The sequence below is a fragment of the Alexandromys fortis genome, unplaced genomic scaffold, assembly GCF_014885135.2.
Source record: "Alexandromys fortis isolate MF-2015 unplaced genomic scaffold, M_Fortis_MF-2015_v1.1 scaffold_303, whole genome shotgun sequence".
Taxonomy (NCBI): Eukaryota; Metazoa; Chordata; class Mammalia; order Rodentia; family Cricetidae; genus Alexandromys; species Alexandromys fortis.
This window is the reverse complement of record NW_026068181.1, coordinates 77,427-179,965: the sequence shown is the minus strand read 5'-3', so window position 1 is coordinate 179,965 and position 102,539 is coordinate 77,427. Positions and strand designations below refer to the sequence as shown.

Here is a 102,539-nt window from a genome sequence, read left to right as displayed (position 1 = left end):
TATATATACCCATATATCCATGCTTTTCTTATATAAATTATGTAATTGAAGGCTTAGCATGCAAACAATAGCATTTGACAGCCATACTGAAACAGACAACAGCAAACAACAAACCACCCAGCATTTCTCCATTTTTTGTTTTCCCAATTGCTGTTGAGTTTATCATACTCTAAATAACCGATTTTGCATGTTATCTAAAAATTACTCACTCTTATGTATTTTCATCCAAATGCATGAATTTAGTACTTACTGTGAGGAGCCCTGAACTGGGTTCTGTAGCTACACAGACAAACCTGATCTGGCTTCCTTTTACAAAGCACACATTTAGTAAAGCAGATGGGTGCCCTGTAGGAATTTGTAAAACTGACTCCACATGCAGCAGGAAGGCAGGCAGAGGCTGCTTACAGATGCTGAGGACAGGATGAGAGTGGAGCAGACCACAAAGCAGCCGCCCTTAGCTCTATTCTATTTCTCGGAGTAATGCTGAGGTCCGGAAGACACGAAGCGAAACAAATGAATTACTACCATATGGGGGTCACGGAATACCACTCTTAGAATTCCTCACTTAAGGCTATAACCGGGAGTGTTGTGGATTCTGTTACTAAAGTATATAAATCAATTACTATAAAGATATGTACAAAATCCAGTTAGTACAAAAATCCAATTTTTTTTTAAAGTTTTCTGTTTGTAAACATGCTAGTGGTACATGTAACATTTGGAGGGAGGGAGAGAGAGAGTGAATTAATTAATGAAACAGAGAGTTCAACTACCATGCTTCTCACAGAACTGGTAACTCTTTCTATGCTTAAGCTGGTCTCTTTCCAGCCCCCTTTGGTTGAGCCGGGCTTGGCTGGAAATTGAGGCTCCTCCCAAACTGAAGCAGGCCAGTGCACATGCTGTAGTTCCCCAGCTTAACCATTGGGAGGAGGGTTCAGTCCAAGGCTAAGTTAAAAATTCAAGCCAGCATCAGGTTTCATTTCATCTCCCAGAATCGTTTTTTCCTCCAGTGCTACGCTGCCATGCCATTTGTACTTGCCACACAGCTCTGAGAACTCCTGACCCATTCGTTCTTCAAGAATGATCTATTTCTCTCTCCTATATACCCACATCCCATGTCCAACAAACCCTGAACAAAACCCCTGACTTTAATGGAGACAAAATTATTGTCTAGTTCATTCAGAATTTTAAAAAAATCTCTCAGATATGAATCTATCTGAGTGGCTTTCACCTTAGCAATACGTCCAAGCCTTAGCTCTCATTCTGACTTGACACACACAGACCTTAAAGAGACCTTCACTCAAGGTCCTCAATATCTCCCCAGTCTGTTTGCTCTTGGGGGAGGGCTCTCTGCTATGAGAAACATCAAACTCACTTTCCCTCTATCCAAGGTCCAGGTCTGCTGAACTTCAGTGTGTGATAGAGGATTAATATGGGTCATTAAGGCTGGAATGTTGATCCTGGAATTACTTTAGTACGCCCCCACTTCCCTGTCCACCTACATATGTGTTAGCACGAGGACTCTACAATATTAATAGAGCAGTAGTTGCCATATTGCCCAACAGAAGTTCTTTCAGCAAACCCTCCTTTTCTTAAACCCTACACCACTCATTCATTCTGAAGAGGAACGAATTTTCTCCCTTATGTCTGTTTTAGTTGTGGATGTACTGGTTAGTCTTATATCAACTTGAAACACAAATAAGACTCTTTTGAAGGGAGGGAATCTCATTTGAGAAAATGTCTTCATAAGATACAGCTATAAGGGATTTTCTTAACTAGTGATTGATGGGGGATGGTCCAGCCCATTGTGGGTGGTTCCATTCTTGAGACTGGTGGCTCTAGGCTCTGTAAGAAAGCAATCTGAACAAGCCATGAGGAGCAAGCCAGTAAGCAGCACTCTTCTAAGGCCTCTGCATCAACTCCTGCCTCTATGTTCTTGCCCTGATTTGATTTCCTGTCCTGACTTCCTTTGATGAGGCCCAGGCACATGGAAGTATAAGCTGAATAAACCCTTTTATCCCCAGTTTGCTTTTTGGTTATGGGGTTTCATCACAGCAACAGAAACCCTAACTAAGATAGTGAACTATTAAGCTCAGAGATCTCTGACACCTACCTGCCTTACTAAAGCAGATCTGATATTTCCTAAACACCACTTTCTGGGTCAGTCCATCATGTCGTAGAGAAGTCATGTTAGAGAGGAGCCTGGATGGTTTGTCACCCAATTGGTGACTAAACGCCTGTCATAACCACAATGCTGCTCACTGCAGGTGAGGAATTATGTAGCGCTGGGATGGAAAGGACAGGTCTTCCTTATAGGGAGCAGATGTTACAAAATTATCAAAGCCTCTAGAAATTGCTTCTTTTATTTCTCCAGGATCACAATTACATCACTTCCCTTTTCCTTTCTTTCTCCTGAACTCTCCTCTTTCTCTCTTTCTAATCCATGGCTTCTTTTTTCATTAATTGTTGTTACATATATTATATGCATATACATACTTATTCCTAAATATAATCTGCTCGGTCTGTATAGTGTTAATCATGTATATATTTTCATAACTGGTCTTTTAGTATTGTGTAACTGATCGGTGTACTCCCCCCTTGGGAAGACTATTTCTTTCCCTCATAACTTTCTTTAGTTGCCTGTAGCTCTTTGTGTAGACTTGAGCCCTCCTGGGTTTTCCCTATCCACTTTGGCATGTCTACTGTTGTTGTCCTTGTTCATCTCATGGTTAGGCAGCCATGTTGGTGAGACTTTATTGGTGTGCTTCTGACATTCCCAGGGGAAACAGCCTCACAAAACACTCCCTAACCTTTTGGCTTTTACAATCTCTCTGATTCCTTTTACCCAGTGGTCCCTAGGCCTTGGGTGCAGGAGTTATTTTGTAGATGTATCCTTTGGGTTGAGGTCTATAACTCTGCATTTTGATTGATTGTGGTTTTCTGTAGTGATTTCTGTCTGTTTAACAAAACTTTTAAACACGACTTAAAAGGAATGATGAAAATAGCCATTGGTTTTAGAATGTTGTAATGGAAATACCTTAGAATTTCAATGAACATTTGGAGGAAAGATGACAAAGTTGTGAGTTGTAGGTTGACAGAGAGTCTATAGAACCTGCAAATCATCAATATCTTGATCAGGCAACTAAAGAGCTTTCTGGATGTGGCAGAATGTCTTGTTCTGAGACTGAGTAAGCACATCTTTAACGTCATTGGCAGTCAGGTCTTATTTTCAAAGGATGGCTCTGTGAAGTTGCAGAATTCTGCTCCACACAACCTCTGACCACCGTGAGTTCTTTGCAGTAATTTGTTTTGAGGTTGACAAAAGCAAATGACTTTTGGGATCTTTGCTGACACTCTTTGTCATCTCACCTTCTTCTAAATCTTTACATAGAATTATAATTAATGAGGTGGCATTAACTTATCAGGTCCTACAAATGAAGTTGAAATTCCTTGTTGAAACAACTTCCCTAAGAAAGGATGCTTTTCCTTTCTCCCCAGAAACTCAGCATCAGGATCAGGATGGGATCAGCAAGGCATGCACCTAGAGGCAGAGTTTAAGAAAGTCTTAGTTTTCAAGTCCTGCCAGAGCAAGACTGTCAATTACAGGTCTCTGATATCAAACACACCACTGTGTGTTTGCTCCTCACTGTTTTGTCTGACCCAGTAATGATAATTATAAAGCAAGAGAGACACATCATTAAGAAATGGTTTTAGAGGACCGAATTGGGCCCTCTGAATGTGGGTGACAGTTGAGTGGCTTGGCCTGTTTGTGGGACTTCTGACATTAGAACCAGCATTATCCCTGTTGGATGAACTAATGTTTTGGGGCCCATTTCTTACAGTGGGATACACTGCTCAGCCTTGATGTGGGGGAGAGGGACTTTGGTTCTGCTTCAACTAGGCATGCCAGGCTTGGTTGACTCACCATGGGAGGCCTTACCCGCTAAGAAGTAGATGGGGATGAAAGAAGGGAGGGATCAGGAAGAACAGAGAAATGGGGAATGGCGGTTGGTAAATAAAATGAATAAAAGACCAAAAAAAGAAGTGGTTTTAAAGCCAAAGATAGAATCAAAACCCAGCACCATTGTCCTTGGCTTCTACATCAGCCTCCACTGTCAGCCACATTCAGAGAATCCAGTTTGATCACATGCTCCATCAGTTCCACTCTGTGGGAGCCTAGTCTGTTTGGATGCTCACCTTCCTGGACCTGGGGGAAACAGGGAGGACTTTGGACTTCCTATAGGGTAGGGAATCCTGACTGCTCCTTGACTGGAGAGGGAGGGGAAGGGCGAGTGGGGGGAGGTGAGGGAAGTGGGAGGAGGGAAGGAGGTGGAAATTTTCAATGAAAAATAAATAAATAAAAAAAAATAAAGCCAAAGATAGTGACACACACAGGTAAGCCTTGCACCTGGGAGGCTGGTAGAGGAAGATTGCAAGTTCCAGGCCAGCTTGAGTTTTATGAGAAGTTTCACATCAGCCTGGCTTATGCAGTGAGACCTTGTTTTAAAAACAAAAACAAAGAAACAGTCTTAGAATCTCACATGTTTCCATGTTTCTGAGAAAGATAGCTGTGTGTATAACAGCAATCTCTTGTATGCAACAGAAAGGAATGAATGCTCCTATAGAAATAAGAAATTACAACCAGATGTAAGACAGAAAAATCTTCTCAGTTGAGTAATCCAAGGAAATCAATACATGGCATAATACTGAATTAGCGAGCGAGAGAGAGAGAGAGAGAGAGAGAGAGAGAGAGAGAGAGAGAGAGAGAATTTTCCAAGGGTACAAATTGTCACTGAGGTATTTCCCAGTGATAAACTTCTTTCTTAAGGCAATCTCAAAAAGAGACAGGAGATATAAGGAGCTTTCTGACATAAATTCAGATTCCTGGTCTGAATTCCAGCCTTATTGTGCTCTTATCCAATGAGCATTTAACCATCCCAAGCTTCATTCACCCAATGAAATATGTTCGTATTAATACGTGATTCAGACAGGTCTTGAGGAAACAAATGTGATAAAGGCATGATCATTTTTTAATTTTAAATTTTAACTAAAAATGAATTACATTACCCCTTTCTCTTCTCCTTCCTACATTTCTCATGTTTCCACCCTATCTCCCTCTCAAATTCTATTATTTATTGTTGTGATACACACATATAGATAAATAAATACTCAAACACAACCTGCTGAGTATGTTCTGTGTTGCTTGAATGCTATGTTTTTAGCAATGGCAACTCTGCACTAAAGCAGCTACTTATATCTGGAAGCAACAGAAACCATCCTGAGGCAAGACAGGAAGGCAGAGGACATGAGAGGGAGGAATGCAGGCCCTTGTTCTAGAATCTAGTTAAAGACCTTGCCACCAGCAAAGCAAGACTTTCAGCATGACTAACAAGTGCTCAAATCTCTTCTCCTTTCTGGGCATAAGTCCCCAGTTTCCTAGACGTCTCAGGAGAAACCCCATTTACAGAAAAAAGATGTGTTGAGCCCTTTGTGCAGCTTTAGTGTTTCTGCTTTCACCTAGCATCCTTAGAAGGACCTTACGCAACTCACATATCCGAAAGGTTTCTTTTTCAAAGCAACCTTTGGTGATGTACCTTGAGAGTCATCAAAATGGTCCATGTGGCTAATGCTAAGGCAGTGGCTTACTTTTCTGGAGATGCTGGCACCTACTCTTGAGTGCACCCAATCTTCATTTTCTTTTGGGAAACAAGAACTCTAACTTGGGTGTGTCTTACTTTCTTCTCAGTGCCTCTCTTTTTCAAACATATATTAAAAATATCCCTATCTTTTACTCACTGTATTGAAAACTCTACAGAATTTTGAAGCTACAAATTCCCAATTGGCCTGAGAGCAAGTCTGTAAAAGTGTCGAGGAACATCTCGGTCTACTGAGAGCAGCAGTGTGGAGCTGTGCTCCTGTTCTCTGGCTGCTGGCAGTGTTACATAGACTCATAGACATTTTTTTTTAGGAAGCCTCAAATGTGGCAGAGTTGAAATGCCTTGCTCGTGTTTCTCAAATGCAGCAGTGTAGTCTGAAAAATGAATTTACCTGTCTACATTATGCTTGTTTTTATGCAAAATAAAAGTGGAATGTTTTATTACATCTGAGCATTGGAGGCAGGGACTAGCCTTATCAGCTGATGACTGTAAACTAGGCTGTTACTGTGGTATTTTAGACAGGAAGTTGCACTGCTATTTAAAGAGACTTTCCACCATTATTCTACTCTCAAGGCTTAACTTGTGGACTAATCTCAAAATAACAGATTATTTGCTATTGAGTCCTTAACTTTTCTCAGGATAATAAAACTTCTTTCTTTTCAGCTGGCCTCTGCCAGAAGCTGCCTGTTGACTCTGATCCCAGGAGCTAATCATACTGTAACATCTGTCACTACAGACATCTGGCCCCAATTCTCCTGTTTGGGAGTGTGCCTGACGTTTTAACAGAAGAAATCACCTTGTTAAAGTTGGAGAATGGACGTCTGTCTTTATTGAAACCTGGGAAGTCTCAAAGATATACAGAAATGAGGAGACACGGAGAAAAGCTTTCAGAGAGGCCCCAGTGTGTTTATGTCTCCAAATGTTTTAAAGCACATTATACATCTTACCAGCCTTCTACGGTCCAGCTGTAAATAAAGGACAAATATTCTACTCTTGTGTAGACAGAAAGTATGCAGAAACATTGTTATTTCATTTCTTGTGTATAGATAAATTGACTACAATGGCGAAATGGTAAAAACCAGGAAATAGATGCTCTTTGAATGATAATAACGGATGAACTGCTTTGTGAGAGCTCCTAGTGTTAGAGGGTTAGCCAGACCACATCTGTTTTCTGGAGTTAAAAATCTCTCTACAATTCCAGAACAGCAAGGTTAGGAGGCCTTTTGTTACCAACTTATACTACACATATCAAAGAAGACAAAGGCACAGAGATTCCACAGGTGGCCTCCAGTGGCATTTAGAGAAGTGACAATTTCCTTGTTCTTAGGTTTTGATAGGTTATCTCAAGGTCTGCTTCCCACCTTAGGTACAGATCTCCCATCATATGGCCACTGAATATCATTATTGGGTTCTTTCATGTCTCAATAGTCTCCCAAAAGTTTAACAGAAAATTATTTATAGTCTGACATGTCCTCATCCTGCTGCCTATCACATTCCCTTTTTTGGGATGAAATGTGGGAATTCCTCGAAAGATTTCGAAACCATGAAAGGGCAAAAAGAGGGAGGATTATGTAAGATATAAATGATGAAATCACATTTAAGATGGTGTCCATCACTTATATAAGTTTATAAATGTCATAAAAATACTGTTATCAGGGCTGGAGAGGTGGCTCTGTGGTAAAGAGCATTGACTGCTCTTCCAGAGGTCCCAAGTTCAGTTCCCAGTAGCCACCTGGTTCCTGATGCCCTCTTCTGGCCTGCAAGTGTGCATGCAGACAGCAACACATACAAAGTAGAAACAAAAATGTATTTAAAATACAGTTATCATAATACCCCTAATAGTTGGATGAAGCAGAGCCCAGGATCATAATAACTATAAGGAGAATGGAGAAATGATTGTTTTCATGTGGGAGCGATTCACCCTGAATTCATTCTGAGAGAGGAAAAAATTCAAACTATTTTTTGAGACATGATTTCATGCACTGTGGGATGGTCTGAAACTTTTTACGGAGGTAAGGATGACTTCAGACTTTTGATCATCCTGTCTCTACTTTCTTAGTGCTGAGCCTGAGGTATGTGTCTCCACATGGTGCTTTTCAGAGTTGAATCAAGGGCTTTATATAAGCTCGGGAAGACTCAACAAACTGAGCTGTATCCCAACCTGGTATTTTGATGATGATACCATCCAGGTTGTTCATTTACTGGAAAATATTTTAAAACAAAATAAGAGACATAGGTGGGATGTAACAGACTGAAAGACAGACACAGAAAGCCAGTCACTTAAACTTTCTTTCATTAGCTTAATAAAAACTATATATTTGTTAAAAATAATCTATTTGGTAAATTGCATAGTACAGTGATAGGACCTGAATTATTCTGTCTTGTCTAAGGAACAAGCTCTCAGAGATACGAAAGGAGAAACCCAACTTTTACACAAAATCTAAACATAGAGCTGAGCTGTGGAAACGCAATGTAAAGCGAGAACCAGTTTATTGGCAGATCAGATACGAATTGTATCGCGGCTTGGAAACTGCTGTAAAGATGTTATTGTTTTTCTTTTCTGTAAGGCATTAAGAAATCCCAGAAGTGCTAGAAAATTATACCTTTTGTGAGAGAGAGTTGATGTAGTCAGATGACCAGTGTGACGGGGCCCAGAGATTGAGATGAGGGATGTGTCGTGGGTGTGGTTATGTGCGATCCTAGCATTTTATGTCTGTAGTCTTCTCAGGAGACTTTTTGTGGAAAATTTAAAGTTACCCTTTGAATCATAGATATTGGTTCTTTAAGAGGGAATAAATCTCAAGCACCTTTCCCTCAAGCCTACAAGTGATCAGAATGAATTCTAAAGAATATTTGGGGAAAGAAAAGACAAATTTCTCTTCCAGTAATATCCACTGACTCCATCTTTTCCTAGCTTTCCCATCCCAGACAAATGATCAGCCACGCTGTGCTCTAAAGTTCTGTGTATCAGGACCTCTCATCTAGTGTTAACCATGCTGATCTCCAGATAGCATTTTTATATCATTTTAATAAATGAAAATACCTATGTCTTCAGCAGTACCTGGGACCCACTTCTCAAGATAATCGTTATCTGGACTAGGATTATATTTCTGTCTTAAAATTGTTATTATTGGTATTATTATTATTTGATAAATATTAATGAAAATCGAAACTGAGCAGACTTTTCATGGGTATGCTATTTCTAAGTCAATAATTCTGAATTGAGGTCTTGTTTGGCTCATTTCACTCAAGATCGTTTTCTATAACCATTACCCATGTCCATGTGAGCATAATTACTGAGTACTTTAGCTCCAGTTATAGGAGGGCCAATGCATGTAGATCAAATGGAGAATTCTGGGCTTTGAACCAAACAAGGATGACCTATACTTTAGTTTCAAAGGTCATCTATGTGCATATCTTGTGTCAAAAGCTCAACAAATGGTATAAACCACTTTAAGAAAACAGTTAACATCACAGTGATCACTTGACATAGCATTTAGTATTGTGGATGCATCATATCAAATCAGCAGTAAACAGCAATCAAATGGCAGAGGCCGTAGTAGATTTCTACTAAAATATTTTGTGAGGGTGCTTATGCCTGCGATGTTGTCACTATTTCCACCTCCAAGAGCTGCCAGTCAAAGTCGTGCTCTAGAACAAGGCAAGGAGAACAAGCGAAGTAAACCACTCTGAATCTGTCTGGTCTTAACGCTATAGATGACAGGATTCATAAAAGGGGGAAAAAGGAAGTAGATGTAGCTCATCGTGATGTGGACCACATGAGGCACATGCTTCCCAAACCTGTGAATAAAGGTCAGACCAACCACAGTGACATAGAAGACCAGGATGCAGCAGATATGGGAGACACATGTGTTGAGGGCCTTGGCCCGCTCGTCTGTAGAGGCAATGCCCATGACAGTCTTGAGAATTAAAACGTAGGAGAAGAAGATGATCAGGAAATCTAGCAGGACCATTGCAAATACAACCACAACTGGATAGAGACGATTGAATGTGATGTCAGCACAGGCTAGCTTGATGACATCTTGGTGTAAACAGAAAGCATGAGAGAGTACATGGGATCGACAGTAGGGAAACCAATGCAGGCGAATGATTATTGGCATGATTGATAGTCTAGCCCTAATAAATACACCCACTCCAATCTGTATTACTCTAGTGTCAGTAAGTATGGTGGTGTATCTTAATGGGTTGCTAATGGCAATGAAACGGTCATAGGCCATGGCAAGCAAGACCCCTGACTCCACAATAGAGAGAGTGTGGATAAAGTAGGCCTGAGAGAAGCAGGCTGCATGGCCAATCTCCCTGTGATTTAACCACAGTACACCCAGCACTGTGGGCATGGTGGTCAATGTTACTCCAAGATCTGTAGCTGCCAGCATACCTAAGAAATAGTACATTGGCTCATGGAGGTTGTGGTCATCCTTAATGAGAAAAAGAAGAGTGCCATTGCCAAGCAGTATGGAGATATAGGCCATCAGCAGTGGGAGAGAGATCAGGTGATGGGCCTTCTCCAGACCTGGAAAGCCAGTGAGCAGGAATGGGGAGGAGGAGGTGTTGAGCCACATTGTGGGCACTGCAGAGGAAAAGATCTCCGTCAGGTAAGGTGTCCAAATCCAGTTCTTTAGGGCTTGCCCCTTGAGAATGCTACATGATGTGTGGATGTTTAAGGGTCCTTTTTTCCAACAGCAGTGGTAATTCATTCATTCCTGGGAGCTTTCTGGGGAAACAGGATATATCAAGAGCAGCTCTACTTCATTCAGAGCTCACCATATGTAAGATTTTTGGGTGTGCTTTAGAGATAAGGTACTTAGATGAAATCTTGGAAAATCCTGTATTTCACACAAAACAAAGAAAGAAACCACTACAGTTGAGTTAGTTGAGTAGTCCTTTAAAAGTATTGTTACTTACAGGGCGTTTGCCATGGTACTCCTCATCCTGAATGCTGGTATTTAGAATAGATCCAAAGATTTCCCAGAGTAAATGTAGAGTAGAATGTCAAAAAGCATCTAAGTGTTGTTTGAAGACCATGCGTAGATATCTGATTGCACGATAATATAAAAAATGCTAAATAAGCAAAATAAAATGCTTAATTTTAGGGATTTGTCTTTAAGCAATTGACACATGATAAATGTCTAGAGATTTTTACAAGGTTAAAAAATGACATAAGACTGACTTGTATGTGTGGCTCTCCAAAATAAATGAGCCTTCATGTTATTGACCGACAGGTGTAATACTTTAGTTTTTTTATGATTTATTTAAAAAATTTCAGAGTTTTATAATATACATATAAAAAACCATAAGAGTAAGTTTATTATAGTCACATGAAGGCACTATTTGATAAAAACTCTAGAAAAATGACTTTTACATGTCAGATATCTAGAGAAGCATATTATAAAATAATTGTCAGATATTCAGAGAAAATGATTAGAAATTGATATTTAGAGTTGGTCACATGGATTATGCTTTAATAACTAAAGAGTCTGATGGGATTCAAATCAATTGAGAAGGCTTCATGATTCAGAGCTCTAGGTAGCATTGGAAGCAGGCAGTCATCTTCTGGCACCAGCCAGAGAGAATGTGACCACCTTCTCTTGCATGGAGTGGGGACTGTGCATCTCACTTGCTGCACAAACCATATCTTAGTGCGCTTTTAGACATCACTCAAGGAACTCACATTCGTAACGCCAAGATCACCGAGCTGCACTCTTCAGAGCTTTGTTGCTGATTTACTACTGCTGTTTCTTAACAGTGGTGAACTTGGGGAGCCACTCGAGACTTCAGGTTGTCATTTATAAAGGGTGCTAATAATTTTTGTCTTCGTCATGCTTTTGACACTATGCACAAAAAAGGCAGAACTGGTAAAGAGAATGCTTTAAATTTTTGTTATTACAGAAATTACAGAAAACACATCTGTTGCATTTATCCTAAGATTTGTCAAATGACCTTATTTTCTTATGAAGTGGTGGGGAAAATAAGACAACTCAGGAAGGTTTGAATTTAAGAAAAAATGCTACACTTTCCTTCATTTGAGCAGAAAATAAAGTGCCCAGCTGGCACTGTGAATTGGAAAGAGGTGGGTGGGAAATTCCGACATTGCTGAACATAACATCAATCCTGTGAGGTTCCAGCTGGGAGAAGTCAGGGGAGACAGGGCCTTCCATACATAGAGACAGAAGCATCACTTCCTATGAAGGAAAGACTCAGAAGTAAATGGCTTATGGAGGACTAAAGATGCAAGACTGGTGAAGAAAACTTCTATGTACTTGATTCCAGAATATTGTGATTGGATATACGTGCACTTTGGGACACATGTACAGAAGTTATTAGTTACTGAATCTATTATCTACACAGTTATAGGGCTTTTGCATTGAAATATTTACATTATTTTGTAAACTTCAAGTTTATCATAATTGGGTATAATACAATAGAACTTCTTACTACACAAGCATCCAATAGAAGAACAAACAATGGAAAATAAAAAAGAAATAAGAGACAGGATGGAGAAGGGAAGATAATACAAAGACATAAATGCAGGGAATGAAGAATTCTAGTTGTCACCTCTCTCAACCAACCGCATTACCACATACCCTCACTTCATTATGTAGGAGACATACACAGGTCTGTGTCTATCACATAACAGGTTCATGCAGGTAATGAAGGGAGGAGACTTATTAATTGAATATCAGAGTCCTTTTTATCCACATGGATCATGTAGGCTCAAGACATAGGTGGGCTCTTTCGCGGTACAAGCCAGCTTGGGGCCTTTCTCAGTCGACTCAAGCACTGAGCTCTTCTGCTCACTTCCCTTAGAGCTGTCTCTGTGGTACATGGGCTTATCTGTGAGATCTGGGCAGGGTGGAGGGGTTGTGAATAAGTCCAAGATTTTTCCTCAGGCTCCAGTCACTCACCCTTTCCCAAGGTCTCTGCTTCAGATGATGAGAAGCTTCACACTCTTCCATGTAAACGAGGAGTCCCCACAGAGCCCTATATATCTCAAGCATGGACTGACATTTCACATGCACTCCAGCCTCCCTTTAGTCTGCTTGCCTCCCTTTGGTCCTGGGGCTCTCTCCTCTGTCACAAGCACTTCATTCTTTCCACCATAGGAAATCTCTGAGCTTCTGTCCTTTTTCCCTGCTTTTTTTTTTTTTGAACAGTTCAAACTTGCTTTGGCTTTCCAGAACATTCTAAAATTTTATAAATAACCTAGTACCCAGAATACAGTTTATGTCCTGCTTAAGAATCCTTGATGAATTAGCTTCCCTATACATGCTTTAAGCATTTGATCAGATCACTAAACCACAAAGACTTGACTGGTACATTCTTTCTAGAAACCTTGTCATTCCCAGTGTAAAGGTATTGGGATAATTTTAGAACACTGCTATTTCTCATAGATCCTTGCAGGTACTATTATTGTTTTTCTCGAACAGAGAAGCAATTTCCCCCATGCCCTGGTGTTTGCAGTAAGACCTCAGAGAGAAAGTTTCTTACGTACCTTCACTGATCTGAGATTTTGACCTTGTCCATTCTTTGGTGACATTGTCAGAACTTCAGATATTTAGCTGTGAGAAACATTTGGTCACAACTTGTGAATTTCTGTTTATTTCAGAGACCACACAAAAGCCTGTCTAGTAGGGATATTTATTTTAGAAACACTTCCTCAGGGACCATTTGTAATTTGACTGCTCACTGCCTCTCCTTCACTGCCCTCCCACCTTTCCTATCTAGCTCCTTCCTCCTATCTCTTCCTCCCTTGTGTATATGCTGGACCTTGGAGGTATGATAACTTATTAGCAGTCTCTCACATTTCTCTCTGTGTTCTAGCATTGATTTTCTTCCTATTGATAGGTGGATGATTTATTTTTATTGTGATGCAGAAACACAAACAGGAATCTAGACTGTGGTAAAGCTTTTAGAAAGTCTAATCCAAATCCTTCCCTCTGAAATGGGAAATACATTCATATTAAAGGAGAGCAAGGGATCAGTTTTGCTGAAATAAGAGTCACCTTGTTATAATACCCTACAGAGATATTTTTTACTATTGTTATGATACCAAACTTACACATTCACAGATGACCAAGTCGTATGGCACATTATATTCCTGTTACAGGCTGATTTCTTTAGAAGTATATGCAAATGAGACAGTTTGAGCCAAATTGTGTTTATTAAAGAAATATGTATATTAAAGTGTAAATCATAAGAAGAAAAAATATAACTGAGATATAGGCTGCCAAACCTTGGAGGTACGTATAAGTATTACCCAATAAGACATATTGTAATGTTGACTGAATTTTCTGTCCTGCCTGGTTCCCGTGGTTGTTGAGTCCTAAAGAAATCATACAGAGGTCTACATCAGTTGTAAACTGATTGGCTCATTAGCTTAGGCTTCTTATTAACTATTATTCTAGTAAATGTTAGCCACATGGCTTGGTATTTATTTTAGTGAGGCAGTCACATCTTGTGAATGGGCCAGGACTCCTGAGAAATGGGCTTCCTTCTTCCCAGAATTTTCCTGTTCAAATTGACCCTCTTCTACTTTTTGTCTGGTTGTCCCACCTATACTTTCTGCCTGGCTACTGACCAATCAGTGTCTGTTTAAAATATAATTGACAAAATAGAGACCATTCTCCCACACCACTACAACACTCTGGGTTAAAATGGCCAGACCTTTAAAAATCCTCCTCACCCCATTAGAAAATGTGAGTTCCTAGACCCAGGAGGTCATAACACTGAGCACAGTATCCCTACAGCTTAGGCGATCCAATGTGAGAGAAGAGTTGGAAGATAAATACTGACTATAGTCTAAAGAATGGAAAAAAAATGCCTTTGATTAAAGAAAAATCTAGCCAGAACATTCTGATATTAGCAGCGGCAGTATGTTCATATCCTGTGTAGCTGAGCATCCTGGAACATTGCAGAATCCCAGCACTTATTGGCTGGTGAAGTAGGATCATGACTTTAGGACCAATTTGGGATAGACAACAAATTATTGGCCAACCTAGAATGTACTACATAGAGAGATTCTGTCTCAAAATAACAACAAAAATCTCCTTGTTGATATTCAGAATTAAAAAGCCATTTTCAAAGACTTTTCACACACACATCCATATCTAAGTTTAGCCCCTGCCTTTCACAGATCAACTGACAACTGGACTTTCTTATTCTATAATACTTGCAAAGATCACTGGTATCCTCCAAATGGGATTCACAGGAACGTATGTTTATAGAGCTGTACCATAGATCTTATATTAAACAAATGATCAAAACTTAATGCTGTTCTTACTTTCACTTTTATTGAGCTTGTTCTTAATAATATCATACAGTTATAATATGAATTCTGATTGTTATAACACACTCCCAATCTGCCTCCCACCTGCGTTGCTCGCCAACTCAAGGGGCTTCTATCTCAATGAAATTCTTAGACCAGAGGATTGGATGATGCAGAGATATTCCTTCTAAGATCAGGCTACCTCTTGCTTTTTCTATCACCAAGAAAGAAGCACAACATTCAGTGAGCCTATTAGGATTCTGGTAACAGCACATTCCTCGCTTGGATGTGTTACTCTGGCCCATCGACCAAGCAACTCAGAAAGCTTCTAGCTTTGATTTGGGCCAGAAACAGAAGTCTTTTTAACAGGCCCATGTTCCTATGCAGGTAGTTATACTGCATGGACCATGTATCCAGTAGACTCGATGACACTTGAGGTATCAGTGGCAGATAGGGATGCTCTTTGGCAGGCATCTATAGTTGAATCACAAAAGAAACCTTTGGGATTTTGGAGCAAGGAAACAAAATCACTGTAGATAACTATTTTACCTTTGAGAGATAGCTGTTGGCCTGCTATTAGGCCTTAGTGAAAACTGAATTTTGGCATTAGGCCACCAAGTTACCATGCTATCTGACCTGTCCATCATGAGCTGTACTTTACTATTCTATAATAATATAGAATCTAATCCACCAAATCATCTAACAGAGAGTGCAGAGCATAAATCCATTATCAAATAGAAGTGTTATATCCATGATTGGTCCCAAGCAAGTCCTTGTTCTGTGGACTTGTTCTGTGGACAGTCAGTCTCTTTCTCCAGTCATCCTTATCATTGCCCAAATGGCTCATGAACAAAATGCCCATGGTGGCAGAGATAGGGATTATGTATGGTTTCGGTAACATGAACTTCCACTCAGCAAAGCTGACCTGGCTACAGCTGCTACTGAGTGCCATATCTGCCAACAGCAGAGACCAACACAGAGCCCAGGTATAGCACTGTTCTCTGGGTGACCAGACATTGACCTAGTAGCATGCTGACTACATTGTACTGCTTCCTCCATGGAGAGAACAATGCTTTGTCATTTCTGGAACAGATGCTTACTTTAATTATGAATTTGCCTTTCCTGCACACAGTTCTTCTGACAAAACCATCATACGTGGACTTATAGAGTGCCTTGTCAACCATCATGTTTCCCACATAGTATTGCTTCTGACCAGGAACTCACTTCATAGTCAGGAAAGTGTGGCAGTGAGCCCACAGTCATAGAATTCACTGGCCTTACTATTTCCCCACCATCCTGGGCTGACTTGACAGAAAGACAGAATGGCTTTTTGAAGACGCAGTTATGGCTCCAATTAGTGGCAGCAGCCTGGTGGGCTGGGGCAAGGTTCTCCAGGAGGCAGTATATGCTTTGAATCAGAATCCAATATATGGTATAGTTTCTCCTATAGCCAGAATTCACGGTCCAAGAATCAAGGAAAGAAACCAAGGGGATAGGTCCATTCACTATCATCTTACCGAATGACTAAGAAAATTTTTGCCTCCTATTCTAGCAACCTTAAGTTCTGATGGTCTAGAAGTTTTGGTTCCAGAATGGGAAACACTCCTGCCAAGGCATACAACAAACATGCTATTGAATTTGAATCTCAGACTTCCCCCTAACCACTTCAGGTTCTTGATGTCCTCAGGCCTACAGACAAAGAAAGGCACAACAGACCATTGCCCAGAAGCCATTCTAATAAATGCATTTATCAGTGTGGATGGGTGATGTGTGAACACGGCAATAACATAAAGTGATGGTCAGGATGGAAAGATTGCACTCTCACCACTGCAGGTGTAAAAATAGAACACTTGGGGAGAGAGGGAGAAGGGTGGGAGGAGGGAGAGGGAAATGGGAGGCTGGGAGGAGGCGGAAACTTTTTTTTCTTTTTCTCAATAAAAAATTAAAAAAGAAGTAGAACACTTTAAAAATCAGCTCAGTGGCATCTACTAATGTACATTCTGAGCACACCCTGCAGACCCTTTTAACAAAAAGAATATCGATATGTGCTTATCAAAAACATACACTGGATGCTTACATCAGCATATCAGTAATGACGCCAAGCCATAAACTGCTCAAATATCTACAGATACTTTGAGGTATCCAGGCTCCCCATCGCCAGAAACTCCACATCTGTCATCTGTACTACAGCATCAATGAACCTTAAAAACACAAGTTTGAACCATGTTGCAAAGACTAAAGCTAGCAAACTTTTGTGTTTTTCCATTGATGATTACTAGAAAGACAGGTGAAACTTATCCATTCTTCTACTCTGTAGGCAGATGGCTGGTCTGGGTATGGCATGGGTCAGCAGAGGCCTAGGAGGTGATAGAAAGGCTGCACCATGTCATATTCCACTTCAGGATAGGGTGCAGTTTTCAGATGGGTTCAACCCCTCAATATTTAGAGAAGTACACAGTTATAGCCTGCGAAGATGTTCTCTTTACTGTGATTTTCCATGCACCTTCCATCTTTCATTACCTACTTCTAATCTCTCTAAGTCATGGAACTCATGCTTGGCCATCCATGCCACACTGATAACACTTAGTCATAATCTGGCCAAAACAATTTATCCCATGTTTTAATGTATCTTGGTATTTTTATCCTCCCCTTTTACTACATTCAAGATGACTTTAAATTATAATCATATGATTGTAAATATATATGCTAATCCTTATTTTACAGTCTCTGTAATGTCAAAACTCCATTCATGATTTATAAGGTGTGTGGTCAGAATTTGCTTTATCTCATTCTTTCTAATAATACAATTCCTTAATATAGCCAGTATGGATTTATTTGTTTAAATTCATCACATTTTATTGTGTTCTGTATCAGGTGGATTTCTCTTTCTGAATTGAGACAATGTTGTCCATATTTCTGATTTTTTATCATTCAAATTATTCTATTTTTTTCAAAGTATTTTTTGATTCCACAGATGTTTTCCATATATTCTTTCTAGCATAGTACATAAATGTAGCAATGATACTTCTATGTAAATTTATAGTAAATTTTTCTACTACATTATAAAAGTAATGTCTTGCTAATAAAAAGAGCACATCCATTGCTCTGAATCTGACCCAAAATGGACAAATATGTAAATATAAACAAATTGATATTAAGAAAAATGTGAGCCACACAACTTTCACAGTTCACTTGGAGTTGGAATATCCAGTGAGTTTCTTGTGGATCAGAATTGATTTTCCCCAAAAGAGCAGGGAAGACAAATGCATTTGGGGTTATAAACAACAGGATCAACAGAGGGCCATGTCCTAAAAGCAACTAGTATCCTTTTGGCCATTGGGAGAGGAAGGACATGTTTGTATTTATGAGATCCTGATCCTGAGGTACTTGGGTACATCATTTATGTCATTAGGTTTCAGTGTTTTCTGGTTTCTTCATATACCCTGAGGGATATGTCTGAAACACTAAAGGACATTAATGAGGTAGCCCAGAGAAGAGGAAAGATTTGTGGTTCCCTTGAGCATCTTGAAATAAAAGACTCTGGGGAGATGATTTCATCATGTATGTCTTTCTAGCCTTCTTCTGCAACAGTGTCTCAGAAGAACCTGTCTGGACAAGGGAGGAGCAGGTACCTACCCAACACCAAGACTACGGGGTTGGTGAGTGCTAGGAGTGAAAACAAGAGACAACTCCTCTCCTACACCTGTGAGATGCAGTCAGGAGAATAGGCAAATTTTCATCCATAGTTGGGCACAGCTCTCTTGGGGTGCCAGATTTTTAATTTCATCAAGAATGTCATGATAGATGTGGAGCTTCTCATGAGGGGATCATGGATGGACTTTAGAAAAATGCAAAATGTTTTTAGAATACATTTAACATTATCTGTCACGTTCCTTTATTTCCATAAAGGGCTCGTGGCTTTGGGGAGAATTTGAGAAAATATTACAATTTAATTACAAAACCAAAGTAAGAAATGTTTTCTACCTAACCATGTCCTTTTTGTAATTGTGAAATATAAAATGAAATTCAATTTTAAATATAGTAAAAAATTTGTTTTTGCAAACAAAGCAAACATCATTCCATCTAGGAAAAATTAGTATCCATAAGGATATATTGGTCATCTTTGCTTTGTAACCACTGAAACATTTTATATATCCACCCGACAGTGCGTGATAGTATAAAAAGATGTGGTTTAATACACATCATGCATTTATTGCTGGTTGTGAATACTGTGATTGAGGCTGCCATGAAACATTTGCATGCAGAAAGAAGGAAAGACAATCACCAAAGAAAAGGAGCTGTGCTTTGAGTTGCGTAGTGTGCACACTATGTGGCCCAATATCAGTGCTGCCCCGTTTCTGCTGACTGGCTTCCCAGGACTGGAAGCAGCTCATCCTTGGATCTCCATCCCCTTCTTTGTCATCTATATCTCTGTAATTCTGGGCAATGGCACACTCCTCTACCTCATCAAGGATGACCTCAACCTCCATGAACCCATGTACTATTTTCTTGCCATGCTGGCAGGCACAGACCTCACAGTTACGCTGACTACAATGCCGACTGTAATGACAGTCTTATGGGTGAATCAGAGAGAGATAAGACATGGGGCCTGCTTCTTACAGGCCTACATCATTCACTCCCTTTCCATTGTGGAGTCAGGGATCTTGCTTGCCATGTCTTATGACCGCTTTGTTGCCATCTGCACACCTCTGCATTACAACTCCATCCTTACTAATTCCAGGGTTATAAAGATAGGACTTGGGGTAATGCTGAGGGGCTTTTTATCTCTTGTGCCCCCAATCCTGCCTCTCTTTTGGTTCCCATACTGCCGTTCCCATGTTCTTTCTCATGCCTTCTGCCTCCACCAAGATGTCATGAAGCTTGCATGTGCTGACATTACCTTTAACCGCGTGTACCCAGTTGTTTTGGTTGCCTTGACTTTTTTTCTCGATGCACTGATCATTTTCATTTCTTATGTCCTCATTCTGAAGACTGTTATGGGCATCGCCTCTGGAGAGGACAGAGCAAAGGCTCTCAACACCTGTATCTCCCACATTAGCTGTGTCCTGGTCTTCTACATCACGGTGATCGGTCTGACCTTCATCCACAGGTTTGGAAAGCATGCCCCACATGTGGTGCATATAACCATGAGCTATGTCTACTTTCTCTTTCCTCCATTTATGAACCCCATCATTTACAGCATCAAGACCAAGCAGATTCAGAAGAGCATCCTCCATCTACTGTCTGTGTAAGATGATGTGAATTACTAAATCAGAACTGAGAGAATTTGGGATATTCACAACTTCCTATGTATTGAAAGAAATCTTGACTTAATATCCACCTTGCTTTTTTATCAGCATTAAGGTGTAAATTATTACATAAAGGTACAAGTTAGCCTAAGCAATGAATATATATGGCTATTTATTTAGAAAGTATATCTTAAATAGATACCAAAATCTATCTATCTATCTATCTATCTATCTATCTATCTATCTATCTATCTATCTATCTATCTGCCTATCTGCCTATCTGCCTATCCATTCCTCCATCTATCTTGAGAGAAGAATAGAAAAATGGAAAGTAGGGAAGTAAAACATCACTAAATTGGGAGATGAAGGATATAGCTAAATACTCTGAACAGAAACTACGGGACCTTTCAGATCATGTTTCTATAAGAGATTCCAGAAAAAGACAAATGTTTATTCTGGGTCAGTCACAGAAATTGGCAACTTTTAATATATTTGGTGGCTATATAAATTTCATTTTGACCACGAGGATTGAAATCCAGTGGATTCTACTTTATCTGTAACTGCTCTATCTCAAGGTAGTATTTTCTTTTGAAATGATTCAATAGCCAATGGTAAACCTTTACCATGTATTGTCTTCAAATTCATTCATTAATGTTTCATTTTATTTGATCATTTTAATCATATTCTGTGAATATGCTTGAATAAAATCTATTCTCTGTTTATTATTTTTAAACACAAAGAATGAATTTAAGAAAAGCCCCTCTTATTTAATCTAGGAATCTCTCCACAGTGAAGCCCCTCTGGGCCACTGTTTCTCATCACACAGGCTCCATATAATCAGCATCTCTGCCGGATTCCTTACACAGTGCCATGACTTCTCCAAGTCTATGCTTTAGGGCTGTTTTAATTTTTTTCATTTATTCTTCCAGTGACTTCCAACTTGTGCCTATTTAAATATTTTCATTTCTGTCCTAGAATTTATTAGTCTGTTTTATAAATAATACTATTTAATTCCATAGATGGTATAATGCAAACCTTACAGTGAAATATTTCTTAGTCCTTTTTCCCACCTTTGAGATGATAAAGACCATACCTTTACATAAGTTATGACTTAAATATATTTTTACTAGTTTTGCTTTGGAGAGTTATCTTTTAGAAAATTAAAAAAAATATACAATTTTTAAAAAATATGTTTTTTATAAAAACAAGCAGGGTGGTGGTGGCACACACCCCGCACTAGGGAGACAGAAGCAGGTGGATCTCTGAGTTTGAGATCAGCCTGGTTTACAAGAGGTAGTTCCAGGACAAGCTCCAGATCTACAGAGAAGAACTGTTTTGAAAAAAAAAAAAACCCACAAACAAAATAAAACAAAAAGATATAAAAAACCAAAATTAACATTTATGCCAATATACTTTTTCAAACTAATTTTGCTGTTCTTTATCATTTGACATTTATGTTTTTTCTAAATATTTGAACAAAAATTTTGGTATACATGATAAGTGAAATATAACCTGATATTTTAGTTTTGTGTAGTCGATTTGACTTTTATTTATTTTAACTTGTAGATGATACTGTACAGATTTATGGGATACTGTGTGACATTTTGATCTATGTGTCAAATGCTTTGATGAAATCAGAGTAATTATCATATTCATGCTGATCATTTTCTTGTGTTGTGCCCATTCCAAATGTTGCTCTTAATTACCTGATAACATACAACGAACTGCTTCTTACAGTTGTACTGCACCGTGGCATAGGATATATTCTATATCTCTAGGATATATTTTTCCTGTCATCTGTACCCTATCTCTAATTTCTCTCTTCTTTACCTTTCAATAATTAAGTTTGTCTTAATCATAAGAAAATCTTACTTTAGACATTTTGCTGATTACAGCTCTTATTATTTTTCCCTTTTAAAACTGACTTGTATAAGTTTATTATTTAATGTCTCTCAGTCTTTAACTCTATCATAAATATTTCATCCTATTTTGAAATCAAATATATGTATGTATATGCATTTTAGTAGTCACTTTGTGAGAACCTGGAGCTTGGCCTTAAGGTGTGTTTCCTGAGCCCAGGCACATAGTAAACCTTTCTTACACTATTGCATATAGTTTTGCACATCTTATGTTAACATAAGTTTGTATTTGGAGAAGCGTAAACAATTCAAGTCAGTCCTCATATGCTTATTTTCATGGAAGTTTCACTGACATTCACTGTTTGTAATAAAAAAGACTGTGAGTCTCAGAAGAAGGCACACTCTGGCTTGAGGTGAGAGTAAAGTTTACTATGCATGTGTTTCTTCAGCAGAGACATGAAGCTGCCTTAAGATCTGACTGAAGCAGGCGAAGTGAGGCACATCCTAAGAGTGAAGCATTCTATGCCAAGCTTTGGGTTGGCTGGATTACAGAATCATCACAGAAAGCTATTGAGAGAAATAATACAGATTCACTGGTGTTTTCAAATCTTCTGAGTGTTAACAATAAAATGGACTTGAGGAAGGTGAGAGGTCACGGTAGCGGTGATCAGAAAAGACTGAGCAAAAGGTAACACAGCTTAGAAAAGTGAGTGGGAAATTAATGGACAGCTTAGAGATGCACTTGGTATCCGAATGCACTTTAATAGGAGCTTAGGGAATGTAAAAATCCCATACTTCATTCCTTTTTTTGATATGTGGAAATAACCACCCATTCAAATAGTTAAAAGGAAATAAACAAGTTATCTTTAAGATGTAAGATATATACTGATATATGTATATATACATGTGTGTGTGTCTACACATGTAATTATGTCTATGTCTGTCAATTTACACATTAGTGAGGAAAATAGTGCAATCCTTAATCCTGTACTTTCTATCTTCAAACTGTTGTCTTCTTTGAAAATATATTTTTATTTACTTTTTGAAAATTTCACTCATTTAGAAATGCAAAATTGAATGGAAAGAAATAGCTTTGTTGAGGGACGCATTTATTCATGTGACAATGAGGGAGATGATATAATTTAGCAGTTTATTGATTTTATATTATACTGGACAGATTTTTCTTCATTCTTTGTTAGTTTTAAAATTTATGCCTGACATTTTTATACATGTATCTAAGATACTCGATTACTCTTGTCTCTTTTGTGTTCCTCTCATATAAATTTTCTCCCTTCCCAACAAGCCCTCTTCTCATATTTATGTTTTTGTTTTGTTTGAGATATAACAGGTTTAACCAGTGCCATCTGCATGACTGTGAAACTCTCTACCAGAGCATGGTAGGTTCACAATTCTTTTAAATTGAGGGCAGTAATTCTCCAATTCTCAGAGTTCACTAGTCATCCCAGTTTTGAAAAATTATTTCTATTTGGAGATTATACTATAGTTACATCATTTTCATCTTCCCTTTCTACCCTTCAGCCCCCCTATATACTCCCTTTCTCTCTTTCAAATCTGTGACCTCTTTTTACATTAATTGTTGTTACATGTATATATATTATATGCACACACACACACACATATATATATATATATGTTCCTAAATACAATCTGTTAAGCCTATATAATATTACTTGTATGTATGTTTTCAGGGTTGACCAGTTGATGTTGGCTATTCAATTCCTGCGCTCTTCCTTGAGGAAGGTTAATTTTCCTGCGATCATTACTCCTTCATTGTCTGGAGTTCTTTGTATATAGTTGAGGTCTTGTGAGATTTCCCCATCAGTGATTATATGTCAATAATTGCTTTCCTTAGTCAGCTCATGTTTAGGGAATCATATTGGTGAGACTTCAAGGGTATAACTTCTGAGATTCCTAGGAGATTCAATCTAATAGCAAACTCTGCTTTGACTCTTACAGAGTAGTTGACAAATCAATGACAAAACAGGTTGAGTACTGAAAATTAATTTCTGTAAATCTGCCTTTACACATTACACTTTCAAGTGAAACTCATAGTCCATCCTTAAAAAATAATGTATTACTTTGAAACACTTTTGAACTATTAATCTAATGTCCACTCATAGATACCATCACATGTAAAGACATTTATTGCACAGTTAAGACAAAACAGTGTTCTTTGCATCAGGAGCATCTTTCAGACAAGTGTCTCAGTTTTCGTCCTCATTCTGACACTCATCACCCAAATGCAAGTTCCTCAAACAGGGGTTCTTTAGTTAGTTATGACAAGAGTTGCATTCCAACTGTCCGGGAAGACAGAATGCTTGATTCTCTCATGTCATGAATTGTTTTTCCATCTGCTTAAAGTCTTCTTAGGGATAACCCTAAAATAATACTGCATTTTTAAAATAAAAATTATTTGTATGATGGGCTAGGGCTGCTGTGTTGAACTCAGAATAGACTTTTTTTATAGATGTGGAAATTATCATGTATCAATTCTTTCAAAGGATTTGCATTTAGTTCATGGTTGTGATGACATAAAGGCCAAAAGAATCCTGAAAAGACACACAGCCACCAGAAACCCTACAATTTCACAGTTGTTTCATGATGCTGTGGTACTGAGATGCTTGGCAAATTAGACCTGGTTACAAAGACTCTGTGATTCCTTTCCAGCCTCTTGAAATCTGAAATTTTTCTTTTACACCCACATATCTGAACAATGTACTAAACATCTACAGAGCTCCCTTCTCTGAGTCTCGTTCTTCCTCTCTCCTTTATGGTCTCTGTCATGATTGCACACCAGTCACTCAATGGTGTGCAGATAGTGAGAGTGGACATCTGTTGACATGTGACATTCTCCAGACATCTGTTTCCCTGCCATGAAACAAGGCCATTGGTGTTGTACCTGTTTTCTTCTCAGTCTTTTATCTCTGTCTGTCTGTTTCTTTCTTGAGTAGCACACTATTAAATGGACTATAAATGGACACAAATGCAAATTAAACCCCATTTGCTCTTGTTCAGTGACACACCCAGAGAAGGGCCCTGTAACAGAAGTCACCACTATTCCTGTTATTTTCAACTCTGTGACACCACAGAACTAGTTAGGTTGTAATTCTTTGAGATTATTTTCTTCCACCCAGCATAGTGCTTTTGCAATTCAGGAGAGTTCCAAATTTTGGCAGTAGTTAATTGCTCTAGGTATTCCATGTATAAGAGTAGCAGCTGTTTCCCATTTCCCAACTATTTTCAATCACTGTCACTGTCCAGCCTTTCCTTTACAGCCGTCCCTGAAACATTTTCTTGGCTAGATTAGCTCAATATTCTCATTTTAAATTTGAATCTTTCTTTTTGCTTTATTTAAATCACTTAATTCTTGGCAGCATTATGTTTTTCATCATCTTTTCTTCAGTCTATCTCTTGTGAGATACCCTCCCAAAGCACTCTTTTATCAAACTTCTGACAGATTCTCCTGCTGGATTCATTATCTCCTCTGATAGTCCAATCAGGCCTCTCTGCATCAGCACCGAAATGTTATCTTTGCTAAACAGCTGCATTTAGATGCATTGCTGAAAGAAGAGGAGCAAGAAATAAAATGTGAAAAATGAGTTAGAGTAGGCTACTAACATGATCATTAATCTTTATCTCAACAATGACAGCAAAGTATAGTAAAACAAAACAGAACATACAGCCTCCTATGAATTTAGAAATTTAGGAATGGTAGGATAAAGGTGATTGTGTTTTTTCCTGTATTATTCTTTCCAAACTTTATACTGACTTTCACAGTTTTCGGTTCCCATGAGAACCTTCAAGTTTCTTTGCATTATTATGAAGAGATTGGAACATATACAGGTAACTTAAGTGGACTAAGTATTCTACTGAAAAGCATATAATATGCAGCTGAGGAGGATTTATCCATAGGAATTAGTATGTAGTCCAAGCTACATATGATTACTGGTCAGGGGAAAGAGCAGAAATTCCAGTTTATTCATTATAGTTCAAATGGGGCTCTGTGTTCCTGCTGACCTCTACATGACAAATGGATAGAAGTTATGGGTCAGGGAACCTCCTTGGGAGAAGGAGGAGGGCTTAGAGTTTGCCTCAGTTGCCTGTAGTTGCCTCATGAGCTTTTCCCAGTCCCCTTCGGAGTCTGTGTTGGTTTTAGCTTGTTTAGTCAGTGTTTAGGCAGTCATGTCAGTGAGACTTCATGGATGTGACTTTTGACATCACTAGAAGAGAGATTCTTACAGAAAACCCCACAATCCTTAGGCTCTCAAAATCTTCCCACCCCCAATTCCACACTGTTTTTGAGATTCAGGTGTCGGAATTGTTTTGTGGATATACCCATCATTACTGGGTTACACAACTCTGTATTTTGTTTCTGACAAAATGTTTCTCTAAGCCTAAGGTATTTATTCTGAACTAAATGCCATTTAGGGTAAAGGAGTCTAAATTCTGGAAAATATGGTAAAATTTAATATTTTTGTCATTTCTAGTCTGACTTTTACTGCTTAAGAATTATAAAGATGTGATTCATTGGGCTTATGAATGCCATAAAATATTTCTGATTTTATTTTAGAGTTTGGGGCCTCTGTGACTATGATTAAGGGAACAAGACCCATCATTAGAGTGTTTGTACTCCTCTACAGTCAACAGGTCATTTGTCTAAACTTGACTAAGTAGATATTAAGAGTAATGGGCCCCTGGCCAAGGTTCAGTACCTTCCTATGTCCCCTACCCCATCTCTCCCTCCTTCCACGCTCCAGATGACTAAAGCAAAGACTGGGTATCAGAGTTTTCCTGCCTTCTCCTCTCCAAGAGATCTTCAGCTTCAGACTGTGACACGAGCACTATCTAAACTGCAGGAGAAGTGTCTAAGTTAGTGAAGCGAGTCATGCTTATGCATATCTTTATTGTCTGTGTCCCCATCAGTTTAGTGGTGCCACAATTTACCTTTGCCATGCTTCAAATAGATGGGACTCATGGACTCATGGTGCCTGCCAGTTGGCAACATCTGAGCTTCTGTGCACTTACCCTTCCTTCCTTAGAATCCTCTGTTGCATGGCAGGCATTTGCAGGCATTTGTTACTGTACCCTGATGGTTCTTTCTATCATATGATTGATCAAATAGCTTTTCTCTTCTTTTTTAGAAAAATTTATTTTATCTTATTTTTAAAAAGAAAACAAACTGTCTTTTATTTTACATATCAATTCCAGTTTCTTTTCCCTTCCCTCCTCCCATTCCCTCCACCTATCTCCTACCCCCATCCACTCCTCAGAGAGGGTAAGGCACTTTGCTTTGTGGAAGGTACAAGGCCCTCCCTACTACATCTCGGCTGAGCAAGGTATCCATCCAAAGAGAATAGGCTTCCTAAAATTCAGTACAAGAAGTAGGGATAAGTCCTGGTGCCAATTCCACTGGCCCCAGAGACTGCCCCAGCCAGACCACTGTCACCCATATTCAGACCTTGCCCAGCTGGAGTTGTTGAGCTCCCATTAGCTCAAGTAAACTGTTTCAGTGGGTGTCCCCATCATGGTCTTGACCTCTTTGCTCATATCCTCAGTCCTCCCTCCCACTCTTCAACTGGACTTTGAGAGCTCAGCCCAGTTCTCCACTGCGAGTCTCTGCCTCTATTTCCATCAGTTGCTGAATGAAGGTTCTATGATAACATTTAAGATATTCATCAATCTGACTACAGGGCAAGGCCACTTCGGGCCCCCTTTCCTCTACTGCTTAGTGTCTTAGCTGGCGTCATTCTTGTAGATGTTATCTAAGAGATAAACTAATACCTGGGATTTTGGTTATTCATCCCTCCCCTTCTTTCATCCACTCTCTCTTTGTCCCCTGTATCTCCTCCTACAATTATCCTTACTTTCTCACTTCTCAAAAATATATACTATAAGAATTAATGTCTATGAATATGAATATATACTATAAGAATTATATACTATAAGAATTAATGTCTTATATACTATAAGAATTATATACTATAAGAATTAATGTCATATGAATATGTGGGAGACAGTGGTGAAGCTTGAACCATCTGAGGGGCCCCTGGCAGTAGGACCAGGATCTATCCCTGGTGCATGAGCTAGCTAGCTTCTTGGAGCCCATTCCCTAAGTTGTCATGCCATGCTCAGCCTTAATGCGGGACAGAGGGAGTGGGGGAAGTTGGTCCTGCCCCAAATTAATGTGTCAGACTTTGTTGACAACCCATGGGCGCTTTTAACTGTTTGGAGGAGTGGATGGGAGATGGACTGGGTGGAAAGCAAAGGGGGTGGGAGGAGAGGTTGAAGGGAAAACTGTGGTTGGAATGCAAAATGAAATAAAAAAAATAAATATTAAAAAATATTAATGTCAGGTAGCTGAGACTAGCTTCCACAATGTAGAAGAATGTGTCTGGGAAGACAGTTGCTATACAATTCAATATTATGTATCATTTTATAATATACTATAATATAAAATAATACTGATTTTCCAGCACTATATAAACTATCTAATATTTGAACATCTTAAATATTCTGAGTTGCAATTTCTCACTTCAACATTAGTAAGAATTAAGTAAGATGGTCCACCTAAAACTTCCATTAGGTACATGGTCTGACGCAAAGTAGTATTTAAATTATGATGAAATTAAAAAATTGAAATTTCTTAATCTGCACTAAATTGTCCTATACTACCTCACAAGGTATACGTTTCAACACTAGGGGTGGTATAATATTGTCCTAATTTGGGCTGGAGAATTCCAGACTATTGAAAGTGATTAAGCTGTCTAAGGCCAGCTTACTTGTGAAGGCCTGAACTCAAACCATGTTCTAATTTTTTTCATATTCTACCCTCCCAATATGACAATATTCTGCTATGTTTTGGGGGATTATTGCAAAACAAAGAGAGGACAGACTTCCTTCCTCCCCTGAAGGATATCGTGACTACTTATGCCAAGCAGGTGAGAAAGGCATTCTTCTGGTTGTGTCCACACTGCTGAAACCACCAGGCTCCCACAGATGATACCAAACCAAGATCTCACCGACAGTCCTGGCTAAAGTCATCAGGCCACAAACCTGAGCAGGAAGACATGTGTGAAGGAGGAGGTACTGCTGAGAGTAGGAGTGAGAGCAATTAATTGGAAGGCATTATATACTGGTATGGATGTGTAAAGAACAATGTAAGTCAGAATAATTTAAAATGATTGTAGTAAAGCGGAGGGACTACAGAGGGCAGCAGAGCTGTATTCTCAGTGCCAGCAGCTCCCACTTCTACGCACTTGCTATATTACACTGTAAATTTGCTTCTATACTTATAAAAGAATAAATAATTACAAATGATAGAAAATGATAGATAGATGATAGATGATGGTAGATAAATAATGATAAGTGGGTATTCAAAATTATCTCCCTTCTTTTAAAAAAATTAATGTATTTTTTGAGAATTTCCTATGTGAGTAGTATATTTACATCATTCCACCTTTCTCTTTCCTACCTCCAGCTCCTTGCATGTTCCATTCCTCTTCCATTCATAGCCTTATAATTTTTAACTAGTAGTTATATATACAAGTATAATCTGCTGAGTTCATTTAGTGTTGATTATATAAAATTCTCCTGTTTTACCTATATTCTATATTATGATGCTAAAATTAGTTCAAAGACATGAAAACAATTTTTGATACATCAGTTTCACCTGTGACTGAATTAAAACATTTCATGAGAGAGCTCATGGAGCACAGGCTTAAATATCTCCCCTTTTCCCTACACCTAATATCCCAACTTTTCAATGTTATAACTCAATCTGAACACAATAGACCTTGGGGGTAAACAAGAGTTTTAAACTTGGTCAACAAGGAAGGAAGAGAAGTGTATCAACCTTCAAAGGCAGAAATCAAGACCTCTCTGGTCTCCCCTAACCTGATGGCCATCTCATTTGGTAGTTTTGCGATCAGGCACAGGATACGTTTGATCCATTTTACATAATGTCATTGTCATGCTGGTGTAGTTTCCCACTCGGCAGTGCATTGAGAACATCTATTCTTTCCAGGACTTCTACCTTGTCACAGATAAACAGTATCTTCAAGTCTTTTATTAGCTACTGGTTACCATTTGCAACAGTTAGAATGACCAAATATTTGTCATTGATAGGAAAAGGGAGTGTCTCTTTATTTTTTTGAGGTTATAAAAATTAAATTTTAGTCTACATCCTTTACCAATCAGTTTTGGTACATATAAATGACATGCAATCAACTCTAAATTGCCTGGGTAGTTCCAGAAATTAGTAACTAAAATTACTCACCTTTTGGAGGAGAGCTACTAGAAATTAATGGTTGCTGAGAGAGAGAATCAAATGAGCTCCCAGAATTGTAGGCCAATCTAAAATGGGAAGCCTTAGATACATATCAGTATCACTAAATGATCTCAGTGATATGCATTTATAAACTTTATACATAAATCATATGCACAATTGCACATCATATATAAAATTATAATTAATTTGAGGAGTAGCAGGTTTTCAACAATTGGAGAAAGAGGAAAACTGGTGTAAAAACAGCACTGATATTTGAAATGATCAAGAAATAAAGAAAATAAAAAATACAACAAGAATAGAATGTAATACTTCAATCTATTCTCTGTATTTTTATGCAATGTGGCATCCAAAGAACTTTATATACAATATTTCACTGTTGTTCACAACCATTGGATTAACTTTATATTTCTACACTTTAAAATTTTTAATTATTTAGTTTTATTTTAGGTGTATGAATGTTTTGCCCTCATGTATGTATGTATATCATGGGTGTGCTTAGAGCCCATAGAGGTCAGAAGAGGGCATTGGATATCCTAGAACTAGACTAACAGATAGTTGTGAACCACCATATTGGTACTTTGAGCCAAACTCAGGTTCTCTGTCAGACTAACAGGTGCTTTTAACCATTGAGTCATTCATATCTCCAGTCCTATTTGATATTTGATAGAAAGTATAAACTCAAATTTGTTATTGTTATTGTCTTAATTTGTGTTTTTTTTTCACTGGAATGTAATTTCTCAGAGCTATAACAACTAAATGTTGTGAACTGACACACTAAGCTGTTCTGGAATTAAGTCTGCTGTCGAGTTTAGGGAAGAAATGAAACACTGCACACTTTTCCTCCTGAACCGTCAGAAGGCAGAGTAAGGACGAAGAAATATCGCAGCTGTTTCTTTGGTCATTATTTAAAGGCAAGAGCAGAGAGGAGAAGTATTTTCCATGGCTGGTGTTTGAAGAATATGAGGTTTGGGATGGAACTGCCTTCAGTATACTGACCTTGCCATCACTGTTACATAAGTGGAGGGATACGGGGTGCAGATAGAGCACTCAGTGCTGTTTTTTTTTTTCTTTTAGGTGAGGGTAGCCATGCCCTGAGTTTACTAATCATCAACTCTTTGTCCTCTGTTGTATCCAACAGCCATGTCAGAATGAGATGGATTTCCCCACCTCTTTGCTAGGCTGAGACCCTCCCAGCCACAGCAATGGGAGTGAGATCCTGCCAAGCCTCTGATAACACTATCTACAGGACCAGGAGGCCAGGTTCCAGAGCCTTGGTCTTCCAGCTTCTGACCAAGCATTTCTTTATGTATATATTTAAGTTGTATATTTATTTTTAAAGAAATAACTGGATTCCCACCCAGCCCAGATTGTGTGATGGAAACTACCTTGAAAATTTTTGTTTTGTTTTGTGTCTGTGTTTGATTCCATCTGATCCTTCCTTCACAAGGAACATTTTTAGATGCAGCAACTTCATGTAAATGCACAGGCCACCAAAGCAAGGACTTTGAGTCTTAGCACAGAATTCCCATGTTAAATTTAATAATATTAAGAAAGTTTCTAACCTTTTCTGATCTTTAGTTTCTTCTTCTGAAAATAATGGACAGTAGTTAACTGTTGTTAATGGAACTTTTTCAATATATATTACATCAATTAAATGTATGAGCTACCTCATTTTTTGCACCAGCAAAGTCATTAATTTGAGACCTTCTATTTTCAACCTGTCCAAACGGTTTCCAATTCAGGGAAATGCTCTTCAACCAGGCCTATTGAGCCCTAGATGTGTGGGTGCTTCACATGGGCAAGAAAACAAGATGTCCTTCTCCTTTCTATTCTCAAAAACCTCAAGGAAAGAGCTCCCTTTCACATACATATGCATTTCTAATAGGTCATTTCGGGGATTCGAAGTCTTTGTTTCACAGAATTTCTGTCCAGAACATTGTAGGTGAGACTGTCACCAGGCCATCGAGGTGCTGAAGACTCAGCCCTTCTTGTTAGCTGTGTGGTTCACTTCCTTCATCAACTCTTTGTCCACTTCCTTGTCCAATTGGTTTGTTTCTCATTTTATTATAGAGTTCTAAGAGTTCCTTTATAGCGTCTTGTTAGTTCGTACTGCGTGTTTTGATCATATTTGCCCTCCTAGCTCTTCTCAGATCCATAACCCCTTTTGTATTCACTGAGCTTTGTCATCAAAAAAAAAAAAAAAACAAAACCAAGAACAAACAAACAAATAAAACACAACAAAAACCTCAAGACCAATTTGATCTGCCCAAAATATTCTTGAATGTGGGGTCTTCCACTGTGGCATGATTGACTTATCAGGGGTTACACTGTTAGAGAAAACCCACCCTTCACTTCCCAACACCTAATGATTGCCAATAACACCGTGACTATGGGTGGGATTGTGTGCCTACTGTGCTCTCTCATGTGCAAAAATCAGAGCAAAGATTTTGGAGTCAGTTTCCTCTTTCCACATTGTCAAAGAAAGATCTCCTGTTGGTCTGTGTACTCCAGGCTACTTGGTCCGTGGATATTGAGGGCAATTCTCTTATCTCTGTCTTCCATCTCCCCACAGAAGTGCTAAGATTATAGACAAGCACCACAGCATCCAGTTTTTCTCATGGGATCTGGTTATTGAATTGAGGTCTTGTGCAAAAAAATGCTTTTACCCCCTGAACCACCTCACTGGACCTGACAGATATGTTTTTGACTCTCCAAATTAATATAAAGTTATATCATGGTGCTGAAGCATTGTTGTTCTCAGCACCCATACTGGGTAATCCATGACAGCCTGTGACTCCAGATCCAGGGGATCCCTCACCATTTACTCAAAGCCAGAAAGACTAGCTTAAGTGGAGAAGGTGTACTGGTTATAGGTGATCACGCATCAAAAGACTGGTTTTCTGGTTACTGTATGTCTAGCAGTTGTTAAAGTACATCCCTGTATTTAATGTATAGTTGTTTCAGTGTAAAAGAGTTATGTCACAATTGAGTGTGTGACCTAGGTTTGAACTGGCAAAACAAAAGGTACCGTTTTTGGTACAGTTTTTGCTCGTACTTCAATGGCTATTGGGTGAAGGAGCGGAAGGTGCTCCAGCAGCAGGAAATCCATGAGCTTCCCTTCACCCCTATGAGAGTAAATTTTACCCATGTGTGAAAAGTTCTAGAAGGGCTGGTCTTGAAAAAGTCCCATATTCTTCTAGCTAGAAAAAGCTCCATGCCATGACATTTAATCCTAAATTTGATCATCTTGCCAATGAGAGATATAAAACAAGGCGCAAAAGAAAGATCTTCCCTTACTTTTTGATAAGATAAATCAGATTATTAAATGGATATGTTGAATTTAATGGAGAAGCAGGGCAAAAATCGTTCTGAATTAAGTGGAAACTGTAATTCTTTCTTCACAGTCAGGGCTCTAGCTGGTAAGAATTTGGGGCTTTTTGAAACTTCACCTAAACTCAGAGACCTCACAAAATAAGATTAAAGAGTCCAGAGCCTATACTAAACATGATTCCTTTCTGTAAGCTGGTTTCATCATTGCCCCAGTCTTCCGGTGCCCTCCCCTATTCCTCAGCTTCTCTGTTGCCCTCCATACAGAAGCTACTTCCCCATGCCCCCAGAGCCTTTGGAGTTGGAATGACCATGGTTAGCATCCTTCTGGCATCTGTGAGTCAGTCCTGACTTGGTTTTAGTATCTGAGAGGTAATGAGTTTAGGTATCCCTGTTAGCCCCTTCTTTTGGCCTTGACCCTCCATCATCTGAGATGGTTCATGTGAGAAACACTTCATTAAATAAAACTACAGTTGTCTCATTCTAAACCTCACTTTAATATCTGGAAACAGAAAGAGGGGTGTAATAAGAACAATCATATAAACAAAAATAAAAGGAAGGAAAGATGAATGAGTTTGTGAGGAGAGAGATAGAGATGATAAGATCAACCAGCACCCATTGAAATGTTTTGCATTTTATATAGTCCAATGATTTAGTCTTTGTTAAGGATTCAACTCACTCTATGAATAGATACCAGTAATAAATTTTCTAATTTTTGTAAGACAAGATTGAGCTCAGAAGAGTTGGGACATTTTCCTAAGGTCAAAATGTCAGAGGTAGTACCAGACTCAGGTAAGATTAGAGATGCTGTTGAGAGACCCTTGTTGCCCTGATGAGGATTCAGTGGAGTAGATGAAGCAGAAGAACCTGCTTACAGATGGAGGAGAAAACAGGAGAACAGGGGGTATGACTCAAATTTGGGAGCACAGGTCTCTCGGGCACTGGCTACCAAGAACTTTGACTCAGCATACCTAAGAGCCCCCTAGGCAATTTGAGGGCTGCTCTGGAAGATGTGTCTATCAGAGGTCCCAGATTGGGCAGAGTTCAAACTAGCTGCCAGCTATCAAGAAGGGTCACAAGCCTGCTGGCTCAGATAGATGACCAGTTCTGGTGTTCAGCTCTGGGTGGAGTCTGTGACTCTCAGGAAAGATAGACCTGAACATGAGATCAGCAGAAAGGGTAGGGAGAAAAAGTATATGACATTTTTATGCACTACCATACTATACTCTCATTCTCTCAACTATGTTTCTAAAAAATTTTCTGATTCCTGATTTTAGGTTCATCATTTATAAAAACCAGAGTCATAGTTGTACATATTCTGAGCAGTCATCTCATGATCAAGTGACATATATTTTCTATGAATCAGGGACCAACAGTTTAGCTCAGAACTTTGGTCTTCCTCATAACCAATAGGTCTAAAGCAGCAGATAAGTTAGAGAATAATAAGATCACTCTAAGAATTGCAATGCAGCCTCAAAACTTTATGATTAAAAATGGCAATGGTTTAAATATTATTTTAAAAGACCCATACTCTGTCATATTAGAACCATTCAATCAGGTAGTTTACTTAACTCCACAAGTCAAGTTGAAGACCACTGACAACCTTTTTGTAATCCAAGAATACCTCCCTAATCAATGAATATCTAAAATTTTTAAGCATGAAAGAGTCTAAGGAACCTGAGCAGGTATTGAGAAGAACATGATATGATGTAGACTTGGAAAGCTGATTAGAGATATTTGAAGATACAATGTATTCAGAGTAAAGGAAAACTAAAAGGATTATACTCAACTGAAATCTTTCTATATGTCAGTAGCCATTGTAATTCTATAACACTTAAATTCTCTGATGCATGTGTAATTAAATCCAGAAATGAATCATATCATTTAAGTACTGCATTATTACTAGAATCTAATTTAAATAATTCTTATTAATTATCTTAGGCTAATAATAGCATTCAGAAATGGATTGTTGTTTTCTTCACTGATAAAGAAGGAACACAAATATAAGAGTGTGGGCAAATTTCTGGAGAGCAGAACTAGTGATTATAACCCAAGTGTACTGATCTGCTGTGCTATGTACAGTATATTACTTTTTGCTAAATGTGTGGGACCAAGAATCAAAAAGATCATGTCATTGGCCCAAACTTACAGAACTCCCCAAAGTGACAGCAAGGCCATTTCTGTGACTGCTGAAGAATTCTCCTGTAACAACAAAACACAAAGGAAATTGTCTACTGTGAGCTCAATGAAGTAGGAGCACAGATACCTTCTCTTCTGACATTTTCTTCATGAAGACTTGGGATCAGGTGTCTATAAACATACACTACCATTTTGTACTATGTATTCATGTGAAGTGGCATTCTTCACATGGTGACTGTAAAATCAAAATAATCAATTGAAAAAATTGAGGATGTTGTATATCTTATAGTATCAAATACTAAGGAAGGATGTAATTATTAATGTAAAAAGAAGGAAGCAAATGAATCTCATTAGCCTGCAGAAATGCTTTCATGTTTAAGAAGCAATAAAATTATACTTATAACAAAGATCAGGCTAGTCATCCCTCTAGCATGGAGTGAGCAGAGGCTCACATCTGTAACTGAGGAACTATTGACAGTGGCTTGTGGGAGAGGAAGAATCCACTCTCTTCAAAGATATGTCTCCTGAGTAGTTCCACAACTCTACAGTGGATAGTCTCACACCTATGGACAGTATGAATTGGACTCAGGGAGTTATTTAAAAGATTAAATTAAATAAATAACAGTATTTTAAATTTAGAAGGAGTGAGGAGATAGGGGGTAGGTCTTTGAGAGGATAGAGGGGTGAATATGATCGAAATACACTGTAGGAAATTCTCAAAACTTAATGAAAATATTATCTTAAAAATTAAATATGTAAAATTAGTGTTTCAGACATACTTGTTTATCATACTTTATAAACCATAGGAAATTTTGAGAAAAAAATTAAATACATATTGAAAATGTCTATAATAAAAAACGATACCCTCTTGAATCACAGGGAATTTTTACAAATTTTAAGTTATAGCTACATTCTTGAGAAAACAAGAGGTCATAGATATTCAAGTTTGCCCTTGATCAAGCGATAAATTTGGTTAAGGAGACTAAGCATATTTATGTTTCATCACTAATCTCTGTCCTAACCACTGATTTCCCATTCTTTGACATTAACTCGGAGTCTTATTATCCCCAAAGCATAGAAATCCACCCATTTAGTGCATATCTGTGGGACATTTTGCCTCTGATCAGTCCCGAAGACATTAAAGTAAGAGAGGCAGCATGCTGTGCTCCTACTATAGAAATACTCAACTTGTTACAAAAATTACCAGAGCCTTTACTTGCAGGGTCTGACAATACAAGAACCTCATGTATTGCCAGTAGAAATTTTATTCCATATGCTAACAACTTCAGAATCATTGTGTGTTTCATACTGTTACTCCTATCTTCACCGAGAAAGGAAGAACTTAGTATCAGACCTGTAGAAGCTCTGATCTATTTTTTGTTGTTGTTGGTTTTTTTAATTAATTGAAACTTTTTATTTATTTTACATACCGACCACAGTTTACCCTCCCTCCTCTCTTCCCATTCCATCCCTCTTCACTCCCATACTCCCATTGACCTCCCCATCCACTTTTCCATCTCTGTTCAGAAAGAAGCAGGCCTCCCATGGGTATCAACAATAAAGCATGGCACACCAAGTTGAGGCAGGATCAAACTCCTCCTCTTATATAAAGGCTGGCTGAGGCAATGCAGCATGGGGAACAGGTTCCCAATAGCTAGTTCAAGTGCTAGGGACTGCTCCTGATCCCATTGCTAGGAGCTCAACAGACAGACCAAGCTACACAACTGTCACACACTTGCAGAGGGCCTCGGTTGATCCCATGTAGGCTCCCTAACTGTCGGTCCAGAGTCCGTGCTCTCCCATGAGATCAGCTCAGCTGTCTCTGTGGGTTCCTCTATCATGACCTTGACCCCTCTGACTCTTAGAGTCTCTTTTATGTCAGGCCCATGCTCTCAGCTATTGTTCAGAAGTCACCCATCATTGTCTCTCTAAGGCTAAACTTAGAGGTTTCTTGGAGAAATGCCTATTGGTCAGGCTAGGGAGAAGATAGCTTGCATAGGGAAAAAGTAAAGAAAATTTGTGAAAAGGAGTGTCTGGGTAGAGAGGATTAACCAGAAGTTCCAGTATGATGATTTGTAATCAAATATCTCCTGGGAAATTAGCTTTTAAAGACCTAAATAATATTTTAAGATAAAATGAATCTGATTAAATTTGAAATTCAAGTAATAGCCTGACTTGTAGCACCAGCTGTGGAAGACTGTTCAAATAGAGCCTGTAAGAGACATTCAGCATTCAAACCCTAATGCTCACTTGCTTCATTTTATAGAAGAAGGTATTGAAGGCCTGAGGGGAGAAGTAGGTCCCTCCATATCATACAAGTAGAAGGTCCTAGAACTAAACTTGGGTTCAAGGGGTAACTTTAAAATCATTGAGATCTCAACCTCTCCCCTCGCTTGTGAATCTTGCTTAAGAACACAATAGACAGGTGAAAGATAAAATTTCAGAGTTGTAGATAAAATTTCAGAGTTGTTTTGATTTGTATCTTTCTATGATGGCTAAGGATGTTGAGTATTTCTTTAAGTGTCTTCCAGTCATTTGAGATTCATCTGTTGAGAGTTCTCTGTTTAAGTCTGTATCCCATTTTTTAAAATTGGATTATGTGTTCCTGTGATGTCAAGTTTCTTGTGTTCTTTTTATATTTTGGAAATCAGTCCTCTGCTTGATGTGGGGTTGGTGAAGATCTTTTCCCATTCTGTATGCTGTCATTTTGTCTTGTTGACCGTTTCCTTTGCTGCTCAGAAGCTTCTCAGTTTCACAAGGTCCCATTTATTTATTGCCGCTCTCAGAGTCTACGCTAGAATGGCCAAGATCCAAAACACTGATAACAGCTTATGCTGGAGAAAATGTGGGATAAAGGGGAACACTTTTCCATCGCTGGTGGGAATGCAAACTTGTATAGCTGATTTGGAAATCAGTATGGCAATTTCTCAGAAAATTTGGAAGCAATCTACCTCAAGACCCAGCAATACCATTCTTGGGCACATATGTAAAGAATACTCAATCATACCACAAGGACATGTGCTCAGTTATGTTCATAGCAACATTATTCATAATAGCCAGAACCTAGAAACAACATAGATGTCTCTCAACCAAAGAATGGATAAAGGAAATGTGGTACATTTACACAATGGGGACCTACTCAGCAGTAAAAATTAAGGACATTTTAAAATCTGTGGGCAAATGAATGGATCTAGAAAAAATATATTGAGTGAGGTAACCCAGACTCAGAAAGACAAATATAATATGTACTCACTGATAAGTGGCTTTTAGACATAAAACAAAGAAAAACCAGCCTACAGTCCACAATTTCAGAGAACCTAGACAACAAAGAGAACCTATGAGAGACATACATGGAGCTACATAGGAAGGAGAAAAAGACAAGATCTCTAGAGTAAATTGGAAACATGGGAGTCATGGGAGAAGATAGAAAGAAGGGATGGAAGCAGAGAAAAATGTATAGCTCAACAAAAACAGTGAAAAAGAAATTAAAAAATTTAAAATTAAACATACTTTATTAAATTAAACTACTTGTTAAATATCAAAAAACCACAACAGACAGTATAAATTTCTAGAATTCAACACATTTAAAACTTATATGTGAATCTGTATCTTCTCTAAAAAGATTTGGTAGGAGACATTTATATCTATTAAATAAAAGTAGGTTTAACTATTTTAAGTTGAAAAGAAATGCCTCAAGTATATTTCTAGTCACTATCTCAAGGTAGCACATGACCTTAATAGTTACATATAACTTGGAATGATATTGTTATAATAACTAATACCTACTAAGTATGTGCTATGTTCTAAGTCTCTAATCAATAAGTTTACAGTCCTTTCATCCTACGCTGTTCTGTTTCACAACTTGAAGAAGCCAAAGAACTTGATGAAGTTCACACTGGAAGTAGGTGATATTTCTAGGATAACAAGTCCTGTCCTTTTCTTCTCTCCTTCCTTCCTTCCTTCCTTCCTTCCTTCCTTCCTTCCTTCCTTCCTTCCTTCCTTCCTTCCTTCTTTCTGAGTCAGGATTTCATTGTATAGCCATGCTAGCCTAGAGCACACCCTGTAGTGCAGGCTGGGTTGGTACTCAAAGAGATCTGACTGCCTCTACCTCTTGAGGTTCTGGGATCTGCTCTACTCTATGTTCATTCCAAACACTGATGGCTTAGTTTCATCTGAAATCAGCTTGTATTTGTTGCAGACCTTCACTGGCATCCTGTTTTTTTTATGTGACCTGCTTTAACTGAGTAGGCTTATGAAAGTCTGGTGTAGGAGAGAAAGAAGGAGCCACCTGTGCCAATGAGGAAGTTGCTTTGTCTGTTCCTGTTCAGCAACACTTCTGAATGTAATATATCACAACAAGTCAATGAATCTTACTTAATTAGTTCCCCATACCTTGCCCAGGAGAGAGAGAGAGAGAGAGAGAGAGAGAGAGAGAGAGAGAGAGAGAGAGAGAGACTCAATAAGAAAACTCTAGTTTATGTTCTTTATATTGTGTTACATCTTTTATTCATCCCTAAGTTTTTAAAAGACATGTATTTCCAACCTTATAATCTATAAATTTTGGAAAATATTATAATCTTGTATTGTGATTGTTAGCTTTGACCAGGACTTCTGGCAGACAAATGGTACATGTTAGTCTCACTTAACCCTCAAGCATTGATATTAAGATCAGCACACTACAGGTGTTCTAAAAGCCCTTCCTGAATGACTATTAGGCTTTCTACAAACTCACAACCCTTTACTTCCCCCAACCCCCAACTCTAACTTAAATAAACTCCATTCTTTCATTCCTTCATATTCTGTCTCTAGGTCTCTGTTGTTGCATTCCCATAGTCCAAGTACAGAGAAGGTTGGCTGGGCCCCTGCTGAGTCAGTTCTCACCCTCCCTACCACCCTTTGGGTGTGTTTGGTCTTCAGAGCCAGCATCTCAGCCTGGCACAGCAGTGCTGAGTCATGCTGAGTAATGCTGAGGCTTAGGGTGTGTGGCCAGATGTTTTCAGCCTTGAGTGATGAGTGCTATCTGGATCTCCAGCAAGAAGTCCAGAGATGATGGCAAGAAAAGAAGAAATTTGCTACCTGATGAAGACATTGCCTCCACCAGCACCATGAAGAAAAGGGGATTCTAAAACACTGTGTGACATATCGTAGAGCATTTTATTTTCTGTATAAAAATTATTTTCATTATTCTTATTAGATATCATGGCACAATCAATTCTTTTGAATCCAGTGCTTATTCTTCAGTCTTAAACATAGAAGCAATAGAATCACACATTTTTAGTACACACACACACACACACACACACACACACACACACAGAGAGAGAGAGAGAGAGAGAGAGAGAGAGAGAAAGAAAGAGAGAGAGAGAGGAGTTTTGTTCACAAAATATGCAATATTTAATCAAATGCTATTAGAATAGTTGCAGTCATTGAACCTGTACTAGGTAGTTACTGGACAAGTTCTCATGTACCCTGTATTCCAGTACAGAAGCTTAGTTTAGGTTAGAATCGGTGTTATAAATGCTTGTTGAGTGGGATTCCTCCATTCAAACACCATTTTGAACATACAGGATGTACTCATCAGGATGTAGGGATGCGATATACATTTGGAGGAAGAAAAGGAAGCACCTAGTCCTCCTCCTTTGCTAATGTAGAAATTGCAGTCTCTGTACCAAAGGCTGTCACTGCACAGGTGTATTTTCTCTGATTATTCTGACATCAGAGAATTTTCTCGCCTCAAAGAAAATGTAAACTTCTTCCAACTAAAATGTCATGGCTTCTAAGTCACTGATCCCCTTCTTAGAGGGATATTGCCTAACATTGTTTTCACTGAAAGATTGCTGTTCACCCAAGTTCCAAAAATGGCTTCTAGTTTCTCTAATTACCCATCCAATATACCTGTCAAGGCAGTTCTGAGGTCATGATTGCAATGACTACAGGCATGGATGGAGGTCAGCACAAAGTTACTTCTTGCTTATTCAGCCTCAAAATCTTGATACTAATCCATACTCCCACTTAGACATGAACATGCATTAGCATGAGCACAAGTGTGTACACACATGGCAGCCATGCTGTAGTTATGCCGTTGAGACCATTATACTATGCCAACAGCTCAGGAGTGGCTTTTGTTCATTCCCACAGGTAAAGGAGAGCAATGGCCTGGAGAAACCATGTGAGGTTCAAAGCATTGCTAGAGTAGCCAACAGGAAACCTTTTTTTGCCTACAGTTTCCTCCTGGGCTAGTTTCTTAATTATGAAATATTCAATTATATATAAGAAATTTGGACTTCCCACAGGGCAGAGCACCCTGATTTCACTTAGGACTGGAGAGGGAGGGGAGGAGGAGGAAGGAAGGAAAAGGAAATGGGAGGATGAGAGGAGGTGGAAATTTTTAATAAATAGATAAAAAAAAATCAATGAGATTACAGTTAAAAGTCTCTGGCCTTGGGGTCGTTCCAGCTCCTTTATAACATTTGAGTCCCTCTTTTGATCATTTGGGATTTTGTTTTGTCTCTGAAAAGAATATGGTATCTCAGTGGAATTTCGAGAATGCAACTTATTTCTTTGCCTCTGTGGGCTCCGTAAGCTATATATAGATAGTCATGGTTTCCTTGTAAATTTTGATAATAGCCACACATTAGTAGCAATCTGTATATACTTATGAATGTAAAATTCTAAACATATTTATTAGGCTTTCCCAAACCAGATCCTTGAACACTATCCCATAGCCCATTCCTCCTATCTATTCATGAAGGAACAGTGATGGGACATAGAAGGCAGGAGCCTGAACACTTCGAATCTCACCACTTCAGCGAAGCCCCGACCTTGACTCAGCTCTGCTCCTCTGGTCCTTATCTGTCCCCACAGTCTCTGACCGCACCTAGTTGTCACCATCCCAAGTCCCAGGAGAAGAAAACAGCAGCTCCTTTGACTTCTCTTAAAATAAAATTAAAAAAAGCCCCAAGTCCCTAGACAGATGGCCAAGAATAAAAGGAAAAATAAAAGGAAGATGGAGGGAAGGAAATAGGTTTTGTGAGAAACCACACCACAGGCCTGTGAGGCTGGAGTGCAGGGAAGTGTTCTCTCAACACCTGGATCTAGGACTCTGGAAAATAAAAGTTCAGCTACCTCAGACTCAACAGCCCAGAGGTGGAGAAGACTTATGTTCAGAATAATTCCTCTGAGCTATGAATTTTGGGGCAAGAACAATCATTAAAATCCAGGAACAGCAAGCACAGGGTTGTTTCTCATAGTCCCCACTGGGATGACCTTGCTAAGCAATGGGGTCTGGACTTTGTCAGGGTGGCTGTCATTTAGTTTCTGCTTACTTCGCTAACTCTCATACCTTTATATTTTTCCAAAGAGATGCGAGTTTGCAATTTAGGAATTACCCTAAGCTAAAACTTCCGCATAGGACAATACAAATCTTGAAGAGGAATATGCAGGCAAGATATTGTAATTTTTCATTTTTCTTAGATTTCAAAAATTACTAATAGAAATTCACCTTGCCAGTTAGAAGTACAGATAGACCCTAAGCACACAGTAGGGTCATTTCCAACAGATGCAGCCATAGAATTTTAACTTCTGCATAACTTTTGAGCCAGTTTTATTTAGAAATTATTCAAATGTATGTCTAAGTTCAATAAAGTTCACCAGTTATTAAATGACTTAATTAACTGGCTAAAAATAATGAAGTTGGGCCATTCCCTAAGGTTGTGGTGTTAGCTGGAAGGGAAAATTGAAAACAAAAAGCACCCACCCTTAATAAGAGCAAAAGTATTTTTGACTATGTCAGAGTGTTTTGGTAGGCTGATCTTGGTTTATGGAATACATGAAGTGATTATTCAACACACACACACACACACACAAAGTTCTCCAGAATCTGAATCCTAAAAATAGACAACATTGCAACTTAATTTACTCATGGACTCAAGTTAAAAAACAAACAAACAAATAACAACAATAAAAGTATGGTAAAGAAACCAAGAAAACAAAGTGACAGCTCAGAATAAAATAGGGCATTTATGACTTTTCTAGATTACCAGGTTCAAGTATAAACTTCAAGTTCCATAGCTAAAGAAAACAGAGACCAACTGGCTGGCTGCAGCTTTCTATTTTGCCTTTCCTAGTCCAAACCTCTCTGGGTAAATAAAAGCTATGCACACATCTCTGCCTGGTTTGCTCAGGGTAGCCTCCATGAGGTCTGTCAAGCAGCAGGGAGCCACTCAGAATGAGAGGCAGTTCTCCCTAAGCATGCCTGACACTGTCCATGGCTTGTTCCTTATTCTCTAGTTTAGAGGCTTTCTGCAGGGATGCCACTTTGACACAGTCAGTAAGACATTCCTGGCGAATGCAACACTTAGTGGAGATATTTTATCTCGTTTATTGCTGTTAGAAGGATATGAATGTAAACATGCAATGCAAGCAAAACAAGTGACCATTTCTTTCAGTAAGAATTGGGAACAATTTTTTCCTTCTCAGAAACTGTATATATATAATTTGTAAAACTATTTATGGTGAAGAAGACTTTTTCTTGGGCAACACTAAATAAACATACACCAAAGGGGTTATTTAATACAAACAATGCACTGTTCAATGTCCCATACTAATAGTATATAAAATTGGCACACTATTTGATTCTTTCTTTAAAAACTTGTGGGCGGTGCTTAGGAGTGAATCTAATTCCTGGACTTTGTACAAGCTAGGCAAATACTGTTTTGGTTGAGCCTTCATCTTGGTTTTTTGAGACAAGGTCTTGGTGTGTAACTCAGTTTGTCATACAGCTATTTTTATTGTCTATTGAGTCTTATTCTTAAATAATGAAACATCTTTCTCAACCCAGAGTTCTATTTTCTAGGTTGTCTCTTCTAGACAAAAACTTAAATTGGACCCACAGAGCATTTTTTAATGCCATACTATAGTTATTACAGATATTCTTACCATTAACCTTTATGAAGTGAATATTATGGTCGCTATGGATCAACCACTATATCTAATGTGTTATTGAGGAAGTACATGCAATATTATACCAAAGGTAGCTATTTCAACACGTGTATGGCAACTACATGGATATTCTTGGCAATCTTATGTATACAATTTTATGTACACTATTTAGTAGCTAACAGCTTGTCAAATTGGTCTCTGTCATAAAAAGGTAAGTTCACATTTATATTGGCCATATATTGCTTAGAATCTGTACCCAGAAAACAATGTAGAGTAAAAACTGAAAGTGGGGCAGGGATTCAATGGCTTGTAATGATGCAAATTTGGGAAGACTGTAAGTTAGATAACAGCTTCTGCAATCATAGGAGGCAAAAAAGAGAGGCATGCTCATGTGTCAGAAACGGCTGTGTTATACACATAAAGAGTCATCATAAAAGCCAAGGCAAATCAAAGGTTATAGAGAAAAGCCCCTGGCTAAACCTGGAATATAAGAACTGGAGACATAGAAGACACATTGCTATATAAAGATTAGAACTAAACTTAAGAAAATGAAATCTTCTGGAAGAGAAACTCATAGGGCTATTAGAAACACAGGGAGCAGCAAAGGAGGTAAAGGATAGAACATATGCAGAACAGACCAGAGTCAGGGACTTGGAAGGGCAACTAGATTATGTAGGTGACCTTTTCTGTAGCTAGGAAAGCTAAACTGTGCACACATCTGCATCCTTCCCTCAGTCATCAGCTCTCTCACTTTACAGTTATGTCACCTTTGTGATTTCATTTCTTTGTTTAAATAAAAGGTGGGTAACAACAATTATATTGCCAGATGAAGGTTAAACAGGGTGGTGTAGAGACTATCCTTTATGCACATGGGTGAAATTAAACACTCACAAATGTAGACTTCTAACTTCAGCCCCAATTTGTAACAACTAACAAGTGACTCCAAGACATGAGTATATATCAAGGGCTCTGGAGATTATAACCTTCAGCTACAACAAAAGCTGAGCATCCCCAAACGTCTCTCCAGGTGACTGATGTGTCAGTTCCTTAGCTGGATCATATGGCCTACTTTAAAGTAATTTTAGCTCCATCCCGCAGATGAGAACTGTCTATATGAAAATAACCAATAAAAGAGTCCAGGGCAATATTCACAAAGGAGCCAAGGGCCACAGAGGTCAGTCAGAGGACTCTAGAAACCCAAAAGGTGAGCTTGGTACCCATCTTCTTCATGGCATCACTTCTTGGTGTATTTTGGAATTGAATCTTTGGTCCCACTGTCAATCCTTTGCTACTGTATTCATCTGACAGAGGCAACCAAATATGATTCTTGTCCACTTGGGACAATACATATCTAGAAGATGTAGTTTTAATCCACATATCCCAAGAGAAGAATTAAATGTAATTCTGTATCCAAAGCACAAACTTCTTTTTTCTTGAGTTTGTTCTTATCATCATTACTTTAGACATGAATTTTTTTTTCCTATAGTGGGTTAAGCTCCTCTCTGTGGATTTGATGGAAATGTGAGGAAAGAGATGAGTATTATCTTGGAAGTTTACATGGGAAGAGAGGTGAATGAAAAGACAATGAATAAAAAGTTTTTGTTAAAGGAGGGGCCAAAAAAGAAAGAATGGCCCCATATCTAAACTGTATTATCATAAAGTCAGTGTACAGTTACTGCTGGCCCTCCCATAACCTGGCTCCACCCATGAGGACCACAGGTCAGGCTGACCAATAGCTTTAAAGAATTGTACGGAACAAAGGGCCACAACATCGACCGTGAAGAATAAAAGGCTACCACTTCCAGCAGCAGCACATACCTGCTTCTGACACTCCTGTGATCAGCAGCAAGCTCGCAGACCTGACATCATGGTGAACTTCACTGCTGAGGAAAAGGCTCTGGTCAATGGCCTGTGGAGTAAGGTGAACGTGGAAGATATTGGTGGTGAAGCCCTGGGACGGTAAGACTTGGTTGCCGATTCATCTGGGAGAAGGGTGAATAGTACTTTGGACAACTAGCCAGGAAAGTCAAGAATTCTGAGTATCCCTGATTTTTCCATATCTCTCACCTATTTCACAGGCTTCTCGTTGTATACCCATGGACTCAGAGGTTCTTTGACAGCTTTGGGAACTTGTCCTCTGCCTCTGCCATAATGGGCAACCCGAGGGTCAAAGCCCACGGCAAGAAGGTGCTGACTTCTCTTGGAGAAGCCATTAAGAACCTAGACAACCTCAAGTCTGCCTTGGCTAAACTCAGCGAACTTCACTGTGACAAGCTACATGTGGATCCTGAGAACTTCAAGGTGAGTTCAGAGCAAGCTCACTACTTTATTTTGCATTTGTCTTGGGGACAAAATTGGAGGCCGAGAATATGAGTGATGGTGATGCCAACACAGATTTCAAAGTTCACTGGTCCAGGCGGGATGATAATGAATGGCTGTAAGAAGCTTGAATGAGTTTACAGGCATTTAGAAAATTTTGTCATGACAGAATTATGTTGTACTTATCATGGAGAGAAACGGGAAAGAATAACTGATCTGTGCAAGAAGAAATGGAATCTGGAGAGGAAAATAGCTTAACTTCTGTAGATACTAATAATTGATGTTGAAGAAAATATTTGGGGTGCAATTTAAAGTTGGAATTTCTTTATCAAAATTATAAAAATGTGTTCAGTTCCAAAGTGAGCATTGCAACAAGTGGAGGCTTGTTCCTGCATCGGTGATGGTTTTAAAACTCCACCAAGAGCACTTGCAGCACAGAAATTCTGTATTTACAAATAATAGACAATTGGTGAATGGGAAAAGTAGCAATAAAGGCAAATGAATATAATGGAAAGAGGAGGAAGTGTGAGAAATCAGGCAGAGAAGTGCTGAGTGCCAAGACAATAGCAAAATTGAACCTATGCTTATCAGAGATGACTGAACCATCATCATCGGAGTTTGATACCAGATGTGTTAGAGTATAGGCTCAAAATAATTTTTGTTTTCCTTGTATTTTTTTTTTCTGAGCCTGCATTTAATGCACCAATCTGTTTATTTTGTCTTTCCTTGAACAGCTCCTGGGTAATGTGCTGGTGATCGTTTTGGCCAGTCACTTCAGCAAGGAATTCACGCCCGAGGTGCAGGCTGCCTGGCAGAAGGTGGTGGCTGGGGTGGCCAATGCTCTGTCCCACAAGTATCACTGAGCCCTCTCTCTAGATGTCCAGCAATTCTGTGTGTCCCCTATGCTCCCTTGATGCACATGAGTACTGGATTGGTCCTTGAGAACACAGGTTGTTTAATAAAGATCATTCATCCCAGTAATCAAAAAGTCACTTTTGTCTTGTCTGTTTTTCACTCCATTGCTAAAAAAAGCTGTCTGATGGGTTTGTGGGAGAGGGGAAGCAGAGGAAGACACCAGGGTTTCTCTGAAACTGAAAATACTCGAGGGAGGAAAGTAGATGCCTGGAAGGCTTCTTCAAACCCAGGGAGAGTCTAAAGCTGGGAAAGAATTTTCAAAGAGAAGAAGAAAGAGTTCAGTTAGTGAAGAAGGAATTGTGTTGGGATACATAAAAACTTAATGTAGTGGGTAAAGAAAATTTTGTCATGTGATATCTCATGGCAGGTTGTGAAATACCCCATTTCCATTAAGAAAAAGTTTGAAAGAGCTGAGAGCTAAGATAAGATTATTATTTTAAATTATTTAATACATATCCTCTTCTTCTTAAAAGAATTTATTAGATAACCAACTGGTGTGCTTTTCCCTGGGGAAGATTATTTCTCCAGCTCTCAGCATCCTTTAGTTGCCTGTAATTCTTTGTGTGTGGTTAAAGTTTTATGGGTTTTTCCTCATCCATGTTACTGGGTCTCACAACAAACTCCCTGATCCTCTGGCTCTTGCAATCTTTTGTACCTCTCTGCAGTGTCCCTTTAGGCTTGAGTGTGGGAGTGCTTTGTAAATGTATTCACTGGGACTGGGTTCCACAACTCTGCATTTTGATATGCGGTGGGTGTCTGTAGTGGTCTCCATCTATTGCAAAGTGAAGTTCTCTGCATGAGGGGTGAAGAATACACTTACATATACATATGTGCATACAATGACAATGAATGACAAAAGAAGCCATAAATATGAAAGAGAGGAAGGAGGGTAGACACAAGGGTTGGACAGAGGAGAGGAAAAGAAAGATAAGTAGTAACTATATTATAATTTCAAATATGTTTTAAAAACTATTTATCATTTTAAGTTTTATAAGTCCATGTGTATGTCTGCATTTGTGTTTGTGTATGTGTAAGGAGGTGCTCCTGGAAGCCAGAGCTATTGTTTTCCAGTAGAACTGGGGTTCAGGTGGCAATTTGGCTATTTGGGTAGATCTGTATACATTACTACCAGCTCACAAACGTCTTATGTTAAAGATAATGTATTTGGTTTTCACTCAGACTGTACATTCTGTACTGATACACCAAAAAATCCTTCCAACGATATATGGGAAGAGCAAAGAATTCTTAAAACTATTAGTAGAAAGTCACCAGTACTTAGACAACAATGAGGACACTAAGAGAGACATACACAGATCTAATCTTCATGGAGGTAAAAAAAGACAAGATCTCCTGAGTAAATAGGAAGCATGGGGACCTCGGAGGAGGGTTGAAGGGGAGGGGAGAGGCAGGGAGGGGAGCAGAGAAAAATGTAGAGCTCAATAAAAATCAATAAAACAAAAAAATAAATAATGAAAAAACAAGAAAAAACAAAGTAAGAAAGAACGTCACCACTAGGGAGGGAGTGCCTAACGTGCAATTCTGTCCCAGCTGTGGCACTGCGTGTGTACGTTACTGGATGGAAATATCCCTGATGCTTCAGTTATTTTGTGATACACAAGAGTGTAGAGAGAGTCTGGTTGAAGCACCTGAAATACCAGTCATTCAGCCATCTAGGACTCAACCTGACAAAGGCACTGACCCCACTTCCTGCAGCACCGGGCAGCTGCACGTTTCCAGGGGGAAGAATGTGCTCCTAGGGCATAAAAGGCTATCATTTGCACACAGCAGATTGCTCTGTTTAACAGTATGATGGAGGCAAATGTGGAGACCATATTTGTTCTACACACCAATCTATTCCTACTCAGAAACTGAAATTTTTCAGGAACTACTTTCCTGAGGCTGTGGGGAAAGAGGGAGATCATGGCCTAGACCTCTAGAAAATGCACGCAACGGTTTGCACAGCACTTCCTTGTATTGCATGGCTTATGAGTAAGGGGCATATTTCTGCCATTCAGATACTGATTCCCATGCCATAAAAGAGCCTCATCCTCCCTAGGGCTGCCCCGTGTTTGTCTCTGCTTCAGCTTTAATCTACTGACCTGGAAGGTTCAAGATGAAAAGGAAGAGTGTGAAAGATAACCTTGCAAATCTCCTGTTGAAAGGAGAGGGGACCAAAGAAAAGGAAGGAAGGAAGGAAGGAAGGAAGGAAGGAAGGAAGGAAGGAAGGAGAGAGAGTAAAGCTATGAAAAGCAGCAGGAGGGTCTCCCCCATGAGGGAAGGGGCCTGCTTGACACTATCTTACTGGAAATGCTATCTAAACCTGACTCCTCTGGACCGCACCCCTGTCTTGCCCAGCCTCTCTTGACCAATGGCCTCAGAGTCCTGGGGAGGGGGAAGGGTGCAAGGTCCAGAGTGAAGAATAAAAGGCCAGGCCTTCAGCCACTTGAGCACACTGCCTTCCACTCACCTGAGATCAACTCCCAGCTTCTCGACCTGACACCATGGTTCACTTCACAGCTGAAGAGAAGGCTGCTATCACAAGCATTTGGGAAAAAGTAGATGTGGAAAAAGCTGGAGGAGAAACCCTGGGAAGGTAGGATGGGAGTCCAGGGCAGGGGAGGAATGGAGGGGGGAAGTCATGCATGGCAGAACTAGCCAGGTTTCCACTAGCGGATGGTGACACGTTCTGACTTTCTAACTGCTACTGCCCTGTGTGTCAGGCTCCTGATTGTCTACCCATGGACTCAGAGATTCTTTGACAAGTTTGGAAACCTCTCTTCTGCCCAAGCCATCATGGGTAACCCCAGAATCAGAGCCCATGGCAAGAAAGTGCTGACATCCCTAGGCTTGGCGGTTAAGAACATGGACAACCTCAAGGAGGTCTTTGCTCATCTGAGTGAGCTGCACTGTGACAAGCTTCACGTGGACCCTGAGAACTTCAAGGTCAGTTCAGAACATGCTCATGTGCTCAATTTAAATGTGACATGGGGAAAAGAATAAAAGTTAAGAGCGTGATTGGTACCTGCTGCTTTTGTTTATTTCCAGGAATCTATTCCTCATATTGGGTTGTCTTCCTCAGCCTTAATACAAGGGGAGGAGCTAAGTCCTAAGTCAACTTGATATACTCCTTCCTGAATAGAAACAGGAGTGGACAGGGGGCTGGGGGGGGGGACAGAATGGGAGGAGAGGAGGGAGAGAAAACTGTGGTCAGGATATAAAATAAATGAACAAATTTAATTAAAATCAAAAAGGAGAGAGATTATAATGGCACAGATCTCAAATGGGGATCTAGATCTAGTGTTAGTGAATTGCTAGAAACTTCTTCTATAAATTTGCAAATATTCAGAAAAGTTTTTTAGACAGACTTGTATTATCTCAGTATGTAACTCAGTATTGTCTCAGTATGTAACTCAGTTGGCAGAATACATGAAGTGTTCAATGCAATGCCTACCGAAGGACAAAAAGGAATAGATTTTGGAGTTGGTTATAAATTCCTTCCTACTTTTGAAAAAGGAAATTAGCATATATGTGGAAGTAGAAATAGCATTTGAAATTGACATTTTGTTTTAGAGAAGGAGAAATACATTATTTATGTGGATTCTAAATGATTGACACTTCAGGAAAGATATGAGACGAAAACTAGACAGATTTTTCTTATCAGTGTGATGGACTTTTAAAAAATCATTAGAGTCCTAATGAGTAATATCAGAAGGAGTGAATGCTCCGTCATTGCAAACTTAAACTCGAGTAAGCATGTTTCTGCTCTCAAATCCTGTACTTACTGAAGCCAGGCCATTTGTGACTAAGAAAAGGAATAAGAGGCATAAAAATGGAAGATTGTGGAAACAAAAGGGAGCAGGCCAGAAGAGGTTCAATGGGGAGCAAGGAGGGCATTTGAACAGTGAAACTGAAGGAACCTCCTCATTAGAGTGAACAGATAGTTGAGGATTGGAGTCCTCAAAAAAAGTAACTTAAACATACTATTTTTTCATGTAAATTCCGTTTTCTGTCTTTTTCCTCATTTTTGTGTTTTCTCTTATAGCTCCTGGGAAACACGCTGGTGATTGTTCTCTCTTCTTACTTTGGCAAAGAATTCACGGCCGAGGTGCAGGCTGCCTGGCAGAAGTTGGTGGCAGGAGTGGCCAACGCTCTAGCCCACAAGTACCACTGAGCCCCCTTTCCTGATAACCAGCACTCTGTGTACCCCTCAGCCCCATCTATATAAGACCACTGTGCTGGAATTTGAAACCAGAGTTCTGTTGAATAAAGTCCATTCTCTTCAGTAACATGAGTCATATTTCTCATTGTGTATTTCTCACTTTTGTGTTAAAGAAAGAAGGTTGAAGGGCTCATAGTAGGGGAGCAGCATAACAGGAAACCCAAGTTTCTCTGAAAACTGTATCTGGACTCAGGGGAGGAAGGTAGATGTTAGGAGATTTTTCTAAGGTGTCAGGGAAGGTGACGAGTTGAGAAGAATTGTCATGTGGGGAAGCAAAGGTTAATCTGCTGGAGAAGGCATTGCAGTGCAGTTGCAATAACAGTGTGACAAATGTCGGGAGCAGCTTGTGATATGTCTTGTTTAATTAAGACAAAACTTTACACAGATCTAATGCCTAAGCTGACATAAACAATGTACTCAGATTCTTTAAGAAACAACTTACTTTATTTTTAATCATGTGTCACTGTGTCTGTGTTTGGGTTTGTGCATGAGAGTTCAAGATTCTAAGAGGTCCAGACTGGAACTGGTCAGGTCCCACTGGAACTGGAGTTACAGAGGTTTGTGCGCCGCCTGCCATTGGTGCCGAGAACTGAGTTCAGTTCCTCTGAGAGCATTATTTACTCTTAAACATTGGGTCATCATCTCTCCATCTCTAAGTGTACATTTTCCAGCAGATGCTTTATCTGGTGTTCTCTGGGTCTAATTGCAAGAAAAAGGACAAATTGACAGAGAGCAGTGAACATTTAAGAAAACGTTTCAGTGAAACGACAATAGCAGGCTTATGTTTTGAAGGAGTTCATTGTCTCAATGAAGAGGCAAAGATATGAGACACAATTCACTGCAATTCTTTTTCAGACTGTAGTGAGTGATGAGATGGTGCGAGAGAAAGGATATAAGTGGAACCCTCTCAGGGGATGATGGCGATTTCATACACGGGAAGTCTACATGGATGCTAAAACTTTCTGTAATCTGAAGCCTGTAAACTAGATGTTAATGATCTGTTTAAAACTATAAGGTATTGAAGAGGTAAAATATTGCCAAAATTAGACAATAGGGACCTTGATTGTAGAAATCTACTTTATTAGGTAGGAAACAATAAGCCCACCTGGTGAAGCCTGCTTATCATCCCCCCTACTTGAAAGTACAAGCAAAGTAGCACAGTTTAACAGACTGCCTGAGCCAGAGGCAGTTCAAGGCTCACCTACAACTTAGTGAGTTGCCGTCTCAGAATAAATGCTGGTCTGAGGATGTTGCTCAGTGTGGAGCACTGGCCTAACATGTGGAATGTCAGAGATTCAATTCCCAGTACCACTAAACTAAAAACACTGAATGAATTGATTAGTAACCAATAAACAGTCTCAGGAAAACCGACTGAAGGAAGGGGCTATTGAGAAAATATCCTCCTTACGAATCCAAAGTTGATCTAAATCCTCAGGAACTGGATGTAACAGTGTTATAAAGGTTTAAACTAAGTAGGTGAAGCAAGGTGTGTAACCGCAGCAATGACCGAAGATGGGAGACAGGCATGGGGTCAGACATACTGGAAGGTATGAGTAGGGAACAGAAACAACGAAATCACAAATCTTGAGTGGGTGTAACTACATAAGGCATGCGTGAGACACTCAGGTGGGGAAATCTTGAGTGGGTGTAACTACATAAGGCATGCCGTGAGACACTCAGGTGGGCAAATCACACCTGAGAGAGTTTAAAATTGCTCAAAGACATTCACCTCCTAAGTCAATCTCATGTGAAGGTTTGGGATGTTTAAATGGTAGAAGTCAGAGGACAGCACCTGCTCTTGACTCCATAGATATGGAGAATAACTGAAGAAGACTCACACATGATTGGGGGATGACAGTTTAAGTAGTCTTTGTCTACTTTAAAGATGAGGGAAGAATGGTTCTTTAGTTTCACGTTATCAACAACATTGATCTTTCTGGTCCTCCTAGCTTTTCAATATGGCTCTAAAAATTTCAGACCTTGTACAAGGCACTGAAATTGGTTATCACTGGGCCCATCAATAGATGAGACAATGCCCACTTTTATCAATTTCTTTCTTCTTGCCGTCACTAATGATTTGGCTCTAGATGTCAGCAGACAAAGGCTGATAGGTCTGTGTTGTAGAAAGAAGAGACATTTACCACCCGCTTGAGAGCTAGCTATGCCTAGCACCACTACAATGTGAAAAAGCAAGATAACTGAAAAATAACTGTTACTATATTTACTCGCATATTCACATATACAGGTCAGGATAATACAAAATTTTGGTTTGTTTGTTTTGTTCCTGGAGACATGGTTGCATGCCTGAAGCTGTGAGGAAAGAGGGAGATCATGGCCTAGACCTCTAGAAAATGCATGCAACGGTTTGCACAGCACTTCCTTGTATTGCATGGCTTATGAGTAAGGGGCATATTTCTGCCACTCAGGTCCTGATTCCCATGCCAAAAAACGGCCTCATCCTCTCTAGGGCTGCCCCGTGTTTGTCTCTGCTTCAGCTTTAATCTACTGACCTGGAAGGTTCAAGATGAAAAGGAAGAGTGTGAAAGATAACCTTGCAAATCTCCTGTTGAAAGGAGAGGGGACCAAAGAAAAGGAAGGAAGGAAGGAAGAAAGGAAAGAAGGAAGGAAGGAAGGAAGGAAGGAAGGAAGGAAGGAAGGAAGGAAGGAAGGAGAGAGAGAGTAAAGCTATGAAAAGCAGCAGGAGGGTCTCCCCCATGAGGGAAGGGGCCTGCTTGACACTATCTTACTGGGAATGCTATCTAAACCTGACTCCTCTGGACCGCACCCCTGTCTTGCCCAGCCTCTCTTGACCAATGGCCTCAGAGTCCTGGGGAGGGGGAAGGGTGCAAGGTCCAGAGTGAAGAATAAAAGGCCAGGCCTTCAGCCACTTGAGCACCCTGCCTTCCACACACCTGAGATCAACTCCCAGCTTCTCGACCTGACACCATGGTTCACTTCACAGCTGAAGAGAAGGCTGCTATCACAAGCATTTGGGAAAAAGTAGATGTGGAAAAAGCTGGAGGAGAAACCCTGGGAAGGTAGGATGGGAGTCCAGGGCAGGGGAGGAATGGAGGGGGGAAGTCATGCATGGCAGAACTAGCCAGGTTTCCACTAGCGGATGGTGACACGTTCTGACTTTCTAACTGCTACTGCCCTGTGTGTCAGGCTCCTGATTGTCTACCCATGGACTCAGAGATTCTTTGACAAGTTTGGAAACCTCTCTTCTGCCCAAGCCGTCATGGGTAACCCCAGAATCAGAGCCCATGGCAAGAAAGTGCTGACATCCCTAGGCTTGGCGGTTAAGAACATGGACAACCTCAAGGAGGTCTTTGCTCATCTGAGTGAGCTGCACTGTGACAAGCTTCATGTAGACCCTGAGAACTTCAAGGTCAGTTCAGAACATGCTCATGTGCTCATTACTATTTTTGCTAACAACATTACTGGGAATTGATACCATGGATTGGTAATGCCTTCACAGATTCTCATCTACATGCCTCCAAAACTAGCATCAGTAAATAAGTAGTATAAGTCTAAATTAATATTTAGCTGTGCAAATACTGTGGAAGAGAAAGATTTTGGTGCAACATAGAGTGTACTCCTAGCATGCCTGAGGCCTTGTGTTGGATCTCTAGCATTGGGAAACAAAGGGTTCAGATACTGGATGTTTTTTACAGAGTGTGTTTTTAGAAATTTGTAGATTTATGCAAGAAGAAACAGAATTTGAACTGGATATCTTGTCGTTAGGAAAAGAAAATATCTTATTTATTTGGTGCCTAATAATCGGTACTTTAGGGAAAGATATGAACAAATTCTAAAATCCTGATCTTGTTCATCTTTTGACAAACTGTCTAAGTATTTTCATTCCCACTCAACATCGGCATAGTTGGAGGCTTTTTTATTGGTTGGACGCTTGACTCCATTAAGCATCTTGTTACCCTGCAATCTTATGTTCATTTAGATTAGTCCATTGGTGAATGAGACAGGAGGCAAGGAATACTGGAGGTAAAAAGGGCGGAATGAGGAAGAGTACAGATCCAGCTGGTTGAGTGGTGTATGGGAACAAGAAGAGTCATGCAATGTAGTTGCCAAGTTTGTCACAGGTGAAGGGATTGGCAATGAGACACAGAGATCCTCACGGGATATAATTTTTATATGCCATCGCTTTGAACCTCTACCTATCACTGCCATTTTTTTTTGTTACAGCTCCTAGGTAACATGCTGGTGATTGTCCTTTCTGGTCATTTTGCCAAGGAATTTACCCCTGAGGTGCACGCTGCCTGGCAGAAGCTGGTGATTGGTGTGGCCAATGCTCTAGCCCACAAGTACCATTAATCTCCCATTTCTGTAGACCAGCAATCCTGTGTGTCTCTCATGCTCTCTTTGAGCACATGAGGACTGGACTAGGCCTTAAGAGCACAGATTTTGTTTAATAAAGTTGATTCTTAATGATCTAATATTGTGTTTTTTAAACTTTTATGTTGAAAGAAGATCTGGGTGGGCTTATGAGTGTGGAGGGAAGGATATACTGTGGAAAAGTGGTGAGGCTCAAGGAGGATGAAGAGATGACAAAAATTCTTCAGAAAGAGAAGAAAGGGTTCGTTCAGTATATGGTAGGGTACAAAACATTTACTGTACAAGGTAAAAACAAGGGTAGCAAGTGGTTAGGGGAAAGAAGGCTAGTGAGACATGCTAAAATTTTTCTTAAGTTTTGCGATATGTGTATGAGAGTTTTGCCTGCATGTGTCCATGTGTACTACATGTATGTAGACCAAGAGAGGGTCATGTCCCCTGGACTGGAGGTACAGCTGGTTATGAGCTGCCATGTGGGTGCTGGGAATTGAAATCTGTTTTTTCAGAAGAGCAGCAAATGCTTTTATATCTGAGTCCTCTCTTTAACTCCCAAACAAGCTGTAGATTTTTTTTAGAGAAATCCTTATGTATCTAAAATACAAGCTAGAATTTTTAATTCATTGTGTATTTTTGAAGAGCTGGCTTATACCTTTTGAGACTGAGATATCAAAGTAAATGGGGAGCGGAGTGATATGTGGGATCTTGTTTGAAAAAGTTCGAGGAGTTACTGATGCTGTACTTTCCTTTAGTCACGTGTGAGGGTCACTTCACTGGCACAAAGAAGAATAACAGCTAAGGCATTCAGTGTTCTGGACTGTGTAACGGGATGTAACAAGTCCTGAAGTGAAGTTAAACGTACCAGAGAAATAGTAAATTTAGGGATCATTTGAGAACAAGAACGCTTTCATATAAATGAAGACTACATAATTATGAGAAGGCCCACATGCTCTAACTCCTGAAGGATACCTTGGTATCTTCATTAATGACTATTCAACATAGAGGGCCATTGAAGAGACCAAAAGTTATAGGTCCCTGAGTATAAAATTGTAACATACAACTATGTAACAGGAGATGGTAAATCCAATACCTATGAGCTAGTCTGAGACTTCCCAGGGCCATTTAGCAATGTCAAGCCAGACTACAGAAATTACTGGGATATGGTGGCACAATAAAAATGGAAAGAGAGGGTGAAGATGTAGAAAACTGTACCGTGCTTGCCAGTAGGTGCAGAACTCCCAGGTTCAATCGATAGCTATACATACAGTTTCAAACAATGGAGTAAAATTTTAGTAACTATAACTCTCCTTAGATAACTAAACAAAAATTGGGATAATTGAGGTAGTAACCTTCTTGTATATATAAAGTGAATTCAACATTGCAGACACTAGGCACACAGGGAGTGTAATTGTTTAAACCCAGAAAGTGAAGTGAGGCTCCCAGCCTGGGAAGGACCAGCAAAGGTAGAATGAATCTGACCTGGTGCCAGATTTACCAGGAAGAATGGGTAGGAAACGGAGGGAGGATATCTGAAGTCACCCCACCCAGTGTGTATAGCTAGAGAAAGCCATGAAGTGGCCTGGGACCCTCGTGTCACTGAATTTGCTTCAGAGAGTTCAGGTTTCTCAGGGACACTGAATTTCCTAGTCTTGAGTCAGTTTCAAACATTAATGCTTGACATTTGAACCGAACTCCAGGAGTCTTGCTGAAGAAAGGGAGGAGGGGGTTGTAGAAGCCAAGGTTATGCTTAAGGAGGGTCAGGGTTATGATGGGGGAACCCACAGAGACATCTGACCGGAGCTCTTGGCATTACATGGACTCTGAACCAACAGTTAGGGAGCTTGCATGGGACTGATCTAAGCCCTCTGAATGTTTGTGACAGTTATGTAGCTTGGTCTGTTTGTAAGGCTCCTAGCAGTGAGATCAGGACCTGTCCTTGGCACTTAGCTGGCTTTTGGGAACCTATTCTCTTTGCTGAATTACCTCTCCCAGCCTCTATGCTGGGGGAAGAGCTTGCCTGCCTCAACTTGATGTGCCATGCTGTGTTCCAGCCCATGGGAGGCCTGCCCCTCTCTGAATGGAGAAGGAGGAGGAGAGGATGGGGATAAATGCTAGGGATAGTGAGGAGCTGGAGGAGAGGAGGGAGGGGAAACTGTGGGAGGTATGTAAAATAAATGAAAAAAAAATTAATAAAATAAAATTAAAAAACAAAACCAAAAGCATTCGTGTTTGAATGTGCAAATTCTGGGAGCTATAGTGACAAATTGGGGCAAAAATAATTCCAGTTCTCATTTCTTGACCTCTTTGCATTGGTCGATATTTGACTTTCCTCTTTGTCTCCACCACAAGGATGGAGACCAATAATTCTTAGAGATGGAGACTAGGGCATATCTGAACTCTACAAAATTTTATAGCAGTCTCATTAGAATACATGTGGGATCTCACTGAATTCAAAATGATGTCACTAAGCTAGGAAGAACCATATCCATTTCCAGTATCTTATTTCTTTTTCTTGACTCCTCTCTTGATTCTGACTGGTCACTTCATGAAGTGAAGGATTGATGCTGCAGGGATGGCAGAAGACAGGCTCTCTGTCTGCAGAAAGGCCAATCTATATATCGAGGCCTTTCCAGTCAGAAATCCAAACAATATCATTTTAAAATTGTTTCTGATTTACTTATGTACAGATCAGGATTGTTAAGTCTGGAGTGTAGCCCCAGCCCCTGGCATCCATCCTAGCCCCCTGGCCTGGGAGTTCCATTAGTCTGGACTCCAAATCCCAGCAGGCTAGGTCCTGACTCCTCCCTGGGGGAGGGTCAGGACCACTCCCACAGGATATTTAAGTGGACTCCCAGAGGAGAAACACATGGTTCTGGGTTTGCATGTGCTCCCTGCTTTCCTGTCTCCCCACCATGTGCTCGGCAACCTGATGGGCATTTTAATTTAATTTGATCTGTCCTAATTGGATTTCTTTGTGCTGGCAGAGCCGCTCATTTTAATTTTTTTCCTAACAAGGATGATGAATGATTTTTAACAAATGAAGGTTAAATTTTTGGTTCTTTAGCAATTTTTACCAATGAAAATACAAAAAAGGAAGATACCAAAAAGATCGAAATAATTCACTGACATAAATTTATTATTATTACTTCTTTAAGAATGTTTGCATAAGTGTACAGGTGTCAGTCTGTGCAGTCATATTGGTATGACTCTGTGTTAAGGAATACAAAGGACAAATGCATTTTTTAAAATTTTCTTTTCTCTCTCTCTTTCTTTTCTTTCATGTAGTACTCCTCCCAGTTTCTCTCCCTCTCTCCCAGATCCACTCCTCTGTTTCCTCTTATAAAAGAGCAGGCCTCCCAGATATATCAACCAAACAAGTTAATGGCTATGCAGTCTAGGCTGGTGAACCAGTAAATCTCAGGAATCCCACTTTCTGCCTCTGGGAACATCTGAACCATCACCACACTTTTAATCGGGATACAGGGAATCAAATTCAAGTCCATATACTTGCATTAAAAAGTCTATCATTTGCTGAGTACTCACCCATACCAATTAGTTGTTGTTGATAGTGTTATTATATTTACTTTTTTGAGACAAGGTCTCATGGAGAACAGGTGACTTTAACTCAGTCTGCAACCTAGGATACTCTTAACTGATAATCCTGTACCTCTCTCTCCTCTAAAGCATGTAATGTGTGATAGCTGCTGAGGCCAGCATCTTGATAAGTCACTAGAGACAAATTCTAAGAGAAGTCAAGCAGAGTTAGTTTCTTGGAAAGAACTGAAAAAACAGAACTGAAAGAAAAACAATGCCACTTACTCAGACTTATGCCTCCTATACACTGTGCTATGCTTATGAGTATAATTGTCTAATTCAGTATTATGAACCAGGTCAATTTGCACTTTTACAAGTGAATAAAGCAGTATTAGCACAACTAACTCATTCAGGCTCACAGAAAGTAGACCTGAACTGAGTTTAATTATTGCGTTTATTTTATGCTGATTAAAATTCAAATGTGAAATAGTTCAGGATAGCCACATGGTAAATAGGCAAGAAGTACTTACATTTGAGTCGATGGTGTATTTAGACGACAGCCAGTCTTTCTTTACCTCTCTGTGGCACACCTTTCTCGTATGCGTCTCTCCCCGAAGGGTTTGTCATCAAAATCCAGACATCTACTCTGACACCAATTGTAACTTAGATATCCCCCATCAAAGTTTGCATTTCCTTAATTGAAATCAATTCTGAGTTAAAACAGCAGTGACTCTTTGAACTCTATTTTATTCCACATTTCTTATGCTCCCTAAAGCTTCACTGTCAACACTTTAACTTTGTAGTTATCAAACTACTTTGTGGGTACGTCATTATTGCTCAAACTCTTCAGGGTTATTTACCTTCGGCCTGCTATCTAGCTCTGCGCTCGCACCTCAACACAGGTGGAAGTGCCTATCAGCGGACTCCTCCACACAGGTAGAACTGTCTACCTGACTCCTCCACACAGGTGGAAGGGTCTATTATGGGACTCCTCCACACAGGTGGGAGTGTCTACCTGACTCCTCCACACAGGTGGGAGTGTCTACCTGACTCCTCCACACAGGTGGAAGTGTCTATCAGCAGACTCCTCCACACAGGTGGGAGTGTCTATCAGACTCCTCCACACAGGTGGGAGTGTCTATCAGATGACTCCTCCACACAGGTGGAAGTGTCTATCAGCGGACTCCTCCACACAGGTGGGAGTGTCTACCTGACTCCTCCACACAGGTGGAACTGTCTATCAGACCCCTCCACACAGGTGTCTTCCAGGTTGCCAGCAGCTACCAGGTTTTCCACTTTTTCTGCTGACACTTTTCTACCAGCGTCAGCTGCTTCAGCCAGTCCAATAACCTTACACTCAGAACAGCATTTAGTTTTCTTGTCTTGTTTTCCTTCCTGTGATCAACAGCATACATAACAGGACTGAGATCTTTCTAATTTAAGGCTTCATCCTATCACAACACTGCTCTCAAAGCACTCCCCGAGTAGCAAGGCTTGACAGTGGCTCTGTAATGACATCACGTAGCAGCTCAGCATATCTACTAAGAGTGTTTCAGAATCAATTTCCTTTTTTCATAAAAAGGGTCAATGATTGGGTAATCATAAATGTGTTGCAAGATTTTAGGAAAATTTGGTAAAGTGTATTTTCTGCTATTTTTACTATTTGCTAATTTATTATTTATGTAGGAGTGATGGTTTATAGTGCAGACTGAGATCTGTTTCCTTCTTATATTCTTAATACGGCTGTGCTCTTTGAGGGAGCCAAACTTACATATTCGATATTTCATTTTGGCTTGTTTAAGAATGTTCCAAATACAGTGTGCACCAGACAAATCTTGATCTATTCAACATCACACTTGTGGACTTGACCCCCGCTTGTATTCCCCTTTTCAGTTATCATGGGCCAAGCCTGGTAACACAGATAGCGTTGCTACTTCCTTCCCTGCTACAAGTGCGCTATAGTGCTTTGTCTTTACTGAATCTACTTCTAAAGTCCACTTCTGCATAGGAGCGATAAGAATCTGACCAGGTGTGGTAATTCATGTCTTAATCCCAGCATTAAGAAGCAGAGACAGATGGATCTCTGTGCATTCAAGAGCAAGATATCCTATATAGTGAGTACTAGGCTAGTTAGTGTTACATAGTGGAACTCTGTTTCAATAAATATATAAACAAATTACAAAGTTACTATAAATATAATAAATAAATTATAAAAGCCATTATAAAATACAAATAAAATAGAACCTCTGTGCTAACATAGGGTGTGGGCTTCACCTGTAGCAAACTAGACTAATTTTATCCCAGAGACAAAAGACAGAACGGGATGAAAATGCTTTACTCAGGGCTGGGGGAGATGCAGTGCAATCTCTGTCTGAAATGGGGCAGAAGGTCAGACATTGGAGAGTGGTGATGGCCATACAAAACTCAGAAGGTATCTAATAGCACCAAAATTGGCTCTTAAATGGTTGGTGATAAACTTTATGTTAGGTTTAACACAATAAAAATGTATACAAAGAAACAAAGCAAAAAATTAGGACATCTATTTGTTTACAAAAATTTCAATATATTTTGATTTATAAGTCAAATAATAATGATCGATAACATAATTTAAAAGTCACTTTTGGAACTGCTCTGCCCTGCCATAATATACAATTCCTCTTCAGGATCAGAAAACAGCCCTGACATTGATATTTTGATGTATAAACATGACCATATTGGCTGGGGGTGCCAGTGATCCAGGACTTATTTACAACCCTCGATTTGCATTCTCAATTTTTCAGCACAGAAGAACCAACCATTTGATCAACCCATCCACACACCTACCAATTACATAGCTTGGAATCTTTATATTTGGTGATTTTTATCAGCTTTATGTTATAAGATAAAACATTTCTCGTTCACTTTACACATTCCCCCTTCCATTCCATTCTAAGCCTCACAGCCTTCCTCCCTTCACTCCCTTCTTTCTTGCCCCTTTCTTTTTTAAATTTTATCTATCTATCTATCTATCTATCTATCTATCTATCTATCTATCTATCTTACATCCCAACCACAATTTCCCATCCCTCCTATCCTCCCAGTCCTCACCACCCCAACTCTCCTCTACTCAACCTCCATCCACACCTCCTCTGTTTCTATTTAGAAAAGGACAGACCTACCATTGATATCAACAAAACGTGGCATATCAAGTTATAGTTGAATTAGAATAAAAGCATAAAATTCCCTTTAAATTTTTTTTTAAAAATTCTCTTATACAAAGCACCTCAACTGCACTTGCCCCCCCTGACACTCCTCCTAGACTTTCCCTACCTCCCCTCTCCCATAGTATCCTCTCCTCCTCCCTTTCCCTTTAGAAAAGAGCAGGCCCCCAGGAATATCAACCAAAGACAGCCTAACAAGTTACTATAGGAGCCGAGCAGGGCTAACTGTGCATTTACTGTAATGCAGCCGTGTTTACTAGGAACCTCACACAGAGACATGCTGTAGAGCTAACTGATGATGAGAAGGCTGCCATCACTGGCATGTGGGATGAGGAAGGCAGAAGAAATTGGTACTAATCCCTGGAGATGTTAGGACAAACAGCACAAGGGAACATATGGAGCCGGATCTGTGGGGGCACTGAATTTCTCTATCCTTTGATGTTTTCACTGCCAAGGCTGGCATTTGTCTTTCCACAGTCCAAGAACTACTTTGAGCATGTGACGTCATTTTCTTCCATGTTGCCACTGAGGGTAACCCCAGATGAAGGCTCTTGGCAGGAAGGTGATGGGATCCTTTGGTGAAGTTCTGAAACACCTGTCAACTGAGCAACCTTTCCCAGCCTGAGTGAGCTGCACTGTGACAAGCTGCATGTGGATCCGGAGAACTTCAGGCTGAGGGCTGGGGGCTCTGCTGTCTCCTCTCCGTGCTCCTGTGTTTCAGTTAATTCTGTTCCCCCCACATTCTCTCTCACTTTCCTATACTTCACCTCTTAATGATTTTCAACTTTTGGTTAATATTCTTTATTTACCCTTTTCACAATCTTCCCTTAAAGAAATTTCTTTATTTTATATTCTGTCTTTGTCCCCTACCCACACCTCTACCTCCACTTATTCCCAAGTCCCTTGCTTAGGTCAATATGCCAATTATACACCCTACCTCTCATTTTCTTGTGCTAGATTTGGGAAAAACATTCTCCTGACTCCCAACTTCCATATGAGGCTTTCAGAATATCTATCCTCAAGCAATAAGACAGAACAAGTGGTTCTAAAGGCCATGGAAAGAACAATCAGAATTTCATGAAATTAGAAGTAAATGCAAAGTTAAGGAAAGAAAAATGAGTATCTGTGGATGAAAGAAAGATCTGACCATCTATTATAGATGGGGCAACAGGAGTTGTAAAGTTACAGCACATCATCACATCAATCAATTGATTACTAAGCATGTACATAGAATATGTCTATATGTGTACATATAAATTATATGTACACACTCATAATATATAGATGCACATAAATACATACATGTGTATAGTTACTTTTTTATTTTGGAAGAAATTGCCTAGGGATCAAATTGGGATAGACTGTGAGGAAGTGTTGGTACAGTTCCTCAGAAGCCAAGCTTTATTTCTCTTCTTATCATATGTATATGTCTGTCTTCTTCCTCCCCACAGCTCTTGGGCAGCATGATAGTGATTTGCAATCCTGCCACTTTGGCACGGAATTCACTCCGACACTGCAGGCTGCTTTTCAGAAGAAGGTAGCTGCTGTAGTTGCTCTCATGGCTAGTACTAAGATTCCAACTTCATTTTGGTCCTTAGGAAACCCTTTCCTAGAATCCTACATTCTGAAGTTGGGAGAAACACCCATCCTCATGGTATAACATCTGCCCAATAAATAATTTCATGATTCATTTCATTTGTTTTCCTTTCAGAGATAGGCAGCATCACAGAGAACCTACAAGGAGGGAGCTGATCTGTGTTCATACAAAGAGTCAGAGGGAAACTCTGGTAGATACTAAGGGAAACGTTAGGAATCAGCAGGACTCAATCTTAAGAGCCCACTGCCCCTATCTCTGTCCCACCTGCTATACACTTTAATCCCTCCACCTTTTTATGATAAGAGAAAGATGGAAGTGTCAGGATTATGCTGGCCTTCCCTGTCACCTGGAAGGATGAATTCAGACAGTACCCTGTCCCTTTAAAAGACAAGCTCTGCCCACTCCCAATCTCTCTCTCCCCACCTCAGCAAGCTCGCCTCAGCCCCCTCTCCTCTGTCCCCACCACATTCTTCTTAAGAGGCATCTGTCTCTCCCTGCTTCTCTCTACTCTTTTTCTCTGTCTCTCTCTGTCATTGTCTTTCTCATCTCTCTGCCTGTTTCTCTCTGTGTGTCTCTGTCTGTCACTGTTTCTCTCTCTCTGTCTCTTTCTCCCTCTGTCTGTCTCTGAATCTCTCCCTTCCTTCTTTCTACCACCCAATACTCTTTTCGTAAATAAAACTCCGAACTCCACCTGCAACCTTTGTGTGGCTTATTCCGTTTCCTGCCAGTGCTCCCCATTCGCCAGGGACACACCAGAATCCCTCTCCCACTGGATCTTACAGGAAGACAAATTATCTTTTTCCAAAACATAGAAATTGTCATAAATATTTCAAATAGGGAGGATTCTGACACTTCAGAGTATTTAAGAGAGACCTCAAACTGGACATGTAGCCTTAAGCTTGGACACTGTTGTGACCCAACAATTACCACGCAAGGACAGCACCTGAAGGGCATTCCCTGTGGGCTCCCTCCCAGATCCCAGACTAGGCATAAATGACACCCAAATGCCTGTTTTCACAGAGAGATTCTTTATTAAGCTGGGAAGAAAAGTTAAAGTGGTGGCTTTCTGACTCAGGCAGAAAAACAGCAGCAAATGGTCTTGCAGGTGGCATTCTTAAGAAAAGAATAAGGGGAGATCTGAGTTAGGATGGGCTAAGATGTGGAGGTAAAGGAGATAGGAGATGAGGGAGAAGAGTAAGGAGACCAGGGAAAGGGGACAGGGATATTTGTCCCAGGGTCAGGCAATGAACTACATTTGGATAGAGGAGAGACAGAGACAGATGTAGCACATAGGAAAATGGCGGTTTATAAGGTACAAGGCGAAACCCCATGTTAGGATGAAGTGTTTACTTTTAATTGGGCATGTTAATTAGGTGAGCCAAAGAGGGCTTTTGATGGTTGGACTTTAATACTTTGATAGCTGGATCTTGGTAGTCAGCTTCAGGATGAGGAATTGGCCAAATAAGGGAATAGACATTGGGGGCTAGCTTTAGGAGTGTAATCTAACTTTAGGCTAAGACATATCCCATTATATCAGGCTGAAAAATGAATGATGTCTTAGCTAACACTATGGAAACAACAGTTGAGTGGGATGAGGTTGGGACATAACCAGAGGGAGAACAAGATTTCTGAGTCATGAAGCACAGGATTCAGAACCCTCAGATACTGTGAACTGGGGAAGAGGGGAGGATCTTTCATTTGCATGCCCGTGAACTTTGATGTCTTAGAGTCTGTGCTCTGGGCTGGGCATAGACGGTAGAGCAATGCGAGCTTGTCCTGAACTTACTGATCACCAGTTTACTCGCTAGCAACAGCCTTACACCATGGCGCACAGTCTGACAATGGGAAGTCAGCCATCAGTGGCCTGTGAGACCAGGTGGACAAGGAGGAAGTTGGTGCTGAGTCACAGGAGAAGCTTGTATCAAACAGTACAAGAAAAACAAATGGAAGCTGTCTGATAACAACTGATAATAACACTTTTGTGTATTATACAAAGCTGAAAAAAATAATTAACTCTCATCTCTTCGGGTTTTAGTGAAGACTGACTATGAAAACGGCACCAGTATAAACAACCCCAGTTGTTATCAGACAGCTGTCATCCAGTGACTGGTGGAAACAGATGAAGAGATCCACAGCCAAGCACTGGGCCAATCTGGGGAATCCTGCTGAGGAGACGGAGGGGTGTCAAGAAAAACACAAGGGAACCCACAGACTGCTAACCTGGGCTAATAGGAGCTCACAGACTCTGGACCAACAGCTCAGGAGCCTATGTGGGACTAACAGAGGCACTCTACATATGTGTGACGTTGTATAGTTTGAGCTACTTGTGGGACTCCTAGTGGTGGGAGCAGGACCTGTTCCTAAGGCTTTGCTGGGCTTCCAGGAACCTATTCCTCATACTGGGTTGCCTTGCCCAGTCTTAATACAAGGGGAGGAGTTTAGTCCTACCTCAACTTGATAAACCATGCTTTGTTGATGCCCATGGGAAGCCTGTCTCTTTCTGAACAGAAACAGAGAAAGGAAGAGTGGGTTGGGGGATGGGGCAGGAGGTGGGATGAGAAACTGCAATTGGAATGTAAATTAAACAAACAAATTTAATTAATAATAAAGATAAAAATGTACTAGTCTATATAATACATAAAAGTTGTATATTACATAAAATAATAAATATGCATATATAATTGTTACCTAAACTCCAGAAAACTGTAGAAGAACCCAGCCTTTTCTACATGACTAAGAAGTGAGTTAGTGAGTTTTGTTTGCCTGTACCCACTGAGGGGTTGGGAAAGGTAAAATGAAAGGTGAAACCAATCCATCAGTGAAGGAGGAATTACCAGAAGAAGGGAGCAATGAAAACAACGTTAATCTTCTTGGAGCAGCAAATGAGACAGAATTCATTATTTTCCTGATAACTTAACGGGAGAAAGGCAGTTGTATATCTGTTACACTGTGGCTGCTAGGAGTTTGCCTATGTTCTAGTAGTTGGAGTAGTAGCATCCATGGTTCTATGAGCAGCACTAGCTGAACTCAGTGGGACAGACAAAGAGAGAGAGAGAGAGAGAGAGAGAGAGAGAGAGAGAGAGAGAGAGAGAATGTAAAGTTAAGAAGGAGATCGAGTGGGGGTGTCTGAGAAGAGTTGGGGAAGTAGGTATAATCAAAATGCACTGTATATATGTATGGAATTCTAAAGAATATTTCAAAATTTGAAAAATATCTGAATTATAATGTGTGACTATTAGAGCTAAAAGCATGAGCTATTACTACTGAATATTTGTTGCTGGTGATGAGCAGGTGGAAAAAGAGTTGTTTCTAGACAGTGGTACACCTATACAAAGTCTAGAAACACTGCAAATAGGAAAGTGGTTCCCTGCTCTCAGTTTAGGCAGGGGACAAAGATCAGAAGGTCTGGATAAGAAAAAGACTAGAGACCTAGCAGAGACCTTGGGAGTGTTGCGATACCAACACTGCCTCAGAAAACCTGCTTCTCCTCTTACATTGCAGCCTTTAACATCAAGAAATAAAACTACAGAGGTCTGTTTTAGCATGAGAAGTAAACAGTGTGTTACACAGAAGAAAATGAAAACAGGAAGCAGGAGGGTATTGGAAGAGCTATGGAGATAACGTAGACAAGCTGCATTGGAGGGAAAAAGGAGTCTGTATCTCAGCGTTTCTGCCACTTGATAAAACACCATGACCAGAGCCAGCTTGAGAAAGAAAGCATTTATTTCATCTTACTCTTCTCAAGTCTTGCTCTCTCATGGAGGGAAGTTGGGATAAGACCTCAAGTCAGGATCCTGGAGGCAGAAACTGATGCAGAGGCTACAGAGGAATGCTGGTCACTGGCTTGCTCCTCTTAGCTGGCTCAGCCTGCTTCCTTACAGCATCAAGAAGTACCTGCTGGTGTATGGCATCATTCTCTGTGGGCTGTGCCCAACAGCATCAGTTATTAATAAAAAAAAATACCCTTCAGGCTTGCCTACAGGCAATCTGAGGGAGGCAATTTTTAAAGCAAGGTTTCTCTTGGTTTCCCAAATAATTCTGAATTGTATCAAGCTTACACAACAGTAACAAAAATTCAACTAGGACATGGGATAAATCAAGAAAATGGTCCAAAATATAGTACACTTAATGGCTAACAGCCACCAATCTGAGTGAATGAATGAGTCAGCCAACCAATCAATTAATTGATCAATCAGTCAGTCACCAGTAGAATGCCTTTCTACTTTCTTTTCTGCTTGGCTACAGGTACCTTCCCAGACAGAAGCAGTTAGGAATCCCTACTTTGAGACAATTACCTCTCCTAATGTCTCAAAACACAGGATTCTATATAGCTTTATATTGTGTTTTTTTTTCTTCCAGAATTGAGAATTCTGTTTGCTTCTCTGGGTCCCTAAAATTGAATCGAGCCACTGCTGCACAGGATAATTTCCATTCAAGCTTATCTAATTTTCCAGACATCATTTTTTGGGGTTTGTGTAAAGATGTAAGAGCTAGGTAAGTTCCATACGTAGGTATAGGCACGCACAGATACACTCATCATGAGCATCATGTGCTGTGATTCAAAGCCTGGATGGCAGGAGAGGGATCCCTCAGGACAGGGATCCCTCAGGACAGGGATCCCTAAAGAGCAGGCTGCCCAACCTAACCTCATTTGTGAGCACTGGGTTGACTTGCAAGATCCTGACTCAATGAATAAGGTAGAGAGCAATTGAGGAAGATTCCCTGAAGACGGAATATTGGCCTCTTCCCACACTCCTCCCAATCACATGTGTTCATGAAACTTGAAAACACACACACATACACACACATATACACACGCAAGTAAACCACAAAAACATTCATGTGACAGAAATGAGAGAAAATAGTAAATAAAATAGTGTTTATTCTTTAATCAGGAGGAAGTGACACCCGAAGGAAGGCATACCTAGAGCACAATGGAGGCACCACAATTTGTGCTAATGATTATGTGGCATGCTCAGGAGCACTCCGGAGAGAGAAGAAGTCCTTCAATGAACTCAAACTGGGAACAATGAGAAAGGCATATCTAAATTAGTGCCTCAGTTTCTCGTTTACATAATAATATAATTGGGAAAGTAATTTTACCAACCAGTTTGTTTGTGAACTTGGTGGTTAACTCTATTGAAAGCTACCAAAAAGTATGTGTTATGGCCAGTGCTTGCTGCAGGGATAAGGGCAGACACTATTCAGAGGGAGGACCCAGAGCTTAGACACCTAAGTCAGTGCCATAGCTGCCAGGGAGAGATATGGCTGTCATTGCCGAAGCCTCACCCTGCAGAACCACACCCTGGAATTGGCCAATCTGCTCACAGCGGGCAGAGAAGGCAGGAGCCAGGGCAGGGCATAAAAGGTGGGGCAGGACAAGTTGCTCCTCACACTTGCTTCTGACATAGTTGTGTTGAAGCACAAGCCCAGAAACAGACACCATGGTGCACCTGACTGATGCCGAGAAGGCTGCCATCTCCGGCCTGTGGGGGAAGGCCAACGCTGACGCAGTTGGCGCTGAGGCCCTGTGCAGGTTGGTACTGAGGTTACAATGCAGCTCACAAGTGGGTGCGTGGAGATACAGGTCTGTTTTCCACAGGCACTAACTTCCAGCTTCCTCTGGTTGTCTTCTCCTTAGGCTGCTGTTTGTCTACCCTTGGACCCAGAGGTTCTTTGAACACTTTGGGGACCTGTCCTCTGCCTCTGCTGTCATGGGCAATGCCCAGGTGAAAGCCCATGGCAAGAAGGTGATCCATGCCTTTGCTGACGGCCTGAAACACCTGGACAACCTCAAAGGCACCTTTTCTGCCCTGAGTGAGCTGCACTGTGACAAGCTGCACGTGGATCCTGAGAACTTCAGGGTGAGTCTGATGGGTTTGCCTGTGGTTTCCTTCCTCTGGTTTTGGGGTTCACCTTCCCATCAGAAGGAAGAGGGAAGAGTCTCTAGGGAGAGGTTTGGATGGAAGATGACTGCTTGCGCCCTGTGGAGGGCCGGCAAGAGTTTGACGACTTTACTTCCCCTCACTATTGTGGTCTCCCCTCTTTGTTCTTTGAGGCTGTGATTTCTTCTTTCTCCAAGAAACTCTTCATTTTCGCTTCCAGTTTTAAAATCTATTTCTTCTTCTTAATCTGCTTTTTTTCTTATTTTGTTTTCTTTCAAGTATTTCCTGGTAATTTGCTTTGAGGACAGGGAAGATAGGCAATCCCCTGCTTCCTTGCACAGCTCTCAAGAATACCAGAGCCCACTGGCTCTCTGACTAGGCTCATAGGGAAGAATATAATTTGCCTATAGATTCTGTTGACATAGAGGATTCTCATCAGCACTGGCGGGCGGGACCCAGCTGTCATTCTGCTTCTGCTTTAAGACTGTAACCATAAGTTGTGGTTTGAAACGAGCCTGCAGTGTCTGGTGTTTTTGCTCTAGTATCATGAGATGCCTGTTCTGTCTTCCCACAGCTCCTGGGCAATATGATCGTGATTGTGCTGTCCCACGACCTGGGCAAGGATTTCACCCCCGCTGCACAGGCTGCCTTTCAGAAGGTGGTGGCTGGTGTGGCCTCTGCCCTGGCTCACAAGTACCACTAACCCCCTTTCCTGCACTTGCCTGTGCTCACTTGTCTCCTAGAGAACAACTTCCACCTGTGGGCAAAATGATGAAGGCCTTGGGGCATCTTTCTTCTGGATAATAAAAGGCATTTACTTTCACTGCAGTGGTGTGTTCTATTATATGTGTGTCTCATATGGAAGTGCTCATGGGTCAGGATTCAAAATACAAAGAAGTCAGAGTTCAGTTCTGCCCTTGGGAAAAGAAACTAAGCCTTGTTTCTCATGATAGCTGCTGAAACAGCAAGGAGCATGCCACAGCCTCTCCTGTCCACAGCACTCACAGGAGAATTCAAGTGGTGGCTTCATTTGTAGATTAGATTTTGGCTACATTTTAAGTGTGTGATCTGTTTTCTCTAGTCTTTCTTACAACTGTCTCCTATCGTTTCTTTTGCCTACCTAACCCTTATAGACAGATATCCAGTCAATAATTTTTTTTTTGCCTATAGCTATTATTCCCTAAAGTTTTTTTTTTTTTTTTGGGCCACATTGTTCATCATCTCCCGAATCCTCTGACCATAGAGACCCCCATTGTACTAAAGAGGGGGAAGCTTTTCCCTGGAAGCTTTTCACATCACACCATGTTCTGGCCTGAGTTAGGAGTTAATAATGGAAGAATAAGAAAATCCAGTTTTTTCCACTGATGTGTCATGAATGTTTTATAACACCCTGTAGACAGACAACCTACTCTTTCTTAGTATGTTTATCTTCAGGATTGAGAGATGAGTTGGGGATCCAGTCTGTCCTTCATGCTGACTGATAGCTTTTCTTCGTATGTGGTTACTAGAGTCAACACCGTAGGTAGTACATCCTCAGTTTGTTTTCTCTCCATAACAACCCAGGTCAGACTAAATTCTGTAAACAATATATGAGTTTCATGTGTGCACTACTCTCCAGTAAGATTTTAGTAAGATTTTGAAATGACTGCACATACTAAGTGGCCTTTAATTAAGGAATAGTCTGTGTAAGTTTTATTGAGGTTACATAATAAAACTCACAAAACATTAAGAGATTGTGCAACTTTAAATGAACTGAACACTTAGACTAATGGGAGAGTATAAACCATATAGAATAAAGTATTGGACACATAAGATAAGTCTGAGGCCAGGTATCTCATGCATATCTATAGTCCCTACTAATTCTTGCTAAGAAGCCAAGCAGTGTTTACAAAGTGTGGGCCTCATAGGATGCAGTATCTAGTGCTCTGAAGCCTAATGTCCTCAAAGCAGTATCTTCTGCTTTCAAATGGCACTGGAAATTTTTACAGCTGCTCCATGAGTCACATAAGTGGGCTTTTGGCTAACTAAAAGGTAGTGTGAGCAATCCTTTTTGTAGTATGTAGAATCCTTGCCTACTTTTTCTGGGTTTAATAAAATCAATAATAGAGGTTAGTTTATAAGGAAGTGGCGGTACACATCATTTCATGCTTGCACTCCTTTATTGAATCCTAATTGAAATGTATTATTTTTGCTTTGCTATGAGTCACCTGGACCTGGGTCTACTCCATGGTGCTTCTGTGTCCTGGTGGAGCTGAGGTCTAGTTCAGAGATGCTCTCTGGATTTGCAAAAGCCAAAGGCCTGGTTGAATGCTACTCTATTCACTGGTGCGGGAGGCTCGCTCTCTCTTTTCATGTGTGTGTGTGTGTGTGCACGTGTTCCTCCCTGCCTCCCTCCTCACCTCTTTCTCTGTTTTTCTCTCTCCTAAGAAACAAATATTTTTTCTAGTAAGTTTTTTCAAAGTAATATGGTATCATCAGATCAAATAGCTATCCTTCTCTATCAGCAGTCTCAGCCCTTAATGTACTGATGTGTTGATATGAAAATATTACCACTTACTACCTTGTTCTGAAAGAAGTGTTTTTTGAATTACTTAGAGTACTGAAAATGATAATAAGCTATCATACAGATGATATTCACCTAAATATACTGTGGGGATGTGGAGCAGATATCTTGCCAAACACACAAACAGATAGGAAGTTAACAGTGTGTGTTGGTGATAACTCAGTTCAGCCTCTGTATGGACCCTCTCGATTGACACTGATCTCAGTATGAATGAGACTATGTAAGGGAAATGCAAACAAATACAGAAAGTCTTGCCAGTCCAGATGAAATGAGGGTTGGGACTCAGGAAGTGGAGAGTAGAAGCTGTAAGGAGGCTTCGAGGAGGACCATGCAGCTCAACACACAGACTTCCACACGAAATAGAGATGAGGAGGGTAGAAACGCTGATGACCCAAGAAAGCAAAAGAAGGGGCTTAGTATGGAAAGGATACCAATGATTGCAAGAGACGTAAGTCCCATAACTAGTCCCATGGCTCTCCCTTTAACCCACTAGTCTTTTCATGCAGTACTTTGAACAAAAGTCTTTGATTGAAGGGTGAGTTTATCATGGAAACAAACCACCAGGTGCGTAACATTTTCCTTATCATAAGGCTGTGTCTCCTGTTTCCCATCTCTACAAAGTCTCTTCCTAATGGTTTTAAGAAAAAGGAATATTCAGTAAACTTCTATTGTCATTAAATTGGAAAACATCAATGAATAACTGTTTATCTGGAGGGGACACATTAAAAGCTCAGACTTGATAAGACAGGATAAAATCTGGTTGTGGTTTTCCATCCTTATGACATAATGAGAAGAAGAGGAACTTGAATTAAGCATGGATGAATTATATAGTGTCACTCTTTCCTGAAATTTAAGATATAACTTATTTATATGAAAGGAGTCTCATGTTGTGACAGCTATCAATCAGCACAGAATATGCAATATTCACATTAATCAGCAGGGTAGAGGCTTAAATACTCACAATAATAAACACTATTAGATCAGACTCATTCCAAGACTCATCACCTTTTTTTCTGAAAGTTGTTTTATAACGCTAGTAATCTTTCTTTTGGTACCTATTAGTATTTTTTGATAATTTGTGTGATATTAAAATGAATATATTTACTAAATTCTTGTGATCGAATGAGAGAGTAGATTCCTGTGGACTTTGGTTAGTATTGCCATAGTCTTAACTTATTTAGTTGGGAGGAGATTGAGAACACAACGGATTTCTATCTATTTTGAAGAAAAGATTGTATAATGTCTTGGTGTTACTATAGGAGAGAAGGCATACACATAGAGTCTGGGAATATAAACAAGGAAGGAGTCCTGTAAGCAGCAGTGATAGAAGGAAGCAATAAGCGCTTCAGGAAAGTGAGGCTGTAAACTGGGAAGAGCTTTGTGTTACTCTGTCTGGAAGTCATGCCCAGTTCTGAGTGGAGGACCAGAACCAGAGAGTAATATGAAGCATATGTCTGGATCCATGGTGAACATACTTTCAAAAAGATTAATGGATGTGATCATTAAAAGTGGTTTGAGTTTGTCAGAGCAAGTTGAGTCATGCTCATGCTGGCAACAGGGACAACAGAGAAGACTGCCTTGTCTCTTTGAGAGGCTAAGAAGATACAGGCCTAGCAACATAAAGAATTATGAACTCTAAATTAGTAGTACATGTCTGCACTTTATCCAGGTGCTGGTGAGCACTGAGGAATAATCCAGATGGTTGTTGATGGCCATACAGTAACAGTCTACAACTCAAACTATGCTTAATTCAATGAAATAAATATGGAGTCCAGAGTTAAAAAATACAAAGAAATGCAATTAAAAGTTTATAGAGTTTTGCCACAGTAGTTCCAGAACTTTGGGCATGATTAGCATCCTTGTTTGCCTAGACAGAAAGTACCTGAATTGATGTGGAGATAGGTCAGTATCGACCACACAGGTGGCGGGGGTTTCCCAGGCCTCCTTCTAAGAGCATAGACACAGTGATGGGGAGCCAGCAGTGTTAACATGAACGTGAAAGAGATAAAAACTGGCATATGAAAAATCCCTATATGACGTCAGAGGCCACCAACTACAGGCCTTTCACTGCTCTCCCATTTGTCTCCTCAGCTCTCCTCCCAGAGATGCTAGGCCCACTACTCCTTTCCCACCTACTCCTGTTTGGTACTGGAGATCTGATAGGGAATCACCGGAATCACTCAAGCATTCCAACAATGAAGTGTGCTCCTAACCAAATTTTTCTGTTTTGATTTGGAATATAGAATTATGCCATATAAAAAACCATAAAGGGTATTTAATTCATTTAGCAGAACACTCTATATCTGGGATATCTCTGACTGGGATGACAACAATGACCTGGAAATTGGGTAAAGAGGGCAGCTTTGAATGAGGAAGATTTCGAAGAGATGTTGGTAAAAGGTGATAGTGGCTGTTACTCTAGAATAGTGAGTTTTTGTGTCCTATTGCACTGACTGGTGACCACAGTTAAGGTTGAGACATTACATATTTCAGATTTGGTAAAGAATTTGTTTTTCTATTAATTTTTATTAGTTTATATTACTTGACCAAAAGCGATAGATTTCATTTAGGATGTTTTTCTATGTGTATAAAATAGGTTGATCATCTTGCCCTCACATCCATGGCTCATTTCCTCTTCTCCCTTCCACTGATACCAGTTGTAGTGTTTATCACACATCTTTCTTTTTTCATATTTCACACTAGAGAAAGTAAATGATGGTTATATTTCAGAGTCTGAGCTTTTCTTTTACCAAGATAGTCTCCAGATTCTCCTGCAGATAGTAAAGTTTAGAATTTCTTTAAAAAATGAGAAATACTGCGCTTAACTTTATCGATAGTTGATTGATCTGATATGAAATTGTGATATTTTTATGATATTTTTAACTAAATGGGTTATTTGATGAGAGTGTTTCTCTTTTTATTGCTTAGACAATGACACTTTCTGTGAAAATATGAATGATGGATAAGACATAGCTACCATTAATTTCCTGTGGCTATGACCAAGACATAGTTGTTAAAAATATTGGTACTCGTTGGGTGTTGGCAGCTTACACTTTTATCCCAGCACTTGAGAGGCAGAGGCAGGTAAATTTCTGTGAGTTCCAGGTCAGCATAGCCTCCAGAGTGAGATCCAGGACAGCCTGGGCTACACAGAGAATCCCTGTCATGAAAATCAAAAACCAAACAAAGAAAAACATTGATACCTGAAGGTGTTTGTGTGCTTGCAAATTTCTATCCCACTAGCTTGTTCCCATTTTTATAAGTGTGTGTTTCTGTACTAACAAACTGTCTCAATTGCTATTTAAATAGTTTAGTAGTTAAATATTTTATGTGGATATGTTGCAGAATATGGTGTGAAGATGTGTCACTGTGATTGGTTTAGTAAAGAACTGATTGACCAATACCTAAGCAGGAAGAGGTCAGACAGGGCTGTGGGGGAAAGAGAGGTCTTGGGGAAGAAGAAAGGTGGAGCTCCCAGACAGATGCAGAGGAAGCAGGGCATGCAGGAGGAAAGGCAAAAGCCATGAGCCATGTGACAGTATGTAAATTAAAATATATAGTTAATTTAATTTATAAGAGTTAGTTAGAAACAAATTTAAGCTAAGGTTAAGCATTCATAATTAATAAGAAGTCTCCTTATGGTTATTTGGGAGCTGGCTGGGGGTACAGAGAAAACTTGTTACACATGGTGCCCAATGTGGTACCACGTATATCTGCATGAGACTCAAGAAGGCTAGAAACAGAGTTCAGAATACAGAGATAAACGAGGCTTCCTGGTGACTGTGATCTCCTGGATAGGCATGGTGTGCAGAGACATGGCTACTGACTGCTAGCAGCCTGTGCTAAGCTGGGCTGCACAGCAGCTGACATAGCAATTCAAGATTTGTCTCAAAATCTGTGGTCAGAGAATGCTGCGGGAGCTCTGTAAAGACAGCTCCAGACCAATAATTCTCTGAGGATGTTTGTGTGTGTTTTTTTTTTTTTTAAAGGGGCATAGGCTTAAAAAATGGTTATAGATAATATAGAAAAACAAATGGTTTATAAATAGTAAGATAAAGTCTTTAAAGCAAGAATAAAATAATATAAAAAGGATAAACCATGTAAAGATGGAAAATACACAAAGTCTAGATCCTATGTGGTGTCTTGTTGACTTTAAATTTCTGATTGCTGATGAGCAAATGGCAGCTGCTAAGAGACATGGGTTTGTAAGAGGATTGCTTAATTAAGCCAGCCTAGATGATTGAAGAATGCCCTCTCTCTAAAATGGAATTCAAAGTTTGTATTGTGTTATGCTTTTGTTTCCACAGAAAATGAAAAGCTATGGATTCCTTCAAAGTTAATAGAGATAAGATTTGATTAGGGAGACTCCCTGAAATCCTAGCTACAGACATAAGAACAATAAACATAAAAACCTACAAGACAGATGATGTGTATTTTATTTGCTCAGACACAAAACAAAAGTATCTTCTTCAGTAGGCTTATGTTCAAAGCACAGTCCATACTTGTATTAATGTAGATATGTAGGTTACCTTTGAATGGTTTTGTGTATGTGTGTGTGTGTGTGTTTTCAAAGCAAAGAAGACAGACACCCATGAAAATGGGTGGCTTAGGTGACCCAGCCTCTCCAAATACCTCTGTTGCAGTTTCCTTGGAGCTCCACACCCAGAAAGGTTTCAAGTATGCTGACTGAGATGGTCCTGTCTTACACACTACTACAGTCAGGACTGCAGATGAGCCTTGAACTCTCCCATCACACTGAGCCTGGACAACAGCTAGGCTTCCAGAAACTTGATCTTTACCCCAATTTTTTAGGGTTCCCTAAAGATGCTATCACCCCAGACAGCAGAAAGTAATTTTAAGAACATGACTCCCACACTCCCAAGAGGAGGGATAAGTGGTTTTGCTTGTTCAATGTTTGTCGTCATTTAGGGGAGGTGGTTACAAGTTGTTACTGGTCATGATCAGGGAGGATACTAAGCAAAGGAAAATAGATTCAGGGATCTTGTTTTGAAAAGAAAAAAAAGGATAAAATAAAAGGATAAAGGAGTAGATTATTTTTCAAACTAAAAAAAAATCAACCACTAGTCTCAAATATTTTACAATGGTATGATTTTTTTTGTATGTTGATTCATGTTTAGGGTTATTTTGTTAGACTGAAAATAGGTTTCTACTCTTGTTTAAGATTTTTTTTTGTATATTGATACAAATTTAAGGTTTTATATTTTTATGTAAGGTTGTATGTTTATATTCTTGCTGATGGTATTATTGTACCTATGTAGCTCATTCAAAAATGTAATGAAAATTTTTAATCCTTAGAAGGTATTAAGGATAATAAAGGAAGACAGGTTAGCACTTGTGGTCACATTAGCTATGTTTTCACAGTTAAGCCTACATATATATGAAAATCAATAGAGTTGAAGACCGTAAAGTTACAGTTTTCCTTGCTACCAAATTCAGAAAAGAATCTCAGAAAAGAGAGTAAAGTGTAGAAGGACAGGAGAAACAAAAGCTTAAATTGTTTATCTTGGAAAAGGATTTGAGGTCTAAAAATAGTTTTGGGCCAGGCGGTGGTGGCGCACGTCTTTAATCCCAGCACTTGGGAGGCAGAGGCAGGCGGATCTCTGTGAGTTCGAGACCAGCCTGGTCTACAAGAGCTAGTTCCAGGACAGGCTCCAAAACCACAGAGAAACCATGTCTCGAAAAACCAAAAAAAAAAAAATAAAATAAAATAAAACAAAAAATAAAAATAGTTTTGGGTTGGTAATACAAGCTATGATAAAAAGTGAAATAGGTACAAAACTTTGGACTCATCAAGATTGGATAGATAATGGAGTACTTTATCTGAATTTGCCAAATGCAAATAGATTGGACATTTGAATATAATTCTTACCTGACAATTGTTCTTATTGTTCCTATTTTTTTTTTTTTTTTGAGCATGGCGTTCGACTTTATTCTTGACAATGTTCAGGTAGTTTTACAACATACTTAGGAAGCACACTAAAAGTTTCCTAAATGTTCCAGAGAGCCTGGTGCTCTCTGCTCGCTGAACCAGCAGTGATGATGTGAGGTATTTGCAAAGTGCATGATAGTGATGCTCTGTTTAGATATTGAATTGAATATTCTCAACACTTCCTAGGGACATAAAGTTGTTAATATCTGGACTTGTGTCCATGGAGATCGGGAATAAATCCCAGGCTAAGATTTATTTTACACACAGCCTTTCAGCCTTTTAAGTATAACAAATTGTTGCTGGCTCCCAGAGTTGATTTTCTTTTAAAGATTCACAAAAAAAGCCTGTACAAAATATACATACAGTTCTTTATTAAACAACTGTAAACACTTCACTGTAAAAATCCATAAAATTTTATAAACAAACGTTTTGTAAATACAATCTATGCTACAAGTAAAAGAATTAACACAATTATTTACATGCAATACTGACAAATTTGGCACTTTCTGAAAAGAAATGTACAAAACACTTGCTTAAAAATGTTCTTATTGTTTATAGTTTTGTTATGTTAGAGTTAAAATCTTTCCTTTTTATTTTGACAAAAGGGAGGCATTACTGCAGAATATTACTTTACAATGTGTGAAGATGTGTACTGAGACTGGCTTAATAAAGAGCTGAATGACCAATAGCTAGGCAAGAAGGGGATGGGACTTCTGGGAGCAGAGAGGTCTTGGGGAAGAAAAAAATCTAAAGTCTCCAGCTGGATGCAGAGAAAGCAGGACGTGCAGGAGGAGAGGTTACAGTCACGAATCACATGATAGCACGTAGATTAGTAGAAATGGGTTAATTTAAGTTATGAGAACTAGGTAGAAACAAGTCTAAGGTAAAGTTGATCTTTCATAATTAATAAGAAATCTCCTTATATTATTTGGGAGCTCGCTGGAGAGAGAGTGAAAGACTAGTTACATGAAGATATACACATCTCTATATATGTATGTAGGTATGCATTTGTTTTTCAATAAAATTCACTGAGAACTTAGTTTTTCAGGTTCATATTAGGAGGCTCAAATTCTTTTAGAGTAACTCTATTTGCTGTGCAACAAACATGCCACAGTGATGCCCATGAATGGTCCATTTGGAGCTGAATATACTGATTACTCTACTGTGTTCACCTTATAAACATAAGTAACAAATTTAGTATGAAATTTATGATTTCATATAAGGTAGCCAATATAGTAAAATGTATCTTTGAATTTATGCTATCTTAAATGAATTATATCTTAGGGTTTTTGTTTTCTGTTGTTTGTTTTTATAAACAATAGTAAGTAGACATCTTGGTTAAAACCACAGCTTTCTGACTTGCTCTGCTTGACTGCTGAACCAATGCCGTACAAGCCTGGAAGTTTATGAGATCTCCCTAGGAGTAGTGGTAATAATGCTGTAAGTTATTTTATAGTTCTGTACAAAATATCATTATAAAGAATTTGAAAGTTTATATATGTAAAGTTCTACAGTACATTTTGATTAATTAAATTTATTCACTTATTTTATATCCTGAACAAAGTTTCCCCTCCCTTCTCTCCTCCCATCCCCTCTCCCAACTCCCCTCTGCCTACTCCTCCATTTCTGTTCTGTAAGGGACAGTCCTCTCATGGGTATCAAAAAAAGCATGGGTACATTGTAATCAATCACAAAATGATAACCACATTTTCAAGATGACAGAATTAACCCTTTGATGGAGCATGTGTTTAGGCTGGTCAACCATTTTTATTGCTGTTTGGCACAAATAAAAATATTCTTTAAAAAGCCTGATCAGGACTGAGCCTCTTGAGTGTCCCTGAGTCATCTGTCTAGTGGTCTCCATACATGCTTAGAGCTGAAGAAGGCTGTAAAATGGCTACTTCATTTCACAACTGCACCAGCCCTTAGGATGTTCTAATTCGAATCCTAGGGTAGCCCTGTCCATCTGTTCTTTATATATAATTTAGCTCTCAGATGCAATGTGTTTCTCATCATCTTGAAAGTCACAGATCTCAGGGCTTATGTGTTTCTATCTCTCTATGATGATTTCAGAAGGTGTCTTACTCTCCACAACCCCAGCCTTCAAGATATCTCACTCCATTCCAGATATATTCATATCCAGATATATGCATAACCAGATAGATATATGAATATCCAGATATATGCATGTCCAGATATATTCATATTCAGATATATGTATATCCAGATATATGCATATTTAGATATATGTATATACATGTATCTGGAATGGTGTGAAAATGTATCTGGAATGGTGTGAAAATGAAAATATGTTTGTATATGCACATACATATATATGTGTACATATATATGTATAGAATCTATTTTTAATAAAAATGAAAATACATTAATTTCCCATGCAATATATTCTGATTATAGCTTCCCTCCCTCTACTCCTCTCACTTCCTCCCATGTTCCCTTTCTGCCCCTCATTAAAAAGACTTCTAAGAGATAACAATCAGATCTAAACAGAATTCTCAACGGATAAATCTAAATGGCTGAGAGATACTTAAAGAATTGTTTAACATCATTAGCCATCAGGGATATGAAAATTAAAACGACCTTGAGATTCCATCATATACCAGTCAGAATGGCTAAGACCGAAAACGCTAATGACAGCACATGCTGGAGAGAATATGGAGCAAGGGGAACACTCCTCCGCTGTTTGGAGGGAGTGCAAACTTGTACAGCCACTTTGGAAATCAGTACAGAGATTTCTTAGAAAATTGGGAATCAATCTACTTCATGACCCAGCAACACCATTCTTGGGCATACACCCAAAGAATGCTCAATCATTTCATGAGGACTCTTGCTCAACTATGTTTATAGCAGCATTATTCATAATAACCCGGAACTTGGAAACAATCTAGATGCCCCTTAACTGAAGAATGGGTAAAGAAAATGTGGTACATTTACATAATGAAGTATCACTCAGCTATTAAAAACAATGACATCAGGAAATTTGAAGGTGAATGGATGGGACTAGAAAAAAAAATCATTCTGAGTAACCAGATCCAGAAAGACAAACATGGTATGTACTTACTCATAAGTAGATATTAGCTGTAAAGGATAACCATGCTACAATCCACAGCTCCAGAGAGGCGAGGTAACAAAGAGGACCCAAAGAGGGGATAGGGATGCATGGATTTCTGTGGGAAGGAAAATAGAAGAGATCTCCTGGGTAGAGTAGGGCAGGCATGGATGGGAACATGAGAGATGGGGTTGGGTGGTAAGAGGAAGGCAAGGGTAGTAAAAGAGACTTCATGGGGGCCTTTTGGCGCAAGGGATATCTCTACAAATCTACAAGGATGACCCCAATTAGAATTCCTAGCAATAGTGGATAGATAGCCTAAACTGGCCATCTCTAATCAGACTGACAACCCTAGTTGTCATCAGGGGACCTTCATTCGGTGATAGAAGTATAAATTTGTACAGGCACTTTGAAATCAATGTGGAAGTTTCTTAGAAAATTGGGAATCAAGCTACCTCAGGATCCAGCTATGCCAGTCTCTGGCATATACCCAAAGGATGATCAATCGTTCCACAATTGTTTATAGTAGTGTTATTCCTAATAGCCAGAAACACTAGTTAAGCACTGGGCTGAGCTCTGAGAATCCTGTTGAAGAGAAGAAAGAAGGATTGTATGAGTTAGAGATGGTGGGGGGTAGGCCAAGGTCATCACAAGGGAACCCAACAGAAACAACTAACCTAGGCTCATAGGAGATCACAGACTAGACTGGCATCTATGGAGTCTGCATGGGACTGACCTAGGCCATTTACATATGTGTGACCGTTGTTGAGCTTGAGCTACTTGTGGGACTCCTAGTGGTGGGAGCAGGACCTGTCCCTAAGGCTTTGCTGGGCTTCCAGGAACCCATTCCTCATACTGGGTTGCCTTGCCCAGTCTTAATACAAGGGGATTAGTCCGACCTCAACTTGACATGCCCTGCTTTCTAAAAATTGTGTTTATCTTTTCTTATTTATTTTACATACTGAACACAGTTCCCCCTCCCTCCTCTTCTCCCACATCCTCCCATGCCTCCCTTTCACACACCCCGTCCATCCACTCTTCCTCTGTCTCTTCCATTCAGATGGGACAAGGCCTCCCCTGGGAATCAACAAAGTATGGCACATCAAGTTGAGGCAGGACCAATCTCCTCCCCCACTGTACCAAGACTGAACAAGGCATCCCACCATAGTGAATAGGCTCCAAAGAGCCAGCCTATGCATCAAGGACTGGTCCTGGTCCCACTGCTAGGGACCCCATAAAAGACCAAGCTACACAACTGTCGCACACATGCAGAGGGCCCAGATCAGTTTCATGTGAGCTCCAGCTGTCTGTCTACAGTCTGTGAGCTCTCACAAGCTCAGGTCAGCAGTCTCTGTGGGTTTCCCCATCATGAACTTGAAAACCGCTTGCTTATAAAACCTCTCCATCTTCTCCTCAACTGGACTCCCGGAGCTTGGTCCAGTGCTTGGCCATTGATCTTTACATCTGCTTCCATCAGGTACTGGACAAAGGCTCCATGATGACAGTTAGGGTAGTCTTCAACCTAATTACGGGGTAAGGCCAGTTCAGGCACTCTCTTAACTCTTACAAGGAGTCTTAGCTGGGGCCAACCTTGTGGACTCCTGGGAGTTTCCCTGGCACCAGGTTTCTCCCCCAACCCCACAATGACCCCCTCTATCAAGATGTCTCTGCCACTATTCTCCCCCTCCTTCCCACTGCCAACTGAACCATCCTGATCCCTCATGTTCCCATCCCCAAATCCCCTCCCCTCTACATCCCTGGTCCTAGTTTACCCAGGACATTCCATCTACTTCCTCTTGCCAGGGAGATCCATGTATCACTCTCAGGGTCCTCCTTGTGATCTGAGTTCTGTAGCCTGATCATTCTTTGCATTACATATAATATCCCCTTATGAGTGAGTATATACCATGTTTGTCTTTCTGGGTCTGGTTTATTCCACTCAGGATGATTTTTTTCTACTTCCAGCCATTTGCCTGCAAATTACATGATGTCATTGTTCTTTTCCACTCAATAATACTCCATAGTGTAGATACATATACCGTATTTTCTTTATTCACTCTTTTGTTGAGGGGCAACTAGGTTGTTTTCAGGTTCTGGCTATTACAAATAATGCTACTATGAACATAGTTGGGCAAGTGTCCTTGTGGTATGGTTGAGTATCCTTAAGGTATATGCTGAAGAGTGGTATCATGTATCTTGAAGTAGATTGATTTACAGTTTTCTGAGAAATCACCATACTGATTTCCAAAGTGACTGTACAGGTTTGCACTCCCATCAGCAGTGAAGGAGTGTTCCTTTTACTCTACAACCTGTCCAACATAGATTGTCATTACCATTTTTGATCTTGGCCATTCTGACTGGTGTAAGATGATGTCTCAGAGTCGTTTGATTTGCATTTACCTGATAGCTAAGCATGTTGAGCCTTTCTTTAATTGTATCTTGGACACATCATGCTTTGTTGGCTGCCATTGGAGGCCTGTTCCTTTCTGAACAGAAACAGAAGAGGATGTATTGGGGAGTTTAAAGGGGAGGGAATTGGAGGAGTTGAGGGAGGGGAAGCTGCAATCAGGATGTAAAATAAATGAATAATATTTTCAACAAATGTTCCACAGCATAAACAAATGTAACACATCATTTATTTTTTAAAAAAAAAATATTTATTTAGGGCTGGAGAGATGGCTCAGGTGGTTAAGAGCATTACCTGCTCTTCCAAAGGTCCTGAGTTCAATTCCCGGCAACCACATGGTAGCTCACAACCATCTGTAATGAGGTCTGGTGCCCTCTTCTGGCCTGCAGACATACACACAGACAGAATATTGTATCCATAACGAATAAATAAATATTATGAAAATATTTATTTATTAATTACATGGAGTGTTCCTGCAGGTCATAAGAGGGCACCAGATCTCATTACAGATGGTTGTAAACCACTATGTGGTTGCTGGAAATTTAGGACCTCTGGAAGAGCAGCCAGTGCTCTTAACCACTGAGCCATGTCTTCAGCCCTTAAATGAATAAATTTATTAATAATAAAAAAATTTTAACAGTCAAACATGACACAATAAAATATAAGATGAAGCAAAACCTCTCATAATGAAGTTAGACATGGAAACAGGGGTAAAAGAGTCCCAAAAGCAGACAAAAGAGTCAGAGACGCATTCCTTCTGATATCCAGGAGTCCCATAAAAATCCTAAGCTAATAGCTATAATGTGTAAATGGAGGTGAAGCTTTTCTTCTGTCTTGACTACCCGGTTCCAAATAAACACATTAAAGTTTATATTCATTGCAGAATGTTTGGCTCATCGCTCAGGTTTATTATTTACTAGCTCTTACAACTTAAATTAATCAATTTCTATTAATCTGTATTTTGTCAAATGGCTTTTCCTGTCCTCTAACATCTTGTTTTCCCAGCAACTGCTTGCATCTCTCTGCCTGACTCTGCCCTCTTCTTTCTTTATTTTCAGTTTGTTTTTCTAACCTAGTCTTATTCTGTTTTGCTATAGGCCAAATCAGCTTTATTATCAACCAATGTGAGTAATACATATTCACAGCATACAGGAGGGTTATCCCACAGCAATAATATATAAGTAGAAGACCTGGTATAAAACCATGTAGGCCCTGTGCTTGTTGCTTCAGTCTCTGTGAGCTCATATGTGCCTTGATTAGATATTTCAGAGGGCTTTGTTTTTCCGGTATCTTCCACTCCTTTTGAGTCTTAAGATCTTTCCACCTCTTCTTTCAACTATTTTTTTTTTGAGGGGAAGGATTTGATTGAACCTCCAATTTAGATTCTCTTTCTACATAATGTCTGGGTGTGGGTTTCTGTATCTGTTCTGATCTCCTGCCTGAGGAAACCTCTTTGATGATGATTGGATAGGGCACTGATCTGAAAACAGCAGAATATCATTAGGAATAATTTAATTAATTATTTTTTGTAATAGATCAGTCATGTTTGATTTTAGTCTAGATCATTGGGCTATATAATTTCTAATTCAGAGTTTTCTAAACTGTGTTGGGTATAAATTACTTCTTGTGGAGTGGACCTTAAGTCAAACCAGACATTGATTGATTGGCTACTCCCAAACATCCTGTGCCACCCTGCCTTAGCATATTTTGCAGGCAGGACAGAGTATAGGTCAAAGGTTTGGTGGATGGGACAGTGTCCATATTTCACCTTCAGTAGCCTGCAGAGGACCTTCCCTCACCAAGGAGACCAGAACATAGTGAACCTCCATATAGGCACCAGCTCGACTTTTCACCATTCATTGTGATATAAGGATGTTGTTCTCAGCAGTGGGGCCACACTGTCAGTTTGTGGAGAGCGACCATTTGTTTTAGCATCTGCCTGAGTTGTTTGTAGATTTCCATTAGATGCCCTTGGCCAACAAGTCAACTGAAAGCATCCTAGACCCGCCACTGAAAATCTTGCAAGGCTACAATAGGTGGGAAGTTGAGACTGTGTCCCTTATTACTAAGAATCTTCCTTCTGATCACTTTTATAAATTCCAAAAAGTTACCGCTGTGCTAATTTTCCATACCATACCCTAAATTCCCCCATTTCCAGCTGTCTCTCCACATAGTGTCTGCCACCGTCCCACCTCCCTCACCTCCTGATCTTTCGAGTTCCCATCCCCACCTGCTCCCAGTCCACACATAAAATCAATTCTCTCTATGCTTTCAAGGAAGATCCATGTTTCCCTCTTGACACCCCCCTCCTTTACCTCATCTCTGGGTCAGATGTTTTATCATTTGCTTAACAGCCCAGATCCACATATAGGAAAATACATACCATCATATTTGTCTTTCTGGGTCTGGGATGCCTCACTCAGAATGATTATTTTCTAGTTTTTTTTTTCCCCCTGCGTCCTAGAGTTTACCCTGTCCAGCAAAGTCCCCAATAGACAAATTAAGAAATAGCCTGCTCCTCTGCCCCTGCTTCCCATGGATGCCTGAGTCAAGTGAAAGAACTGACCTTGAGGTCAGAAGGGCCACACAGTGCCAGCCACTAGGTGCAATACTCTGAGAACAGGCCTTGCACCCTGTCTGGGCAACACAATAAAGCCAATCCCATTGGCAAAGGTGTGGCCAGCTCCGACGTCATTAGCTTGAAAGACTTGTCTCTATCACTCACCTGTCACGTGGCAGCATGGGCAGGAGAGAGATTCCTCTCCCCTCCTCATCAATGCCTCAGGCAGGTGGGGGAGCTAGCCTTGTCTAATCCCCTCCCCCATTTGATTTAGCACTCACAAGAGTGGCCCCTGCACCATGCCTGGGCAACACAATAGAGCTGGCCCTGAAGGGGTAAGTGTGGAAGAGCTGACCCTGAGACATGAAAGCAGATCTGACCCTGCACCTTGCTACAAAGGGTGAACTTGTCAAGGTAATGCAGGAAAACTCACCGTGGTGGCAAAGACAAGGGAGAGCTCCTGGGATGACCAACCCTGCACCTACCCAGGCCGAAAACCTCACCCTAACATCCACATCCAGCCCAATCAGCAATAGACTGTCACCACATGGCAGCTCTGGTCTAAATGCTATAATACCCAATGAAGACCGTTAACCACAATAATACTAATAACAACAACAACAACAACAATAATAATAATAATAATAATAATAATAATAATAATAATAACCAGGCATGAAGGAATGCAAGATGTTCGGGGAATGGGCAATAAAGTAAGAGAATTTATAGATGCCAAGAGTTTTAAAATGGGGAGGGAGGCACTCGAAATATTTGCCTTCCAAATACTGAAGAAAAAGCACAACAGCTTCCTGTATTATCTCATGTGTCTTCACTCTGGAAGCAGAAAACCACAGAAAGAAGCTGTCTAAAACAATCACCATATTGGAGAACTCTGAATAATTCTCTGAAACTCATGTCCTTCCCCAACAGTTCTTAATTGCTAAGAGTCATAGTCTTCTTACTAAAATTACATGGATGGGGAAAACTTGGCAGTTTGTTGTTGTATTCTCATTCTTTGCTGCAGAGCTCCTGTGAAAGTTTAGTGGTGGAGATCTAATATGAGCGGTTGTAGACAGTGTATTTTAGTCATTTCCGTTCTGTTCTTGGCAGCTTTATGTACTACTGGTCCATAATGTTTCAATGAAGTGCATATGTGTGAGGGGTGGGGAGAAACAGAGAGCAATGCACCAGCCAGCAGCCAGCCAGCCAGACACTGGTGGGGAGAGGGGAGCGGAGAGAGAGATCAGAAATGCTTGTAGCTTTTCCTTTTCTCATGGTAACTTTTTGAAGTCTTTGCATAGTTTAATACTTTTACACATTTCTGTAATGTGTGTTTGTCATTTTCACCCACATGGGCTTCTTTCCTTCCTCTCATGCTACTGTGGCCTTTTTCCCAAGAACCTCCTCCTATATTTATGCCTTCTGTTTTTGTGACTCTTGGAGTTTATTTAGTTTCTTGCAGCTTTTAACACCAAGAAGGAAAAGTCTACTTCAGAAGTTCTTAGTGTAAAACGTTAAGGATGTTTTATGTGAGAGTTTAGAAGGTAGGAAGTAGAGGGAAACTGGAAAATCCATAAAGATGAAAATTAAACAGTTTAATAGTAACAATAAATAAGTGTACACAGCAAGTGGAGCTAGGTAAGGACTATCAAACACGAAAATGACTCTAAAACATGACATTCATACTGCCCAGAAAGCAGCAAAATGGACGAATGAATCAATAATGAAAGCAAAGTAAGAAAGAGAGGAAGGAAGGAAGGAAGGAAGGAAGGAAGGAAGGAAGGAAGGAAGGAAGGAAGGAAGGAAGGAAAGGATGAAGGGAGAGAGAGAGGGAGGTAAGGAGAGAAGAAAGAGGGAGGGAAGAAGGAAGAAAGAAAAAAAATTTGAACACAGGAAGAATTTTTCAACCTTTCTGCCACTAGGTTTTCCCGATACTGAATTTAAGTGATAGGAAGTTCCTCTGCTCCTCCAGACATCCACAGATGATTACAGATAGAGAATGTTCACTCTTCCTCTTTAGTCTTTCCTTCCAGATAACCAAGTCCCCAAATATTACCACCAGTCTTTGGGTTCTAACAAGCTTTGTATCTGTATTGATTTTCTTCTGAATTGAGAGTTCTGTTTCCATCTCTGGGTCCCCAAAACTTAAAGAGTAACAAGTGTATAAGACACACTCAATTTAGCTGCTTCTCTAAACTTACTGGACTAAGTGAACAGATTAAAGAAACAAGGAAACACACAAAAGACCAACTTGAAGTAAGTGAACGCATGTTTAATTTTTTTCCCTGGAGGTTTAATCCAAAATTAAATAAAAACAGAATTAAAGAAACATTAAGCCGGGCGATGGTGGCGCACGCCTTTAGTCCCAGCACTCGGGAGGCAGAGGCAGGCGGATCTCTGTGAGTTCGAGACCAGCCTGGTCTACAGAGCTAGTGCCAGGAAAGGCTCTAAAAGCCACAGAGAAACCCTGTCTTGAAAACAAACAAACAAGCAAACAAACAAAAAAGAAACATTAGAAGAATGATTATTTTGTTTTCTTGTTTATGCTGCATAACGTGAATTCTCAGGGAAGAGCCTCTTAAACATTCAAGCTAAAACAAAATAAACAAACAAACGAAAAACCTAACAGGTCATTTTTCTACTCATAATATGCTACTATTTTTCATTTCTGTAGTAAACAATATTGAATAAGAATCTAATAGACCAACTATGTTATTTATTCAAAAATTCATAAATTTAGTTGCCAAAAAAAAAGATGTTTTAGGGCCAGTGAATGCTGAAAGGATAAGAACAGATCATATTGGGAGGGAGGACACAGAACTCAGATCCCTAAGTCAGTGCCATAGCCACCCTGGGTAGATATGGTTGTCATTGCTGAAGCCTCATCCTACAGAGTCACACCCTGACATTGGCCAATCTGCTCACAGCGGGCAGAGAAGGCAGGAGCCAGGGCAGGGCATAAAAGGTGGGGCAGGACAAGTTGCTCCTCACACTTGCTTCTGACAAAGTTGTGTTGAAGCACAAGCCCAGAAACAGACACCATGGTGCACCTGACTGATGCCGAGAAGGCTGCCATCTCCGGCCTGTGGGGGAAGGCCAACGCTGACGCAGTTGGCGCTGAGGCCCTGAGCAGGTTGGTACTGAGGTTACAATGCAGCTCACAAGTGGGTGCGTGGAGATACAGGTCTGTTTTCCACAGGCACTAACTTCCAGCTTCCTCTGGTTGTCTTCTCCTTAGGCTGCTGATTGTCTACCCTTGGACCCAGAGGTTCTTTGAACACTTTGGGGACCTGTCCTCTGCCTCTGCTGTCATGGGCAATGCCCAGGTGAAAGCCCATGGCAAGAAGGTGATCCATGCCTTTGCTGACGGCCTGAAACACCTGGACAACCTCAAAGGCACCTTTTCTGCCCTGAGTGAGCTGCACTGTGACAAGCTGCACGTGGATCCTGAGAACTTCAGGGTGAGTCTGATGGGTTTGCCTGTGGTTTCCTTCCTCTGGTTTTGGGGTTCACCTTCCCATCAGAAGGAAGAGGGAAGAGACTCTAGGGAGAGGTTTGGATGGAAGATGACTGCTTGCGCCCTGTGGAGGGCCGGCAAGAGTTTGACGACTTTACTTCCCCTCACTATTGTGGTCTCCCCTCTTTGTTCTTTGAGGCTGTGATTTCTTCTTTCTCCAAGAAACTCTTCATTTTCGCTTCCAGTTTTAAAATCTATTTCTTCTTCTTAATCTGCTTTATTTCTTATTTTGTTTTCTTTCAAGTATTTCCTGGTAATTTGCTTTGAGGACAGGGAAGATAGGCAATCCCCTGCTTCCTTGCACAGCTCTCAAGAATACCAGAGCCCACTGGCTCTCTGACTAGGCTCATAGGGAAGAATATAATTTGCCTATAGATTCTGTTGACATAGAGGATTCTCATCAGCACTGGCGGGCGGGACCCAGCTGTCATTCTGCTTCTGCTTTAAGACTGTAACCATAAGTTGTGGTTTGAAACGAGCCTGCAGTGTCTGGTGTTTTTGCTCTAGTATCATGAGATGCCTGTTCTGTCTTCCCACAGCTCCTGGGCAATATGATCGTGATTGTGCTGTCCCACGACCTGGGCAAGGATTTCACCCCCGCTGCACAGGCTGCCTTTCAGAAGGTGGTGGCTGGTGTGGCCTCTGCCCTGGCTCACAAGTACCACTAACCCCCTTTCCTGCTCTTGTTTATGCACTAATTTTTTTTTTTTTTTGTCCCCTGGAGAAAGCTCTTAATTTGGGCTAAATAATGAAGACCTTTGGGCTTCTACTTCTATCTAATAAAAGATATTTATTTTCCTTGCAATGGGTGTGTTTTAATTGTATTTCTTGGAAGAATTCATATGAAGCAATTAAAGTATAAAGTAACTGGGCTGTGTTTGGGGAAGTAACGGGAGGATAAGAGTCATGTCATTCTATTTCAGTTAAAACCATTCAAAAATAAAATAGAGAAAAGAAATGAGTATTCAGAAAAAGGCTATTCCTTTTGACTTTGAGCTAATAAGCTGGTATCTGGTGCTTTGTGATAGGCGATGAGCTAGTAATCAGTTGTTATGGGAACTGCCGATGCCATTCCTTATCACTCAGAAAAGAATTCAACTTAGGGTTTCATTTACAGCATAGATTTTTCACTAGCTGTTCTCAGAAACTTCTCTTGTATTTCCACTCACTGCCTGGTGCCTCAGAGACCTCACTTCAATCATTTCTCCTGTTTGCAATTCTCACTCTGAAGGGTTTTCTTCCATGCTTTTCTACTCCAATGTCTCATCCTCTCCTGACCTCTATGTTAGATAACCCCACTGTGTTACAGAGATATGCTGGAAACTGGAAAGACAGCTCTTGAGTCATTGTCCCCTGCCTCTCCCATCAGTAGTGTCCTATGAATCTCCACACACTTGCAGCTTGCACGGGAGATCAGGGGTGTCGATACTGGTAAACACTGGACTGGGGAGAATATGAGAAAATATTCTGTTTCTTGATAGGCATTGCTGACCTTGGGAGCTTTCCTGAGCTCACAGCAAAGAGAATTACAAATGTGTCTGTTTTGAATATCCACTAAAGGATTGGAGATTGGCATCTCCCTGAACTTGCTTCTGATGTGTGTGTGTGTGTGTGTGTGTGTGTGTGTGTGTGTTTCCGGCTATTTAATATGAGTTTCAAGTGTTCTATTCTACCACAAGTCTGGCAATGGTGTTAGACTAATGTGTGTGATACATGCTGACTAATTAGATATCAATTATGAGATTGTATGGTGAAGCCATCAAAATGAAATTAAATTTACCTGTTGCCTTAAACTCTAAAATGAACTTAAGATGGAAAAATACAACATATCTAGAATAAAACATAGAGCAAAATTCATTAAGTGTGGCTGTAAGCCAGGTTTGCGTCTATGCCTATGATCTCAACACTTGAAAAGCTGAGTCACAATCATGAGTCTGCTGCCCCACCTAGGATGAGTGTTTGTTTTAACACACACACACACACACACATGTTCACATATGCTCCAACATATCTTTTGTCTCTTTTATAGCAGCTATTTTAACAGAAAAAAAAGTGTTATCTCTTAGTAGTTTTTTATTTGAATTTCCTGATATTGAGTTTCTTTTCATATATGTTTGGAAATTTGTGTGACTTCTCTGGAAAAACTGTTTTGTTCCTTTTTCTGTGTTCTTTCTAGTAGATTATTTGAGTTCCTTATATACTTTTTATACTAATCTGTTGTTAGAATTAATTCACAGATATATCCTCCCCTTTTATAAATTGACTTTCGTTTTCTTGATTATTCTCTATGCTGTGCAGAAGCTTTGTTATTTTCACCTTGTTTTACTTGTTCATTTTTGTGTCTTGTTCACCCTTTCTCTTGCCCAGAAAAAGGAACAAAACAGTTTTTCCAGAGAAGTCACACAAATTTCCAAACATATATGAAAAGAAACTCAATATCAGGAAATTCAAATAAAAAACTACTAAGAGATAACACTTTTTTTTCTGTTAAAATAGCTGCTATAAAAGAGACAAAAGATATGTTGGAGCATATGTGAACATGTGTGTGTGTGTGTGTGTGTGTGTGTGTTATAGACATACTAGCAGTTGCCACTTCTGAAGCTTTCATTCTCATCTGGTATTTTTGTAGATGAGAGATTCCTCAGTCTTAGCTCATGGCATGTGTGATGAGTGTTCACAGGCATGGTGAGACATGTTAGGTTTTGCACGAGCTTTATTGGAGGCCAGTAGCATGCATACAGACTATCACAATCTAGTCAAGTGCATAAAAAAATGACTTGGGAAAGTTAAATGTCTTTAGTTTAGATCTAAGTGCCTTAGAGGTAACCGCCAGGTAAGAAATGACTCTAAATTTAAAAAACAAAACAGCAAAAACCAGCAGCCAAACTCTGCATGCTCCTTTACATGTGGCTCCTGTATTCACAGTCAGCTGTCCACCTACATCAGGTCCATGAGGGTGGGGGACCAGCTGAGCACTGGTAAAATGTATCCTCTACTCACAGTGAGCCATCCACCTACATCAGGTCATTGAGGGTAGGGACCAGCTGAGCACTGGTAAAATGTATCTTCTACTCACAGTGAGCTATCCACCTACATCAGGCAATGAGGTAGGGACCAGCTGAGCACTGGTAAAATATGCATTCCTGTTAGAGTGAAGCTGTTTTATAAAACATGGGACCCCTACAATCCACAATCAACTATCTGCCAATATGAAAGTTATATTAACTAGTTCTGAAAGCAATGTCTTCTTGTTTCATACAAAACTGAAGATTTTCACAACCTACCCACTATTTGATATAAGTGAACTTGCCAAAGAGATAAACAAGCAAGCAAACAAACAAATAACAACCCTTCACATAGCAGGTGGGCTGACTGACCACTTGTCAGCATTTAGAAGACCACTAACAAATACAGATTGTAAGAGACAGTACATGTCATTTAAGAGCTATACCTGTATATTTAACCATTATATAATGCAACATCTTTAGGTTTCTGTCAATTATTAATTCTTAGTGCTTAAGCTGATTTAATCAGAAACTCCCCACAGCAGGTTTGAAAACTGAATTTTTATTTGGCATATTGAAATAGGCATAGTTCACTTATTTCATGTATTATTAGGAAAATCTAAAGTGCACATACTGGGAATGAAAATAAGATGGGACCCTTATGGTGATTTTTTACTGCACCAAGACTGTAATTCTGAGAGCAGGTTTCTAATTCTCTCTCCCTCCCTCCCTCTCTCCCTCTCTCCCTCTTTCCCTCCCTCCCTTCCTCCCTCCTTCCCTCCCTCCCTCCCTCCTTCCCTCCCTCCCTTCCATACTCCCCTCTCTCTTTCCCTCCCTCCCTTCCATACTCCCTTCCTCCCTCTATCTCATAGATTTATGTACTTCAAAAACCAAGAACCTATGCAGGATGTATTTTTGACTCATCTAAAGGCTTCCCAGCTAGGTTTCCTTATCAGCAGAGACAGCCACAGCCGGCAATGTGGTGATGTGTTGATGTGAACTGCCACTCACTGCTGCTTCATCCTGACAGACTTGTTGACTCAGCTCCCCAGAGTACTGGAGGGAATGAAGGGGAGAGACTAAACCAGACCACCAGCCACACGGAAATAGGGGCAGGAGACAAATATTGATAGCTCAGGAATCAAAAGACTGGGCTATAAATGGAAATGAAAAGTAAGCCACATCATTTAATAATTAAACCCCTTTTAGGCAAAATTTTATAGAAGGTATTTTAAACCAAAGAGGAGTTTAATATAGGTACAAACTGCATTTGGTATCTAACTTTAACTTTCTCTCAGGTTACCTCAAGCTTGCTTCATTACACAAGTTCTCCAAACTTCCCTTCTTGGTTTTGCCATCTATACACATTACTAAAATTTTTAAGTGTAATATTAAGAAAAGAAAATGCTCATTGAACATTGCTGACCATCAAATGAATAAGCATTAATGGAGATCTATTTAGCAGTGGTAAAATGTTAAGGTTGACAAAACTCTCAGAATCCAGCTGACTTTTCACTCCCATATTGACATAAATTCGCCTAAAAAAGACCATTCATGTCTTATATCAATTAAATAATCTAAATTTTGGTGAAAGCTATTCAGAACCTGTAGATGGCTATAGTTAAATAGATGTATTATTTATGTTTAATCATGTTTCTATATAATATAAGATAGTATATTTTTAAATGTATATTAAAATAGAATATAATATGTTATAAAATACTTTATGTTTCAGATAAGATTAGCATATTATTTATAGACATAAAATATTCAGTGAATAAAATAATAGAGAAAATACTAGTAACTGAAAAGAACATTTATAAAATAATAGTCATAACAATGCACACGTATTTGCAAATTCTTTAAGTTTGTGGTTAACTGTTCTGTTGATATCAGCATATTTGGAATCTCTAAGAGCCCAAGTCTTTGGAGAAACTTTGTAAGATGTTCTTATCTATGTTTTCAGCCATATCAAAACGCTAACTGACCTGACCACATTTAAAAACAGACTTGCTTCAAGTGTTTTTGAAGTAGTAAGAAAAAAAAAAAATCAGTGGAACACTTCTGCCCCCTACCGGTCTGCTTTAATCAGTATTCTGAAACAGCATTGAGTCATCCAAGAAGAAAGTCTCAAAGAATTGCCCAGAAGCGATTGAGGATACGGTGTGGGCTGGGCGTACTTCTGGAAGATTATTAACTGATACAGGAGGGCCTAGCCCGTGGAGGGTCTATTCTTAGGCAGGTGATTCTGGTCTTTCAAAGAAAGGTGGGTAATTGGGATGGTAATTGGGATGGCTGGAGTTCCTTCCCAGCATCCACATTAGCCGAATAATAGTAGCTCACAGAAGCCTTTACTGCAGATTCAGGAGAACTTCAGGCCTCAGCCTTCCTGGAATCCATACTCACAGACACAAAATTAACAAAAAATAAAGATTAATCTCTTAAAGAAACTAAAATATTAAAATATTCAAAAGACAACAATAGATTTCTATGCCATCTTACTGCATTCCTGACCCTTCTAATTATGCCTACTCTTATCAGGGGACTTGGGGAACAGAATTAAAAAGAAAGAGCCCCAAGATTTGAAGGAGCATAAAAGGGAAACGAATTCTATATAGTGGGTTCTAAGCCTCATGCAGAACGCCTACTGCATGGTACCTAGAGCTTCATCACAGTAGATGCCTCTGCGAAACAGCACTTGACCATGCTAGTACACATCTCTGACTTGCAAAAGACCCTGAACATGTATTAATTTTAGTGACTGAGAATGTTAGTCACAGGAAATGGTTCTCAGACTCTGGAGGAGGAGAATGCAGGAAGCTCTCAGGGGGAAGAGCCAATGCTGGGCAATTCTCCAATGGTAGTATACAACTCAATGCTCTTGGGCTAGACATTTAGGGCCCAAGAGATACCTAAAAAGAGGTATAAGTAAGTGGTCCCGATTTTCTGGCTGGACTCTGGGAATCTCCTTGCTGTTGCCTTTTCTCCTAACCTGCTAAGTATCTTCAATCCTCTAACAGACACAAGTAAGTACATAGTTATGTTCAAAGGAAGCTTGTGGCAGAGGGCAGGAGAATACCGGAAAATGGCAGAAGGCGCTCCTCAGTGTTCACCATGGGGTACACCACTTAACTCTAGGCAAGTTGATCTGAAACTGTGGTGTACTTTTATCTTACATTGAGTAGCTGAGTCATCAGATAAGATTTTTCCCCATTTAGATTGTATTTACACAATGACTATATATATATGTGTGTGTGTGTGTGTGTGTGTGTATATATATATATATATATATATATATATCAAGGCACACTAAATAGAGGCACATTAAATTTCATAGTGGTAAATAAGGCTTAGTCATTTAAAAAGTTTAGTAGAAACAATTTATGTATACACGGATGAATGTCTGACTAATTCCCACAAAATGCACTGAGCACTAGAGCACTAGAATATCAGGTACTGGTCTAGATGCATATTAAAAAACCCAAACTCAGAGACGTTAGCTCCGGATATGGTAAGGATCTTAGTTGTGACTAGGTAGGAATAGAGGTCTACTTTAAGCCAATGCTTCCGTCACTGGATGGTCTAGAAACAGGTGACGCTTTTAGAAAATAGGATGTTATAGTCAGTTTGAGGTAATACATCTTGGCTTTGGGAGTATGTTATGATCAAATTTAATCTGAAGTCCGGAAAGTTAAATTTGTTTAAAGTAGCAATTATTTTTGTCTCAATGATGGTAATTTTATGAGTTCCCTAATGTCATCTGTTGCTGCAATAGAAATTTATCTGATTTATGAAGCTATTATCCTCAAATACTAGCTTGAGAATGGATTCATAATCATTCTAATCTTTCGGGTAATTTATCAGCAAGAGAATTAAACTTCAAAGTAACAGTCTCTTTTACACAGCCAAGTACATGGCGGGGTTCAGGTCCAATTGCATGCAGCCCCAGTCAGAATATCCCCCAATATTGTAGGAGCATAACACTACAAGGAGCCAGATCAAGACTTTAGGTAACTACTGATCTTAGTATCACAGTGAAAGACAAATGAAACTGAAAGACCCCCGGAGTGGGGAGACTCTCATTCAAGACTCAGGATAACACGACTCCCCAGGAACTCACGAGAGACTGTCCTTGCTACAATCACATGAGGTTTATTGACGGGAACCAGTGTGCTGGGGCTGAAACTCATTTCCCACACAGGGGTAGAGGAGTTCGACCCCAAGTAGCTGGGAGAGGGGGTATTTAGGGGAAGAAACCACAACCCAAAGGCGGTAGGGAGGACGTCATTGGAAAATTCTGAAAATACCAGTGATAATCACAAGGAGGTAACTCCCCGTTTCTCAAGATTATTTTCAAGATTATAATCTAACTTTATAGTCAGCTAGTTCCTGGAACAGAGTCACTGAACTGTCTCACCTAGATTTTTGGTTCTTCTCTCCTTGCTAGATTTTTGGCTCTATTCTTCCTGCTAGAGGGGTCTGGATTTATCTGGGTCTTTCTAAACAAAAGATTCGAGTTGGCTAATGCTTACTACCAACCAAAAACAAACAAACAAACAAACACCCTGAAGGGTCTGTTTGCTTTCCTTTTGATGAATTATCAATTTACTCTTCTGATAAATTACCAGTTTCTTCCAAAATGACTGTTCTACTGTCCTACACAACCCCATTTGCCAGTTGGTTTATGTGAGAAGAACAGATCCATAGATGTCCATTATTTTTAAAGAACTTCATGCCAACTTATGATAAGGCCAAATTGGCTGACTCTGCGTTATATATTTAACTATAATTAAATAAGCAGTGTCTAATGTTTTAATTGGAGAAAAGAGACTATTTTGTACTAATAGAAAATAAAGTGAGGCAACAATACAGCACAATGGTGCATATTTGGAGTACTCAATTGTAGTGGAATCAAGGTATAAAGAGCAGCTTCTCCTTTAATCAATTTTTTTGTTTAACAAAAAATTGTTAAAAAATTTTTTGTGTTTTATTGTTACATAATCATCCAGCTATACCATTGTACTTACTTCTGAGTGTCTATGTCATGATACATAGTTCCTTCTACATGGTTATACTTAGCATCCTCACCACCCTCCCTTCTGCTCTGCTCCCCCTTGACAGACTCTATTCTCTTACCAACAGTTTCCTCCTGCATTCATTGTATAGATACTCCACAGCCTTCTCCAGCACCATCTCTGCTCTCTTTCATCACTTCATCCTCTCTCATAGTACTAACCTTGCTTTGATGACCTGCTCCCCATTGCTCCCCCCATTATAGATGTGAAATTATAGAAATTTCATCACATCTATAATGAAACTTAAACCGATGTTCCACATATAATAGGAAGCATGCAAACATGCAGAATTTGTCTGGATCTGGCTTTAGTTTGCTTAGCATAATCTCCGATTGCATTCATTTTCCTGTGAATGCCATAGTTTCAGTATTCTGACTGAGATACAGTAACTCTAGGGAGTTTTCATTTGCATCTCCTTAAAAATGCCAAGTAGTCTTTCAAACATTTATTGCCTTTATTTCTCTGTTGATAACTGTCTATTCAGCCCAAGGGCCCCTTCAATGGATAACTTTTTCCATATTAGTTTTTTGGGTTCTTTACATATTCACAATATTAATTTCTGGTTCAATGTACAGCCAGCCAAGATTTTTCTTTATTCAGTAGATTGTGAGATAATCATTTTGCACATTCATGTGTCATTTAGAGAATCAAACTTTTTTCACCTTTTGTTGGGAAAAGTAATGGGAGAATATTGGAGCTATCTGTTAATTACAAATCTCATATGTATGTCTATATCATGTTTTATCTGCACATACACACACATATACACACACGTAGCAATGTCTTCACCCTTTTTTTAAATTCATTTATTAAAGATTTCTGTCTCTTCCCCACCACCGCCTCCCATTTCCCTCCCCCTCCCCCTATCAAGTCCCCCTCCCTCATCAGCCCAAAGAGCAATCAGGGTTCCCTGCCCTGTGGGAAGTCCAAGGACCACCCACCTCCATCCAGGTCTAGTAAGGTGAGCATCCAAACTGCCTAGGCTTCCACAAAGCCAATACGTGCAGTAGGATCAAAAACCCATTGCCATTGTTCTTGAGTTCTCCAGTAGTCTTCCTTGTCCGCTATGTTCAGCGAGACCGGTTTTATCCTGGGCTTTTTTCAGACCCAGGCCAGCTGGCCTTGGTGAGTTCCCGATAGCACATCCCCATTGTCTCAGTGTGTGGGTGCACCCCTCACAGTCCTGAGTTTTTGAAGCTTGTTATCAACAATACACCTTTCTTCTTTTTATTAAACACCATGTATTATTCATAGTGTGAGGGGATTTATGTGATTAGTGTAGTTCTCACCATTTGCTTCTGTGCTGTGCTTAACAATACAAAGATATATTATCTAATTTTCAATAGACTGTAGTATAGTAATTTTTCTTAACTACTTAGTATGCTTCTGCACTTTTTGCCCAGTAAAATCTGGGGTTACAAATAGTTTAGATCTTTAAAATCACATATAAATTTGAGAATTGGGTTAGTTGGCAGACAGGAGTACATTTAATTCTCTTTTGTGATTCCAATGGCTAATACAATTCATTGATCACTCAGCATAGAAGATGGCATATTGTGTTATAAGGCTTGAAATCTACCTTATCAAACTTTATTTCATGGGAGAGAGATTTCAGCTTTGTGTCTATTTTCTTCAGAGATATGAGGAGTGAGAGACTTGATGATGTGCACACTCTGTATCTAGTTTGATCTTGGTATACAGTAACAGATGATGACTGAAATTAGAGCTCTCGGAGTTTCTCTCTCATAGTTTTAGATTCAGTGCACTCTCGGTAAAAGGATTCAAAGCTTATGGGCCCTTCCTTTTCTGTCCCTGTAAATAATAATGTGGATATTATAAGTTATTATAGAGATCATTTCAGTAGGTTATCATAAGAATTTAATAAGCTTATATATGTAAGATGGTAAAATACATATTAAATGATAACCATTTCTTTCAATATGCAACAATTAATTCCTTAATCAAAGGAGTGCCTGTTTATTCTAGTTCATCCTCCTTGATGTTTTTCATGTAGATGTGAATATTGGCGAAGAATATGATAAGACCTCACTCAGTCTTGGTGGTATTCTTCAATCTTCAATCTTGTGCTTGTTAAAGTACCAGGGCGTGGATAGACAATGACGGTGGCCTCTTCCCCTCACAATCACACCAGCCCACAGGATGTGTGGTATGTTCTGATTGGAATACCAGGACTGGAAGATCTGCATACCTGGATAGCCATACCCATTTGTTCTATGTACATTGTGGCTGTCATAGGCAATGTCCTCTTGATCTTCCTAATAGTGACTGAACGCAGCCTCCATGAGCCCATGTATTTCTTCCTTTCCATGCTGGCCTTAGCAGATGTCCTGCTCTCCAGGGCTACAGCCCCCAAGATGTTGGCGATCTTCTGGTTCCATGCCAGGGGTATATCGTTTGGTAGCTGTGTGTCCCAAATGTTCTTCATACATTTTATCTTTGTGGCAGAGTCTGCTGTTCTTCTGGCCATGGCATTTGACCGCTATGTGGCCATCTGTTACCCACTGAGATACACCACCATCCTCACCTCCTCAGTCATTGGCAAGATTGGTACAGTAGCTGTGGTCAGGAGCCTTTTCATCTGTTGTCCATTCATCTTCCTGGTATATCGACTTCTTTATTGTGGGAGAAACGTAATTCCACATTCATACTGTGAGCATATGGGCATTGCCAGATTGGCATGTGACAATATCACTGTCAACATCATATATGGCCTGACTATGGCCCTCCTGTCTACAGGGCTGGATATAATACTCATCATTATTTCCTATACTATGATCCTTTGCACTGTTTTTCATATCCCTTCTTGGGCTGCCAGATATAAGGCCCTTAACACATGTGGCTCCCACATCTGTGTCATTCTTATGTTCTACACACCTGCATTCTTTTCATTTTTTGCCCATCGCTTTGGAGGCAAAACCATCCCTCGCCACATCCACATCCTAGTGGCCAACCTCTATGTGGTGGTACCCCCAATGCTCAACCCCATCATTTATGGGGTGAAGACCAAACAAATCCAAAATCGAGTGGTTTTGCTTTTTTCCTCAGTGACTAAATGTTGTTAAAGTGATGAATGATGATTATTCTAGAGTAAAACTCTCTTTTCAAATGTCTGCCCTGTGAAAAATAGGAGTAATGAAATTTATCTAGAAGCCCTTAGTGTTCAAAATGATGATATCCACAGGGGTTTTCAATACATTAATTAATATATCCAGAGATTGTGGGATTTTTAGTGACTTTTCAGTGTGTATTTTCAATTATTTTATAGCTGTATATAAATAACTGTGAAAAATACAATTTTTTATGTAGAGGAAAGACATGAGAACAGAAAGCCATTGAATATCTTAAAATTATTTTATTGATTCTCTGAGAATTATGTACATTGTATTTTGATCATATTTTAAAGTGAGTCTTACTTTCTTCTGAAATGTAAAGCATGGCAGATGCATGGGCCAACAGCACAAAGCTCTATATTATGGATATTTTTGTCAGCACCTATTTTCTATCCTAAATTACTACAACAAAACTTACATATTTTTAGACTCCCTAATATTTCATTTTTTTTCTTTTTCTAGTCAGGGTCGTACTGTGCAACC

General features: G+C 39.8%; 8 protein-coding genes across 8 annotated transcripts; 7 read left to right on the top strand and 1 right to left on the bottom strand.

The window, feature by feature from the left end:
• Positions 1 to 9,292: 9,292 nt before the first annotated feature.
• On the bottom strand, positions 9,293 to 10,240 carry Or51b6 (olfactory receptor family 51 subfamily B member 6). Its single transcript, XM_050129218.1, has one exon. It carries the CDS (start codon positions 10,235 to 10,237, stop codon positions 9,293 to 9,295), a length of 945 nt encoding a protein of 314 aa, XP_049985175.1. The 5' UTR covers positions 10,238 to 10,240.
• Positions 10,241 to 19,265: 9,025 nt separating this feature from the next.
• LOC126492677 (olfactory receptor 51B2-like) lies at positions 19,266 to 20,192 on the top strand. Its single transcript, XM_050129219.1, has one exon. The coding sequence runs from the start codon at positions 19,269 to 19,271 to the stop codon at positions 20,190 to 20,192; it is 924 nt and encodes a 307-aa protein (XP_049985176.1). The 5' UTR covers positions 19,266 to 19,268.
• A 26,437-nt stretch (positions 20,193 to 46,629) lies between these two features.
• On the top strand, positions 46,630 to 47,944 carry LOC126492674 (hemoglobin subunit epsilon-Y2). The gene is made up of 3 exons (XM_050129216.1): positions 46,630 to 46,721; positions 46,841 to 47,063; positions 47,816 to 47,944. The coding sequence occupies exons 1-3, from the start codon at positions 46,630 to 46,632 to the stop codon at positions 47,942 to 47,944; spliced, it is 444 nt and encodes a 147-aa protein (XP_049985173.1).
• A 2,514-nt stretch (positions 47,945 to 50,458) lies between these two features.
• Positions 50,459 to 52,197, top strand: LOC126492672 (hemoglobin subunit beta-H0). The gene is made up of 3 exons (XM_050129214.1): positions 50,459 to 50,589; positions 50,717 to 50,939; positions 52,039 to 52,197. Exons 1-3 carry the CDS (start codon positions 50,498 to 50,500, stop codon positions 52,165 to 52,167), a joined length of 444 nt encoding a protein of 147 aa, XP_049985171.1. The 5' UTR covers positions 50,459 to 50,497; the 3' UTR covers positions 52,168 to 52,197.
• A 2,964-nt stretch (positions 52,198 to 55,161) lies between these two features.
• LOC126492673 (hemoglobin subunit beta-H1) lies at positions 55,162 to 56,562 on the top strand. Its single transcript, XM_050129215.1, has 3 exons — positions 55,162 to 55,253; positions 55,381 to 55,603; positions 56,419 to 56,562. The coding sequence occupies exons 1-3, from the start codon at positions 55,162 to 55,164 to the stop codon at positions 56,545 to 56,547; spliced, it is 444 nt and encodes a 147-aa protein (XP_049985172.1). The 3' UTR covers positions 56,548 to 56,562.
• Positions 56,563 to 70,262: 13,700 nt separating this feature from the next.
• Positions 70,263 to 71,606, top strand: LOC126492671 (hemoglobin subunit beta-like). The gene is made up of 3 exons (XM_050129212.1): positions 70,263 to 70,429; positions 70,535 to 70,757; positions 71,353 to 71,606. Exons 1-3 carry the CDS (start codon positions 70,338 to 70,340, stop codon positions 71,479 to 71,481), a joined length of 444 nt encoding a protein of 147 aa, XP_049985169.1. The 5' UTR covers positions 70,263 to 70,337; the 3' UTR covers positions 71,482 to 71,606.
• Positions 71,607 to 90,294: 18,688 nt separating this feature from the next.
• LOC126492670 (hemoglobin subunit beta) lies at positions 90,295 to 91,650 on the top strand. The gene is made up of 3 exons (XM_050129211.1): positions 90,295 to 90,461; positions 90,567 to 90,789; positions 91,385 to 91,650. The coding sequence occupies exons 1-3, from the start codon at positions 90,370 to 90,372 to the stop codon at positions 91,511 to 91,513; spliced, it is 444 nt and encodes a 147-aa protein (XP_049985168.1). The 5' UTR covers positions 90,295 to 90,369; the 3' UTR covers positions 91,514 to 91,650.
• A 9,392-nt stretch (positions 91,651 to 101,042) lies between these two features.
• Positions 101,043 to 102,008, top strand: LOC126492645 (olfactory receptor 52Z1P-like). Its single transcript, XM_050129188.1, has one exon. It carries the CDS (start codon positions 101,043 to 101,045, stop codon positions 102,006 to 102,008), a length of 966 nt encoding a protein of 321 aa, XP_049985145.1.
• The last annotated feature ends 531 nt before the right edge of the window (positions 102,009 to 102,539 follow it).

Bases quoted from the DNA above. Each gene is read 5' to 3' on its own strand.
- LOC126492674 (XM_050129216.1), top strand. From the start codon at position 46,630: ATGGTGAACTTCACTGCTGAGGAAAAGGCTCTGGTCAATGGCCTGTGG. The intron at 46,722-46,840 runs GTAAGACTTGGT...CCTATTTCACAG, and splicing joins GGTGGTGAAGCCCTGGGACG to GCTTCTCGTTGTATACCCAT. The intron at 47,064-47,815 runs GTGAGTTCAGAG...TTCCTTGAACAG, and splicing joins TGGATCCTGAGAACTTCAAG to CTCCTGGGTAATGTGCTGGT.
- LOC126492677 (XM_050129219.1), top strand. From the start codon at position 19,269: ATGTGGCCCAATATCAGTGCTGCCCCGTTTCTGCTGACTGGCTTCCCA.
- LOC126492671 (XM_050129212.1), top strand. From the start codon at position 70,338: ATGGTGCACCTGACTGATGCCGAGAAGGCTGCCATCTCCGGCCTGTGG. The intron at 70,430-70,534 runs GTTGGTACTGAG...TCTTCTCCTTAG, and splicing joins GGCGCTGAGGCCCTGTGCAG to GCTGCTGTTTGTCTACCCTT. The intron at 70,758-71,352 runs GTGAGTCTGATG...GTCTTCCCACAG, and splicing joins TGGATCCTGAGAACTTCAGG to CTCCTGGGCAATATGATCGT.
- LOC126492672 (XM_050129214.1), top strand. From the start codon at position 50,498: ATGGTTCACTTCACAGCTGAAGAGAAGGCTGCTATCACAAGCATTTGG. The intron at 50,590-50,716 runs GTAGGATGGGAG...CCTGTGTGTCAG, and splicing joins GGAGGAGAAACCCTGGGAAG to GCTCCTGATTGTCTACCCAT. The intron at 50,940-52,038 runs GTCAGTTCAGAA...TTTCTCTTATAG, and splicing joins TGGACCCTGAGAACTTCAAG to CTCCTGGGAAACACGCTGGT.
- Or51b6 (XM_050129218.1), bottom strand. From the start codon at position 10,237: ATGTGGCTCAACACCTCCTCCTCCCCATTCCTGCTCACTGGCTTTCCA.
- LOC126492673 (XM_050129215.1), top strand. From the start codon at position 55,162: ATGGTTCACTTCACAGCTGAAGAGAAGGCTGCTATCACAAGCATTTGG. The intron at 55,254-55,380 runs GTAGGATGGGAG...CCTGTGTGTCAG, and splicing joins GGAGGAGAAACCCTGGGAAG to GCTCCTGATTGTCTACCCAT. The intron at 55,604-56,418 runs GTCAGTTCAGAA...TTTTTGTTACAG, and splicing joins TAGACCCTGAGAACTTCAAG to CTCCTAGGTAACATGCTGGT.
- LOC126492670 (XM_050129211.1), top strand. From the start codon at position 90,370: ATGGTGCACCTGACTGATGCCGAGAAGGCTGCCATCTCCGGCCTGTGG. The intron at 90,462-90,566 runs GTTGGTACTGAG...TCTTCTCCTTAG, and splicing joins GGCGCTGAGGCCCTGAGCAG to GCTGCTGATTGTCTACCCTT. The intron at 90,790-91,384 runs GTGAGTCTGATG...GTCTTCCCACAG, and splicing joins TGGATCCTGAGAACTTCAGG to CTCCTGGGCAATATGATCGT.
- LOC126492645 (XM_050129188.1), top strand. From the start codon at position 101,043: ATGACGGTGGCCTCTTCCCCTCACAATCACACCAGCCCACAGGATGTG.